At 47.4% G+C, this 113,108-nt stretch overlaps 2 protein-coding genes, 1 long non-coding RNA gene and 1 other non-coding gene across 7 annotated transcripts; 1 reads left to right on the top strand and 3 right to left on the bottom strand.

Moving 5' to 3' along the window:
* Window positions 1-36,657: 36,657 nt before the first annotated feature.
* On the bottom strand, window positions 36,658-38,181 carry LOC130681500 (uncharacterized). The gene is made up of 2 exons (XR_008994696.1): window positions 37,685-38,181; window positions 36,658-37,234 (listed from the first exon to the last, which is right to left on the bottom strand). It is a non-coding gene; the product is annotated as an uncharacterized LOC130681500 (long non-coding RNA).
* On the bottom strand, window positions 37,969-38,041 carry TRNAR-UCG (transfer RNA arginine (anticodon UCG)). The gene has a single exon. It is a non-coding gene; the product is annotated as a tRNA-Arg (tRNA).
* Window positions 38,182-38,302: 121 nt separating the features above from the next.
* Window positions 38,303-55,670, top strand: POLG (DNA polymerase gamma, catalytic subunit). 3 transcript variants are annotated; one of them, XR_008994694.1, is made up of 23 exons: window positions 38,305-38,437; window positions 39,191-39,967; window positions 42,731-42,926; window positions 43,869-44,033; window positions 44,115-44,261; window positions 44,411-44,490; window positions 45,278-45,460; window positions 45,542-45,696; window positions 45,825-45,951; window positions 46,882-47,118; window positions 47,972-48,092; window positions 48,292-48,378; window positions 48,685-48,792; window positions 49,673-49,833; window positions 50,610-50,663; window positions 50,768-50,885; window positions 51,324-51,459; window positions 51,552-51,798; window positions 52,908-53,030; window positions 53,158-53,326; window positions 53,445-53,653; window positions 54,479-54,650; window positions 55,177-55,670. XR_008994694.1 is itself a non-coding variant. In XM_036932032.2 (23 exons), exons 2-23 carry the CDS (start codon window positions 39,351-39,353, stop codon window positions 55,251-55,253), a joined length of 3,678 nt encoding a protein of 1,225 aa, XP_036787927.2. In that variant the 5' UTR covers window positions 38,305-38,437; window positions 39,191-39,350; the 3' UTR covers window positions 55,254-55,670. The 3 variants fall into 3 exon arrangements, 1 of the variants encoding a protein (XP_036787927.2); XM_036932032.2 differs by having other exon boundaries at window positions 54,490-54,650; XR_008994695.1 differs by lacking the exons at window positions 53,158-53,326; window positions 53,445-53,653; window positions 54,479-54,650; window positions 55,177-55,670 and adding an exon at window positions 51,998-52,088 and having other exon boundaries at window positions 38,303-38,437.
* Window positions 54,904-111,652, bottom strand: FANCI (FA complementation group I). 2 transcript variants are annotated; one of them, XM_057494820.1, is made up of 39 exons: window positions 111,566-111,652; window positions 109,820-109,911; window positions 108,789-108,891; window positions 104,928-105,000; window positions 101,444-101,574; window positions 100,839-100,995; window positions 100,703-100,760; window positions 99,395-99,436; window positions 98,963-99,086; window positions 98,428-98,513; window positions 96,695-96,821; window positions 93,378-93,470; window positions 92,589-92,725; window positions 89,964-90,144; window positions 88,472-88,559; window positions 86,916-87,046; window positions 86,373-86,443; window positions 85,021-85,135; window positions 83,429-83,551; window positions 79,732-79,800; window positions 74,558-74,659; window positions 73,488-73,658; window positions 73,292-73,413; window positions 72,615-72,779; window positions 71,836-72,015; window positions 68,203-68,369; window positions 67,793-67,869; window positions 66,787-66,903; window positions 65,374-65,425; window positions 64,416-64,543; window positions 64,250-64,318; window positions 63,968-64,061; window positions 63,461-63,648; window positions 62,348-62,401; window positions 62,206-62,265; window positions 58,480-58,548; window positions 56,909-57,004; window positions 56,506-56,616; window positions 54,904-55,597 (listed from the first exon to the last, which is right to left on the bottom strand). In XM_057494820.1, the coding sequence occupies exons 3-39, from the start codon at window positions 108,882-108,884 to the stop codon at window positions 55,517-55,519; spliced, it is 4,005 nt and encodes a 1,334-aa protein (XP_057350803.1). In that variant the 5' UTR covers window positions 108,885-108,891; window positions 109,820-109,911; window positions 111,566-111,652; the 3' UTR covers window positions 54,904-55,516. The 2 variants fall into 2 exon arrangements, with proteins under 2 accessions (XP_057350803.1, XP_036787922.2); XM_036932027.2 differs by lacking the exon at window positions 109,820-109,911 and having other exon boundaries at window positions 111,566-111,647.
* Between the last annotated feature and the right edge of the window lie 1,456 nt (window positions 111,653-113,108).

Raw genomic sequence — 113,108 nt, 5'->3', positions numbered from 1 at the left:
AGGTCACCTCTGCTGGGCGCTCCCCGAGCCTGTCTCTCCCGCCCTGGACGCCAGAGAGAAGCCCAGTGGGGTACTGGCTAAGGGGGTTCCGAGCGGACCCGGAGTCCATACGCGCCAGCGGGCCAAGCAACCAGTCCCCTGGTGGGTGGGACCACTCGGTGTGCCTAGGGCCCCGCGCGCACCCCTCAGAGCCGGCCAGCGACAGCCCCGGGACCACTCTGGCTTCCGCCTGAGTCCTGAGACTCGGACCTTGCCGGAGCCAGGACTCCAGGCCACTTCCTGGAAGCTGAACTGTCAGAAATCCTGAATTTGCTTGCTGTGCAAGTCAGTCCAGATCCTGCTCCCTTCAAGTCTCTGAAGACACTTCTGTGTCCGTCTCCGCAGTCAGCCAAGCTTGCCCTGATCCTCCCACTGAAGGATGCCCCTTGGAGCCCTGAATGTCTCCCCGTTGGGCGGCGAGGGGCCAGGGTGTTGTGGGCACGGCAGGCTTTAGGGAAGGAAAGCAGCTGGTCAGTTCCTCCATGAGATTGGCCATTTACTGGTGTTTTCACTGTGTCTCCAGCGGATGGAAGTTTGCATTTCAGATCCAGATATCCATGCGCTCCCTGCCCCAGCCCGGAGAAAGCTATCATTTGCTCAGCTCCACTGTATGCCAGGCACTTAATTGGTGTATTTTACTTAATTCTCACATGACCCAGAGAAGTGCACATACTATTATCCCCATTTCACAGAGAGGGAAACAGAAGCCCAGAGAGGTGATGTGACTTGTCAAGGATACGGAGTTGTGCCTGCTAAAGGATGCCAAGAAACTCTGCCTCACACGGGTGGGCATCCACCCACACCCCCAACTGCTACCCTTCTGGAATGTGGACTGCCAGTTTATTAACCCAGGCCAGGATAGTCCTGGCAGTGCCTCAATTCAGGAATTGTCACCTCTAGGGGCAGAGGAGGCCACAGAGGCCAGCCAGTCTCCCTGCTCTCCCGTGACCAGTGACAAGGAATTTCTGCGGTCCTCTGGGCACTCCAGAAGCATGCCCACCCCTCTTTAGCCTAAGGCCAGAACCTTGGGAGACCTGGTAGGCTCCTGATGGATTTATAAGTCCACCCTGGTTTTTAAAATCCCAGTATACAATCAAAGAAGTGGGTGACCTGTATTATTATCAGGATAATTCAAGCAGGAAAAAATGAGATGAAGGGGCAGAGAGGGCATGGTATTTTTACACGACTCCAATGGAGACCCGAAGGGATTCAGGAGCTGAAAAGAGGAACATTGCCAGGAAATGCCCCCCCTCCAGTTCCCTGTAAGAGATCTCATCCCGATTTATAATCAGGCAACAAGCTATCACTCCCGCAACCTGCAAGCTGAGAGATGCTTTTTCTTTAAATGACGTTAATGTGATGGTAATATTTTCTTTTTTTTTCAATGAAACTATAAGAAACAACCTCTATTTAAAAAATAAATCAAGTCCATTGGGCCTGAGGTGAAAGAAATAAAAAGCCAAATGGAAAAAAAAAGTTTGAGCTTTTTCAAAGGAGGGCCAGGGAGACAGCCCCTACTCAGACTTGGGACGCCTCAGGAATGGGGGTAATTGAGGGGCCAAGGGCCTGAAGCCTCATTCCAGGGAGCAGAGGAAAGAGGTCCTTTTCAAAATAAGCCCAAGTTGATGGTGTAAGACCAGACCAGCCTGGGGGAGGGCTACTGGTACCCAGCCCCCTTTCCACCTTGTAGTCCATCTGCACCCTATCAACACAGAGGATGCTTGAGAAACCTCCCTGTATATTCCTGCAGTACACAAAGACCCAGGGTCTGGTCAGAAAGAGAGGACAGCAGCTCCAGTCCCAGCACCCCCTAATTCATGGGGGTACAAAAACTAGGCTGCAAGCTGGTGGGGAGGAGGCTGACCAGTGAGGGGGCTCAAGTGCCTGTTTAGATAGAAGCTGAAAGGAAGTTCTAATTAGCACAAAGCCGGCATCTTCCATTAATAGCTCTCCATCAGTTCCTGGATGCGGGCTGAAGGGAGGCAGGTTGGAATGTGTGAGGCTCACCTGGCCCCAGCTCATTAACAGACCTGGGGTGAGAACAGGGCTGTCCTGGTGGAAGACCAGCCCAAATCGAACTTCTGCCCCCAACCCCGATTTTAACTGTGGGGCTGACTTCTGAGCCCCTCTGAGAGTAAAGTGCTTAACACAGTTCAGCTTGACTGTAAACACAGAATCTGCACTGGCTCAGCCAGGCCTCTGAACACAGTGCTCCCTCCAGACTTGAAATACATTTAAAAAAAAAAAGAAAAAAGTCCTGGCGAACATTCCATGTATATGAAACTCTAGATAGGTCAAACTAATTCCTGGGAAGAGACATTAGAAGGAGGTCAACAAAGATTGACTGGGAAGAGGCGGAAGGGAAGTTTCTGGAGGGAAGGAAATTCTATCTTGCATGTTGGTTACATGGTGTAGATACACTTGTCAGAACCCAAAGAACTGTACACCCATAATCTGAAATGTAAACTAGACCTCTAATAATATATGTGTAAGTGTACGTGTAAGTAGCTGTATGTCACACACACATACATACAAAGGTCTTGGCCCCTGACTGATTTCTCCGCAGCCTGTGATCTCCTTGATGTGAAGGTTCATAGCCTTTTCAAGGGTCACAGTGGAGAAAAGGGCCAGAGCAGATGGGGAAACGGGGTTGTGCACATCTCACAAACACGTGGCCTTGGCTGGCAGGGTAGGGAGGAGGAATGTCTGAATTGAATCAATTAGCTGCAGAAAACTTCAGAAAAGAAGTAAGGCCCTTCATAAAAACAAAGCACACTCCTTAATCCCCAAAGGCAATCGGCTCCCCGAGTCCCATGGCCATTCCTCGGTAAACAAAGAAATCCCTCCTTCCACATCCACACCTCAATATTCATTAGGAGCTGACGTTAGAGACTGCATTCCAGCCTCCCGGAGTGTCCTAATGACGGGAACCCAAGGGCAGACGACCAAGGGGTTTTCCTCTCTCCTTTCTCTCAGCTTCTCCTCTCCCCTTCTCATGGCAGTCTGTTCTTTCTTTCCACCTTTCTCCCTCTTTCCTTCTTTTCTTCAAATGAACGAATAAGCAAGCCCAGTGCAAGCAAATCAAGGCAGGGACATCCCTAACTCTACTTTGTTCATTTATCTTGACAAGTGCAGTTTAATTTTAATTATTTATGATAATACTTCATGGTAGATGAGTAAATGCATGGGGGTCTATTTGGTGACATTAATGTAGTTTGCCCAATAGGAGCCTTCACTCCAGTCAGTACCCCGCCTGGAGAACTGCCTGCTGGAGGAGTGGGGGGAGACCCCTGGTCTGTGGTAGGGTCTGCAATTTTTTTGAGGGGGTGGAGGTGGGGAATTTAATGAGTCTGGGGATTAGTGAAGGGAAAATTAACCCAATTCTAGAGAAGAGGCAAATACGCAACCCATAATCGCATGTGGATGTGGATTGTATGCATTTAAACACCAAGAAAGCACACTTTATGATAAGGAGGCCTAGGCATGCACACATGCCACATGCATATTTACACATGAATCTCCACTGTGCAAATCAGCAGAGGCCCAGAGAAATTAGGCTCTGGGCAATTAAAAATTGAAATAAAAATGGAAAATGTGATACACAGAGTTCTCTATCTCTTCAAAGTACCCTTTTCTTATCATACGCCTCAAGTGGGCAAACATGGTGAAAAATGTGGAAGTTAATATAAAGGGTGGGGGGGCTTCTTCACTGGTGTTTACTTAGGAATGCTCCCTTCAACAGTGAACCATGAAAAACAGGTCTTAGGCAATGCGACGTCACATTAAATGGGACTGATTTTTTTCATAACTGCCTCTCTCATCTCCACCGTAGTTCTTAACGGATAGTCATATAAATGTATGATTCAGTATGTAGACTATATATATATATATATATATATATACAAGAGTGGGTACATTATACATACAAATGTACAATCATTTGGTCCAAACAGATTTCTGGTACACCTCAAATATATGCTCCAAGCATTTCTACTAACATTATCTCTGGTAATAATAGACTTGTCACAATACAACTGTTCAATTTTTTTAATGTAAAGAAGTAGCTGGCCCTTTATTTTAAAATAAACAAATAAAAAGTACCTCGAGGCTCCCTGTTTCTCATCTCCACCTTGTCTGCCCATGCCTAGGGTGGTTGACAGGCGTTTCAAGGGTCAGGAGTGGTTTTATCTTGAGACCAGCTGCACTACCCACCTCAGAGTAGAGTCCTAGATTCTTCTAGAGTCTAAAGGCCCAGCTTTGGCCCAGCCCCGGTGGTGGGGGGCAAGAACTATTAACTTGGCAATTGCTGGTTTCTCTTACTGGATGATTCCAGTGGGGGGTGGGGGTGGGGAAGCAAGGCCCACTCCACAACTAAGGTGCATCAACGGCTCAGAGAAGGGAGTCCTTTTCTTGGCACAGCCACATGTGTGTGTAAGAGGGTTAGCAGGACCTGCCTGCACCCGCGAAGTGCCTTAAAACAACTCCCCACCCTCTAAGCAAGGAGTGTCTTGGCCACTAGAGGAGGGACATCAGCTGGAGGCTCCCAGCCTTCACGCCTGGCCCCAGCCTCCTCGAACCCTTCCTTCTCCTTAAAGCTGTGGCCTGGCTCTGGCGTGGGAAAGGCAGTTTGGAGCTTTTCACAAATCCAGTATCCCCTTGAACCAAAACCAATTAGCCTGGCCCAAGGTCCTGTCATTGAGGCCCTGGCCCTCTTTTCAAACCCCTGCGGCTCAATTGCGGTGAGGGGCCAGCCAGTGAATGCCCCGACCACTTAAAGTGGTGCTTAAGCCGGACCGGCCTGGAAGGAAGGAGCCAGCGCTATAGGAGCTGCAGCGGCCCATTCTCAGAGCCACTGACCAAGTTTTGTTCCAGCCACAGCCCCCACCCTGGCTCTATTTTTAAAAACCCTCCCCTCCTCTCCAGTTCCCAGCTGTCTGCAGGAGAGATGAAAAGCTGGCATTCAGAAGCCATGAGGCATCCAAACTTGGCTGCCTGGGAGGACAGGACATCTCCAGGTTCTGAGCTCTGCCCCCTGTGTCTTGCCCTCTCTGCTTATGGGAGACGCACCTCTTAACACTGGTAGAGCACCCACTGTGCACTCCGTGCTTTCATACCAACCCTGCACACCAGCCACCTTCTGGAAGAGAAATCCAAGACTTGGGAAGTGACTTGCCCAAAATCACAGCACTTAAGAGCAGATCAGGTTGGGAGAAACCTCTAAGAGCTCCTAAACACCACTTTCTTGGGAACAAAGAGAAGAGGCTGAGAGACCCAGATGGACCTCTGGGCCAAGATGAGAAAGGCGCAGGGGAGAATGACCTCGGGGAATGATAGAACTCCTCTAAGAGCCACTCCAGGACAAGCTCAGGTCCCCGCAAAGGCCCTGCCCACATCATCCATTCTCTGCTGCCTGAGCCAAGCTGAGCTGCCCCTAGACAGACGGGGAGAGCGGGGGAGGAGGTGTCACAGTCTCCCCCCACCCCCCACCCGTCACCACCTCCCCTTCGCACGCGTCCAGGCGCGCCGTGAAGACTCGCCCTCTGTGATGGGCGGCAGGCACTGCCAGGGCGCCCCGGCCGTCGCCTTGGTGACGCGCATCCCACCCTAGGCCAGAGCTGATTGGTCACTCGCCGCAGGCTGACGGAGGAGGCTAAAGTCAAGGCGGGATGGGGGACAGAGACACCCCAACAGATACGCGCACGACAGAGGCCACGAGAAAGGAAGGCCGTGAAAATGGCGCCGCGGCCTCTCCGGGGCCGCTGCTGGGGGTGCCCGCGGGGCTGCAGAACCCCAGAGCGCGGCCCCTGCGACCCCGGCGGGCGGGCGCCCAGCCCCGGGCACGTTCGGGCGGCGAGCACGGCGCGCTGCAGAGCCGAGCCTGCAGCCCGAGGGCGCGGCGGGCGCGTTTGGGGCGCGAGGGCGGGCGGGGCGCGGCCGCGCCTCTAATCCGCGCGCTGCGTGTGGGAGCGGCCGGATCAGGGAATTAGCGCTGTAACCGCGGATTAGTAACGCTCGCTAAACGAGCGCCTAATTCCGACCCTTCATGCTTTTCGGCGTCGCGGCTGGGCCCTGGGAGGCCTCTGGGCCTCGCTCCTTCCGCGCTCCGGTCCCATTTCCCGGGAGGTCCCACCGGGCGGCGGATCAGGCCCCGGGTCGCGCCTCAGCCCGACTTTCGGCGGCGCGGGTGATGACAGCTTCCCATTTTCTCGGGGGTAGAGGCCCGCCTGGTCTTCCAGTCGTTCAGGGTCCGGACTTCGTGGGCCAGTGGGAAGGGGGCCCTGGATACGTCACTCACCCCCGGTGGCTGCCCTGATTCCTGCCCCACCGGTAATTTGCTGTTCGACCTTTGGCGAGCCACTCTGGGCCTGACTAAGCTTGCTATTTCTAGACGACAAACGAAAGGGGTGGGGTGAAGAGCATCTTTGAGATCCCAACCCATTCTGGCGTCCAGACTGCAGCTCCAATTGTGTTCTCGGGCTCCTCAAAGCCTTTTGGGATTGGGGGCGGGCTGGGGTGGGAGGCAGCACGAACTTGAGGTACAGCGAGGCCCCAGCTGGAATGGCCAGAGGAGGCTGGGGGAAGGCCTGCCTGGGGCACCGGGACGCGGGAAGAAGGGCTGAGAAGACCCAAACCTCAGAAGGCATCTCCAGGCGCGGGGCAAGCCAGAAGAGGTTTTATGGCGAGAGGCAACGATTTTGAGTCTGTGCTTCGGGCCTCAGGTGTCCAGAGGGGATGTGAACATGGCTTTGTTAGAGGTGGACATTCATACCCAGGGGCAAAATCTCCGAGGGCCATTTCTGGTGTGGGATAAGGCCCGGGAAATTACTATTCTGGCGTTCTCTGCCTGCTGCAGCCAGCCGCCATGATCCTTTCCCTGACCCGAGGGTTTGCATCAACGGATTTCGTAAAAAGCGGAAAGAAAACCACATTCTCCCCCACATAGACTCCTCCTCCCCTGGACCCAGATATCAGGACTGCCCAGTTTGGGACCCTGATATTTAAACAAAAAAACAACAACAAACTCACAAAAATCTCATTTGAATTCTGTAGACAGCCACTTGGGCTACAGTGGACGGACTAGTTCTTGCAAAAAAGCAAAGGAATAGTGGTGGTGAGAAGGGATGATAGAAGCCCAGGACCCTGGGCCAGCTGGCTAGGAAGGGAGCAGGGAGCACAGGGTGAGGGGGCAGGAAGAGCTATCTGGTTTCCTCTGAAATGAGGTCATGATCACGCTCAGGCTACTAGGTGCACTTGGAAGGGAGGGGCGGCCCACCGGATGCGGTCCAGGGCCTCGTGAATCCTGAAATATACTAGTCACCCTTTGCCAGCCTCTTTCAGGAAAAAGGGAGACTGGCCTTTAAAAATGGGGAAGGGATACCACACAAGATCCATGAAAACCTTCTTCCTGGTGATTATCTCTGGGGACAGAGGGAGGGCAACTGACTTTTCCTCCCTGGTCTTCTGTTTCCTTCTTATTTTAATTTTATTTTCAACAGCTAACACACTCGTGTGGTTCAAAATTCAAAAGATGGTAAAGTCAAAAATCTCCCTCCTCCTCAGCTCCTAGTTCCTCCCCCAAGGCCAACAGATTTCTCTCGTGTACTGTTTGAATTTTCACCTTTTACACATATAACCGATTTTGAAAATTTTGCTAGGCAGAGGCAAAAAAAAAAAAACAGACTTGAAGGAATGAAAATGGAAAGAGATTTCTATTCTTACACAGGGACTGGGCAGGTGCTGGGTAAAGGCTGGGGATGATGGGCCTTATAAATAACCAAGGGGGAGGCTCTGGGGAATGAAGCTGGCTGAGACGGAAGGAAGGCAACCTGTGCCCAGCTCCGCACTTCCGAGCTGTGTGACACTGGAGGAATCACTTCAGGCCTCTAGATCTGTTTGTTCCCTTTTCCTCGTGTAGAAAAGGGAACGGGACGGTGGGAGGTTGTGTCTGGATGGTGCTCAAGTCCCTGCCACAGCATACACTACCCATATACCTAGAAAGCCCTCCAAATCATCAGGGGGTCTAAACCCATATTGAATCCTTTCTTCCCTGAGTCACCATAGGGTGCAGGCTAGATCCAGAGCTACACATCCCCTGAAGCCCAGGTGGTTTCCCAGGCTTCTGGGGAGCCCTGAGTGTCAGAAGTAGGGTCAGAAAGGAGCGAGACCTGGAGGCAGAGAAGGACCTCAAGAGGGACCTCATGGCTGTGTGTGTGGGACTCAGATTCCCATGCAGTGAGCAGGGGCACAATCGACACCCACACCCAGCTGAGGGGCTGGGAGCCTGAGTGGCCGGGTATGCAGCATTGGGTTACCATGGGAACGGAATGCAGATTTCCCCCAATTGCTTTTTTATTTGCTAGACATTGTAATACATCTTATGTTGCCACGAGGTGGGAGGGAAGGAGAGTGAGGGCAGAGGGCGCTGTGCGCCTGCCTGCACCTTAACCACTTGGGGAAGTTGGGGAAGCGTGGACGGGAGTGGCCAGGCCAGGGCTGGTCCCGAGGTGGCGCGGGGTTGGGTTGGTCCCTCCCGCCGGCCGGCGCTTGGTTTGTATGCAGGGCAGGGCCGGCCCGTCGGGGAGGGAGGCCCCCGACCCGGCCCCAAGCCATTGAGCGCACTCCTCGCCAGTTCTGCTCCGCTTCACGCTGCACACAGACCCCCCAACTGCACACAAAGGCAGCTGCCAGAGCCCGTGAAAAGTGATCAAATTATCAAGAACTTGACCTCACCGAGGGGCGAGGCTCCGGCAACCCCCAAGCCGTATGCTAATGGCGCTCAGGGGCTGACTCGTCGAATAATTCGATAAAGGCCGCATTGTTAGCGGCGGGACAGCCCCCTGCCCACCCCTTCACTCCCCACCCTCCCCACCCCCTACCGGCCGCTGTCTCTCTCTCCCATCGCATTTGCATCCCAAAATCCACGTCCGCGACTCCGGGAGAGGATTGTTCCAGCCTGATTTATGGGGTGAAGGCGAAGGCTGGTGCCTTCTCTGTCAGCGACCCCTCTGCAACCCCAACCCCTCCCTCCTTCGGCTCGCTCCACTTGGGGTTCCTACCACGTCGCTGGGGGATAAGGTGGGGGCAGGGAAAGAGAAGTAGGGGAAAAGCTGGCAAATTCGTCCAAGATTCGGAGAGTGTCCCTGGAGGGAGGGCCGAGGTCAGGTACCTGGTCCGGGCGCGGCGCTCCGCGGGGCTGGAGTCCGCTGGGTTCCTCGGGCTCGCGAGGGCCGGGCCGGCCAGCGGGGCGGGCGCTCGCACGCAGAAGTTTTGGGAGTCATTTCTACTTTCGGTTATCTAGCTTTATGACGGCTCTGTGGCACTCATACAGCTAGATAACCAAAGAGAGAAACGGGCCTCCCTTCGCCACCGCCGCGCCGTGGGCCCCACGTGCCGCTGCCCGCCGGGCGCTGGGACCGGAGCGGGCGCCACTGCCGGAGCTCCGGGCGCACGCGGAGAGCCAGAAGGGACCGACAGACACACAGACACATCCCACAAACAAGGCCGGCGGCCCCCGCCCAGTTCCAGTGCTCCCTCCCTTGTGCGCCCAGCGCGTTCCTCGCCGGCTCCCCGTCCCGTGCGTCCGGGTGCCGGCGCCTGCAGCCTGCTCCGACGGCATCCCGGGGCGCACCGAGGGCACCGCGCAGCGCGCTCCCTCTGCCTCGGGCGCCTTGCCCGCTCCCAGCGCACTGGACCGCCAGCCCTCCTCTGGCAGGCTAATCGCCCCGCGGGGAAGTGACGTCAGTCCAGGGACCGGCCAATCATAGGCTCGCATTCAAATCCCAGCCCCCTTCCCGCGCTCCGCAGCCCCCAGCCTTACATTGGCCTCGGCGTTCAGGGCTTTCCCTCCGGGAGGGCAGGGGAGCACCCCCTCTGCCCTCAAAAGCGTTAGGCTGCGCCCCTGTGTGTGCACCATCTGGGCTTTCCCCCAAACTCCTCTGCTTTCCCCAAGTCCCAGTAAGCCTGGCAGCAATCTTGGACCATCAGAATTAGGCGGCTCCGCAACGCGACGGGGTTTGGGGATGCACGTGCTGGGGCATGAAGGTCTCTTTACAAGGTGGGCAAGTGTGCAGTTGGGTGGCCGAGAGACGAGAGTGGCAGCCGTTTCACCTTTAACTTTCCTCTTCATCTTCCCATGCCCAGCGCCTTGAAATAGACCCAGCCCGCGCGCAGAGACCGTGAGGCGTGCGCGCGAACCGATGCCCTACCCATAGGGCCTGGCGCGCACAGGTTCCCTGAGCCACGCCACACTGGGGCCAGGCCCTGGCGCTCAGTACCAGGCTGCTGGGTCCCTCCTCTCTCCGCACGCTAAGGAAGGTACAACCAATTGTGCCCGGCCCCTTGAAGATGTCCTAGGCCCGAACTGGGCTGCTAGTTAAATTAGCATTCCACAGAAAAACGTAAGCACAAAGCCATGCCTCGGCCCTCCTTCTACAGGACTCTCAGCACACACCTGGCGCACTCACTGCAAGTGGCTCAACGGGCCGAAGGGGCTGCTACCTTGGATCTCCCAGAATCACTCCTATCTGAGCCTGACAGCAGATCTGGAGGCCCCACTGCAGTCCTCCAGAGGTACGTGGCCCAGGGGCTCCCCTTTTTGCTCTCCCCAGACATCACCTTCTCCTTCTTGATGCTGTGGCTACCCTCAGCTTTGGGAGCTGGGACTCACCTTCCCCCACCAGCCATCCCTGGGAAGCAAAGGATTAAATATGAAAAATGCAATCTCTCTGATAATGAAAGATGCCCCCAGAAAATATTTCAGTCCAAGAGCTAGGGAGAGATTCAGAGGTGGAACAGGCAGGTGGATTCCTGGATCTCAGAGGTCCAGTACACGGGTTTTCACCACCCAGAGACTCCTGCAGCTGCAGTCTGTGCAGGAAGCTCCTTGAGTGAAGGGACCCGTAAGTGTCTATTTTAGAGCGGTCTGAGGTGCTGAGCCACTCCCAGCCAGGCAAATCCCCGCAGCGTGGGTTCCAAAGAAGAGGGTGGAAGAGGACGGCTTGGAAAGGATTTCATGATTTTTCTAAATATCCCTTTCTCCCTATTCTTCCCTAAAAATGACACATCTCCATTTTGTCAGGTTCTCAGTTTTATCAAGTGCCCGTTGCCTCACACTCCTCTCAGGTTTGTCCTATTTTCATCCCAACCCTAAATCCAAGGCAGCCTGCATCCCACTCCCACCCCAGCCAGCTTGTGCCAGACCAGGCCTGTCATTTACATTATCTCCCTCCAAATCCCATTTTGCACACACATCTCTTTTCCCAGAAGGCAAAAAGAGCCAGACAGAGCAGCAACAGTGGAGAGACCGAAAGAGAGGCTGGCAGCAGTCCTGGGGAAGGAACCACGGAATTTGGGCCAGAGATAGTTAATTCCAAAGGATTATCATAATTGAGAGGTGCCCCTTGCTTTCTTTCCCTCCTCCTGCGGTTCCAGGGACCCGCACTGTCTCCCCTTCTTGGTGTGTGTGGGGGCGGCATCCTGAGCCCCTAGTCCTTCTGGGCCATCCTGGGTGGGAAGGGTGGGGCTGTGGAGGCGGGAAGGGGTGGAGAAGCACGGTTCACCTGGGAGAGAGGGACGGGGGACAGAGAGCAAGGGGGAGAGAGAGCGAGGAAGGAGCCCCTCCGAGTGTGATTTAAGCAGGATGCTGCACAAAATGGCTCCTCGGCGAGGCTCACAGTAACACAGCCGCGCCGGAGGCCCGACTGGCAAGCTGAGGGCGGGTGGGGGCTCTGGGAGAAAGAATTAAAAGCCTGATTTGGATTCAGTTCAGATGCGGGAAACCGCTGTCATCAGGGCTGCATCTCTGCTACCCTTTTGGGAAACTGAGTCCCCTGGTGGGGAGCAGGTGAGGCTGGCTAGGGTGGCTCCCACACCCTGCCCGAGTGGGCTGTCCTGGAATCAGAGACGCATCCACGTCCGCCTCGGCCGTCATAGCAGCGCTCCCAGGAAGAAGGCCATGGTGAGACCTGGCCCCCAGGGTGTAGCTGTGGGAAGGGAGCTGCTCTGGTGGGTCAGGGCTGGCTGTAGTCTCCATGGGCTGGCGGCCAGCCTCCGTGCCCAGCTTAGACTGAGGGCCAGGAAATAGTCCAGGTTGATCCTGAGTGGAGGCGCATTGTGTGGGCTGGGCACCACCAGCTGAGAGTGGCAGGTTGTTGGGCAGGCTGACTCCAAGCCTGAGTGAGGAGAAGCTCTGGCCCCTCTCAGCTGCACGTTGCACTGGGTCTGGATGCTATGCGCTTCATCCCACGCCAAGCCCCTGACCTTGGCCAACAGACTCCAGCACAGCCCCTGAGGTACTAGGTCTGGCTGAGTGCTGGATGCAGAGACCAAAGTGTCAATGGTGGTGACCGGGCCCTGGCCATGGTGCTGAGGGCCACCAGCCAGCCTCTCTCCAACGCTCCCTTTGCCCCGAACTGCCTTGGCCTCCTCCCCACAGTCCCAAACGTGAGCTCCAGGGGTGTCAGAAGCTACCGAGGAAAGGACAGCAGCCAGAGAGAGAGCCTCAGCAGCAGGTCTCTCCTCAAGAGGAGGCTTCCTTTCATGATGCCTCCACTGACAGCCAGTGACTCCATTTTTCATCTTCAAAGCTCCCCCAAAGACAGGCTCCTGGGCCTCCCTGACCTGTGCTACAGAAATGCCCATTCCCGCTGCAGCCACAAGATGTGTGCCCTGTACCCCTTCAGATTCACACAACCTGCAAAGCCCTCCCTCCCACACTTGGCCCAAGTGCCCATTGAGCAGCCCACCTGAAGCAGATGGCAGACACTGCACACATAAGCTCTCCAGACCCATTGGCAACCTCAGCTACTTTGGCTCTAAGCTGGCTTTGGCCCAAGTTTCTGTTTGTTAAACAACTTAGTGCAGGGGCCATGACGATTTTCAGAGGTGCCCCCCCACCCCATTTCAAGACACAGGGAGTTAAGGGATTAAATGGATGGAGAGTGGGCAGTTCTGACTCTAGCCAACAGCTCTGTGCAGACACCTGGTATCCTGCAACCAGACTCGCTCTGATCCAGAGGCTCAGAACCTAGGTCAGATGGAGGTGCCCAGGTTCCAGCTCTGACCTGACTTCGGCCTGGAACTGGCACTCTTTTCCCTATAGCTCCTCTGGGCCTTAATTAGGAAACAGTATCTTCCGTCACAACCCAGGCCAAGTGCAGGGTGCCTTTTCCCTGCTGCTTCCCTCCTTCCCTTGCTCCTTCCTCAGGCCCAAGCTTTGATTAAGCTGACCTTCCTATTGTCTGGAGTCTGGGAGTCCAGCACTGGACTAGCCCAGGTGGACCCAACTTCCTCCACACAGGGCCCCTGGGGCATCCACACCCACGTTCATGTGCCCTCAATGGCTCCCGCATCTGGCCTCCCTTTCCTCACCTGAGGCTTAGGCATCCTAGATGTGGGCTTCAGGGAGGCCCAGACTGGGCAGGAACCCAGAAACACAGGCTCCTCCCAAAAAGGACTGGGTAGAGCCAGCACCCCTCCCCTGGGGTCTTCAGCAGCTGACATTAATAATGGAAGCTCCTGTGGTGGAACGTTGCATGGCACACCCTCTCTTGGTGCCCACCTCAGACCCTCAAACTCCATCCTCTCCTTCTCCATAGCTGAAGCATCCACCTACTCCAGACTATGGGCAGGGGGCTCACCCCAGCACCTCAACTTCTCCTCTGTCATTAAGACCTAGACACTGCTGCCACGCTCTGACCCCAGAATCTCTCCCAGTTTCTGCTACCTTCCTGCTCTGTTGGGGGCCAGCCTGGACACCACCGCCCCCCGACATACACACACCTACACAGCCTTCTCCCAGAGAAGCTCCTCACCACACCCGAACCTCTACTGCTGCCCTCATTCCTCCGAGCTCACTGGAGCCTTGCTGGGAGACGCTGCAGAGACACCCTCAGACAGACCCAAGAGGCCTGTTCTGGGGCACAGACGTGGGAGCAGAGCAGAAAGGCTTTCTCAACAACTTCCCACTACAGAGGGGAGAAAGGGTTCCATAAATCTTGTCTAGAATGGGTGCTGTGTGTGGCATTATTTTTTAAAATATTCTTTCAGGAAGCCACTTCCCGGGTTATTTTTGTGGGGGAGGGGATGAGAAGAAAGAGGGGAATCGGGGGCAGAAGCGAGGAAGGTGGCGGTCCGCGGACTCCCAGGAACCTCGCTTCAGAAACATTCCCTCCCTTCTGCCTCCACCTGTCTGCAGTCCCACAACTTCCATCCGCCCGCGCCCCTCCTCTTTCTGCGTAAAGTCCTCACTTTCCACTACCCCACGACCCTTGACCTTGGCCTAGACGATGTGCTGGAGATAATGGGTCAGGCTCCAGAGGCTGAGCCCTGCCTTCCACCCACAGTCGGAGTGCACCCCTTACCCCGCCCGGTGGCGACGGGAAGCCCCGGGCCGCGCGTGCAGCCCAAGGGTGCCGAGCGGGGCTGCCCCCTGCCCCCCTCCCAGTCCAGACCCGCTCCCGCACGCTGCCCTAGCCGAGGCCACCGCCCTCGAGCCCTAGACCCCGCTCCCCAGCCTCACTGAGACACAGCCGGCAGGGGCACTTACGGACCGGGAAGGCGGCCGGGGGCCCGCGAGGCATCGGCGGGGGTGGGGCAGCTGCGAGGACAGCGGTTTAGGTGCCTGATGAGACGCGTCCGCGGGCTCAGGCCGGGCTGCAGCCGCTCTCCGGGCGCCCTGCCCCGCCGGCCGCACGGCTGAAAGCCGCGGAAGGCGGGCTCGGCGGCTGTGGTGCGGGGGCTCCCGGCGGCGCGCGGCTTCTCCGGGCTCCGAGCGGCTCCCAGCGCCGCCTTCTCGGGCGGGCACGGCCCGCAGTGACGTCAGCGCGGCTCCCCCCGCCCCCTCCCCTCGCCGGGACCAGTGCCGAGTGGAGGGGGCGGAGGCAGGCTGCCGGGGGCGCCCAGCCCCGCGCCCCGGCGCTTCTCTCCTCCTCCTCCGCGCTTGCCTCCAGCTTTTCCCGGGGAATCGCGGCGCCATTCGAGCCCTGCATTTCTCCCCGTGCTGCCAGGTCACCCAGAGCCACCAGCAACCTGGGAGGTGGTGGCGAGCAGCGGCTGGAAGCCCCGCTGGCAGCTCTAAGCTCAGGGATCCGGGCTGCCCTGGGGAGAATGGAGAGCTGAGGAGATGGGGGGCGTCTACTCTCTGGGCTGAAAAGGGGCGTTTTGTCTTTCCCCCAGTGCAAATGCTGGTTACGCTGAGGGTGTCTACGCTGGACTGTCAGGTCCCGGGGCCCCCATGCGAACTCCATAGGGATATTTTAGCTCCGTGTAACGTGTGCCACTCGGAGCCGGGGGTGCCCTCCAGGCTGGGCTTCTCCAAGACCCACCGCCGTCCGCCTCCCCAACCCTCCCTGGCTGTGCACCTGCAAACGCCTAGCACGGAGCCGACGGCGCCTCGGAGCCGCTGTCCAAATGCTGAACTCGGCCTCCGGAGAGGCTGGCTCCCGACGCCCGGCTCCCCACTGCTCCGCGTGGTCCGCAGGGGCTGAAAGGGGGTTCTGAGGCACCCAGCGCGGGGCCCCGGTAAACTTTGGTGCCCCGGTTTAGTATCGGAAAGCTCCAGGGTAGGCGGCAAGCAGTGACGGGGGCGTGGGAGGCGGGAGCCGAGAGGGTAAGTAGAGCAGCGTGCCTTGTAGGTCGCCCTGCCAAACCAAACCGCCGTCTTCCCCGTGCGCCCCAGCCTCTCGCCCGGGTCCCCTCCGCCCGTGTGTTTCTCCCGCCGCCACAGCAGGGGAGGTCCCTCCGGCTGAACTTGTCAGCGGGTTTCACCATCCATCACAAGCCAGCCAGACAGGCCAAGTTCACGAGCAACGCTGTTAACCCCTTGCAAACCGAGCGCCTCCCACAGCAGGCAGTCACCTGACTGGGGCGCGCTCTGACCCCAGAGTCATTGCCTCCCAGCCGCAGTAGCCGCCAAGACTCCTTTCTTCTTTCCTACCTCTCTCTTTCCTGAATAACTTGAGGAAGGCTCTAGAATAAGGAAAGAGATTTGTCTCCCTACCCTACCTCCCCGCAACGCATTTCCTAAGCTGCTTTTTCCTGTCATTTTATTTGCTCTTTTGGTGTCCGTGACCTCTCTCGTTTCTCCTCTTCTAAACTGGCTGGATACGTATTAACTCACTGCTTTTCTGAATGTTTTCCCCTTCTCCCATTTTGCGACTATGCTCGGTGTAAAGATTTTTAGAAAGTTCCGAAAAATATAAGAGCTAAAAATAAAAATTGGCCTAAATGTCTACACCTAGAAGCCTGACTTTAAAAGAAAAAGAGAATTTTCTCATTAAAAGAATCTAGATTGCTGGTTGTGTGGGGAGGAGTGAGGCGGAGGGGTATGTCCAGAATGGAAAATAAAAACAAGCCCTGAGAGAGAGCAGGAGACTTGTGAGAGAGATCCATCCTGGGGGAGCCCCAGTGACCTGGGGGGCCAGACGCTGGGCCCAGAGAGAGTGCGTTTAGAAACTAGGCTGGCGACCCAGGGCAGGCCCGGCAGCTCCTCCACTACTCTCCACCCATCGGCCCCCCTTCTAGGGTCCAAAGCCGAGGAGAAGCTTCTCCGAGCCTCCTTGGGCAGCCAGCTCTTGAGCCCGGCCCAGAGAGGAAGCCTGGAGTGGGGGATGAGAGAGGAGGGTGGGGGGCGACCCCAGTCATCTCTGGGAGAACTTTCTCAGCCTCCTCCCTGTGGTCAGGCGACTTGGGCCGCACTGTCCCCCGCCCCCCGCCCCCCATCCTATTGAATTCCTGGCGTCTGGTAGCTGGCGGCAACCAGGGCGACCTACCAACTTTTCCCCTGGGCATTTTCTCACCCCCCTCCGCCCCCCCCCACCAGGCTTTCCTTTCTTCTCCCAGCGCTCTTCTTGAAAGGAGGCACCCAGGCCCAGAACGTGTTCTGCAGTTTAACTACTTCCAAATTCTTTGTTCGGGTCACCCCAGGACTCCATTGTCCGCTATTGAGAGCTGGGCGGCGGGCGGGTGCCCCTCTGCCGCGCAGGCCTGAATCCATTAGGCCGCTGGTCTGGCCCCTGCGGCCCATTGAGGCGCCCGCCAAACCCGGGCGCCGGCGGCCCCCTCCCGTCTTCTCCACGCCCGCCCTCAGCTGCCTTTTTTGGACGCCGCAGTGGAGTCACAGGATGCTGCACATCTGCCCAGGGTTATGCGGCTCGCGCCGTGTCCGGAGAGACTCGGTAGGGGTGCAGGCCTAGGACGGTTTTTGCCGGTTCTGTCCCGGCCTGCACACCCCCGCCAGGGTCCTGCCCCAAGCCCTGTCGTTTGCCGCCGACCCCTTGGGCCTGCTGAGCAGCTTCCGAGGGAGCAGCGGCCCCACCTCAGGAAACGGGGTGGAAGGGGCAGCCAGGGGCACACCTCCTGTGACTTGGGCCTCGGGCCCCGATCCTGCAGTCTGGATTTCCTCTCTCTCTTTCCTCCCGTCCCAGACCCCGGCTTCCAGGTGGCCCAAGCCTTTACTGAGTTAGGGGGGTGAGAGGAAGCAGTCCAGTTTTAGGGGGAAGCTCGGCAGGGAGTGCCAGCGTCTTGATGCCTCCAAAGGCAGGTCTCCCCAGCTCACTGGGAAAGGGGGTGTCAGGGCTGGTGCGTGCCAGGGCTGCCCCCTCCCCACCACAGGCTCGCTGTATCCGGCCTCAGGACTCACAGAGACAGAGAGGGTGGGAGCCCCCCAGGGAGATCAGCTCCGGCGGTGCTGCCCTCCTAGGGACCGGCTGGACGCCCGGTGTCCTGCGCAGCGCCTCGGCGCGCCCCTCAGGCCGGGTAGAGAAGTGCATGCTGTCTGAGCCTGCGAAAGGCCTAGGAGCGACTTGAACCCACGCGAGATCGCGGTTCGGAGGGGCCAGTACACCCCGAAAACGTGCCCAGGAAAAGGTCGGTGCTGTTAACGTATTTTCTCCAGGCGCCTGAAGGTTCCCTTCGCGCCGCCCCCATAGTGTCCCTCTAACTCCGACATTGGCAGGTGTCTGAGTCCAGAGCGAGTATTGATGTCCAGCCCTAGATGCCATTCAGGCCTCTGGGCGGCCTGCCCTGTCCAGTTCGAGGATGGGCCACGTCCTTCTCGGGAACTGAACGCGAAGGGAGAGCCGTGGAGGGGCCCAGGGACGGGCGGGGGTATGGGGCAGGCCCCTCCCTCGCTGGGGAACAGCCGCAGGGCGCAGAGCAGGAGCCCCGGGAGGCGGGCGCCTCTCCCCGCCGACTGGGAAGGGAAGGAGAGCGGGCGGCCGCAGCTGCCGGTCCCGGCTCCCGAGGCCGCACATCTATGACCCGCCGGCCAGGACCGCAGGACCCTAGGCGGGAGGACTTCGCGGACCTGGCAGCCGCCTAGCCCAGTAGCGCAGGAGGCCGGACCAGCGCCCCCTGGTGCCTCCGCTGCAGCCGGCTCAGCGCCGCCCCTCTGTCCCCCTTCCCAACAGTTCCAGACGAAGACGGGAGGCTGAAGCCCGAAAACCCCAGGACCGGGACCGGCTTTTGCCGGACCCAGGAGCTCCTGAGGGTCTCCCGGGCTCCCATCTCACGTCCTCTTTGCATCGTTCCCTCCAGTCCCAGCTTCTCCTGTCGACTGTCCTGACCTCGCCGCCTCCGGCCCCAGAGCGCGGCTCCGCTCTGTCCAACACCGCCCCCTGGCGGGAATTCCCGGGAGACGCAGAAGCACACGGCTTGGGCTGCGGAGGCCGGCGGGCAAGACTCGCGACCCGCTGGGGTGAACTCTTCTCTCAGCGCCTGCCTAAGGGTTTGGGTCTGCATAGGAGGATCAAGGATGCAGCAGCCTGACGAGAATTGAGAACCTCTTCCCCCTCCTGGCTCCTCTCTGCCTCTCCACCTCCATGCGGAGCACCTGCTCATGTGCGCGGGGCCCTCCTACCCACCAGGGAACAGGCACTCGCGCTGGTGGGGACACCCGTGAGGCAGTGGACTCCAGATCACCCCCTCTTCTCCCTGGCACTGGGGCCTCTGCTGTCCCTACTTCGGGGAGGTCTCATAGACACTGAAGTGGATGGGGCAGGCTACTGACCTCCCTCAGGGTTCTTGCAGCCAGGCAAGCTATGTTTCTTTGTCCCCACAGCAGTGTCAGGCCATTGCCAGCCTCAGCCTCCCCATCTAAGTGGCTTCAGCCAGGGTCCCTCTAATGCCTCAGGACCTCAGAAAATTAATAAAATTCCCTTCCCATTAGATCTGAGGATATCTTGTTCCAAAGGGAAGAGAGAGATGGGCAAGAGGAAGCCCCTGGATGGGCAGGCAAGGCCTGGGATCTGGGGAGTCCTGAGATGCCCGCCAGGCTCACACCTCCAGTATCAGGAGCACCTCTGCTGGCCTAGGCATGGTGTTTTGCTTTCAATCTGGTCATAAGTTTTGATGGGTTCTTGACTTCCCACCATTTGACAAATATGGGCTGGTCCCTCTGGGGGTAAAACTCAGAGAAGGTTAAGTAACTGGATCAAAGTCACACAGCTACAAATCGCTGGGGCCGAGATTCAGCCTCAGGTGTGTGCGATCTTACCCTCCTCTCTCTCCTTGGAAGGAGTTCAGAGGTCTCCGAACTGGGGCTCCGCCTCAGACCTCAGCTCCCTCCAGGACGTCACCCACCCCTCTGTGCAGGGACCCTTCTAAAGGGCCGGTCTGATCATGGCTCCTCCATGCTTAAAAATCTTTCAGTGTGTTCTACTGATTTCAGGATTTTAGCCTGAGTTCCTCAGAGGCAAGCAAGCACTCCCCGTGACCTAACCTGTGTCCCCTTCCCTGTGAACCTGGCGCTCCGTTCATCCCAGGCATCTTTTATTTCCCCAAGGCCCAGACTCTGGCACCACTCACTAGCTGCCTTTGGGTGCACCTATAGTTCTTCTGTCCATAACACTCCTCTCTCTTGAGTATCTTTAAGATTCTGGGAGAATGTCACCTCCCATATGAAGCCTTATGACCTGGACATTTCTACCACAACCTCCTCCTTCAGCTAAAAGGCCAGCTGGGCCTTAACGGCCATGTGTATATTTCCTGCATCCTCTGCACCCCCAACAACCCATTGATTGAATGGGTCATGGCCCTGGCCTGCCGGGGCTAATCCCTGGCCCAGCCTGAGCCTGCCAAAGTCTCCCCTGAGCACCAAAGGGAGACCCAGGCTGGGAAGGGCTACAGTGGGCCTGATGGAGCTGGTGCTCTGGTCGGCCCAGGTAGTGAGGAGCAAAGGAGCCCAGGTAGGAGAATGCAGCAGGTGGGTGGCAGAGACAAGGCCAGGGGCTCTGGGGAGAGAGCCTGAGACTTTCTCAGATGGCTTCTGCCCCTGACTGTCAGGAGAGTCCAGCAGGAATCTCCTTCCCACTGGCCTGTGTCTGAGTAGGATTCTGTTCTCTGCCACCACCAGCTCCCTGACCCAAACCTGGCCCTCCTCCCCTGTGCCCTCCTGCCTAGGTAGCACCTGGCCTATGCAAGGGACAGTGGGCACATCTCATGGAAGTACCCCTCCTGAGGACCTGGCAGGAATGAGAACTGGCTTCCTACCCATGTTGTTATTGAGCCACAGCAGCAGGGACACCACCTCGTGGCAGTTATGACAAGTACAGTTTACAATCTACTTCGCTGCTGGCTCAGAATGATGCATTTATTGATTAACATTTAAAATGCTCGAGGGTTCGCATTTTTCACATTTGCTCACAGAGTGAGAATTTGCTATCAGTTAATGCCAAATGGATATGTTGTGCCAAATACTATACTAAGCACTTTATTATTAATATTCATAGCTGCCCTTATGCCACAGGTGCTCTTTATTCTCCCCATTCAACAAGTGGGGAAACTGAGGCAAAGAGAGGTTAAGTAATTTTCCCCAAGTCACAGCTAGTCAGTGACAAAACCAAGATGGGAATCTAGAGTTCAAATTCTTTGCCACTATGTTATACTGCCTCTTAATAGTTTTCTGTCATCCCATTTCCATTTTAAATACTCCAAAAGGTCCCTAAAACCAGCCAGCCACACTTATCAGACTCTAATGTAAGTCTCTCTCAATATGTCTATTTCCCCCACCTGCCTATAAGCCCAAAGAAGGAAGGAAACTTGTCTTACTCATCTCCATATTCTCATCACATGACATAGAAGACATGGTCAACCTTTGAGGTACCGAAAAGCTGCACCTTCTAGAGATAAGAAGCTGTTGAATTACTCTGCACATTTCTGCTTATTTTCATTACTCCCATGGCAAATCCTGGCATATCTCTTCCAGAGACTCCAACACAAGTCTTTGGTTGCATCCAAACAACCCCACACAGTTTACCCTGGGGCAGGTTTTGGAGAAAAAAAAATCTGCACTTCCTTGTGGATGACATGCTTATCATAAAGAAACACTTTGGTAACAAAAGACAAAGCTCATAAAATGCCAGGCTGTGCTCCACAAACTGGAAAGCTGAAACTACTTTATCCAAACACCCTTGAAGCTAGTATTCTGGATAGGAATTAGAATGCACTATTAGAAGTAATTTGCAAGGAAGAAAGTGAGGCAGAAGCCATCTTCCAGTTGCTTTCGAGTAGTGCAGTGGAGATGTGGGGTCTTCCCACCGAGATGTCCCAGTGTGCCGTTTGCAGCTTCCTGAGTAGCTAGGCGTTTTCTTAGTTGATGGTTGTGACTTTCTAATTCCTGAATCACAACCATAGCAATGTGTTCTTGAAGCCAATGGTTCGATGGGCCACCTCTTAATTTCCTGTTTTCCAGAGAGTGGTGGAAGCAGAGGTCTTCTGGCAGGCCAGTTCTGCAGTGCTTCTGAAAGTCATTCCTACAGGCCTAGCCCAACTGCGTTCCCAGTGCTCCCAAAAGGTTTATAATTGCCTAATTCCCTATATTAAATTCTACTGGATTCCCTTCCACCTAAAAAATCACAACGGTATCCATTTCCTGTGCAGATGTCTGATTGATATTTTTTGTTCCTTCCTTTGTTAATTTCCCAAATAGTTCTAGAAAATATGGCACAGCCCTGGCAGAGCACTGGGCAGCGCACACATGCCAGCGCAGTGGTAAGGAAGAGCCCAAACAGCTCCTGCCCTCCAGAAACCTCAGCTGAGTGCCGGTCTCCTGGCCCCATGGGGTCGCACCTCACTGGGGCACTGGGCTGGGCCGGGCGCTATGGTGGACACTGTTGGTTCTCACCCAGATCTCCTCCTGTCCCTCTGACTGATCTGTCCTTCCAGCTCCCAGCACCTGCACTCTCTGGCAGACTGGAGCTTCATTGGCTGTGTGGGCTGAGTTTATGCCCAGACTCCAGCCCCAGGGCAGCCTGTAGCCAATGATGTCCTGGGCAGGAGTGGGAAAGCCCAGGTCCCTGGAGAACCAACTCCAGGTGTAACTCACACTCCAGGCTGAGCCTGGGACTTCGCTGGAAAGCCCCTTTTTGGCCCCCTCCCTGGCCTGCTGCCCCCACTCCCTCCCCAATTCTCCTGGGGTACTTCATTAACACCCCATCCTCGCCTTGGGGTCTGCTTTGCCGGAAGCTGACCAAAACTGGGCATTGATTGACTGAGTGATCAGGTCAGTAGGGACTTTGGCCATCGATTGTATGAATAGACAGGGCCTGAGGGATGGGGCTTGGCCTGGAAAGAGAAGACCAAAGGGATGCTTGTCCATTGTTCTGGAACATCGGAAGGGCAGACCTGTGGAAGAACAGGCAGAGAGGCCCGAGGTGTCTCCAGAAGCCACAACTGTCTTGTGATGGCTAAGTTTATGCATCAACTTGGCTAGGCCATGGCACCTGGTTATGTGATCAAACACAAGTCTAAATGTTGCTGTGAAGATATTTCTTAAAGATGTTAACTCTTAAACTGGTGGGCTTTGGGTAAGCAGATTACCCTTCATGATTTGGGTGGGCCTTGTTCAACCAGGTGAAGGCCCTAAGAGACAAGGACTGAGGCCCCCTGAAGAGAAAGCAGTTCTACCTACAGGCTGCATTTGGGCTCAAGAACACAACACCAACTTTCCCCTGGGTCTCCAGCCTGCCATCCTGCCCCGCTGACCGCAGACTTGCCAGCTCCTGCACCAGTACAGATTTCTCTCTCTCTTTGCATATGTACGTGCGTGCGTGTGTGTGTATCGCCTGTTGGTTGTATTTCTCTGGAGAACTCTAACACATGCCCCAAGCCAGGGGCAGGCTTTAGTAGCATCATAGCAGGGCCACCCCAGGAGGGCAGGCAAGCCAGGGCAGTGCAGGTCCTGGGTGGTGTGGGTGGGGAGAACCAACAGCCCAGGAACATGCAGTCAGTGGCAGGAACCAACCCCAAGGGTTCCCTGCAGACAAGCTGACCACCCCTCCCCCGAGCTCAGCAGAGGCTGGCCAGGGAGATGCGCGGTGACCTCTCCTGCACCGGCCGGAGGGGGAGCTGCAGGTCCCCAGCAATGCCACTGTGGGCCTGAGCCTGGGACCCGTGTCCTCCTAGTCCCAGCTCTCATCTCCACCCACCACTTATGTGCTGTGGGACTTTTTTGTACCTGAACTTCTTATCTGTGAAATGGAGCTAGAGGTCATCCTCTCTTCGGAGGGTGGGGGGGTATTGAAAGGATCAAATGGGATAATTGTTAGAAAGTGCTGAGAATAATGCCTGAATCCAAGTCAGCCACCAGCCTAAACGACAGCCTCACACTCCTCTTTGGTGTGGCCCAGGAGGTGGCGATTATGCAAGCAGGAGATTTTCAGTGACTTGATCTGCCCAAACAGGAAAAAGGTTTCCTGCTGAGATAGTGAGCTCCCTGTTGGGGGTGGTGTGTAAGCAATGCCAGGAGGATGGGTGAGCCTGACGGGCTGGCCTCAGGCTGCAGTTCATCTGGAGCTGTTAAAAGCCTGTGTGCTGCGCACCCAGCCCCATGCCATCCCCACCTGATTCTAGCCTTTAATGGGTTGCTGGTCCATCTCCTTGTTTACATGTCCCAATTTTCTGTCTCTGCTAAGCCCTTGTGACTTGGCTGCCTCTCTGCCCCTTTTGGTGACTGAAGTTATGCTCCAGCTAAGGCCCCAGGATGCCAGCAAGTCCTGGATACCTCCCTCAGGCCTGAAACAAGGAATTTTTAAGTCCCTGCTCTGGCTTCAGAATGGCCTCCAGGCACTTTCTCCTCCCCCACCCCCCCACCCCCACCCCTGCAGACCTCTCTTTGCCTGTCTTGGTGACTGCAGCCCTCACACTGTGAAGGTCCAGCTTTGACGGCTTGTACAAGAGCCAAGTTCAGCTGGGATTGCCTCCTAAGCCAGGGCTGCCATGGGCAGTTGTTCATGTTGGGTACTGTTTAACTCCAGTGGGTGGCCTTCACATGTGCCCTGGTCCTTCCTCCAAGGGGTTCATATTGTAGACGGGGGCAACTACGGGAGGGGTGCGTATCAGAAGCTTTAGGTGAGGAAGAATGCCATTTTAAAAAGCACTCAATACTGGGATTACTGGGATGTAATTTCCTTTCTGGGAAAATGAAATCCTGAATGTAACTATGCAGTGTAACTATAGAAAATAAAGGTGGATGAAATCTCTTCTCCTGATGGAGCTTATGGAGAAGATTTTGATTCTCTGTGGGTGTGCAACTGACCCAGAAGAGCAGGAGATGTTTATGCCTGTTAAAAAGCAATCAAAGAAAAAAAAATTAAGAACCCTGGTTCTCCCTTCTGGCTGCCACTTCTGGGTGTCCAGCAGAGGGTGGCTGCACAGTGGAGGACATTGGATGGGGTTGGTGAGGGCCAAAGGGGTAAAAAGGCAGGACTCCTGGCCACCAGCAGCAGTGGTGGGCCAAGGGGGGGCTTAGCCCCCTGTAACCTCCAACAGCCTTCTATAGAAACCCCGAAAATACCAGTAATCATGATCATGTCCTATATAAAGAGCAGGAAGAGAACTAAGCTGTCAAGCCCTCCTTTGAGGTTGCAGTGGTCCAGACATGCTCTCTAAGAGCCAGCCATCCATCCAGTCAGTTCATCCCGTTGTGCCCACCATGCCCCCACCCCATTCCGGGCACACAATGGCGATTCCCCTACGCTGAGGCCAGCATTTCTCATCCTGGGAGGAGCTTGCTAGGGCTGCCACAGCAAAGTACCACAGACTCCACGGCTTAAACAACAGAAACTTATTTTCCTATATTCCCAAGGTGTCATCAGGCTGGGGCCTTCTGGGGCCTCTCTCCTTGGCTGTACGTGTAGTCATCTCCCCGTGTCTCCACGTGGCCTTTCCTCTGTGTGTGTCTGTGTCTTAATCTCCTCTTATAAGGAAGGACCCGGGTCAGAACGGATTAGGCTCCCCTAAGGACTCCATTTTTAACTTAATTACCTCTTTAAAGACCCTGTTTCCAAATACAGTCACATTCTGAGGTGCTGGGTGTTAGGACTTTAATATATGAATTTGGTGGGGACACAGCTCAGCCCCTAACAGATGGGCTACATCCCAGCCCCACTTCCCATCTTGGCTGGTGAACTCCAGCCTGCCGTGGCCGGTTGTGGGTGTGGGACACAGAGATTATCGCAACGTAAAACCATCCCCATCCATGTCCCGAGGGCCCAGGCCCACAGGTCTCAGTCACCAGCTCACCTGACCCCTAGTTCCCACCGCCACCGGTTCCTGAAGCCTGGTGTGGCCCTCACTCCCTGAGGACCGGCGGTCACGTCCTGATCCATGCACGCCTGTCCGCACCTCACACATGCTCAGGAATCTGCCACTGGCTCCTTCTAGCTATCAAGTCCTACATCCAACCTGCAAACTGGCTCAGCTCCAGGCTGACACGGGTCCCGATTCCAGGCTGGCTGGGGAGGGGAGCTCTGTTCTTTTGCACGTCTCCTGTCCTATCCCTGCTCTGAAGCCAGCCAGGGCCCGTAGTGGGCATCATTACACTCCAACCAGAGGGGGTCCTAAGGCCCATCCTCCTAAAGGCTGATTTTCATCTGTCCAAAGCCTCTTTGTTCTGAGACAGGCTGGTTCTAGATCAGCAGGGATTCTGGGGCCTAAACTGGGGTCATATTCTCAGCAACCTGCATGGGTGGCATCTTGCGGGGGGTTAGTGTCTCAGCTAAATCCAAACACTGTGATGCCACCCTTCTGGGCCACAGGGGCTGCTGCTCCCAGCCCCCCTAATCACCTCGGCAGCACCCACAGAGCCACGCTGACCATCGGGAGTGAGGAAGGCCACATGAGGCAAGAGACCAATGGAAAACAGCCAGTGTCCAGGTAGTCACAGACATGGCTGTGTCAAGAGGTGTGTGTGGCCACAGAAAACCCTCGGTAGTGTCAGCTGAGAAAGACAGGGTGTGGGTGCACTGTCAAGTGCAAGGCCAGGTTATCCCCTGTGCCCCCGACAGGCTGGCTGTAAGTCAGAGGTTCCCGTGACCCCCTCCTTGGGTTCAATTAATTCTCAAGTGCAGCTCACAGAACTCACTAGATTACCGGTTTATTTCAAAGGCTATTAAAAAATACTGACCCAATAGCCAGATGAAGAGATACATCAGGTGGGGTCCTGGACAAAGTAGCCTCTGTCCCCATGGAGTTTGGGACCTGGCACAGTGGCACATGGAAATGGTCTGGTTCCCCAACCTCGCAACTCTCTGAACCCCCTCCTTCTGGGTTTTTATGATTTAATTTTCTACGGAGGCTTCATTACATAGGCACGATTGATTAAATCATTGGCCATTGGTAATTGATTCACCTCCCAGCCCCTCTCCCCTGCCTGGAAATCCAGGGGCTGTGACTCAAAGTTCCATCCCTCTCTTCCTGACTGGTTCCCTTGGCAACCAGCCCATCCTTAAGTGCTTTCCAAAAGTTGCCTTATTAGCATAAACCCAGCTGTGGGGGTAAAAGGGCTGGCCATGAATAACAAGACGCCCATTTCACCTTTATGGCACCGAGGTGATTTCTGGAACTGAGGACAAGAGACCAAATTTTATAACAAAAGATGCTCCCAGTGCTCTGATCCCTCGGGAACTTCCAAGGGTCTTGAGCTCTGTGAGCCTGGAGCCTCAGACCAAATATATTTCTTATAAATCTCAATATAACTGAAACCTCCTGAAAGTTTACAGATTCTGCTATAACAATAATAACAACAACCTTTATTAGGGGCCAGGTATTTGCCAAGCATTTTGCATTGATTTTGATGTATAGGTACCGCTGGTATCCCCATCTTACAGACGAAGACACTGAGGCCTAGAGAGGCTAAGGGACTCATCAAAGGTCACACAGCAGTAAGAACCTGGCCTTGACCACTCGCTGTGACCACCTTCCAGAGTTCCCCGTGGCGCTGGGAACGGCAGCCCTCCATTCCCAGGGGCCGAGCCCTCACTCGGGTGGGCACAGGAGGGGGAGCCTGCTGGCATTCAGACAGGCCTCCGTGGGTGGGTCCACAAACTCTGCGGCTTGCCCTTGAGCCCCTGTGAGACGCCCCCAGGGGGTGCAGGTGCATTCCTGGGGGTGAGGGCTGGGGTCACCCTGAGAGCCCAGCGTGACAGTCACGGAGGATAAGTAATTCCAGCAGCACCCACAGAGTGGTGCCGCCCAGAGAGCCTGGCCCCCAGTAGGCAGCAGTTCCTGCTCTTTGTTGTCTGCAACTTTCAAAAATGTTGCCAAAGCGACCCACACCTCTCACAGCAATCCAGAGGTGCATAAAGAAACGGCCTCGCTAGCACCCCTCTTCCTCACTCGCCCTCCACCCAGGTCAGCCCTGGATCTCGCCACACTTCTCCAGGTTCCAACACGGAACACGCACGTGAGGCACTGTTCTTCTTTCTTTAACTTTGCTTTATTTGTTTGTTTGTGTAACAAATGTGGGATCATCCTATATCCTGCAGGTTTCACTCATTTGACAACGCCTCCCATCCCTCCAGATTAATGAAGAGCCCTTCTTGTTATGCAAGGCGCTCACACGCTATCAAGCCCCTGGGAACACTGAATGGACCGTCGCTGGGCGTTCCTCTGGTGACACTACAGGGTTAGGGCACATTTTTGTCAGTCGCTCAATCCGAAACTACGTAACCTTATGTTATGCATGTTCCTACCTAAAGACAGTTTATTTGATAGTGTTGGTTCATTAACACTGTTAAAAACGAAGACACAGGACTAACATGGTGTCACTTCTGCTAGGCCAGGTCACCAAACCAGGGCCTAATACTTACACCCAATTACAGTGTCAACCTCCCCAAGAAATAGAGTCAGTCAAGAATTTCTAGTCAACATTGTTGATAAGATAATCCATCACACGTGTCCTCTCCATCTTCCCTAAAAGAAGATGGGGCAGTCTGCCTTAGAACACGGCTTCCCTTCCCCCTAAGATCCTGAAACAATCCCGTCTTTTCTTTCGCTAATAACCCCTCCCACCACCACCCTCCGTCCATAAAACCCTTCCATTCTGTACAATCCTCAGAGCATCTTTCTGCTTGCTACAGGAGTTGCTGCCCAATTCCTGAATTGCTTAAGAAAGTCAACTAGAGCTTCAAATTTAGTTGAATGAATTTTATTTTTCAACACGAACTCAGGGGCCACCACACTGACATCTGAGCAAAGCTCATCTTCACATGTATTTTCTCCGTCAGGCGCATCGCAGCCCTCTGGACCTTCGGAACACTAGACAGCATGTCAGCACCAGGCTTGGGGGACCATTTCAAACAGCCAAATCACCCACCAAAAAAGCACAGAAATGTGAAAAACAGGGCCCTGCGTAAACTGCCAAAAGGACCCTTGTTCACAGTGTGAGACCTGACACGAGAAAGCTGAGAGCCACCTTGTCAGACCCAAAATCGTCCCAGCTCTGTGCATGTCCACAAATGACCGGGAAAGTGCCGCAAGGACTGATTTTGGGGTTATGAATAAATTTTGGAGCGTAGATGAATTTAGAAATATGGACTCCTTGAAGAATGAGTATTAACTGCCTATTGAATAAAATGCATTTTCTAAAATGTCTACAATTAATCTGTGGGTTTTTGTTTGGAGGGATGGTTTTTGGTGAAGAGACGAAAAAAAAAATTGATCACTAAAAAATCAAGGCAGGGGTTGGGGGTGGGGGATGGTTGAGCTTTCACCTCCTCTGTTACCTCCGTTTGCCACCCTGGCCCCTCATGGAAGCGACCCGGCTGGTGCCAGGAGGAGGCCCTCAGCATGGGCTGCGGCCAGGGCTGTGGGAGGCCAGCTCTCCGCACGAGGCACACAGACCTGACAAGGGCAGGGGGTGGGCAGCGGCCTGCGGCTTCTACCCGAGAGCTCCGCTGGCTCTGAGGGGGGCAAAGAGGTATTTGATTCCTGTTTTAAAGATACACAAATGGTGGTTCTCGGAGGTCCCCTGCCCGAGGCCACCCAGTGCTGTGTGTGGTCCACCACCTGGGCCCGAGCCCTTCCCTTGAAACCTCCTGCCAACAGCCGTGGAGCCAGCACTTTGGGGCCTCTGGTGGCCAAGCCCCTGGAGGACTGGATTTTCTGTTCTCCTCCAGGTGGGTCGGGCTAGAGACTGTGAAGGGCGCAAGGGGCAGCCCGGAAGAGGAGCACATCCTGCAGCGTGGCCAGGTGGAGGCCTCCGAAAGAAACGGGTTCGAATCCTGTCTCCACCTGCCCAAGCTATGTGACCTCAGGCAAATGATACTGGATCTCCCTGGGCCTCAGTCCACCATCCCGAGAATGGGAGAGGAATGGCCTCAGAGCCATCCCTCTCTGAATGAGCTGAACCCTCCCTGGAGGAGGCTGTGGGTGTGTGCCCACTGCCCCCGAGCTGGCCGGCCCAGCAGCAGAGCAGATAATACAGAACAGGGCCAGAGAAGGTGGCCAAATGCCTTTTCTTCATCTGGCCCAACCTTCTAAATGCAGTGTCCCAAGACAAAGCCATCCTGCCTGACGTTGTGGGGAATGGTCTATGGTGAGGTCCCCCTGTCCCTGAGCGGGGGCAGCCACAGCCAGGCCGGCCCCTGGCTCACTGCAGGGCACAGGGGCAGGGGTTTGGGGACCACAGATGGCCAGAGCCACCAGGCCCCCCACAGACCAGCCCATCTTGCCCCTTTATTTTACAGAAGGGAAGGCCAGTTGCTTAGGATTTGTCTGGCTATGAGCGCCAGAAACCTGATTCAAACCAGTTTTGGCTGACAAAGGGGGAGTTTATTGGCTCCTACAGCCAAACTTCAGAATGGGAAGGGACAACTGGACCCCATGTCATCAGGGGCTTGGCCGGCTCTCTTCTCTTCTTTCTGCAGGTCAGACCGGCTTTCTCCACGCCCCGGGCACACTGGCTGCCGCCGCTTTGACTGAACATTCACCCAGACGTGAGGCCTGACCCTCTCTGCTAGCTGCGCTTTAAAAAAGTCCTAGACCAAGAGCCTGATGGGCGCTGCTTGAATCACCTGCCTCCCTTCGAGTGGCCCCCAGGGCCAGGGTGGGACCCACGGCGGCTTTTGCACCCCTGGGGGAGGCAGGGAGTCACTGGACAGGAGTATAGCAGCCGGGCCTGCTGGAGGACCCTTAGTCCCCCTGAGCTACAGAAGGGGAGAGGGAAAGTGACTATTTCTTTTCTCCTTTTTTTAAGTTTTTTAGTTTTGTATATTATTTTTGCTACAGGGTTGAAGGTAAAGTCGCCCCCTTACTGTCTCTGTCACCCCCATTATGGTGTCACTTTCTTGCATTTCTGGAAAGGATGGAGCCTCAGGAACTTCGCTCAGGACTTCCAAGGTGGAGGTGAGGCCAGGGAGATGACTGAGAGCCAGCATCTGTCTGCTGCCCCCACCTGGGGGAGGTTAGAGTCTGGTTTCGGGGGCTCCCCGGCTGACCAAGGCCTCTCCCATCCCCAGGCCTCTTGAAGCCCATGAGACCCAGGACTGCTGGGAGGCTGGAGCACTCTGACTGGGTGGTCGGGTCTGCCAGATGCAGGTCACCTAGGGAACCAGATGCATCCTGACCCACTCAGGAGGCACCGAATGAGGATGCACTGGAACAGCCCGATTCCACCAGCCTCCGAGTTGAGGGGGGAGGAGCCCTGTGTCAGCCGGTCGGGGCAGCCGGTTTGTTCTCTGACCCTTGCCGTAGTGCACAGCCCTTCCATGGGGCCCTGCCTTTCAGACACTGGTGTCACTTCCATGGTCTTTGTGTGTATCTGGGAGTCACTGAGTCTTCTGCAGACCCAAGGAGGGCTGGCTGATCCATGTCTTCTCTTCCTGTGGATTCCTGGGTTTATGTGCCTTGCCCAGAGGCCCACATTCTGGGCATGCCAGGCTTTGCCAGCAGGGTCCCCAGGGCTCCTCTGTCTGCCTGGTCCAGGCTGCTCTCCTGGCGGCCAGAGTCCTCTGCTTTCCAAGATGCTGCTGGTCCCTGAGCTCAGGTGGTTTGGGTCCCAGGCTCCGGTGTTCAGCAGCTCCTCACCGTGGCCTCTCAGTTCTTGGGAGTGAGGGTCCTGCAGTGGTGGTGGTTTGCTGGCAGTTTTTAAGAGTAGCCAGGAAGCCCCTTTCTTGGATCCCCATCCCTGGGAACCCACAGAAATTGGTGGAGAAGTTGGCCAGAAATGTCAGTGGAGCCCTTGTTCTCCTTGGACCCAAGGTAATGGAGAAACAGCTCCTCCATTCAATGCTGGGAGCCCACGCGCTCCCAGGCCCTGGGCAAGGCAGAAGTGGGCACATGTCATCGTGGAGGTGCAGATATAATAGCCCAGGCGTGTATGCTAGGTGTGGTCTGTTGGAATTTGGCCTCCATTCCCATTCTCTTCTCTGTTCCCCCAGGGATTACAGGGGGTAGAAGGCTAAGAACTACATTTCCCAGGTGGCCTTGCAGCTAGGGTTCTGGATGTGATTTATATTCTGACTATGAGAGACACTCATGAGAGATGAGAGGCCAAAGGGAGGCAGTAACCCTTTATCTGTGGCCTTGGCACAGACCAGCTGCTCCGGCTGACAAGACTGTTGCTGCAGGCCAACTCGTGCCACTTGCTAGTCCCCAGCTTAGCGTTGTGGTGGTAGCAACAGTGGTAGCCATAGCAACAGTGGCCTCCTTGCCTCTGTTATCTTCAGCCATCTTTACTTACGTGGGTAAAGCCCCGTACCACATCTCTTTTTGCTTGAAATCACCAGGCTGTTTCCTAGTTCCTGCTCTGAACTCTGAATAATATGATGAGTGAGGGGGTGAAAAAAGAATTGGTTCTCACCCGGAGGGAGTCTTTGGTTCGTGTTGCACATACCCCCTGGTCACCTACTTGGTGCAGGTGCGTGCTGGGTGCTGGGAAGAGGCCCCTGTCCTCTGCTGGCAGCGAGGAGAAAGCAAAACCTCATGGCGGGTGATCCTTAACACTGAGTGTGGTGGGAGCCCAGAGGAGGGTCCTGGTGCCAGTTGGTGTTTAGCTTCAGAAACCAGAGAACTTCCCCGATGTTTTGAGACTTAGGGCAAGGAATTGGGTGCTCACCAACCACTGGAAGGGCTGGAGGGTGGGCTCTCCTCTGCGCCTCCAGAATGACTTCCAGAATAGGCCCTCTTGCAAAGTGACCACCTGCCACAGTCATGGCCCTGCCTGGCACTGTGTGCTTGGCCTCAGCACAGTGTACCAGGCATTGTGGGAGGACTGCCTGAGCGTCCCGGCTGGGATGGCCCGCCAGCCACAGCACCATGTGGCTGTGGCATCTGCGGTTAACCCCTGCCACCTGGAAGTCTTTCTGTAACAAAGGATAAATAAACAATGACCAGACCAATCCATGGGGAATGGAACTTTACAATTACCAAACGGGCCTGTCATTTTGCGTGAAGGAGAAAAGACAGAATCTTCTCTTGAAACCCCGACAATTAAATGCCAAGGCAAGATGGCTGCTATTTTCTTCCAGAAGCAAGATGCTGAGATGGTCCCCTCCACATAAACACCTGCTCTCAGAGAGTTGCCTTGTTATTTTCCCGTTGAATGAATGACTTATACCTTTCGTGTTCCCAGGTCAGGTGGGGTCTGTCCCCTTATAACAGAGGAGCAAGATCATTTCCATAAATATGGAACTTGCAAAACTTGGTGCTTAGAGTTTAGCTCAACATACTCCTCAAAAAACATACCTCTGAAAGGGAGAAATACACATTTCTTTTTGTTCCACTACCTACGTTTTGAGCTTAAAATCTTTTGTGACAAATTGCAAGAAACACATTTACCCACTCTGGTGGGCCTGGTGGAGGAGCCGCTATAGGTCAAGGCTCACCTTGGCCTGTGGATCTGTGTTCATCACCAAGAGGGCCTGCTCACCAGACTGGGCCTGGCTGGGATCTAATAGATTTGGACAAGGAATTCAGTTTTATAGCTGACAGAACAGGTCCCAGGCCCTGGCCAGGGCTCAGAGCTCATGATGTTACAAGCCTTTAGGAACCTGAGGGTTCTGCCCTTTGGTCTAGAAGGATGGATTTTCATATGCAAGCATCCACCCTGGTGGGGACTTTTTCAGCGATTTGTAGAAATGTCACTTTCAGAAGGGGACCTTTGTTTAGGATGTGAAGTATGTGTTAAGTATGCAAAAATATGTTGTATTTGCACAAAAAAACGGTTGGGTGTCTTTTGCCTTTCTGGTGGTGGACGCATGTGGACTGAGTTTCTTGGGGGTGATTAACATCAAAATTTTTTAAATGAAAATGTCTTATTGACCCAGAACTTCCTCTTTATCTTAAACTAAGAGACATCGACTGAGTATTTCCTTATCCTACACTGTTTATAAAGGTTTCTTCTTCAGATGGATGGATTTTAGTAAACTGGTTGAGTTTCTTTATTGGTGTATGTTAGTTTAAAATCTTTTGTTAAATTATATTATTAATTAAATTATATACATTAAATTATCAATTCAATGCATAATTAATACATAAATTATGAATTCTATGGTAATACACTGTTTAATCATATATATTAAAATTATATTTGATGTGATAGTTTTCACCATACAGTAGAATTTATCAAGTTTTCTTTAAAAACACTTCTTAGTATCAGAGATACCTCCAGTATCATAAATTGTGTGGAGCTAAGGTGATGTCACAAGGGTTTGCCAAGTACAGGACACTTTGCAAACCTAAGAATCTTATGTATAGCCTAGTCCCATTGCTGTGACGTTTACGTCAGTGAAATCTAGATAAAGACTTTGTAAGAGAAGAGCTCAATCATTTATTCAGCAAATATTTAATGAGCACTTGACCAGTGAGAGCTCTTCTCATCACAAGTGACAGAAAATCCAACCCAAACTAGCTAAAGCAAAAAGGGTACTTGGCATTGGAAACCTCAACACCGATCGCTATTGGATGTTATGAAGGCAAATAGATTCTTTTTTTTGCAGGAATGCCTGATTGGCTCAGTTTAGTTAATAAGCCCTGTCCTCGGCTCTGGGGACTGAGTCAGCTCCTCAGTCCTGGCTAGGAAGCAGGGAGGGACACTGGCCGTGGGGACAACAATCTTCCTCCTCCTGTGTGCTAGGTTCCATGCTACGGACCCAAAAATGGATGGATGGGCAAAGTCTCTTCGCATCAGGAAGTTTACTGTCCACAGGCATAATGGTTTTGCATTTTCATCCAATTCCCTTTTGTCCACATCCTTAAGTGACACAGGTTTGACACAATCAATTATTCCCCTGAAGTATGGAGTGTATTTTGAAAAGAGCCTGTTCCTCTCATCCTGAATTTCATGTACAAGCCAGTTTGGTAGGTCGAGACCTGGCGGGGTGGGAGCTGACCCTAAACAAGCCCTCCGTTTCACATGCGTTTCTGCGAGGAATGGCTCAGAAGAGGTCGGTACCTTCTGCCTTCAGATGCCCAGTAGGGCAGGTCTGATTATTTCAGGACAAACGCCCAGGAGGTGCTCATAGCCCTGTCTCAACCTTTAGGGAGGCACTGACACAAGAAAAATCATATCTTACATGTTTTGATCAATTGGTCCGAACTCATTTGACCGCTATAACTGCCCCATTTTACAGATGAGGAAATGAATGAACTGCATAGTAAATTACATTTGATTAAAAGTCAACGCCCAATTCCCTCATCCCGGTCCTCTTGCTCAACTCCCTTTGGGGACCCATTGGTCATGCACACAGAAAATCTCATGAAAAATGTTAGTAATTCTCATGTTGCTTTCTGACAAATACTGGAGGGGCAGATACTAGCGTGACCTGCAATTTTATGCTGATCACTCTGGTGTGAGCCAGCAGCAAACCAATGATCAAGTGGCTATCTGTCTTCTAAAACTTGCTTTCTTGCCTGGGAGTGTTAAGCGGGCTTGCAGAAATGCCTTGGGACTTTGGAATCATACAGGGCTGGGGTTCTAATCCCGGCCTCTGACTCAGTGTGCAATTTCTGAGTGAGTCAACCTCCTACTTGTTACTGGAGCCTTTATTTTCTCCTCTGCAAAATGCAGTGATAATAGTACCTATGTGCCAATAGGAATGATGGGATTATTGAGAGAATTGAGTGAGATGTACCCTAAGCATTTTGCCCGGGTCCTTTGGAAGTGGTAGTCTTGGTAAAGGGAAGGCAGTGATATTTTTTTCTCTGAGGCAGAAACTGCTGACGCTGGACTTGGCAAACACCACAGGAAATGGTGACCAGGAAGGAAGCTCCCTAGAGGGACCCCGGAGGAACAGGCTGCGACCAGAGTCCCTTAGTCAGTAGCAGTGATGTAGAGCATGCACCGACCTGCATCCCCAGCACCAGCCCAGTGCCTAGCACACACCTTAGAGTGGGGGATAGGGGGCGTTGGCGAGGGGGTCTCTACTTTCAGGGTCAGTGGGTATTGACTGTGTCGTGCCATCATTGAGATCCTTGCCCACAGACCAGGTCTCCCTGGGTTCAAATCCCAGCACTATCACTCACCTGCTGTAGAGCTTTAGGCATACTACTTCACCTCTCTGTGCCTCAGTTTCCTCATTAGTAAAAGGGGATAATAACAGGGTCTCTATCCTTGGGTCAGTGTGTGGGTTAATTTAGTTGACTGTGTGAGCCCTTAGAATAGGACTTGGCATCTTGTAAGTGCTGGTTGTTAGCACCAAGCTCCAGTCAGGCCCTGGAATACAGCATAGGCTGAGCCACCATGTCAGTCTCCCTGGGGATTTATTGCAGTGGAAGATGAGATTTAAAAAACAATAATGTTTGTTTCAATTGAGGTACATGCTTTGAAAGAAAGTACAGTGTTTTGATTAGGACAGGGGGTTCCTAATGAACCTTGTCTCTTCTATGTGGGAGGAGAGGTCCAGGGAATTGTGGAGAAATGTACCAATTTCCCCACAATTTTACCGGCAGGAGTAGACTTTTCTAGAAGGATGTGTAGAGCTCCCAGAAAAGGAGGGAGGGAAGGTGGAGTAGCTAGGCTCAAAAGCCTGGAAAAGGTGCCACAGGGCAGTAAGGTCTCATGCTTCTAGGTCCCCCTCCCTTAGTCAGAATCAGTGTTAAACCGTCTTGCTCTTTGCTGAAGATTCTAATTTCTGGGCAAGGGCACCAGGCAGGCCTGAATTGGTCTTGAGAGAGGGGCAGGCATCTCGATGGACATTTCCTGCCACTGAACCTAGGGGAAGGGTTGTTCTCCCAGTGGATGTGAGTCAGGCTCAAAGACAGCATCCCTTGGAAGTGACATCCAGTCAGGCCAGGCATTCTTCGATTTTTTGTGCCATAGGTACCTTAGAATATTGTTTTTAAATGCATACGACACATAGGATTACCAAGGAAACCAAAGATAATCAAATATTAGAACAAAGAGGTAATATAACATGCATTTTTTTGTTAACTCATTAAACAATGAGATCTAGCAAGTGGGGTCTAGCAAGTGAGATCTATCGGGGATAATCGGTTGAGGTACTGCTAATACCACTGGCTGGCTGCCTAATTTCATAATTGAAGGAAGTGCTAAATTTCAGTAGGAGATTAGAAGAAATAATGCAATCGTTTTTCCCACTCAAGGACTCCCTGATTTAAGCTCAGTCTCTCCCTGGCATTTTGTAAAAATGTCAACAGTACAAGGCTAAGTGGGAAAAAAAGCAACAGATTATAAAATAGTGATCTGCAGTTGATAGGATTTTTTTTGCCAAAAGAAAAAAACCCCAAACCTCGCATTTGTGTGTGGATTAAATACACCTAGGACAGTGCGTGAAGAGTATTTCATGCTTAAAGAAGGGGGCAATGAATGGAAGGATCGACCTCAGAGGAAGGATCGACCTCAGAGCTGCTGTGCTGTCTTCACAAGCCTCGTCCGGAGCCTCTCTGTGTCCCCAAGGGCGGCAGAGGGGCTGGCGAACCGCGGACGGGACTGTTGCCTTGGTATCTCCTCTCCCAGCTCCTGAAAAACACCGCCGTTTCTCATCAGTCCCCGGGGCCCTGGCGCACGCAGGGGCCGGCGGGTGGGGACCGACTCTCGGTGAGACCTGCCTGTCGCCCCGCATCAGCCTCAGATCCCCGGGCCTCTCCCCCTGGGGCAGCTCTCGCCGTCCGCGTGGGCCCCACCCCGCGGCGCGCCGACCGCAGGGCCGAGAGCAGAGCTGTGCGGAGGGCACTGGGGCAACAGGGGGCGGGCAGAGACCCGCGCCCGCGAAGCCTGGCAGGCGTCCTCCGCCGGCTCCCCAGGCTGGCCGCGCTCGGGCGAGGCCCGCTACCCGGGGGCAGGGGCAGGTTCACGGGCCGGCAGCGTCTTCGCGTGGCAGAATGGCCAGGAGGCACGAACACAGGCAGCACAGAGCTGGCGGTGGACGGGGTTTCCCTTCAGGCGCGCACCCCTGTCGTTCCCACGTACCAGTTGCTTTGAAATCGGGATCTCCGCCTGGGCGCGCTTCTCTCCCCGCTGGGCTCCAACGCGCGCGGCGGTACGAGCGGCTGGTACATTCAAGAGACGTGCGCGCCCGCCGGGGACACGTAGGCGAGTTTCTTGATTCACAGGACTCGCTGGGCGTGGTATGTGGGAGCCGCATGTTGCGCAGATCGAGGGGTTCCCAGACTTCCCGTGGGGTGGTAATTGGTGACAACGTTCCTTTGCCTTCCTAACGGAGGATGAACTAAAAACAGTATTCCAACTTTCCACGACCGCGGCAGGACTCGAACCTGCAATCTTCTGATCCGAAGTCAGACGCCTTATCCATTAGGCCACGCGGCCATCCGGCGACCAGAGGTCTTTGAACAACCTAAAAAGTAATATTGCCACCCTTCGCTTGCCTGGGACAAATCCACCCGCTTCTTGAGCAGGGGAAGTTGGACCTGGGTTCCCAGAGTACCGCAGGGAAGGCCCACCCGGAAGTTCCCTTCTCCCCCCGCGGACGGCCCGCTCCACTTGCGGCCCTCCTATTGGTCGCGCCGGGACTCTCCTGCCGCCTCTAGGGTAGCCGCGGGACGGCGCGGGGCGCAGACGGGAAGTTGCGGCTGCCAGCGAGGCGAACTGGTGAGGGTGAAGGCCACACGCCATCCCGAGGCTGCGTAGGCCGCGCGGAGGCGGCCGCCGTGTCGCCGCCCTGGGGACCTGACCCGCAGACCGGGAAGCACCGGACAGACCGAGGTTTCCGGCGGGTTCGGCTGGTGGGAGGCCGGGTCGCCGAGCGGCGGCGCGGCCCCTCCCTCTCCAGTCGGAGCGAGGCCGGAGCTGGGCGGAGGCTGGTCCCAGGGCGCACCGCGGCGCCGCCGCTGGGCACCGCGGGCGGCCGGGGCGCGGGGCCGGTCGACGCCGCCTGCAGGAGCCCTGGGCCCGCGGGGTCCCGGCCCGGGCGTGGGTGGGGGCCCCAGGGACGGCGGCCCACCCGGGTTCGAATCCGCGTGCTGGCACCTATCGGCGCCGGGCCCTGGGGCCGCGGCAAGCGAGCTAATGGCAGCCACCCTTGGGCCAGCGCTTGTCAGGGGCCGGGCCGCGCGACCTTTTCGCCCTGTGTCGCCCAAGCAGCAGTCCTGTATGACAGGTAGAACCCGTAACCTCGTTTTACAGGTAGGAAATTGGGGCTTTATAGAGATTGCCCAAGGTCAAACATCTCCTGAGCCAGAGCCGGAATTCAAACCCGCGTTGCCCTGCCATAGAATTGGCAGTCTTAACCACTGCCTTCGCCTTCCCCAAGTTCACTGATGAACCTACGTGAACCTCAGTTTCCCCAGGAAGGGTATTGCTATTTCCCAGGGTTGTCTGAAACTTAACTGAGAAAATGGACCTGAAAGCGCCTGGTCTGCTGCCTGGGACGCAGTAGGTGCTCAAGGAATGATTACTATTCCTGTAACGCTAATACATATGTAATAAATAACACTTTCTGTCATCTGTCTCCTTTAGGATTTGTGGGTGGAAGGCAGGCATGGTCAGACCCATTTCCGTGTCAGGAAAGCAGAGACAGGACGTGTCTCTCTCCACGTCTTTCAGCCAGTAAAAGCAGCCAAGCTGGAGCCCAAAGCTAGGTGTCCTGACTCCCAGCGGGGGCCCCCCTGCACCAACCATGAGCCGCTTGCTCTGGAAGAAGGTAGCCGGCGCCGCCGTCGGGCCAGGGCCAGTTCCAGCTCTGGGGCGCTGGGTCTCCAGCTCCGGCCCCGGCCCCGGCCCCAGCGACGGGCTGCCGCAGCCGCCGCAGCTGCAGGTGCCATCCTCCGAGGGCGGGCAGCTACGGCACAACCCATTGCACATCCAGATGCTCTCGAGAGGGCTCCACGAGCAAATCTTCGGGCACACCGGGGAGGAGCCCAGCGAGGCCGCGGTGCGCCGCAGCGTCGAGCACCTGCAGAAGCACGGGCTCTGGGGGCAGCTGGCCACGCCCTTGCCAGACGTGGAGCTGCGCCTGCCGCCCCTCTATGGGGGCAGCCTGGACCAGCACTTCTGCCTCCTGGCCCAGAAGCAGAGCCTGCCCTACCTGGAGGCGGCCAACTCGCTATTGCAGGCCCAGCTGCCCCCCCGGCCCCTGAGCTGGGCCTGGGCGGAGGGCTGGACCCGGTACGGCCCCGAGGGGGAGGCCGTACCCGTGGCCATCCCCGAGGAGCGGGCCCTGGTGTTCGACGTGGAGGTCTGCTTGGCAGAGGGAACTTGCCCCACATTGGCGGTGGCCATATCCCCCTCGGCCTGGTAAGTAGGGTCTGGGGTCAGGGGACTCTAGCTCACCTGGGGGGCCCAGCCTAATAATTTGGTACAGTGAACAGTTACTGAGCTCCCACTGTGTGCTGGGGAGGAGGGTGCTCCACTAGGGACCGTGGACTCGGAGTGAACTAGAATAGGTTTGACCCCAGCTTCTATGGAGCTTGCTTTATTGTGGGAGGATGCAGGCAGAACACAGGCACCCCAGCACATGTCAGGTGGTGATGGGGCTCTGTGGGGAGCTACAGTGGAGTGCTGAACTTGAGACTGATGGGGAGACCCTTCTGAGATCACCTGGTTTGGTACCGTACCCACTCCCGTGATAGCTTCTAGTCCAAGATATTCTAACAGTGTTTCTGTTGGGGGTGTTCATGGTTATTTTGGGCAAGAGAAATCTCCCTTTTTTGGAACTGCCCCAGGCAATATGAGACATACTCCCTTAAAAGCCTGACACCCTCCCCCCCAGCCCCGACCCCCTCCCTGCCAGCATCCCCCACTGATCACTCCCAGTTGAGAAACATTGCTTCCTTCCCCCAGCCTCCCATGCAGGCATTTTAGTCCCCAAAAGGTATATCCAGTCTCTCTTCTTTTTAAGTAATTTTCTAAGTGCTACCCAAGTTTCTTTTCAAACAATGATGGCAGTACTGTTTCTCCCCTTTTTTTATTCTTCATTCCAGGATTAAAATACTATTTACAACCCTAATGCTTTCAGGCATGGCCAGCAAAAAAGTTGGCAGTTTCTTTATTCCTATTGGAAGCTACATCTTTGTAAAGAAAGCTGCGAAATGTTAAATATGCAGTTGAAAATGGTGAAAACATGGCTAAATAGATAAGGTAGGCATTAATGGCTGAAAAGAGCAAAACTAGATGATTCCACATTGATTTAGTTCCAGCTGAGAATCTCAGTGCTTACAATGTAACCTGATGGTCAAAACAGAGGGAATATGTCCATCATTTGAGGAGGTGAAGTAGGCTGTGGTGGCTGAAAGAACATGAGGCAACCAGGGACAGCAAAGACTTGTTTTTTGATCTCTTGGTCATTTTGAACTATTTACCTATTTATCAAGTCCCATTTTTTCTTTTCCTCCTCCTTCCGTCCCTAACTTTCCCCTTTCCCCTTTTCCCTTCCTTCCCATCCTCCTCTCAAACTCATCCCATTCTTGCCAGTGGTTCTGGGGACATTGCTCAGTTTGCATTGTGGCAGGAGTCATAGCTGAAGCCTGGGCTCAGACTGGAGCCTCCCTCCAGGGGCCTGACTGAAACGGGGGCAGGCCAGCTGGGGCCCCCAAATCCACAGCAGTCCAATTTTTACTTGGGCACATCCCTGCCACGTGGCTGCGGAACACAGGTACCTGACCAGCCTGTGATTTCCAGTGGGAGGGGGAAGCCTGCACTAACCCACAGGCAGCTTCCCAAAGGCTGTTGGTAAGGGTTTGGTCATCAGACTAGAGGGACATTACCCAGGCTGTCAACAGCTATCCAAAATTTACAGGAAAAGTATATTATGACATTGGTTCTGAACTCATCTTAAACTTAAGAAAGGTGTTCGCATTTTGACTTTCTTTTTTATCACAAATAAATTTATAATAAGATGGCTCTCATGCACAGCTGCACACCTGGATCTTGATGGCAGTATGGCTTTTAATTGCAGCTGAAGTCCCTGTCATCACCATAGCCTCAGACATTTGACATCCTTCAGCCTTTTCTTCTGTGTTGTTTTTAAGAGCTTTGATGTGCTGAACTGAAAGGGGAGGAGGTTTCAGCTTGAGTCCCTGAGCGTATTCCCAGCATTTGGAGTGTGAGTTAGATTTTACCAGGTTTAAAACTAGGAGCCTCTTTTTGCCCCTCCCTCAAATGTTATGTTGGTTGAAACCGTTGAGGCAGGTGACACCTCCTCCCCTCCATGAGGCCGCAGGAAGCTGCTGCACAGCCATGGTGGCCACATGGTGGCCTCGTCACTCACTGGGATGTGAGTGGCTGTGACCCTTCGGCATAATCTGCAGCTCGCAGCTGGCTTTCCTCCACGGCCACTGCCCTGTGCGTAGCCCGTGGATCTGCAGCAAACTCCAGCCTTTTCCTGAACTGCGTCGGGTCCCCGGCGGGCAGCAGTCACCCCCGTCCCTCCCCCCGAGCACACGTGCACGTCTCCTCCGTTCTGGCGCTGCCCGTGGTCTCTCAGCGCGGGTGGTTGCTCCGAGAGGCACACACCGTCTACAAGGCACATGGTTTGCTCTTTGTCCTTCTCAATCTTCCAGCTGTCAGATGATTCATCCTGTACATGTGTGCAGCATTTGCCTTTTTTTTTTTTTCTTTGCCACTTTTGATTTTTTAAAAATTTCCACTTGGGTTCTTTTATAATTATCTCTCTTCCTTACTAGTACTTTGAACACTAGCTGTCTTGTGCTTCTAGACGTGAGGGGTTGATAGTGTTCATACAGTACCTCAGAGCCAAGCACAGACTTGGTGCACGCCTAAGGAACACCTCGATGGCCCAGCTAAATGCCTGTGTGGGACACCCAGCGCTGTGGCACTTTGCTCCATTTTTACCTGTGGAAGTTGAAAAGTAAAGCAGCTTTTGTAACTGCCCCTGAAACATCGCTCCCACCACCCTGCTTGACCCCTAGTTCAGCATTAGGAGCACCCCTTGGTCTTGTGTCCCCAGCCGCTAGCGTCAGAACCTGGCATGTGATGGTGGGTGCACAGCAGGCGGCAGTGCCTCTGCTGAACCTACCCGCCGCCGCCTCCCTCCCGCAGGTATTCCTGGTGCAGCCGGCGGCTGGTGGAAGAGCGTTACTCTTGGACCAGCCAGCTGTCGCCGGCTGACCTCATCCCTCTAGAGGTCCCCGCCAGCGCTGGCGACCCCACCCAGCGGGATTGGCAGGAACAGTTAGTGGTGGGGCACAACGTTTGCTTTGACCGCGCCCATATCAGGGAACAGTATCTGATCCAGGTAAGACTCCTGGGGCCAGCTGCAGGTTCTGCTGTGGGGCGGCCTACGAGCCATGATCTCTGGCTTGACAAGGCATGGCTTTTCCTGGCCAGTGTCTCCACTGCCTTGGTGGCAGCCGCTGGGCCTTCTGTTGACCAGCCCTGCCTCTGGTGCTCAGCTGTTCTGTTCCCAGGACCTGCTTGGTATAGGACCCGAGTGTTCACAGAGGACTAAGCCCTTTTCTCTGTGGGGCATTTGGAGCTCAGCGGGGGTCTTTGGAGGCTCTAGCCACACAGCCTGGGCTCACATCCTGCCTCAGCCACTGGGGAACAGGATGAGCTCCCTAACATCCCCGAGCCTCAGTTTCTTTATCTGTAAAGGTAGTGGAAGCTACCTCAGGATTGTTGGGAAGGTTTGAACAGTGCCCATGTCAGACACTCAGAGGCATGTCTGGTGTGTGGTCGTGGCATTCTTGATTTCGCTGAAGGTGCTTTTCACTGTGTCCTCACGATGAGCCCCAGGAGAGAGCAGGGCCAGTGGGAGCGGCCTTGGCCTGGAGCCAGCCTGTAGTGGGGGATGCCGAGGCTCTGACAGCCTTGCTGACTTGCCTGGGGCCACAGAGCTTGTGAGTGGCAGGGCTGGGGATGGGGGCTGAGCCTGGGGGCTCCGAAGGCCTTGTTCGGCCATTTCGTTCCCAATGTCCTCTCAGAGCTGTTGCTGGGAGAACTTGGGTGTTGGGATTGAGCCAGGCCTGCACCTCCAAGGATGGCCGGGATTCGGGTGGGCAGGCCCCTCACAGATGGTGGGACACATGTGAGCAAGCATGAGGATTTTCTGTCTTCAGTGTTGGAAGGCCGTGTGATGGGAGGAGAGGCTGAGCTGGGGCTGGTGGGTTGGCACCAGTGAAGTGGTTGGTAGGCTGGCCCCTCAAAGCGGCCTCTGTCCTCCTGCCCTTCCCCCCAGGGCTCCCGCATGCGCTTCTTGGATACTCTGAGCATGCACATGGCCATCTCGGGGCTCAGCAGCTTCCAGCGCAGTCTGTGGGTGGCAGCCAAGCAGAGCAAGGGCAAGGCCCGGCACCCCACACAGCGAGCCCAGAAGTCCCGGAGCAAAGCCAGCGGCCCAGTGGTGAGAGCCCTCTGCGGGGGGCACTGCCTGTCTGACCTGAGGCCACGCTGATCTTCTATGCCCCTTGCTCTGACCCCCCAGATCTCATCCTGGGACTGGCTGGACATCAGCAGTGTCAATAATCTGGCCGACGTGCACAGCCTGTACGTGGGGGGCCCTCCCTTGCGGAAGGAGCCACGAGAACTGTTCCTTAAGGGTAGCATGAAGGACATCCGGGGGAACTTCCAGGTACAGTGCTGGCGGGGGGCTCTGTGGAAAGGGGCTGCGGCAGATCCCTTAACTGGCCCTGGGGAGTAGAGCTGCCAGACCTTACCCTGAGACCCGGCGGTGGGAGTGGGCTGGCTGCCCACCCAGCGTCTTCCTGTCACCTGTGCCAGGACCTGATGCAGTACTGTGCCCAGGACGTGTGGGCCACCTATGAGGTTTTCCAGCAGCAGCTACCGCTCTTCATGGAGAGGTGAGGGCGGCCTCTGGGGGCCAGTGGGTAGCCAGGACTTGGGCCCACTATAGTAAGTGATGCTGGGTCTTCCTCAGGCGAGGGTCTGAGCCTTTCTGGGCTGAAAGAATGGAGCCATTCCATCCCGTGGTGGCCACCTGGATCCTGTACTCTGGGTTTCTGGAGGGGAGGGCCACGTGCTGTGCTTGAGTTTCTTGTGCAGGGTCCTGGGGTCATTTAAGCATCCTTTCTGTACCTGGATCCTGAGCCAAGGGCCTCCCGTCCGTCTCAGTTTTGTTTGCTAGTGAGTCAGTCTTCCGGAGTGGTCCGAGTCCTAAATGTCAGCTAGACCTGGTTCGGATCTTGACTGTCTTAACCAGCTCATTTGGCCTTGGGCAGGGTGCTTGGATTCTTTGAGCTTCAGTGTTCTCATCTGTGAAACATACAGGGATATACTTGACTGCCCAGTCATGAGGTTTGTACGTGATCGTTTGTACGTGTATCTTATCTGCACAGTGCCTGGCACTGAACCGTTACTGCAGACATGGCAGCCATTTTCACTTTGTGATCTGTAATTCCCACATTTCCCCTGGGGATGGGATATTTCCATTTTATAGATACAGGAACTGAAGCTCAAAGAGGAGAAGTGACTTCTGCACGGTCTCATGACTAGGAAGTGGTAGAGCTAGGGTCTGACTTTCGATCTGTGCCACGTGGGTTGGGTTGAGGCCTGCCAAACCAACTCAAGAGTGAGCCGAAGTCCTGCCTCCTCGGGTCATTTATGGCACCCCTGGTGTTTGCTCCCAAGGTGTCCTCACCCGGTGACTCTGGCTGGCATGCTGGAGATGGGTGTCTCATACCTGCCTGTCAACCAGAACTGGGAGCGTTACGTGGCGGAGGCACAGAGCACCTACGAGGAGCTCCAGCGGGAGATGAAGAAGTCGCTGATGGATCTGGCCAATGATGCCTGCCAGCTGCTCTCAGGAGAGAGGTAGCCAGGCCTTGGGTGGGCAGGCGGGAAGCCTGGCCTTTGGCTTGGCCTTAGCTCTGCTCTGGTGGGCTGGCCCTGCAGGTACAAAGAAGACCCCTGGCTCTGGGACCTGGAGTGGGACCTGCAAGAGTTTAAGCAGAAGAAGGCAAAGAAGGTGAAGAGGAAGGAGCCAGCCTCAGCCAGCAAATTGCCCATCCTGGGGGCTGGGGCCGCTGGGGACCTCGAGGATCAGGAAGGTGGGGAGCATGGGTGGGAGGTGGGGCAGGGATGGGCCCTGGGAAGGAGTTGCCCCAGCCCTCTAGACGGCTGGGCAGTCTTTCTGGGACCTTCCCCTGGTCCTGATGTCCTCCCCTGCCCTGCACAGACCCTGGCCCCCCCAGTGAGGAGGAAGAGTTTCAGCAAGATGCCCAGGCCCACATCTGCTTGGAGCAGCTGAAGGGGACCACAGAGTTCCTGCCCAAGCGGTCTCAGCACCTTCCTGGACACCCCGGGTGAGCCGAGCCCTGTCCACCCTTCCCCCCACCACAGACTCCCTTATTCTGGGCCCCAGCATGGGATGGGGTGCATGTGGTCCCTGACTGACCTGCCTATTGTACTGCTGGCTTCCGGTCATGCTGTCACTTGTTTCCTCAGACCCCTGGCTCACTGGACTCTTTCAGTACTAGTGTGCTGAGCACCTGCTGTGTGTGGGGCCCTGGCAGCCACTGGGGCTACAGGTGGGAGCACAGTTCCATCTTCCCAGTAGCTCTGCCCTGGGAAGAGCCAGGCGTGCAGACCAGCTAGTGCAGCCAGTGTTTACATCCGTGATGAAACAGAAGAGTGGGCACTCTTGAGATAATGCCTCATCTGCTTGGGGCAGTTGAGAGGCGTCCTTGAGGATGCGACCCTTCGTTCGAGCCTCATAGCTGGTAGAAGGAACTGCAGGGTGCTGACGTTGCACCTGCGTGGCCCTGAGAGCGAGGCCACCTTGATTCTTACATACTGTGCCCTGGTGCTGGCTTGCCTCACCCTCCTGTTAGCGGATGACTGGCATGTGGGAGAGCGCTCTGAAGGCCCTGGTGTCTTTCCAGAGCAGTGGGGGGCAGGATGGGGGCAGATCTGTTTACTCCTCTGGCTGGGAATACCCTGCAGGAACTGGGGCTTGGGAAGCCACCAGAGCCTGTGTCCTGCCTTCTGACTAGTCCAGGGAGGCAGAGCTATTTTGGGGGTCTCCACAGGGGTCCTGGCTCATCCTAGAGGGGAGGGCACGGTGACTTTTGGCTGAGGTCACCAGGAAAGCCTTGAGGCCTTGAAGGGTGGGTGGGGGCCTTGAAGGGTGGGTGGGGCCAGGCGGGCCCATCATGGGAGAGGGAACCTTCCTTACAGTCACTTGCTGTCCTGCCACCACCACTGTGACGCTGCTCTCTTCTGGTGGGGCATAGGTGGTACCGGAAGCTCTGTCCTCGGCTAGATGACCCCGCGTGGACCCCCGGCCCCAGCCTCCTCAGCCTGCAGATGCGGGTCACACCCAAACTCATGGCTCTGACCTGGGATGGCTTCCCTCTGCACTTCTCCGAGAGGCACGGCTGGGGATACCTGGTACCCGGGCGGCGGGATAACCTGGCCAAAGTGCCAGCAGGCGCTGCCCTCGCACCGGCTGGGGTGGCCTGTCCCTATAGGTAAGCCTCGGGCCTGGGGGAGGAAGGGGCTGAAGTCTACGGACCCCTTCCCCTTGCTGGAGAAACCAGGCCCTGCTCAGGCGGGTGGGAAGAGCTTGGGTCTGAGAGTCGGGGTTTGAGCTCTTTGTTCTATGGCTGCCCTTCTCTGGCTCAGAGCCCTGCAGGGTGTTGAGGGGGGTGTTGGGGGGTAGTGCTCGGGCGGGAGGGTGGAGGCCCTGCTCTTTGGCCCGCAGCGTAGCTGCTGCACAGGAACATGCGGAGGGAGGGCCGTCAGCAGTGGGGATCTTCTGAGTGTGACTTAGCACTAATTGTATTCTGTGCCAGGAAACCTTGTGCAGGGCTTTCCTCACTGGATTCTAAGCAGGCCCACGAGATAGGCCGGTGATCCCCATTACAGAGCTGACAGAACAAGGCCCAGTTGGCTTGAGATTCCAAATCCTGAGCTTTTGACAGGCAGGTGTTGGGGAGAAGCCATGGCACTTGAGTTGGCCCAGAACTGAGAGTCGTGGCTCTGCAGGGCAGCTGGTCTCGCAGGGGCCTTCGGCTGGGGTCAGCCTGCTCCTTTGGGTGAAGGGTCGTGAGTGGCTGGGAGCTCACGTCCACTGCTCTGCCCCCAGTGCTCTTCTTGGGATGGCAGCAGCTCTGTGGTAGAGGAGGAGCTTAGATTGGAGTCAGACCAGGCCTTGAGCCCTAGCCTGCCACCCATGTGCTGTGTCGCTCTCAGTGTGTCACTCCCTGTCTAAAAATCAGGAAAGCGCTGTCCACCTCTGTCTCAGAGCCAGTTCTGAGGACTGAACAGAGGGGACTGGGCAGGCACCCAGTAATCGGGCTGCCTCTGCTGTTCTCTGCCCAGAGCCATCGAGTCCCTGTACAGGAAGCACTGTCTTGAACAGGGGAAGCAGCAGCCCGAGCCCCAGCAGGCAGGCCTGGTGGAGGAGTTCCTGTTGACGGACAGCAGCGCCATGTGGCAGACGGTGAGGACAGGCTCTGAACGTGAGCTTGGGGGGCGGTCTCTGTTCCCTCCCGGGGATGGACAGCCTTTGGGGGCGGGCATGGATGTGATGGCTCGTCCACCTCAGGCTGGCCTGGGCTGTCTGTTGAGGCAGGGGAGAGGGCTGGTGGGACTGGGCCGACCAAGCCATGCTTCACTCCCTTGCACCTGGGCCCATGCAGGTGGAAGAACTGGGCTGCTTAGAAGTGGAGACTGAGGCCAGGATGGAGAACTGGGAAGCATCAGTTCCAGGTCAACCCCCAGCTTTGGTGAGCGGGGTGCCTGCTAAGGTTCTCAGGGCGGGTGCTGGGTGGTAGGACCCTCCTCCTGTGCCCAAGTAGTTGTTCCCCACCATAGAGTTGCTGAAGTCTTGGGCAGGTTGGGAAATGCCGTCCGGCCCTTGGGTGGCTCCAGTTGTTGGAGACCAGAGAGGAAGCCTGAGACCCTGTGGCCATCCTGTCATTTTCCACACTTACCTGCGCACCATTTCAGGCCCTTTTCCCACCCCGACCCCATGGCCCTCGCTGAATGCAGGTGCTGGCGCAGGGCCTTACCTAGGTGTGTGGCCCCCACAGACCGCTGCTGGTGGCCCCAAAGCCAGCCAACCAGCCTATCACCATGGCAACGGACCTTACAATGATGTGGATGTCCCCGGCTGCTGGTTCTTCAAGCTGCCTCACAAGGTGTGTGCCCTGTCCCTGTCCCTCCCCGTTCCTCGGGGCCCCCACTGTGCTGCAGGGCCTCCAGAGTGACCCCGGCCAGGAGACCGCCCTTCTCATGGGAATGACGTTAGTAATGGGGCAGAGTGTGACGCCAGGCAAATATCCACATCTCTCTGAGCCTTTGTTTTCCTTCTGGAAATTGGGTGGTGGGGTTGTGGTGGTGGATTAAATGACATGGCACACGTCTGTCAAGTGTCTGGCACCACGTGTGTTCCATGACTCTGTTGACTGATGGCTGTTACAGTAGGTCCCCCCTTATCCGCCGCTTTGCTCTCCGTGCTCTCGGTTACCTGCAGCCCGGAAGCAGATGATCCGACTTACCATCAGAAGGTCGGCAGTGGTAGCTCCGTCGTGATGCCCACGTCACTCCCCTCATTCCGTTTCATCACACAGGTGTTCTGTCATCTCATGTCATCGCAAGAAGGGCATGTGCAGTACGATAAGCTGTTTAGGGACAGACACAGACCACATGCACATAATTTTTATTGCAGTATATTATTATAATTGTTCTACTTTATTATTAGTTGGCAGTCTCTTACTGTGGTTTATAGAGTATCACAGGTATGTATGTATAGGGAAAACAGTATACAGAGGGCTCACTGCTGTCCCTGGTTTCAGGCGTCCACTTAGGGGGTCGTGGAACATATCCTAACAGATAAGGTGGTTGCTGCATTGCGAGGGAAGCCACGTGCCTGTGCGTGTGTGGGGTGTGTTACAGTCAAGGATGTATCCCGACGGCTCTGCTCGAGGTGTTGGGCAGAGCCCGGGTACACAGGGTGTCAGTTCCCCAGCCAGGGGTCTGCCACCTGCTTCCAGACCCTGCTTCCTTTGCCCTCCTCAGGATGGTGGTGGTTGCAATGTGGGCAGCCCCTTTGCCAAGGACTTCTTGCCCAAGATGGAGGACGGCACTCTGCAGGCTGGCCCAGGAGGTGCCAGTGGGCCCCGTGCCTTGGAAATCAACAAAATGATTTCTTTCTGGAGGAATGCCCATAAGCGTATCAGGTGGGTCACCGTGGGAGAACAGAGACATGCGTGGCTGTGACCCTGGCCAGGCTGCTGACACCGTGGGATTCCCTCCCCACCTCCCACCCGGGTACCTTGTCTCACCTGTGCTGCAATGGAGGGAGAGCCCGGCTGTGGGCTAGAGGCCTGGCTACTTGTGGTCCATGTGACCTCAGGCAAATCTCTCACTCTCCAGCTCATCTTCTGTTTATGTGAGAAGGTGGTGCTTTTCTGGACCTTGATGGCCCCTCCCAGCTCCAAAAGAGCCCCTTGGTATAAGCCGCTGGAGCCATGGGATATGGCTGAGGACCGTGGAGGGCTGGTGGCCTGTAAGCTGTTGGGGGATGGGAGCTGGGACCCGTCTGCTGGGAGTGGCAAATGGGTTCATCTTGGAGGCTGCTTCCAACGGGGTTGTGGCCGCCAGCAGCACGAGCTTCTGAGGAGAGTGCCGCGGTGGGCTGGCCGGGTCTGCCGCAAGCAGGGGGAGGCCGTGGCGGCCGGGCTGGTGCTGGACGCCTCACAGATAACTCGGGATAAAGGCAGAAGCTGCCTCCAGAGCCTGGCCAGTTCCCAGGTGGCTTACTCCTGGAGGAGATCGCTGGGCCCCAGGCCTAGGCTGTGCCAGAGCTCACGCTGAGTCAAGTCAGTGGGTTGAGGGTTGAGGATGGGCAAGGAGGGGGCACAGCAGCTCCTGAAGGGCAATGAGGGCCGTGGTGGGAAGGAGGTGGCCTCTGCTCCCCTTGGCTGCACTAAGCCTCGCCCTCTCTGTCCCACAGCTCCCAGATGGTGGTGTGGCTGCCCCGAGCAGCTCTGCCCCGTGCTGTGACCAGGTATGGCCTGCCAAGTGGTTGTGGGGGACAGTGGCCCTGAGTGGTGGGACCTCGACCAGCGCAAGTTGCTGAGACACATGTTCTCTCCCACCCCCGACCCCCAGGCACCCAGACTACGAAGAGGAAGGCCGCTATGGGGCCATCTTGCCCCAGGTGGTGACTGCCGGCACCATCACTCGCCGGGCTGTGGAGCCCACGTGGCTCACTGCCAGCAACGCCCGGGTATGTGTCCCTGTGCCACTGCTCCTGCTCTTCCGTTCCTGGGACTCTGGAAACGGGTCGCAGAGGGCCTTTAGTGAGGAGCATGAAAAGGGACCTAAGATCCAGGTCAGGCAGGACTCGGTCCAAATGTGGCCTCACAGCTCATCCCTTCCGTCAGCAAGTATGTTCTGGGCACCTGGCTCCTGGCCAGACATCGACAAGGCGTGATGGCACAGCCCTTGGGTTCCGGTGGGGCCCAGCGTGAGGCCGGCAGAGTATGATCCTGTCACCCCATCGCTTGTAGGTGGCCCTCCCGGAGCTGTGGGGTTTGGGGCAGTGCTGTCGGCATTCCCTGAAACTGTGGCCACGGGAAAGGCCCCAGCATTCTGTCAAGTCCAGGAAGAGCGGGGAGAGTCTCCTGGGGTGTGTAGAGAGGGCCTGACCTCACTGTCCCTGCAGCCTGACCGAGTAGGCAGTGAGTTGAAGGCCATGGTGCAGGCCCCGCCCGGCTACGTGCTCGTGGGCGCGGACGTGGACTCACAGGAGCTGTGGATCGCAGCTGTGCTCGGAGATGCCCACTTTGCCGGCATGCACGGTGAGCAGGAGCCAGGGCTGGGGCGACGTGGGGGCACCCAGGCTGCTGGCGGGTTCCTGAGCCCCCTCCCCCACCCCTGCCTTACGCCACAGGCTGCACAGCCTTTGGGTGGATGACACTGCAGGGCAGGAAGAGCAGGGGCACCGACCTGCACAGTAGAACGGCCGCCACAGTGGGCATCAGTCGGGAGCACGCCAAGGTCTTCAACTATGGCCGCATCTATGGGGCCGGGCAGCCCTTTGCTGAGCGCCTGCTGATGCAGTTCAACCATCGGCTCACAAGGCAGGAGGCAGCCGAGAAGGCCCAGCAGATGTATGCCGTCACCAAGGGCCTCCGCCGGTGAGGGTCCCCCCACCCGCGTTACCCGCAGGGCCGCAGGCCTGCTTCGCTGCCTGTTCCTGCCCCCATCTTCCGCCTCTTCCGTTTCTCCAGCCCTCTTGCTCCAGGGTGGTACGTCCTTGGCTTGTGGCCTGCGCTTGTGTAAAGCCTTGACCAGTTTGACTTGTAGGGTTAAAGCTGTTCGGTTATGTGCTGTCAGGTGGCTGCGGGTCAGCAGCTGGGATGGTGCACAGTAACCACCAGCATGGGGGCTGCAAACGCATATGCCTGCAGGGATGAGCGCAAGTGAGGCACGTGTGTGAGAGGAGGTGCTGATGGGTGGGCGCCCTGGGAACTGGACGCTTTAGACTGACTCAGAGGATAAGGGCACAGTCTTACTGACTCTCCAGCTAGTTTCCTCTCTGCTGCTGTGCGCTCAGTGCCTCGGCAGGCTCCCAGGGGGGTGTCAGGAACTCCCTTAGGTGCGGTGTGCCGTGTCCGTAGCTGACCTCCTCAGGAGAGAGATAAACAAGGGCTGATAGAGTGGTGACTGCCTGTGCAGCAGGGGAGCCGAGTCCTGTCCAGAGTCGGGGGGAGGGCAGGGTGCTGGCGAGGGCACTGGGCCTTAGCAGGGAGACTTTGAAGGCCTCTCAGAGGAGTGTGGACCGAGGGCACCTCCAAGCAAGTGAATGACACGGCTGTGGAGCCTTTGGGGTACCAGCTTGGTGATGTCTGAGGTCACACTGAAGCTGGGAGCCCGGGGTGGCAGAGGCTGAAAAGGGTCAGCCAGGTGTGGCTGTTGTCACCCTCTCCCCTTCGAGAAGCACCTCATCGTTCTCCCCCAAACCTGCAGTGACAGCCCTTGCTGCGGCCTGAACTAGGACCCGCTGCCTGTTGGTCATTGGGCTCAGCGTCCAAGGCATGGGGACAGTGGTAACGGGCAGGCTCCCGCGTTGGAGCAAAGCCTGTGTTCCTCTCTGTGTGCCACCTCCTGGCTGGGACCCCATTAAGTCACAGCCTCTCCGAGCCTGTTCCTGGAGATGCAGTGAGGTGGTGTGTGAGCACTTCCAGCTCTGGGCTTGGCCCATGGAGACACTCCCACGGGAATGATGTCGGTGACACCCCACTAGGTATCGGCTCTCGGATGAGGGTGAGTGGCTGGTGAGAGAGTTGGACCTCCCTGTGCACAGAGCCGAGGATGGCTGGGTTTCCCTGCAGGATCTCCGCAAGATCCAGAGAGAAGCCTCAAGGAAGTGAGAACCTTCTGGGTGTTAGGGATGGAGGGAGGGTCTGGGCCAGCCCCTGCAGTGCTGGGATGCTTTGTTTTTAGCCCTGAGAAGCTGGACAAAGCTCGCCCTCTTCTTTTTCCTGGCCCCCCAGGTCGCACTGGAAGAAGTGGGAGGTGGTCGCTGAAAGAGCGTGGAGCGGGGGCACAGAGTCAGGGATGTTCAACAAGCTGGAGAGCATCGCCACGGCGGACGCCCCGTGTACGCCGGTGCTGGGGTGCCGCATCAGCCGAGCCCTGGAGCCCTCAGCTGTCCGGGGAGAGGTAGCTTCCTAGACAGGGAAGAGAGGGGTCACGGGGAGGGCGGGCTCCCAGAGCACCTCCTACCTGAGTGAGCTGCTGTGGGGCAGAGTCCCTCACCTGTGCCCACCTTCCTCATCAGTTCATGACCAGCCGCGTGAACTGGGTGGTCCAGAGCTCTGCTGTGGACTACCTACACCTCATGCTTGTGGCCATGAGGTGGCTGTTTGAGGAGTTCGCCATTGAAGGGCGCTTCTGCATCAGCATCCACGATGAGGTCCGCTACCTGGTGCGGGAGGAGGACCGCTACCGTGCCGCCCTGGCCCTGCAGATCACCAACCTCCTAACCAGGTACGTGGGGCTGGGCCTCACGCTCAGTGCGGGGCTTTGCTTCAGGCTGAGCGTGATGTGTGAGTTCTCATCTTCCCAGGAATGTTTCAGCTCTTATCCACTTCAAACAAACTCAAAGTCTTACAAAGACTGGCCTCAACTTCTTAAAAAGATTTCTTAGGTTTGAAGTGTCACACAGCAGGACCAGACCCCTAAGGTAGTCAGGAAGCGGCGGTCAGGAGAGTGTCCAAAGAGCAGCTCACGGGGTGTGCTCCCCTAGGAACTCACCTTTCTGTTCTGAAGATCAAATGACAAGGCTTTCCTCAATTCAGAGGGAATTGAGATGTTTATCTTTCATTTGTAGATGTTAATGGGGAAACTCAAATGTGAATTAAAAAATTTTATATATTCAGTTGTATTTTCATATACTAAAAGTCCTAGTTTATATGGTTAAATTAAATGACATTACAGGTCCATGTTGCTGTTACTCAGAACCTGGGCAAATTATTTATTCTCCTCAACACTTGTCTCCACTGCCCTCTTCACTCACCATCTCCCTGGGCTTATACTGACACTTAACCAGAGCTAACACTGTTCTCAGTTATTCAAACTTTTGGCCCAATAATTGAAAGAAACTTTACGTCAATAGAAGAACAGGTGTGTTTTGAGTCCCTAATTGCCATTTCCTGACACCAGTGGGATGTGGCAGCTGCTGGCCTGTCAGCTTTCTTGAATGCAGAGCTGGTCTGGGGAGGCCCGCTCCAGGGGACACAGTGGTTTCCCTGCAGTGCTGGGGCCTTTGTTCACGGGGGAGGGGAGGGGGGCCGCGCCACTGAGCGCGACCAGGTCTCTTTCAGGTGCATGTTCGCCTACAAGCTGGGCCTGCGTGACTTGCCCCAGTCGGTCGCCTTTTTCAGTGCAGTCGATATTGACCAGTGCCTCAGGAAGGAAGTGACCATGGATTGTAAAACCCCTTCCAACCCAACAGGGATGGAAAGAAGATACGGGATTCCCCAGGGTGAGCACAACACATTTGTCCTCATTATGCATGGAATGCAAGGTGACTAGAAAGTGGGCTTAGAGGCAGGCAGCTCGGGGCACCAGAAAATGGGAAACCTGTCCTAACTCATGCTGTGTACTAGCCCGTTTCACCTGGTGGGATGCTCAGATCACAAAGGGAGGGGTCTCTAGAAAGCTGTCCACAGCAAATGAAGGGAGAAACCAGAGCCTCAGATATTCCACCTCTCCCTTTCCTTCTTCAACCACATCAGGAATGTTTAAAGAGGATTTAATGTATAAAGTCAAAGTGCATTCTTAAGTGAATAAAAATTGTGCTTTGAATGCCAAAACAAGTAATGAGAAAGCTTACTGTCTATATACAATGTATCTAAGACAACTTATACAAAAAGAAAACAGACCCCCAAAATATAACATTACTGTTCCTGGCAATTATTCTCAACCCTTCCATACTCCTTTTCTCACTTCTGAGCTCTGAGTTAACAATTCTTGAAGAAGCATCCTAACCAATCTGCACTATCTTTCAGGTGAAGCGCTGGATATTTACCAGATAATTGAACTCACCAAAGGCTCCCTGGAAAAACGAAGCCAGCCTGGACCATAGCTCTACCTGGTGGCTCCGTATTTGCTCCTGTGGAGCTTCACTGGGGCAGTACAGGCTCCCAAACTCAGGCATTCAGCTGTGCTTTTTGCAAAAGGGCTTGCCCTGGGCCAGCCGTATTTAAGTAGCAGGTGCCAAGAACAATTGCCTCTAACTGAAGGTGCAGTTGAACAGATTCAGAACCAAGATGCCACCATGGGTGCAGGCGGTGGAACAAGGATGCATTGTTGCTTACTGGGTAGAAAGCAGAAGCCCCAAAGTCCACATTAACTCAGGCATTTCGTTTCTTCTTTCCTTTTCTTCCTGGCTGGCTCCTTGTTCTGTGCCCCGGGGGGCGACGCAGTGCCCTAGAGGGAAGACAATGCTGTTATGTGTGATAAACCTGTTGGAAGCAGTGGAAATAAAAACCCGAACCCTCTATCTTCCCATTGCAGCCTCTGCTAGTTACGCTTTTGGCCCTCTGCCACGTTAGGAGGTGCTCGTGTTGCAGAGGGGGAGACGTCTCCCCCAAAGGAGGAGAGGCAGGACTTTGGTTCTTTCCTAGGAGACGCATCAGTGCTGCAGTGCCAAGTAGGCACAGGGACTGGGTGGCATGGGTGTGTAATGGCCAGGAATGTGATCGTCTGAAGGATGTAGGTTTTAAGTTTTTGAGAAGCCAGAAATCCAGACGTTTTATGTAAACTTCAATTTTAAAATGGGAATGAGCCACTGATTTTGCCTAAAATCAAAATTCTAGGTGCTAGAGGGTAAAGACACTGGGTTCTGCCCCTCAGGTGCTGCAGGGCTGAGGATACACTGCGGGAACTGGTAACAAACTCAGGAACAAAGCAGAGAGGAAAAGGGGTGAGGAGCTGGCACGAACCTGAACTAACCAGAGTGGCCCTGCTTTGAGTGTGGGCGCGGTGAAGAGGAGGGAGACTGGTTTGAGCCAGACCACCTGGGGTAGTCATTACCATCCAGCAGTTCAAAAGGGCCCAGGAATGAAGACCCACAGCAAGACCTTGTTTTGTCACCACCCCCTTTCTGGCAATGTCCTCGCCAAATGTATACAAGCCTGGGCAACTTCACATGGTTCAGAGTTCACAAGCCTCCCCTGGAGACTCCTCTGTGGCGTCCTCCCTAACTACCTGTTTGCCCTTTTGCTGTCTGGTCACTGCCCCGCCACTAATCTGTGGTGGATCCCAGACAGGCTAACCGCCAGTGAGGAAGGGTGGCCGGTGCTTGCTGCTGCCCCCAGTCAAAAGCAGGCACTGACCTCTCTGTCCTCCTCTTCCTCCTCCTCCCCCCGAAGAACCATGTCCAGGACGTTCCCTTTGATCTTGAAGTCTCGCGAGGTGCTCAGCTTCATGTGCTGCATCAGGTTCACCTGTGGTGGGATTGTAAGTGGGCACGTTTCCCCACTGGTAGGGCTCACCAGGGACAGCCTACACTGTTTTTCCTGTGTCTGTGACAAACCCTTCAGTTCTGAAAGTAAGTACCCATCCATGTGACCTGTTTTCCCCATCACTTTTCCTGCGTGATGTCTGGATGCACACCATCGGTTCAGAAACAGAAAAGGATTGCAGTGCCCCCCCAACAGCCGCCCCACTGTGCTGCTCCCATGTGCCAGGTCCCCTTCACAGGGTAAATGGAAATGGCAACAAATTATAATAGTTTACCTTGGACCGCTTGGAAAGGTGGATGAGAAATTTTTCATACTGTTCAATGGCAAAGATGAGATTAGGGATTGGCTTGGTTTCCCGAAGAACTCTGGCCTACAGGGCAAAGAAAATACTTAAATTTTAGGTTCCAGAGTTTGTGAAATTATCCTTTGAAGCTGTCAGTTGCAGAACTGCTAATGGTTTGGGTGGAGAAAACTCATCTACCAATCAAATGCACTTTTACTTACATACCAGTAATCTAAGACTGACAATTCAATCTTACCAAAGGCCTTAAATGCTAACAGAGATTGTGTTAAATCCTTCTGTTATCATTCCTACATATTGTCTAGGGACTGGCTGGAGGAAGAGCCCACCGGCAGATGTGGCCGCCTCTGACTTGACATTCTCAAAGCAACAGGCCCGCTCTGCACTAGCTCTCTTTCCTCTTTCCAGTCTGCATATGAATTTTCACTGCTGGGATTGTATGTATCTTCTCCCCAATTTTAATTGCAACTTGTAGATCCTTCCAAACATGGCTTACACATAGCAGTGTGTTTCTGTATTTTTTAAAAACCCCACAAATGAGAAGAACACTGTTCTTCTTTTTTCATCACTTCATTCTGTATTCTGAACATTTAATTTGTGTTTTTCATGTCTGCAGTATTTCACAGTATAACTCTACTAACCCAGTTAGCCAAGGCCTTCACTAGGGGTCTCCCTAGTTTGTCTGATATTTCACAAACAGCATTGCTCGGGCTATGCTATAACAGGCCTTTACGACTTCCACACCTTAAAAGTGAATTGTTGCATTAAAGCCAGAGAATGAAGAGCTCCAGAGGAGGAAGGACTAACCAGAAAGGGCACCAAGGACAGATGCCAGTTCCCATGCACACGTGCGCTCATATTCAGCAGTCAGTGCCAAGCTGCCACTTAAAGCGACTGTCCTAATCCTGCTGCCAGCAGTGTGCTTGAGAACCCACTTCCCGGCACCGTTTACCGACTCCTGACGTACCCTTTAGGGAGCACCTCTAACACACATTCATTAACTTCCTAAAATGATTTCTTCCCAATGGGAATCCTAAGCTGTTTCTATTTTTAAAGAGTTGAAGATTTTCTGGCACTTCCTGTATAAAGTGTACTTTTTTTGGTTCAGGGGAAAAAGACGTTCCATCTGAACATACAATCTGTGAGCTGTTAATAAGCAGCTGTCCGCACACATGCACTTTCCCCGCCAGCCTTACACACTGCTGGAACGGCTTTATTGAGATGTAATTCACAGGCCATAAAATTCACTCATTTACATTGTATACTTCAGTGTTTTTAGTGTATTCATGGTTGTGCAACATCTTCATAATTCCGGTACATTTTCACCCCCCCTCCCAAAGAAATCCCGTACCAGTTTAGCAGGTAGCTCTCCAGTCTCCAACCCCACAGCTCTAGGCAGCCGCTATTATCTACTTTCTTTTCAGAATCACCTGTTCTGGACATTTCCCATAAATGGAATAATACAACATGCAGTCTTTTTCTGACTGGCTTTTCACCTAACATTTCCAAGGCTGCCCATGACATGACGGGTGTCGGCAGCTTACCATGGCCGTGGTGACAGCAGCAATTTTCTCCTTTTCTCCTGTGTATTTTAGGCTGTTACTCTTCTTGTTCTGTAGAAGCAGAAACACATTTTCTCATTCCTGAAGATTTTTCTGTAAAGCTAGCAGGCTGGTGGTAATCTTGTAGGAAGGTCATTACAGTGGAGTGTGGGAACTCTGAAGGGGACCCCGTCTGGGTGAAGACATCACCCTGCAGCAGATGCTGAAGGATGGGGAACATTCTGGGGCGCTTTATAATCCTCAGGTGTTTTCCTATTTTGTTGTTGGGAGGCTTAGAACCTTGCTCCTGGAATTTGGAAGTAAGGGCAGGACTGACCATTATTGTGCCAGACCAGCCAAAGGACTGGGAATGTATTACAAAAGGACGGTTAAAAATGGGGCTGTCAGGGTGGTGGCAGGAATAGGTATTTCCCTGCTGGGCATCAGCTACGAAGGTTCCACAGGAAGGAGGAAGTTGGAGAGGCTGTTGGCAGGGCCTGCAGCCTCCCCACTTAGAGGCAATCACCAGATACGGCTGGTGTGCCGTGTGGTTCTAGGCTTGAGAGGGGTTTAAGAGTCACGGCAACACGTCCCTATGTTTAGATAACCAGAGAATGAAGAGCTCCAGAGGAGGAAGGACTAACCAGAAAGGGTACCAAGGACAGATTCTTGTGAGGCAGAATAGTCACGAGCTGAGTCAGGAAGAGACAGGAAAAAAACCTGCCCAAGTGTGAAGTACATGAAACATAGGAACCTTTGCCCGAAGGGAGTTCTGTGCCTCCCAGGAACGGAACAGACCACGCCCCAAGTAAGATCATTAAAAACAGGCCTGAAAACAGAAATTACATCACTGGAGCCATGTGACAGGCAAGAGGCCTGGTACATGTGGCGTGTTCTAGAAAAGAAATGGTAGGGATTCCAGAAGGGCTTGTGTGAGGATATTTACTTTTAACCCTGAAAGGCAGGTTGAGGATGGTGATGGTAGAGGGTGAGGATGTCCTCTTAAGGGCAGGGCAGGTAAGTAGCCAGACACAGCAGTGTGACCAAGTGGTTAATAAGCCATCTTTCTAGAGGCTGTACTGAAAATGGGTCCCTGTTGAAACTCCTAAATCAACCCCATCCACTGCCCATTCCTATTGACTCAGATAGGACTTACTGTAGAAGAGGGGGCACCTTTTAAAGGTAATGCTACACAGGATGCTCGGTTTGGGAGCAATGACTTTCAGTGCTTCCCGTTGAGATGCAAGGCTGTGGACAAGAAGGGCCTCTAAGAGAGTAAGCAGCCCTCTAAAAGAAGAGGCAAATGCAATGCTGATTTCTAGGTAAGAGCTGGAGTACACGGAATCGGGCTCTTGCCCAGGGCTGCTCATTAAGTACAAAGAGAAAATATTTGCCTGTGGATTAGCTGACTTGTCAGTAACGCTTTAAGTCAAATATAGATGGGAAAGGGGAGAAACATCTATGGGATATATAAACTTTTTTCTAAAATGTGGAAAAAAGAATGGTAGTCTAGGGGGTGTGTGATGATTCACAGAAGAAAACGCTTGAGAATGGGGTCAGAAACACAAACCCCAACCCCCTAACATTTTACATGTCAACGATAACGTATCTGATTCCAGAGCAGAGGCTGGCAAACTACAGCCCACAGGCCTGCTCTGGCCCACTGCTTGTTCTTGAAAATAAAGCTTTCTTGGCACACAGGCACAATCATCTACCTGTATGTCGTCTGTGGCTGCTCTTAACACTACAGCGGCAGAGGTGAGTAGCTGTGATACCAACTACATGGCCTGCGAGGCCTGGAACGTTTACCGCCCGGCCCTTTCGAGAGGGGCCTGCTTGCTAACCCTTGCTGTACAGCCAAACTAGCTGGGTTTGTCTCCACTCTGCCTCTTAACTAGCTGTTCTTCACATCCACCTCTCCAGTCTTTTCTCATCACTTACTTGATGGTACCTACTGAACAAAGTGCAGTGAGGATGAATGAGGTGATGCATAAAAAGAGCTTAACACCAGGCAAGGGTTGTAGAGAAGCAGGTAAGGCTCTAAAACGTTAGCTGTTTTAATAAAATGAACAAGGCCTTACAGCAGTGTTTCCCAAGTGTGCTCTATGGAATGCTACCCTGCCAAATGCTTTGTACTAAAAAACAAAAAGTTCTTGGATAAGTTTGAAAACTACTTCTGAACATATTCTTGTCAGAACTCCAGTCACTTTAATATGTTAATGGGTACCATGAATCTCTAAGAACAGAAATGTGTTACAAGAATTTCTCACAGAATCCTTTTTGCTAAGGACTCTCGGTCTGTACAACATACTTTGTGAAATGTGGCCTTAGAGGCATGAAGACCTGGAAATGGGGAACTCAAAACCTGAATTGAGGGACAGAGGGATAAATCCTATTCTTAGACACACACAAAACAGATTTGTTTGACAGAACGGCTTGCATGTGAGATCTGTGAGCCTGAGGCCTGAGAAAGCACACCCGCTAGTATGCGGATGAGATCAAAGGAGAGGGCCAGAAGTGACGAAGTGACGGCATGGTGGGAACAGGCCACAGACTGGCCAGACAGAAAAAGAATGACACATTCCTGACCCAGATCCAGGGCTACAGAGGACCTCAGTTCTCAGCATGCTACTGAGAACTTCGGCTACACCCAGACTGCAGGCCACTCAGTGGCCGAATCTCAAGGGGAGGGGAGAAGGCACCCTTAAATCACCCAATGAGGCAAGCTACTGATAGGAGATGTACCTAAACACAATGCAGAGGCAGAAAAAAAGTGGGGCATCCCTACAAAGTGGGTACAATCCATTGCTTTAACCACTGGTTCTAGAATCTTAGCCAGGATTGACCCATCAGTGGACACTCTGATTCTTCAAAGATCAGTAACAGCCCTGCAGTACTCCTACTGCAGTGACTAAGGGGCCCTGGGAGACAGCAGGTCTCCCATCACTTCATGTGTTTAAGACAGTGGTTCTCACCGGGGGCACCTTTACCCCTTAAGGCAATTTCTAGACATTTTTGGTTGTCACAACTATGGGGCTGCTACTGGCATCTGGTAGGTAGAAGCCAGTGATACTGCTAAATATCCTAAAATACACAGAACAGGCCCCATAATAAAGAATTAACTGGCCTAAAATATCAATAATGCAGAGGTTTAAGAACCCTGGTTTAAGTCAACAGTAAAGGCGACTCCAGTACTGCAAGAATCTGATGGTATTTGCAACCAGATGACATTTAAAATTTCTCCAAATCCTGAAAGGGCTCATTACTTTAGGGGAAATGAATCTGAGCAAAGGACAGAAAAGCCCATACATCCTCCCCCTCCCTGCAGGTGCTATCACCCTCACCCAAGTACTGCCATCCTCAGGCCGCCTCCACATGCTTGCCGCACTTCACATGCAGTCCCAGGGATGCCCGGTGACATGGATTTGCAATCACCCAGAAGTGGACCAAGTCACCAAGCTTAAGTGTGCTCATTAACTCCCTGCTCCAAATGCAAACACATCGAACTCTTCCTCCAGATTAAGTAAAACTCATTTGTAAGACCACAGATTTTCTTGCTGCAAAGACTTCAAGCCTTCGCTTGGTCTTAAATGAGCACCTTTGGCTCAGGGTTAAGAAGAGAAGAAACTCCACATACACTCAGCTCAAGGGATGAGGCTGTCCCCTGGGGACACAGTCCTTTCTTACTTGAAGACTTATTTTGTGTAGATCTGACCCTGAGTCACTCACCTGTACGTAAGAAATGAAAGAATAACACAGTGGGGTCAGATGAGAACCTGACAGCTTCACCTGTAGCAAAGGAGAAGGAAACCCATGTTAACTCGAGGAGTGAGATGCTTGCCCACTCCTAGGAAGGGCATTCGCAACTCACCAGCTTCTCCAAAATTTTTGGAAACCCTCCAGAACTCTGACACACCTGGAGATACTAACAAAAGATTCCTGGATTTAGCACACCATGCTATATATACATTCCACGAACCTCCAGGGGCCCCAGTGATCTAATGGTGTGTGACTCTGCACTGACTGGAAAGGGGAAACAGGCTACTCTATTCATGGGAAATCGTAGGCACAAGGCTTGCTTTTTCCCTCCGTGAAGCATCTAAGCTTCCCAGATAACAGGCAATGAAGGGTTTCTGTTTCTGACTTCTTCAGCTCACTGTTATTAAAACCCTTCAGGCACGGTCCCTGCATCAGAAAACCAATGACTTCAATGATTTTCCTTTGTAAAAATGCCAATAAAGAAAAGGGACTCCCAGTATTTCCACTACAGCTTAGTAGCCACACCACGTGACCAGAGCTGCGCTTTCTCAGAGAAGGCTGTGCTGCTGTTTGGACAAGGTGGGGTGGTCTACCATCTTGCTTGGATAGTCTGTGCCTTTTTAAGTATTTAATATGAATCAGGGCTAGAATTAGAACTAAATTACCTAGTTCCTTCACCCTCGGGATGTCTGCTGGGGATCAAAATATTACAAGTGCAAGAAAGTTTGTTGTTAACAGCATTAACTTAATATTCCTTGTATTTTGTTAGTAAACTTTTCTCCCACCTTAGGACCTAACTAAAGGCATTTTACACCTATGTTAAAGGAATGGAAGAATAAATACCCCTTCAGTGTCCAGACTGGTCTGAGTCTACTTCTTGAGCAACAGGGAACCAGGTGAAACTCTACAGCTACAGTTTAGGTTAAGTCTTAGAAGGCACTTGAAGAGGCAGTTACTCTCAACTGGGGCGCACACTCGTCTGCTGAGGAAGTAAGGGCCTCTAAAAGCAGGTTTAGAATTATGCCACTGACTATTTTTTCCTGGCCTGTGGAGATGCTTGCCACCCATTGATCAAACCAGAATCAAACCGTGGCTTAGAGGTGTGAGCGAAAGACCTGGACAGGGTCACTCTGTGGCAGTGGGCTTGGCCTTGGCCTCGGCCTCGTCTCCTGGCGGGCTGGGGCAGCATGGAGGCGGTAACCTTGATCATCTCTCAGATACTCACATATCGGACAAGTGCTGTGAGAATGGTGTACATTTTGCAAAGGTCCTTTAACAAGATGTCCACACAGCTGCCAGACGGCAGGGCTGTCTGTACAAGCTCATGGAAAAATGTAAGCAGAGTTCCCAGCTGCATGACGACGGCTTTCTCAATGGGCTGACTTGGTAGGGCTCCCTGGGAGGAGGCCTCTCCTGAAGGGAAATGAAGTCGGCACATTCAAACCCAACTGGCCTTGTTTTCTAGTTAGACTGAAGAGGGTTTAGTTAGAAATCCACTAAACACCATCAACTAGGAAGTCTGTAGGGAAAATGAGCATGTAACTTGCCATGTAGAATGAATCAATAGTCATGCTGTCATAGCCACACTGCTGTCTACTTCTTCCTCACACTGGAAATCTACCTCCAACAAATCGGGCTCAGGGCCTCCACTTTAACGCAGGCGTCCAAACTGGACTTTGGTTGCCTTTGCTCTTATGACAACTCCTAGAACTCCATCCTGAACTCATCTTACCTGGTACGACCTCTTGGCCCACTTGTCCCTTAAGCTTGGTGATCAGCCAGTCCACTTCTTCTAGGACCTTCTCAGCCTGACCAAGAGCAAGTAACTGTGAAAGAGAAGGATGCCTGGCATGGCTCCGTGCACAAAGCTGCTGGTGTAACAAGAATAACCACCATGCCACCTCCAGGTGGGTTACAGGCCTCAGGACACAAGCCACTATAATGTACTTTTCACATGAAATAAAACAGAAGGAAAGACAAGGCCATTTCCTGTGGGTCAGGGATTGAAACTCACACACACAGTCGGGGCAGCTGTTCTCAAATTCACCATTGCAAAGTGGTTTGTCTTCTCCACCTCTACATCCTGGGGAGGGAAAGAGAGATGAGATTTGGTGGCAGTAAGGCTCCTCCCCGACCTCCACTCACACTTGGGGTGTTGTACTGAAGGCTCACTACAGCACCTGGTCTATGTCTCCAAGATGCCCATGGATATCCTGGGACAAGTCACGCAGCAGGGTGACAGGACTCTTACACAAAACATGGAGGCTGAAGAGCAAACTCATCAATCCCTTGCAAAATGAGGCATCATCTAGAGGTAGGAAATGAAATGAGTCGTAACCCGATCAGTCCTCTATGGGGAGAGGCCGCCTAACCAGAACTCGTGGCTTGTCATATGCTAGGCATAATATCCAAGTGCCACACGCACTCCCAACCAAGGCAGCTCTCCCAGAGAGGAGCATTTCTGCCCATTGTCCAAAGAAGGGGGACATTTCCCATTTTAGTCATTATCACTGTGAAACCAGCACCCACACTGGGAAAAAACATTGCCAGCACCCCCAGAAACCCCCTCCTGCCCCACTCACAGGCAGCCAAGGAAACGGCTACCCTGACTTCTCACATTACATCTAGTTTTATTGGGTTTTATCTAAATGGATTCACACAGAATCTTTTTGTGTCTGGCCTCTGCTGTCCAACACGACGGCTGTGAGACTCCGCCCCACTAGGTGCCGGTACAGTCTGTTCCCTCTCACCGCTGCAGTGTCCACTGTGTGTGCGTCCCAGTTCCTTTACCCATTCCACTGCTAATGAACACCTGGGCTCATTTTTGCCTACTAAAATCGTGCTGTGCGCATTCATCCACTTTTCTGTTGGGAGTGCAACTGCTAGATCACAAGCATATGTCTAATTTTAGTAGTCAGGTCTCGCCAAACAGTTTTCCAGTACGGTTACACCAACTTACACCTCCCCCAGCAGCGAATGAGAGGTCCGACTGCTCTACAGCCTTACCCACTCTTAGTATCATATATATTTTTTTATTTTGGTCACTCTGGCGAATGTGTTCTGGGGAACAGCTTTTTCTTTTTTAAATGCTATTTGGTGATGATGATTCTGTATAAGGAAGAACGGCAGATAACTTACCACGGCTGTTTTCCTTGCAAATCTTAGATGTCCAGGATAACATCTGCACAAACTGGAGATTGTTTAGATGTTAAGGAAACATGCAAGAGACAGTCGAGGAGAGCCCCAGACCTTCTGGAGGCTCATCACCTGCCAGAACAATCTACTAAGAACAGCACACAAGTAAGCCCAAAATTATGAGAAGTATTACTGATACTTTTCCCACAATATATGACTCAATTCTCTCAGTCTGTGCCCTGTTTATGAGCCAAAGGTCCTGAGTTTGGGGTCTTACCCCGAGCTTCCCCTACCCCACTACCACTGTCTAGGACTAACGCTCCTGTTCCCTTCCCATGCCCACTCCTTCCACACCTGAGGCATCTTCAAGGATTTCAGGCTAATGCAGAGTAAGATCCTGGCCACGAAGAGAGAACAACTAGCTTTTAGGAGCCCAGACACCAGCAGTAGTTACAGGGGCCAGTGGGGGGATCGGGGGGAGGGAGTGGTAGGCATTGGGGAGGTTCTGTGTATAAGGGGACTCAAGCAGTTCAAATCTGTACAGTTCAAGGGTCAACTGTGATATGAAAGATTGAAGATGAAGGTCAAGCGGGATCTCGGAGGAAGTGAATTAGCTAGCAAAAGGGACTTCCTTTGGGCTACCTGGACGAGGGCACTCAAACACCATAGCACTCCCAGGTTGTCATCCCTAAAGACTAGTTCTTTCTGAAGCAAGGGCTCACTCAAAGGGCCTTGCACCCCAGGCTCAGCCTCCCTTCCTCAGTGATCAAGATGTGGTGGGAGCACACAGCCCTGGGCCCTCAAGGACGCTCCAGGGAAGTTACTCCCAATGGAGCAAACCCACAGTATGTGGGCCTTCCCCTTTCCTTCCATGTGTATGAACGCTCATGGAGGTAGACAATCGTGTGTGTGCTCATCTACACACTGCTCATCCTGGCAGAGCTGTTTCTGCTCCAGGACTCACGTCTTTTCTTAGTCACCTTCTGCTGAGCTTCCTGTGACTCACTAGCAGCTAACCTTGCTGAGAAAGCCCACTGTTGAGTGCCAGCTACCTTCTTGATAATCAGCATACTTTCACCTTAGAAGAGGAAACACCCGGTCAGTAAAAACACAGGCAACGAAGGTTGAAGGCACTGAAGATAAACAGGGTTGTTCCTAAAGTGTTTATTATTGACCCCGTGCAGTGGCTGGACAAGTGAAGCAGTTGAGTTCTCACTCTGGCTGCATAAAATCGTGTCATGGTGGAGACACTATGTAGGAAAGTGAACATCTTACAAATCTGGTATTAACACGGGAGTAACTATGTATGTTACTTAAAAGAAGCCGGCTCCAGGAGGACACTGGGCTGAGTGTTTTACAGTGCGATACCGCTTGCCTTGGGAGGGAGGCGAGGGGACGGAATGACGGTACTTGTACCTGAGGGGAGGCGGCCTCCAGCAGCCTGCATAGATCGGAGAGAACAGTGACTAGGAGGAGGGCTTCTCGACTGTGAAAGTCTTCCTCTGGGCTGCTAAGTAAATTCAACAAAGACCTCTGCGAAAGGAAAGCAAGACATGCTCCCATCAGGGAGGAGAAACATCCAGCCAGAGATCCCTACGGCTGGGACAAAGGGTTAGAGCTCCCCAAATCCCAAGAGGGCAGCACCTGAAAATAAACCTGGATTGAACAGACAGTTTCCTATCCTGGTTCCGACCATAAATCTGACTGTTCTCTTAAAAACTATGGACTACTTCTTCTCTAACCCCCTGCCAAATGGACCTCAGGAATGACCTGTATATCAGATTTTGGGGGGGGTTCACAACTCCTTGAAGCCAACCATTGACCTCAGGTTGAGACCACACCCCAACCCATGTTCTCAACACAACTTCCCTGTATCCTTTGCTCAATTCCTCTCTCAGCACTGGAAATACCACATATTTTATCAGTCAGTCTCTTCTCCACAACAGTGTAGGCTCGAGGGCAGGGTTCTTCTCTTTAGTTCCCTGCTGTATCCGTAGCACCTGGAATAGCCCTAGCACATAGTAGGAACTTAAAAACTACTTAACTGAATAAAGAAATCCTCAGTGACAGAAGACCCTGACACGGTGAAAACTACTGGCTAGAAATGAATAGGCTTCACTGTCCTGCCTTTGCCATTTGGCAAACAGGCAATTTATACCATGGCCACAAAACAATATACTCCATACCTGAATGGGATCCTGGCTCTCTATCAACTGGAAGAGGAATTCTTGGAGGCAATGACTGCTGCAGGTTAGGAGGCTAACACACATCCTCCCCAGAATCCTTTCAAATGCACCATCTTCCACCCTAAGAGCTAGCAAGTTCTCTTGCTTGGATGATGACCCAGAAAAATCCCAGTCCTACTTGCTCACCACCTGTCCCTGCCACCAGTACCTTCGCAGGGATTCTCGAGTCTTCTTACCTGAAACTGTCGGATCTGGAATGCTGCTCTTTGACTGACACTGACTTCCAACTCTTCTCCCTCCTTATCTGTGACATCTAGGAAAGGAAAAGAACTTTATCTTCTTTGAAATGGTCTTATTTTGTTCTGGCTCTTTAATAGCTAAAATTTGAGGAAGTGAAAAAAATGTCTGGAGGCAGACTGAAATGTATTCTGAACATTCTGCAATTCCTTAACACTATATTCCATTTTCCAGTCACTATTTGTGGTTAAGTGTAATCCAGTAAATACCTATTCTGAATCCACTAGATGTCACTCCTTAGCAACATTAGGGCTGTTCTCAGGTGACCCTCTGTTAAGTTAAATACAATCAAGGGGTTTGATTAAGAAAAACCCAGATCAAGCTCACTTATCAAAATGGAAATGCCCACCCAGAGCCCTGAGAAACTGATGAATCTTGGGCTGATAGAACTGCTGCACAACACTGAGTATCTTCTGCAAACCCTCCAAGCACAGCAGTGAGATGTTCTTTCCTTTCTCCTTCTTTCCTGACTCTTCGACTGAAGTAGGAATGGAAGTGTATCTCCAAAGCAAAACCCTGAAAAGGGGAAAAGTGATTTTGTTTTTAAAGGCAGGTTTACAGAGGTACAATTTATATACAGTAAAACTGACACCCTGGTGTCATGTAAACTGATAGATGTAGTCCTATGAATTTTAGCAAGCTTACCATTGTGTAATCATACCCATAACCAAGATCTTTTGATCACCCCCAAAATTCCCAGGGGCTCCTTTGTAGTCAATTTTCTCTCCCTGAATTTCCAAGTAATGATGCTCTGATTCCTGTCCCTGTGACTTTACTACTTATAAAATAATGTATAAAAATGGTACCATTCAGTATGTAGCCTTTTTTTGAGTCTAGCTTTAACTTAGCGTCTGCCTTTGAGGTTCACCCCCGTTGCAGTATTGGTAGTCTGACCCATTCCAATGCTGAGTGTCTTCCACTGTACGGATATACCAGTTTGCCCATTCATCTGTTGATGGACATTTGGGTTGTTTCCATATTTTACTATTACAGATAAAGCTGCTATATACAAACCTTTATATGAATATATGCTTTCATTCCTTTTGGGTAAATTCGTAAGAGTGGAATGTGTGTATCATAGGATAAGTATGTGCTTAATTTTTTTAAGAAACTGCCAGACTGTTCCCAAAGTGGGTGTACCATCTTACATTGCCATCAATAGTGTATGAGAGTTCAAATTCCTCCACATTCATGACAACACTTTGGTACAATTAGTCTTTTTGCTTTTAGGCATTTTAGTAGTATTTAGTGGTATATCTCATTGTGATTTTAATTTGCACTTACCTAATGGCTAATCATGTTGACCATCTTTCCGTATCCTTATTTGCTATCTATGTATCTTCTTTGGTATAGTGTCTATATTCAACTATTTTACCCACTTTTTAATTGAGTTGTTTCTTATTAACCAGTCTGAGAGTTCTTTATATATTCTGGTTCCAGCCCTTCCTCACATGTGTTTGGCAAATATTTTCTCCTCATCTGTGGTCTGTCTTTTTATCTCCTTGAGAGTGTTTTTCAAAGAGCAGACTTAACTTAAAAAAAAAACTTCTAGACATTTTACAATTTTTGGTTTTACATTTATGTCTCTGATCCCCTTCAAGTTAATTTTTTGTATGACACAAGAAATGGACAAAAGTTTATATTTTCCACATATGGATGTCCACAGTTTACAAAACCATTAGTTAAAAAGACTTTTCTTTCTCCATTAAATTACCTTGGCACCTTTGTTAAAAATCAAATGACCACAGTTGTGTGGATCTATTTCTGAACTACTCTGTTCCACTGACTCAACCAATACCATACTATCTTAAATACAACTTTATAACAAAGGTAGTGAGTCCTCTAGCTTCATTCTTTTTTATTTCAAACTTGTTTGTCATTCTAATTCCTTTACTTTTCCAGACAAAAATTTTAGAATCAACTTGTCACTTCCTACAATAAAGCTTAAGATTGTGCTGAATTTATAAATTTGGAACGAATTCACACCTTGACAATATTAAATCTCCGAATCCACAAACATTGTGTATATCTTTACATTTACTTAGGTCTTTGGTTTCTCTAGTATCTTGTACTTTTCCTTAAATTAATCTTGTATATTTGTTACTTTATTGCTAAGCAGTTCATTTTGTGTTGCTACTGTAAATAGAATTTTTAAAAATTTCAATTTCCAATTGTTCATAGCTAGAATGTAAATAAAAATACTGACTTTGTATACTGCAATTTTGCTAAACTACTTAATATATCCAGTAGGTTTTTTATCCTTTGAAATTTATAAATGTAGACATTTATAATGTCTGTGAAGACCCCTTTATTTCTTCTTTCCCTATCTGGATGTCTTTTCTTTTTTCTATCTTAATGCACTGGCTAGACCTCCAGTATGATGTTGAATTATCAATGGTTAGAGCACAGAGGAAAGCATACAGTCATTAAGTATGATGTTAAATGTAGGATATTTGTGGATTTCTTTTTATTGGATTGAGAAAGTTCTTTCATTCCTAATTTTCTGAGAGACTTTATTATAAATTTATGCTGAGCTCTTTTTTTCTGAATCTATTGAGATGATCATATGGTTTCATCCTTGAATCTGTTGACAGTGAACTACAATGATTGATTTAAAAACCATGCATGACTTGCATTCCTGGAAAAAAATGCCACTGAAGTATGATGGATTGAATTCGCTAATTTTAAAAATCTATATTAATAAGGTAAATTTTTCTTTCTTGTACTGTCTTTGGCTGGGTTTGGTTATCAGGGTAATGCTGGCCTCATAAAATAGGTCAGGACATATTCCCTCCTTTATTTTCTGGAAGAGTTTACATAAACTAGTATTACTTCTTCCTTAAATGTATGATAGAATTCAGCAGTGAAGACATCTAGTTTTGAGGGAAAATGCTGAATCAAAATTCAATTTCTTTAATAGAGATAGGATTACTGAGGTTACCTATTTTTTCTTGTGTGAGATTCTAAGCAATTTGTCCATTTAAGTTATCAAGCTTCTTGGCATGAAGTTAACATTTTTATCAATTTTAATGTCTGTAGAATCAACAGTGATATATATCCCTTCTTCCTCATACCTGAATGCTTAATTTGTGTCTTCTCTGTTCCTCATCAGTATGAGTAATGCTTAAATTTATTCATCTCAAAGAACCAGCTTTTGTTTCACTCATTTTCTTTATTGTTTCTTTTTTCAATGATACCTTTGTTTTTATTATTTCTTTCTGTTTACTTTCATTTTAATGTTCTTTTCTTTTTCTATTAATGGGGAGGCTTAGATTGTTATAGATTTCTACCTAAACGTTGCTTCAGATCAAATTTGGTGGACTAGGTGTTCATTTTCATTCTGTTCAAGTTTCTCACTTCTTTGTCTTTGACAATGAGTTATTTAGAAATGCCTTTAATTTCCAAATATACAGGGATAATTTTAATACTATTTTAATTAATTAAAAATACATTTGTTATTACTTTCTTCCTTAATTCTATGTGGTCAGAGAACATACTGATTTCTACTTTCCAAAATGTTGTTTTATGGCCTAAAATATGGTCCATCTTGTACATGTACACGAAAAAAATGTGTATTTTGAAACTTGTTGGTTATTGTATAAATGTCAAGTCAAGCTGGATGCAGTGCTGCTCAAGTCTTCAATGTTTCCTGATTTTCCACTAGTTTTACTGATTATTGAGATGCATTATTGTTTATTTCTCCTTCCGTTCTGTCAGTTTTTGCTTCAAGTATTTTGAAGCTCTGTTGTCAGATGCATATAAAGTTATGTCTACTTGATGAATTCTTTAGCCATTATGTAATATCCCTCTTTATTCTTGTTAATAGAATAACATTTTATATGTAACTAACAATCTGCATCAAAGCAGGCATAGAAAAAGGCCCACTGTTAGTGACCGCACTCCCCTCTTAGGGCATGCCCAGACCTTCAGTCCCACCCCAATCTCCTCTCTTCAAGATTCCATAGCAAGTGAAACACTGTACCGCGTTATGTCACAGAGGTTCTGAAAGATCTTCTCTGGGTTTTGACCATCAGGGCCACTCACATGCCCTGTTTCCTTCAGCTGCTGTACCTTCTGCAGAGCCACACTCACTGCATAGCGCATAAACTCACTGCTGGACCTCAGGACAGACAGGCTCTCTTCGTGGCTCTGGGCACTGTCCCTAGAATGAGAGGGGGAAAAAAAAAGGATTTCCCTATTGCTGTTGGGATCTGGAATTAGGCTTTCTAGGGACTTCTCAGAATAGCAGCACCCAGGAAGTTCCTAAGGATACACCCTAGGCAGCCCAGGCCAGAGTCACTGCCATGCTATCCTTTGATAATCATCATATATTTATTTATTTTGTTACTTTATTTTCTCCCCTTTCTCCAATCCCTTTACTTGGATAAAATTTGAATGTCAGTCTTTAGTTTTTCTTTGGTTGTTGTTCCTTTGTTTTGTTAAATTCAGGTTTTCCTTTCTTCCCTTTTTGTTAATTGTGTTCAAGCTACTCAGGGAGATTTTCTTATACCTTATAATTCATCCCTATCTTTTCATCCATTTATCCTTTGTTTCTGATTTTTTTCCTTTAATTCATTCAAGGTTACCACTCTAAAGTACCTACCTAGGATTGTCCATTTTTCATTCCAAGAAATCACGAACATACTGACTTATTTTTTGTACATAGAGTAATACTGTGAACCCAAGAGAGGTAACCCCAAACCAGGTAGGCATCACTACCTGCATGGTGCTGCTGTCTTTAAGCATCTTTTAGAACCTTACCTGAAAAGAGCGGTGAGAAGATCAGACACAAATTTCATGGACAAAACACTATCATTTGTTTTGTTGCCTGTTTTAGTTTTGCTTTTACCAGCTTTTTCATTAACGATGTCAGACAGTTTCTTGTAACACATAAATAACCTCAGAATTTCCTCAAACTTATTCTTACTGTGTGAAAAGAAAAAGAGACCACCAAAGATAAGCATCAGGAATACTGTGGTTTACTTTCACATACAGCAGTAAGGAAATCAATGCTTCCCAGATGTCAAGACTTTAGATGGGTTATAAATCCATGAACCTTCATTACGATAGCACTCTCAGCCCACACCCACCTATCAGCATTGTTTTTTCCCCTCCCTTATTGATACCAGTCAATGCAGAGCATGAAAGTCCAATATGACCACCAATCAAAATCTCTGTTAAAATGAGGAGTTCTTGAGTTCAAGGGCTGGGGAATTTTGGATAAATGAAAGCCGACTAGAAGGACAACAGTCACTACCCTCTTGGGCATATGCTCTGGTAGAAAGAACTATATCTGGTCTTCGGATAGATGTCCCCTAAAGACAGTATTATCATCTCTGGCCTTCTGAGCAGCCAGCAAATTGGTAGAGTTAAAAAAACCCAACAACATAAAATGGAGTGTTCATGAAGCTGCACGAAGATTTATAGCAATACCTTACCTGAAATTACTGATGGAAAAATTATACTCTATTAGAATCTCATAAACTCCCATCACAAGACAAGCGCAGATATTATTTTTGATGCCAACAGAAGAGCTCTGAGAAAAATCTGCTGACTTATCCTAAAAAACAAGATAAAAATTAATAGGATACTAAAACTCTCCATTATTAAATACAGCTGAGACTCAGCAATTACCAGTTCAAAGTCCTCTAGTTCACTCTTAATCATTCTACTAGTAATAGACTCTAGCATATCATCTAAGTCTTGGTGGAATCCTTCATCTTCCTCCTCTTCTTCCTGCTGCAGGGGCATCACTCTCCTCTTATACCAGGCCAAACAGTGATGAATACAACACAGTAGATAATCCTGTCAATGAAAATAATAATTAAACACCATTGAATATTAAGTGGTAACCTATGAAACTGCTGATCATCAACAAATAATTCTTACCTATAAGGCTAAAGTAAGTTATTCATTAGTATCACAAACATGTCGATCTCAATTAACAAAACTGAACAAATTAATTGAACCAACAGAGAACTGTTTTATGACCTTTCCCAAAGAAACTGGCTTTGTAAGTGGCTGACACCTCAGAATGCAGCATCAGGTGTGCCATCTCTGACCTGGTTCAAACACCACAGAGGTGGCTGTAAAGTTTAAGCCTCTCTAGCTTAGAGAGTCCCAAAAGCTATTCTAAAGATAGAGGTTTATGTTAAGGGAATCTCTGGGAGGCCAATGTAGCATCTCTGATCTAAACAAAAGACACCTCACTGCATAGAAGATCCTCATATGAAGGCAGGATATGACAACTGAAAGACCATGTCCTTCCCATGCTATGAGTTCTAAGACACTTAAGTGGTGGAGTTCCAAGTTATCTTTTACTTCCCTGTCTTTCTGAGGCTTGACAGCAAAAACTGAAAACCAACCTGCCTTAGATCCTCTGAAGGTTCCACAGAATACCAATTCAGGCTCAGCTGAAATCATACACTCCCCTCCAGACTAAGGAGGCAGGCCCCCCGAGTTCATCTGCCACTAGGGAACGCTCTCCCCCATTCTGAAGTACGCTGACAGAGGTATCTTACCAACAGATGCGAGGTGATGATGGGTCAGAAAAGCAAAGCAGAGAAAATTTAAAAGTTCACTGGAAGTACCAGAAGAGGACTTGACAGGGAAATATATCTCTTTCAGAAGATCAACACTATCAACAAGGTTGGTATTTTTCTTAATAGGAAAAATAATGATTATAGGAGGAACAGAAGTCTCACCAGTGGTTCCTGTAGAGAGATCTGATCTCCTTGGGTCAAAATACAAGCTTCTAATTTCAGAGGAGGCAGCACGTCAGGTTTTGGCTCATAGAACTGCTTTAACTGTGTGGTAAAGAAAAAAGACACCTTAGCTCATGAAAGCTTTTCATTTTTTTAACTGGTCAAGCTAATAGCCCCTTTAATGTATAACAGCATCTAAGACATATTTCTCAACCATCCAAAGAACAATGAAGCAAAATTTGTGTTGCTGGGGCTCACCCACACCCTCTGCCCTTGCTTCAGGCAACGTACTGAGACCTCCTTTCCTATTCCACTTGTATTTCCTCTCCTACAACGCATACTCTCTCACACCAGTTCCTAAGCTTGGAACAGGAAACGAGCACTTTCAGCATAGTTATGAGTCAGAATGGCTGAATCCAAAATCCCAGAGCCACTACTCGTCACTGACTTTGATAAAGGTCCCCATGTCCTGGTTCCTCACCTGTGGCCTGGGGATATTATTAATATGAACTATATGTCTGTGTAAGGATTAAATATATGAATGCACGTGAAGTGCTTCAAATACTACTTGGCACATAACAGAGCACAGAAAAATGTTAGTTATTATTTTTCTCCTCTTTAATCTGGAGCCTGCAGAATCCTATTGGTCCATACACTGACCTGAGTTAGGAAGTGCTGCTCGCCTTCAATCACAATTTTGTATTCTTGTTATGTGTGTGAAGTAGTTGGGCTGATCATTATACTTTGAAAAGATAAAATATAGCTAACAGGACATAGATTCTAGATAGAATCAGGCCCTAGGCCCAATGAAAAGCTTTTGTTGAAAAGCATAGGATCTTCCAATGACTTCTACACATCTGGGGCCTTGATTTATAATGGAACTTCTTAGGAGAATTACCACAGAGCAATGGCAATGGCGTACGAAAGCAGGGCTGGGGGATGACGGAAGGGGCGGGAGAAGAAAGCGAGAATTTCCATTTTCAGCAAAATGGAGGACAAGGGGTTAGAGAACTTCCGGGCAGAATATTAAAAAAAAAAGTTGCACTAAAAACTTCATATATCTATTTAATAAATACATATATAGCTAAGATGGGAAAATAAGTGAAGTCCTCAGAGGTCTGAGTATAACAGAAAATGTCACAAAGCACGAAACTAGCAAACACATAAGCAAATGAGCTCTGGAATTAGTGTTTACCCTGGCAGCACCTGCCAATCCCTCAGGCCTAGAGCTACAGCTGTAGAAGGATGTAAGGAACTGAAGATGTAGCCTAAGAGGGTATTATAAAACGTGAAATAAGTCAGAGAAAGACCAACACTGTATGTTTTCAATTATATGTGGAATCTGAAAAACAAACAAATGAACAAAACTGAAATAGGCTCATAAACACAGAGAGCAGAGTGGTGGTTGCCATGGGGTGCGGGCACGGGGGCGGAGGACGGCTGAAATAGGAGAAGGGGGTAGAAATTAGTGAGAGTGGTATCTTATCTGGGTGATGGTTACATGTGTATATACACAGGTCAACACTCATCAAGATGTACACTAATATTTGTGCACTTTATTATATGTACCTCAATTTAAAGCAGTGACAAATAGTACAACTAATTAGCAGTAGTAAAAAATACACTGTGATAAATGAGGCACAAAGGAGAATAAAAAAATAAATAGGTAAAGTTTAAATTAAAGAAGGGCAGGATGTAACTCCCCAACAAGGGGAAAAAAGAAATGAGGGAAATAACTAATTTCACATTTTATACAAACTAGAAAAAGGTGGAACATTCCCGAATCATTTTACTAAACTCATACTAAACCAAGGAAGTTCCGTATGAGAAACAAAAATTAAGAGCCATTCCCTCTTGTAAATATATATGTCAACTGAATCCAGTAATATACAAAAAAGGTAATATATCACAATCACTTTGGGTTTATCCCAGGAATGCAATGTTGGTTTAGAACATCAAATAATACAACTCCACAGTAACAGATTAAACGCGAAAAATCATATGGTCATCTCAGTAGATACAGAAATGTATTTTATAAAATTAATGTATATCCAAGAGTAAAACAAAAGATCTGAAATGGCGGAAGAGTAGTTAAGTGTGAATTATCAGATCTGAAGAGAAGAGTTAAAAAATACTGAGGAAAAATTAACCAAGTCTCAAAGAGCTGTGGGACAAAAATCAGGCATTCCAACAAATATACAACTGAAGCCCCAGAAGGAAAGGAGAGGGGACAGAAAAAATATTTGCTCAAATAATGGGTAAACATGTCAAATATGGCAAAAAGCATCAAGTTACAGATTCAAGAAGCTCAATTAACTCCAATAGGAGGAACACAAAGAAACATCAGTCAAATGCTTGAAACCCAAAGACAAGGAGAAAATCTTAAAAGCAGCAAGAGAAAAATGGCAGAAAATACAGAAACCATAGCTGCAATAACTGGCTTACTTCCCTTAAAAAATAATGGAATGATATATTCAAAGTACTGAAAGAAAAAATGTCAACTGAGAATTCTATATCCACAGGAACTATCCTTCAAAAATGAAAGCAAAATGAAGATAGACCCAGATAGATGAAAACTGAGAGAAGTCACTGCTAGCAGACCTAAATAGAAATTCTAAAAGAAGTTCCTCAGGCTGAAGGGTAATTATTCAAAACAGTAAACTTGAATCCATAGGAATGAACGAAGGACATCGGCAATAGCAAAAAATTGGTACGTATGTGCAGGATTGTGAGTATCTATATACCTTATGTTTTCTTCCCTTAGTTTCTATGAAACACATACATATATAACTGTTCAAAGCAAAAACTGTAACACTGTTTTGCTGGGATTTTAATACAGATAGATGTAACATTTATGGTGCTATCACAAAGCAGGATAATAGAACTATACTGGTGCAAAATTCCTGTATTTTACTATAAGTCAGTCAATATTAACTTAAAGATACTATAGTAAGTTGAAGGTGCATATTGTTACCTATAGAGCAAACATGAAAAATGCAACAAAAGGAAATTTTTAAAAAGTTAAAAAAAAGAAATCAAAGCAAGTAGCAAAATAGTAGACCTAAATCTATTACAATAATTACATTAAATGTGAACTGACTAAACATTCCCATCAAAGAATGGGTGTCACACTAGACTGAGAAAACAAGATCGTTATGCTTTCCCTCCTTTGGGTACATACCCAAAGTGGAACTGCTGGATCAAATGGTAATTGATGTTTAATTTCTTAAAGATTTGCCACACTATCCCCTGCAGTAGCTATACTATTACACATTCCCATCAGCAAGGCACAAGGGCTCCAATTTCTTCACATACTCACCATCATTTATTTTCCATTTTGATAATAGACATCCTAATGGGTTTGAAGTGGTATCTCATTGTAATTTTGATTTGCATTTCCCTAATTACTGGTAATGCTGAGCATCTTTTCATGTGTTTACTGGCCATTTACATATATTTTTTGGAGAAATGTCTGTTCAAATCCTTTCCCTGTTTTTCAATCAGGTTTTTGTTGTTGTTGTTGTTGTGCTTGAGTTGTAGGAGTTCTTTATATATTCTAGATATTAATTCCTAATCAGGTATATGATTTGCAAATACTTCTCCCATTCTGTGGGCTGCCTTTTCATTCTATAGATAATATTCTTTTTGCACAGAAGTTTTTAATTATGATGAAGTCCAGTTTATCTACTTTTCTCTTGTTACCAGTGCTTCTGGTCAATATCTAGGAAATCATTACCAAATCTAATGCCATGAATCTTTCCCCTTATGTTTTCTTCTAAGAGTTTTATATCTTAGCTCTTAGGTTTAGGTCTTTGATTTTATTGAATACATGTAGTGAGTACATGGTATATATGGTGTAAGGTAAGGGTCCAAACTCATTTTCTGCATGTAGATATCCAATTTTCATACCACTAGTTAAGACTCCTTGTTCTTAACCCAGTGCTTTCTTACATGAGGTTTTTCATGCTTGGGCTCTTAAAACAGAAAGATCTGAGTTCAAATCCTGGCTCTGCCACTTACTGTATGACCTTGAGCAAATTAAATTATTTAACCCCTCAGAGCATTAAAATATAAATCTGTAAAAGGGAGATAACATTTCACAGGGTTTGTGAGGACTTAATGAGAACATCCATATACAGTGCTTCATAAAGTGCTTGGCCCTCAGCAAGTGCTAAATGTTAGGTATTGTTGTTATTACTATCAGTACATAATAGCATTTTGAACTGTCAATATATAAAAAGATTCAAATACCATATACAGTGAAATATTTAGCCATAAAAAGGAATGAAGTACTGACACATGCGATAATATGGATGACCCTTGAAAATGTTAAGGGAAAGACACCAGTCACAAAAGGTATCATATGATTCCATTTATATGAAATGTCCACAATGTACAAATCTATGAAGACAGAAAGTAGATGAGTGGTTGCTTAGGGCCAGGAGGTGGGAGAAGGATGAGAAATTAGAGGGTGGTGGCTAAAGGATGTGGGGTTTCTTTCTAAAGTAAAGAAATGTTCTAAAATTGATTGTGGTGCTGGTTTCATAACTACACGACTATACAAAAAACCAATGAATTGTTACTTTAAACGGGTGAAATGTATGGTATGTGAACTATATCTCAATAAAGCTATTTTAAGAAAGATTCGAATAAATGCTTAATAAATAATTTGAGGGTAAAAGGTCTTATTTACACCAAGTATTTCTCCAACTGAATTCTTCTCATCTTGATGGCCCTTTGAAACATTTCATAATTTAAAAACCTTTTTTAGAACTGGAAAGTACAGATAAGAACCTAATAGACACCTATGCATCTGTCATGCAGATTCAATACATCAATACTTTGCTATATTTTCTCCAGGTGTCTTTTTTTCTTGTAGAAATAAAGTGATACAACTGCTAATAGCCCTTGTATAAAAAGTTCTCCAAAATATCCTTCTGACTTAGGATGCAGATGGTTAACTAAGAGGGTAATTGTCAGATGACAGCAATATGGCAGGTAGGTAAGTGAAAATTAAAATGAAACACCAGGACAGCATGACATATCCCAAATGTGCTCACAATGTACTAATGTACTAATTGGGAATTATTTTTTATTTTGAAAAATTTGGAAAATGTCAATCACCTCTCAATGCTTCATTGTCTGCTTTCTATATCCATAAAACTGTACTTTACCTGTGACAGCAAGGTCTGCATGATTGAATTAGCCAGCTGAGAGTTCCTTCGAAGGACATCATAAAACCCCTAAGAGGAGTCAAACAGAGAACATATAAGCTCTTCAGTTATGTGGACAATCACAGCATCAAAATAACACTATCTTACTTTACCCTATTCTCAGTTCTTTGAGAAAAGATGGAGACTGTATTTGCTAGAGGGAGAAACATTTCAGAAAGTTCCCACTATTTGCCTATGCCCACACTAAAGAGGTGTCTAAGCACTGAGAACCAGATTAGCAAACTGACCTTAATATGCTCACAATTTTTAAACACAAGTTCGCTTCTGGCCTTGGAGCATTTGGCTCCTTCAGTCAGAGGTGTCTGAGGCCCTCATTCTTTCCTCTCATCCTACATTAACAGCCTTCCCTTTTAGGGTGTTCTTTCTCCTTTGTTTCCATTGCTTCAAAAGTGCTTCCTGGCCCAAGACACCCTAATGTTAATGACTGTGGTATTTCCTCCCATTTAAAATTTCCCAGTTTTAGTTAAAAACAACTCAAGTTAAAGTCCTGGGAAGAACTTTCTTTTTGGAATAAGGAAAAAGGATTGTATAGTTCATCTGTGAATAAAAGCAAATGAGAACAGAACTCCCCACCCCAATTTGTTTTTTAAAGAAAAGGAAAGTTAGTCTAAGAAGTACTAAAATATTTTATAAAGTATAATGATAAATGACACTTATGGGTTGACATAAAAATCTATAGATGAAATAAAGGAATAGCATACAAACAAATAGTACACATAAAGGAGGCAATGTCTAAACAACTGTTAATCTGGAGAAAAAACTCAGCTCCTTATATGTTATAGCAAAACAAACTCCAGATGAACTAAATAGCCAAACAAAAAGCAAAAGCATAAAGAACTAAAAGAAAATGTGAGCAAATATTCATTGGAAGGATATGGCCTCTTTACATATAAAAATAATAGATGTCTCAAAGGAAGACTGATAGATTTAACAACAAAAATCTTTCTGTAGGCAGACCAACTTTATGCTTTTTCAATTGTCTTGATCATTGTAAATCCTTTACATGCCATCAAATTTTTAGTATCTTCTTAAATCAGAAAAAAAAAAGCCTAGGATTTGTTGGGATTGCATTGAATCTATAGATCTTTCCGAGACTTAACAACAGTGAGCATTTCAGTCTCTCCATTTGTTTACCTTTTAATTTCTCCCAGTAATATTTTGAGGTCATCAGTGTACCTATCATTTACATAATTTGTTAAATCTACCTTTAAGTGTGTTTTTTTTTTTTTTTGACATTGATCTATATTGGGGTTTTCTTTTTATATTTATTTATTTATTTTATTTTTGAGAGGGCATCTCTCATATTTATTGATCAAATGGTTGTTAACAACAATAATATTCTGTATAGGGGAGTCAATGCTCAATGCACAATCATTAATCCACCCCAAGCCTAATTCTCGTCAGTCTCCAATCTTCTGAAGCATAACGAACAAGTTCTTACATGGTGAACAAATTCTTACATAGTGAATAAGTTCTTACATGGTGAACAGTACAAGGGCAGTCATCACAAAAACTTTCAGTTTTGATCACGCATTATGAACTATAAACAATCAGGTCAAATATGAATATTCGTTTGATTTTTATACTTGATTTATATGTGGATCCCACATTTCTCCCTTTATTATTATTATTATTATTTTTAATAAAATGCTGAAGTGGTAGGTAGATGCAAGATAAAGGTAGAAAACATAGTTTAGTGTTGTAAGAGAGCAAATGTAGATGATCAGGAGTGTGCCTGTAGACTATGTGTTAATTCAAGATAGACAAGGGCAATAAAACATCCACGGATGCAGAAGATTTCTCTCAAAACCGGGGGGGTGAGGTTTTAAGCCTCACCTCTGTTGATGCCCAATTTCTCACCTGATGGCCCCCCTGCGACTGTGCCTGTCTTAGGTTGTTCCTCTCTTGAGGAATCTTACCCGTCTCTGGCTAACCAGTCATCTTCCGGGGCCATACAGGGAGATGTAAAGTTGGTAAGTGAGAGAGTAAGTGTGTTATTTTTATCTACTGTAAATATTATTTTATTTCAATTTTCAATTGTTCACTGCTAGCAAATAGAATTGATTTTTGCATGGTTATTGATCTTGTATCCTACAACCTTACCAAACTCACTTTTCTGTAGATTCCTCAGTATTGTCTATTGTACTATGTAAATAATGTACAGCTTTATTTCTTCCTTTCAAATCTGTATGCCTTTCTTTTTCTTGCCTTGCTACAATGGACAGGACCTTTATTACAATGTTGGACAGAGTGTTGAGAGCAAGTATCTTTGCTCCCGACCATAGAGGAGAAACCACTCAGTCCTTCATCATTTACATTAGGAGTAGATTTCAGACGACCTTCATCAGGCTGAGGAAGTTTCCTTCTAATCTTAATTTGTTCAGAGTGTCTTAGAGATTTTATCACAAATGGATACTGAACAAAGAGTTTTTGTTAAATAGATTTTAATATGTTCTGATCTTTAACCCAGCAATGTGGTCAGACATTCAGACACAACTCATTCATAGCAAAAAACTGGAAAAACATAAGTGTCCAAATAGAAAGAAAAAAGTTAAATAAGTTATATATCCATAAAGAGCGTTATTTAGCAATAAAAATCATGTGTCAAAGGACATTTTATGTTTACAACATAATGTTAAGAGATAAAAGCTATATAAACCTTAAAATTCCTATTTTGCATAAATATGGATATATGAGTGGTGGAATTAATGATAATATTTTAAAATATATTTTTCTATATTTTCCATAATAATCCTAAAAAATCCAGTGCCTGGAAACTACCATAGCTCATTAGATGTCATTTTAGGAATGTTAAATGAAGATACTATAATAGCTGCTCTTAGAAATTACTTCTATTTAATGTATTCGCCAAATTATCTACTGCTCTCTGTCCACCTATGAAATATGCATGCTGAAGTAACATGGCATACTAAAGACTAGAGATGGTGGTGTGTGTCCTCCATGACTGCACACTTTTGTTCCCACTGGCTGAATTACATGCCAGTCAAAGTCAGTAGTATCTGTCCCACTCTTTTTTGCTGTATTGTGCTGTCATTAATTATGTGATTTAATCAGGCATCCAGTAAATTGTTAAAAATCAGTGCAAATGATCTGGAAAGACAAGAAGTGAAAGTCTCTAAAACTAATTTCTGATGAATTGGGGTAAGACAATAATAAAAATCAGGGAAAAAACTGAACAGATCTAGGTTTCTATATTAAAACTATATCTGAAGTGTCTTGTTTTTATCCCACTTTAGTTAAGCAAAAACTTGAAACTACAGGCAATAAATTAAGGTCATGATCTGTCTGTGAAACAGGAATTCATTAATAAATTGCAGACTCACTGCAGTCCAGATGTCAGACTTAAACTCAAAAACAAAAGGACTTGGCCTTAAAAAGACTGGCAAATTAATAGAACATTTAAATATTTCAAATCAAGTTAAAACATTTTAAGGTGCTTTACTACCATTTATGATTTCTTACCTTAAACAACTTATTGTCTTATAATCACTGTCAGTCTTAACTGCATCAAATAAGAGTGTATGTACTGTATTTTATAATCAGAAAAAAATATTAATTTATAAAGGATTATTAGTTGGGATGCTGCTGCTATATTCCTTCTACTCTGCTGATTTACCTCATAAAGCATGAGTCGAACATCAGCCTGTTGGCTTAAGCATCTCCTCAAACTATCCATGATCTCAAGGCAAAATGTTTCATTAGCAACAGAATTGTAACGGCTGTGGACATCCACGTGGACCTGAAAGGAAAAAAGGACAGTTCTTGTCTATGTACCAAAGTACTTGCCATTAAGAAGGTAAAATGAGCCTATGTTTTTGGTTAGAGAAATTTAGACCGAGCTTTCCCCATGTGCTGAAACATGTTTAGGCAGCTTTATACTGATCATCACTAGCCCATATAAGTGTCACTCTTATTTTTGTTTGGAATGAGAATTTTCAAGCATTTTAACAAAATTAATTCTTCCCCATTCCTTAAGGTTTCCTTGTAAGGTCAGTTACTTAGGAAGGCACACGGACTATTTCATGCCACCAGAATGTAGGAGTCATTCATATTCTTGATTTACTTAGAGGGCCTAAAAAGACATCCTTAAATGTCTTCAGTAGCTAGAAGAGATATAGCTCTTTTTGCTTTCACAAAATCCTGAGGTTTAGAGATAGGCAGCTTTTAGTTTAGAATTGGACATCACAAAGAGTACCACCCTTTGATTTACATAATAAATTCAGCAGTTAGTTATAGACCAAAACTTCCTAATCCTTATTACAGCAAGGTGGTTAATACTGATGAGGTCAAATCCCAGTTCTACCTTTTATCGGTTTTACCACCTTGGGCAAATTATTTAACCTCTCTGACTCAGTTTTCTTATCCTTAAGATGGGGATGATGGTAATGATATCCATGTTCCTCATATCTCATCTGTACCATATATTACAGATACAAGTTTTGTATAGTTATACTAGAGCAATAAAACAAGGATTCCTAATGAAACTTTTATATTAATGTCTGTTATTTACAAACTGCATAGTACATACTTTAAAAGAAAATTTTACTGCTCTACAGCCCAAATCACCTAATTATAAAAAGATTTTTCACAAATTACAGGGTATAGTAGATGTTCAGTACAAAGTAAATAAACTATTAAAAATGGGGATAATAATAGTATGTAGCTTTAGAGAATTACTATGAATATTAAATAAGATAATGAATATAAAGCACTTAGCATAGTGTCTAGCATGACAAACCACAAATGCAAGCCACATATATAACTTAACATTTTCTAAGTAGACAAATTTAAAAAGTAAAAAGAAACTGGTGAAACTAGTTTTCTTATTTAACCCAACATGTAATCAAAACAAAAAATTAACGATATTTTACATTCTTTTATTTTTTTATTAAGTCTTCAAAACCCAAAAATGAGTCCAGCACCACTCAATCTGGACTAGCCACACATCAATCAAGTGTTCGGCGGCACAGCCAAACTGAGGCTAGTGGCTACCATACTGGACAGCATAATTTAGCATATAGCCAATCTGATATTATTAAGTGTTGGCTAAGACATCATCATCATCATCATCATCACCACCACCACCACCATCAAACTTTCAGTGTCAGGATCATCTGTACAACCAGACAGGAGGAAAAGAAAACAGCTCGCACATCATCAATTCCTGCACCAATGCACACACCACAAGCCCGTGTGGACATTCCATACCTGGCTAGCACCGATTGACTGACTGCACTGAGATGAGGACAAGCTGCCCAAGACCTTAAAGTTCTTTAGGAGCAGCAAAAACCCAGCAACTGCAGATTTCCGGGCATCAAGCTGGCTAGCTCAGGAACAGACAGAGAAATAATTAACAAACAGCACAAATTTTACAATAGGCTTCGGGGTAAGAAAAAAGTTAGTTCTGGAACATGTGTAAACAAGAATATGTATAATAATAAAGCAAAAAAACCCTGTACTTATATACTCAAAAAGGCACCAGCTATTCACAGCAATTAGTATAGGAATTGAGCTGATTTTTTTCATTATCTACTTAATGATCTCGAACGTGATCTCATAACTATCTGTACTTTCTTCTACTCTGCTAACAAGTCCATGTGGGAAACGAGAGTAAGATGCTGCAAGGCTGTACAAAGGGCTGACATCACAATGTTAAGTGCTGAACAGAAAAGGAAACTACAGTGATTTTGTGTGTCTGAAGGAACCCTTCTTTGTAGAGGAGTGCAGTATCTGGTGCCCTGTACACCCTCTGACCAGAAAAATGATACACTCATCTCACTGAGGCTCAATGATACATTCATGGCATAGATGCTACAACATATAACCTTGGCTTGTCAGACATGCCTCTGGGTAAGGAGTAACTGTCTGTTCTAGAACAGGGATCATAGCATGTGGCTATTTACTGTTGTTCCTCTGGATGTCCATGAATGATGCACTGCAATATAGCCTATGTGATTTCAAGTGGGCATCTCATACTTAAAGCACCAAATGCTTTGCACCTATTACTTGTCTCATATTTTTGAGATGGCATTATCATCTTTAGTTTACATACTAAGACATAAAGGAAGAGAGGTCAGGATGTATTGGCTAAGCCAAAACACAACTGAGCCCTCTCAATAATTTATTATAGTCTCTAGACCACAATTCTGATGTTCACTACACTTGCTTTCTTGAATATTTCCTTCTTAATTGAAGCATTTTCCTTCTCAGAACTGTTGCCAGCAGGCACTGGGATCTTATCTCAAAGGTTATTCTAGGGGTGGACAGCAGAGTACTTTCGAATTGTAGCTCGAATTCTAGCGCTACCACCTATTTGTTTGTTTTTTGGAAAGTCACTTAGCTTCTCTAAGGCTGTAAAATGGGAAGTGTAAGAATCCTCACTTCACAGGGCTGCTCTGAAGACTAATGAGATAAAGCCCTTTGCACCATGCCTTCTTTGATGCGGGTGTTCTACTGGGCTAGGAAGCTGCAGACCCACTGAGAACAGGTCATACGAGATGGCAGGGGGGACTTTCACAGGAGAAAGCATTACTTTCTAGGTCTCCTGGGCTGCTCCGTACCTGGCAAACATAGCTTTCCGAAGGACAAGTATCAGGGAGTCTCTCATTGACATGCTGACCTTCAGAAGGGGCTGAAAGTGGGAAGAGGGTAAAAACAGAACAAGTTTATTAGCCTTCGCTCATTTCTATCCAATACTGTTACCATTTATCTTATTTAAGAACTTCGGTTGTTTTACATACATGTTTTGATGTTTATTATTACACTTAATAATAAAGACAATAGTATCCTTTGAAATACTAAATTGAAACTAGTTGTGAATGCCTTTAAATCTACTGTCCTCAATAATTTTCTAAAAGTCTTTCCTTTCAATTACTTCGCTAACTTGAAAATGAGTCAAAGGCAAGAGAATAGTGCTATGAAAAGGGGGTAAATGTGGGAAGCAGAATCTAGCTCAGTGCCCCTGCCCTTCAATATAAAGTTTTATGCCTTAGAATCAAGGGATATAGGATTTCTTTGATGTACATATTTATGAAGTATATCAAACTTCTATCAGACAGTTCACCCTAAGTTTTGGCAACCCTCTTAAGGATCAGAAGACTTACCTGCACTGCCTTTAGCAGCCCTTGTACAGTTTGAAGGGGCAGAAAGGATAAATAGTCAAAAGTTTCTGTGACTTTAGAAGAACAACTTTGAAGAGCTAAGGGTGCATACATGATGATATTTGAAAGCAGGTCTGAAAAAAAGAATTCATAATGAGTTGCCTCAACTAAAGACATTTAATAAAAAAGGGACAAATAAAAAAGGGACAAAAGATTCAAAGAGATAGTGGACCAATGATACATAGTTAACAAATAAACATGGCAAATGCTCAGTATCATTAGGCACTGGGAAGTCCAAATGAGAAACTGAAAACCACAAAGATACACCAGCATGCATGTCAGAATGAATACAGTAAAAAGATGACCATACCAAGTGCTGGCCCACAATGTGCACCACCTGGAAACACTGCTGGCAGGAATGTAAAATGGTGCAACCACTCTGGAAAACTTTTAAACATACACCTAGCACATGATGCACCCATTCCACTACCGGCTGTTTTCCCAAGAAAATGGAAGTGCATGTCCTCAGAAGGACTTCTGCAGGAACGTTCATAGCAGCTTTATTTGGGACAGCCCCAAATTGCAGTTATAGCCACACCAGGGAATATGAACAATAAAAAGGAACCAAATATTGATACATGTGACAACCATGGAAAAACCTCGAAAGAATCATGCTGCATGAAAGAAGCCAGACATAAAATGGAGTGCATACTATAGGATTGCATTTACATGAAATTCCCAAACTGGCATTTAATTTATAATGACATGAAGTGGAATAGGCTGGAGATGGGAGGTGGGGAGGAAGAGAGGGACAGAGGACCAGGTTATGAAGAGATAACAGGAAACATGTATGGGTGACAGATGGGTCCATTTTGATTGTGGTGTGATGGTTTCACAGCTGTATACATATGTCAAAAGTCATCAAAGTGCTATACTTTAAATACGTAGAATAATTTGTGCTTCATTACTATGCTTCAGTTACACCTCAATAAAACTGTAAAGAAAAAGCAGAATCAAATGTCAAGTATTGAACCATAACATTTAAGGGTAGAAGAAAGAAAAGGAATCACTGAAGGAGAAACAAGAACTGATCAGATTGAGAGCCTAGCTAAGAAAGCTTCAGGGCAGTTATAAACAGTGTTAACGACAAAGAAATGAAGAAAGTTGGTGACTAGACAAAGACCAGTGGGTTCAGGCAGCAGGAGGTATGTATTTGAACTTCAAATTCAAAGGTGACCTAAGAGATGGGGACTGAAGGCAGAAAGTGAAGGGCTAACTGGGCAGGTGAGCAGTAGCACAAAGACGGCACTCCTGCGGAAACCACCCGAACAAAAGAGAGGGAGCTGATGCAAGACGGGCACTTCACATTCATTATCTGCTCCTTTCCTTCCTGACAACCAGACAAGGTAAATGGTTTGTCTTACTGGCATCATAACCAAACATACTGCATTAAACTTCTGTATTGTTAAGCTTTTTTTTACCATGACCAAAAATTTTCATTACGACATTTAAATGAAAATATTCCTGAAAACTTGATCCACCCTTTCAAAGGTCAATACCTAAGAAATGACTGATGGGAGAAGATGCTCTGGTTACAACCCTGCTGAGGACTTGCTCCAGAATTTCTTGTCGGATTACCTCATGGATCTGAAAAAGAATAGAAAAACCAATGTATTCCTTGGTGACCTTCTGCTACAATTCCATGGTGCATATTAGGCAGAACAAAGTCTGGATAAAACTCGACTGTTTATTTCAGACAGATACAATGTGAATCAATCTGCAAAGACAGAATCACTCAACTGTACCATCATCCTGTACTCAGATGATTCGTTAGCAGGGCAAACTACCATGTATACCAGCCTAAAAGAGAGGGATCACATGAAAGTACTGCTACATGTAATTAATGCCCAGCATCAAACAGGAGTAATTCTACTTCAGTATCCTTTACATGCCAACGCCAACATCTGTATTTCTGACAGCATGTAGAACTTTTATTTTAAAATGTAAAAGTCCATGAAAATTTCTAGAGACCTAAAAAATCTTCAACTCTACCCATCCTCAGTTTCTGTAAGAACTTAAAAAAAGACCTGTTCCCAATTTTCACTTGAATTTTAGTTAAAACTCCTACCTGAACTTACTTAGGGTACAAACCGATTTCTTTCAGGCCTCAGACTAATAATTAGATTTAGTAGTAATAGATTACTTGCTCTACAGATGCCTTGACAAAGCCAGCATCTGTGTAATCAAATAGAACCTCCCTAGTCTTAAAAAGATTTATTTAAAAACAAGTTATTAAAGTCTTAGAATTCTAAGAATGCTTTAGATTACTATTAAGAAGTCATTTATATCATCTAACAACACTTAACTCTCAAGGACTATTACATGACGTTTACTTTGAGATTGGAACAATTGATTTACATTTAAATTAGTCTCCAAGTAATATTTTCAGCAATTTCAGCAAGTGGTTACATTAAGCAAGTGAGTTACCAAGATGACTGAATCACTAGCAAAGTTTTTTAGACTCAGATACAATCTAGCTTTTTTTAACTTGAAGAGAATTTTTGAAAGCTGTTTCAGAGATTAAGATTGAGATGATAATTATAATATGATAATGAATTTAAAAATGTAAATTCTCCATCTTGGGTTTTTAAAAAATAATGAACTAATAAGCATGATTTGTCAAGCTTGATGTTCCACCTGAAAAATAAATTTTTTAGGCGCCTAAAAGATTATTTTTTGTATAGGGGAAGCATATTTAAAAAAATGATTTACTGTTAGAAAAGAAAATCATGAGAAAGCTAAATTTTATTCAAACTTTTAAGAAACAGGAAGAAAATTAATTTGAATGAAAAACACAGAAGTGAAGAACGAGAAAGTAAACATTCCATCAAACTGGATCTCTGTAATGTTTCAATTACTATCCCAATCTGTGTTCCCAGAAATGGCTATATACTCTCATTTTCTTGTCCCCAAACTCCCAGGGAACTGTCATGCCCTATTTATAATACAATTTAATAAAATTAGGGAATAGTTGCCCAACTTGAGTCTTACCTTAAAAGTTTCCAATAGGATATTAGCTCCCAGTTTACATGCATACTGGTTAGGCATTCTAGAAAGACCTGAGGTGGTTTCCCTAAGTATACCATCTAGAACCTTCTTTGGCCCATATAAATCCATTAAAAAGAGGCCAAGTTCTACCAGGCTCTGAGTAGCATAATCCCAGCTGTGAACACTGCAAGAAAACAAAGCTTAGTTAAAAAGAAAAACTTAAGGTACTGAACCCTTATATTCATCGCCATGTTACATATTTACCAAACATGACCCAGATAATCTGGCAAAATTCTGAGTTCTTGGAAGTACAATGGTAGACAAGCAATCTCCAGTGAGAGAAAGAACAATGGAAAACCCCGACATTACAGGATATTTAAAAATATACTGAAGAAACTGGAATATTTCCATGTACTGACCAAGATTTCATGACTAGTTAGTTGCTACCTCTGTTCACCCCACAACACTAACACTTAAAAATACGCTTATAAATTTGCTTCCCTCACTAGATTGAGATTCTCTATGGTAGACATCATACTCTAATCCCATTTTTACCCATATAGTCAAGCATAAGCCTGGCATATAGAAAGCACTCAGTAAATACTTATAGTAGGAATATTTATATTGGTATTTATATATTCATATATTCAAATTTATATCACATTCATGTTTATAGTATGGATGATAAATGATCTGATTTCAAAAGTATCAATTAAAATTAAATAACCTTTTGTAAAGAATAGAATCCTTGTTGATTTTATACCACTTAATGTTGCCTATCAGTGGAAGTGATATGCTTATAATAACCTTTGTATCATTATAGCTACCTGGTACACAGCAAATTATAATACAGCACTAAAGAATGAAGGAGATTTGTGAATAGATTCTCTCAACATTTTGAGATTTTAGTAATATTCATACTCTAGAGATCAATAGATTGAGCGTATGTTCTCTTCTTCCCATCCCAAATACATAGCAATGACTACAAAGATACAGCTGTGTCTGTCTATATATGGTGTATGCACACAATCCACAATGTGGAAAAATAAAGTGTTTCTGATTGATCAGAAATTATGAAGAATCCTTAAAAAGTGAAATCTAAGAATGAAAGAGGGGGCCACTGACTATAGTGTAAAATGAAGGGCTGGCTCCAAAAGCAGAAACCAAAGGCAGACGTACTAGAAATTGGAAGGAACCGTGGGGCAGCTCTGTGGTGACTGGCTGGGTTACACCAGCATGAACAGCTCGGTAACAGCATTCTTCTCTACCTTCTTCTCCAAGACTCCACTGCACCCCAGTTTATGCCAAGAAGTGAGCAACAATGAGGCCCACCCTGAGATGGGATCTGTGGGTACAGAAGCTTGGGCCTCTGAGAGGATGTCAACGTGCTGGAGATCAGGGAGACCCCACATCTAGAAGATGAGCTCTTGGCACATCCTGCCACTATCCTCAAATCACAGACACAGATGCTGCTGACAGACAGGCACTCTCCAGACCAACGGTGGACATCAAAAGCAGTAATAGGAGACAAGCAATAATCAACACATACAAGAAAAGACTTCCACCTTGAAAGAGAAGTACCAAACTCAACAAAGAAAATTCATACCTAAGGGAAAAGGTCAATGGAACAAACAGAAGATTTTAAAAGTCTAATGAATATCCCCAGAGAAATGAGAAAGCACATTAGAGCACGAAACAAAAAACATACTGTTAAGGAAAAATAACCAACTAGAAATTTTGGACATGAAAAACTGCTTAAGTTAAAAACCCACGGACAGAGCTGAAGAACAAATTAATGAGAAGAGGTAAGGGATTTTTGCAGCATTTCACATAACACAAAAGCATGAAAAGCATGAAAGAAAACTTAAGAGATATGGCACACAAAGAAATTCCAACTGCTAATAGGAGAAAACTGAGAAAAAGGGATTACTCAGAGAAAATAAAAGGGGAGAATCATTACAGAATTTAGGAAAAGACATGAATCCTTACAACAAAGGCGGCACATCCGGGATGAACGAGGAAGGACCAGCTGGTCAGGTACACACGCCTGCCCCTGTCAGCCCCTCGATAACCTCTAGGCAATGCAGCCTCTACTTTATGTGATTGAACGTTTGGACCCCACTTACTGTGTTTTGGTGGAATATTACTGTATTTAGACTTGGATCTGCCTGTTAGTATCAAGAGTTAATTAGCACAGTTAATTATAGCATTTCTGCTGAACAAAATCTTCTGTTCTGTGAAATTACACTCTAAAACTGCTAATTCAATTTCATCTATCAGTCCCAAACTTCAAAGGTCAAAGTAAATAAAAGTTGTAATGTTTTTTACTCATCTAAAAAGCTAATGAAGACTCAAACTAACAAAGAGTTGTAATATCATGAAAGGAACAAAGTATCTACTTTAGTTTTGTATTTTTGTTAAAAGTGTTGGCCAATAAATCAGGCCTTGGGATTTAAAGATCTTCCAGTATAGGACAACCTTGATTTTCCATGGGATTAAACCTTGATATGTGAAGTCAACAGCCACAATCAGTAGTTTTCTCTGATGGGCCGTTAAGTATGGCACCAAGCTACATTTTCGAACACTATATACCTTATGGACCTACTGGGGTACGGTTCACAAACTCACCTATTCTTTACCACTTCCAAGATCATGGTTGAAACACAAGGTCTTTGAAGGACTAGATTCTGAAGAAATTTTGAGCCTTGGAGAAGCTGAAGATCCTTAAAGCTTTTTATAATCAAAGCCTTTAAAAGGTCAAACACCTAATATAACAAAAGAAACCGAAAAATGAAGCAAAAGATGATAGCCCATGCTATACAGTCTTGACCCTGTAATTAGTTCTACTTGCTGCCATACACTTATTCTCACGACAACTGTTTCACTAGAAGAGTATGATACAAAAATCAGGACTTTCAGTGGGAACTTAGAAGAATTGAAGAAGGGCTTCCTTGAGAGAAAAAGGGCCAAACAGGCAATATAATAAATAGTATTCACAACAGGGAACACATGAGAAAAAGGAATGAAGGATTTTATATTTTCATCCTTGTAACTAACCTATTCTCATTAATTTCAACTTGATCCCGAAAATTTCTTGGAAAGCTACCAACAGAATAAAACTGCTGGTGAATACACAGCTAAACTTCCCATTTTTGCTACACGGACTGTATAACATATATTTCTCCTCTCATTCCCACCTCACCACTTGGCTTACTACACAATAGGAACTGGGAAGTGCAAACCAGGTACCTGAGGAAGTCATCAAGCAGCCCCCAGAGAACAGTGTGGCCTACATGTCCTAGAGAGCAATTGGCTGCTGGCAGGATGGGGATGGAATTATTTAGGAAAAGAAAAAAACAAAAGGCTCTTATATTCTTCATCAATTGCAGAATGAACCAGAATATCATTAATAAATACCTGTTCCTTATATCTTTGTATTCTTGAGAGAGACAGCAGGACGGCAATGCTGAAGGGACATACATTATTACGGAAATCTCCTTGCTGTCCTGTCTACAACAGATTAACCAAAAAGGAGTTAGTACTCACATTTTAAAAGTATAACATAGTCTATTTTAAAACAAGTCCTTAAATGGGTCAGAAACCTTAGTATGAGAGATAAAACTAAAAGGAAATAGCATAAAATCTTCAAGACCTTGGATTAGGCAAAGATTTATTAAATGTAATACCAAAGCCTCATTTATGTAAGAAAATAACAGATAAATTGGACATCATCAAAATTCAAATTGTGTGCTTCAAAAGACACAGTTAATGAAAAGATAAGCCACAGACTGGGAAAAGTATTTGCTCATGACATACATGATGAAGGACTTGTAACCAGAATATACAAAGAATTCTTAAAATTCAGTAAGAATTTTAAAAATGGGCAAAAGATTGTACATATATTTCATCAAAGAAGATTTAGAACAGCTAATAAGTCATGAAAAGATGCTCAATTATCATCAGTCATTAAGGAATGCAAAGTAAAAACTCAATGAGATGCTGGAACAGGTATAAAAAATACATTAACAAATGTTGGTCGGGATGTGAAGAAACAGGAACCCTCATACAGTGCTGGTGGGAATGTAAAATGATGCAGTCACTTTGGAGACAAGTTTATTAGTTTCTTAAAATGCTAATGTAAATTTATCATACAACTCAGAAATTCCACTCATAGGTATCTCGAGAAATGAAAACAGATGCCCACAGAAAGACTTTCACGTAACTGTTCATAACAGCATTATTCATAAAAGCCAAACAGTGGAAACTAAAATGTCTATCAACTAGCGTACAGCTAAACAAATTGATATATCCAATGCATTTATTCAACAATAAAAAGGAATGAAATGCTACATGCTACAACATGGGTGAACCTTGAAAACGTTATGCTAAACAGAAGCCATACACAAAATATATATTGTATGATTCTGTTTATATGCAATGTCTAAGGAAAAATAAATTAAGAGACAGAAGGTAGACTAGTGGTTGTCTGGGGATGGAACTGTGTAGTAACTATAAATGGGCATGAAGATCTTACAGGGTAATGAACATGTTCTAGAACCAGCTTATGGTGATGGGAGTACAACTAGGTAAACCTACAAAAAAAAAAATCACTGAATTACACACTTAAAATAGGCAAGTTGTGTGTTATATTACCTCAAAGTTTAAAAAATAGGTCTTTGAAACCTAAAAAAAGATACTCAAGAAACAAAAGAAAAAAGGAATATAAAATCAAAGATGAATAAAACAGAAAACCAACCAACAAAAATAAAACAGTGGAGTAGATAAAAAAAATACAAAGCTGGTTCTTTAAAAGACCAATATAGTCTTTTAAAGTTTATAGTTACTATAAACCTAAATAAAAAGAAGAGCAAACACATTCAGAGAAGATGAAGGAGCTTTAAAGTCTAGCTCCAATAATGGTCTGTAAATATCCTTTCCTACAAAGGGACCCAGGACTAACTGGGGAAATGGCTGCTATCAGGATGGGGCAAGGGAGGGACAAAGCGAGCCTGGGAGAGCTTATGCCACAGGAATGTTCAAAGAGCTGACAGGGCTCATGAGACGGACACATGAGCCAACCTGAAGGATCCAGCTGGTCATATATGGGTCACTTTGAGTAATGCATAGTGAGGACACTAAATTTAAAAAGGTTCATGGGTGATATTCAAAACAACAGGAAGAGGGAAGCTCTCCACAAAGGAAAACCAGCTAATGATGTAGAAGGAAAGACAGAATTTGAAGTTTCTGGTTTTCAGTCTACTATTTTGCAACTCCCAGAACAATTACTGATTTAGGCCAAGAATTGTCAGTAGATGGGAAAACAAAAACCACTGTGTTAAAGGTGGATGAGGAAAAGGATTTTCACATGACCTCACATATGATCCCATTAATTATTCTCTTATTACAAAGGAAAACATTTATCTTTGTAAATGAAGAAAACTCATGGTCACTGTCTTACCCAAATGTTTTAGCATCACTAGTAGTAAGACAGCTTGATACTACTAGCCTTCTCATGTAACGCAATACAACAGTAGTGGTTGGCAAACTATAGCCTGTGGACCAAAGCCAGCCCACTGCCTATTTCTTTTTACAGCCCATGAGCTAAGACTGTTTTTTACATATTCAATTACTGGCAGAAAAAAAAAAATCAAATCAAGAATAATATTTTATGACATATGTAAATTAAATTCAAATTCCAGTGCCCATAGAGTTTCAATGGCACACAGGTACACATACTCCTTCATCTCTTTGTCGTCTCTGGCTGCTTTTTTGCTACAATGGTAGAGCTGGGTAGCAGTGACAGAGACCACACAGCCTGCAAAGCCTAAAGTAGTTAATATCTGGCCCTTCACCAAGTTTGCTGACCACTACAAGAGAAGGTGAACGCATCACTGTGAACATATCAAAAATGTTTAACTTGAATCTAATCACAAGGGAACAATCAGACAAATACAACAATGTGAGACACACGACAACTGGGCTAGATTATTCCAAAGATTCAGTTAGACGATACAAATCCTTACACTTAGGATATGCAGATGGAAGTATACAGGCATCGAAGTGTCACAATTTCTTTTAAATGGTTCAGAAAAAAATAATGAAAAAAAAATCCTGAGAGAGAGAAAGTGAGATAAGGCAAATGTGGCAAAGTATTTTAATAATTGGTGAATTTAGATTGTGAAGGGTGTGCAGGTGTTCATTGTGCTACAAGGTTTCAACTTTTCTGTGGGTTAAAAATTTCAAAATGAAATGTTGGAGGAAAAAATAGGTCCCTTATCTGTACACTACTTTTCTTTAGGAATTTTAAACACTTCTGATTTTTAATCTAACTACTCCATAAATATTTAATGATGAATGACTTAGCTTTATAAAACCCCATACCACAAAAATAGGCATTAATACCCCCAATTCATAAATGGGGAAACAGAGGTCAAGGTTTAGCTCACATAAGATCATGATGTAGTTAAGATTAAATTCTGAGTTTCCTTGCTGAACAGTCCTCATCTTTTTTTTAAGCACTAGAACATTTAAGGTATGGTTTTAAATGGAACTTGCTTGAGAATGTGATGACAACATGCATTTTCCACTTTCAAAGTAAAGGGATCCTTTAGACCCGGAGTCATTCTATAATATTTCTATTTGTTTCCTGGCATCAATTGGCATAAAAGAGCTTTGAGTTCAAACACCCCTGTTTCATAAAGAGATCTTGGATCACTTTAAACGTTTGATGCTACCTTTAAGTATTTTAGGAGTTCTCTGCCTAATTCACAGTCCAATTTTATGGCAAACACAATGTGTAGAATAACAGTTCCTTCCACATGACGAAGTTCACCTGATGATAAGGTAAGAAGATCCAATAGCCTAAAAGATTCAACAGAAAGGTATTAGCTATAGTTTGAGCAAGAGACAATAGTGTAGATGGCTCAAAGAACAAATAGACCAACTCAAGCTGGAATCATACTACACTGGAGGCAGGCAGTAAGTACAAATTCTACTGCTCATTCTCTGCCCCATTTTACAATAAAACTTCCTGAAAGAATTGTCTATAGACATTATTTTCACTTCTGCACCTCTTCCCAGTCAACTTTAATTCAATTAGACTTCTCTTCCCTCCCGACCCTCCAGTCAATGACATTTGACTATTCTTCCAAAGGTTATAAATGACTTCTACATTGCTGAAACCAATAATCAGGTCCCAACATACCACCTCAGCAGATTTGACATAATTAACCATTTCTTTCTTGAAACAGTTTTCCCCCTTAGCTTCTGGGTCATTGTTACTGGCCTCTTCTCAATACTGGCTCATCCTCCCTTTAAATGGTGGAATGCCTCTGTGCTCAGTGCTGGGTTTCTTTCTCCTCACGGTTTCCCAGGGGACCCCATGCCCCATCCAGGGCCACAGCTATAGTCCTCTGTATCTCTAGTCCTGACCTCTCCCTATTAACTCTAGACTGTCTGCTTTACAATTCCATATGAGATGCCAATATTCACCTCAAACTTAATATGGTAAAAACTGAGCTCATTGTCCCCTAAACCTGCTTTTCTATCCACTCTTCCCTAACTCAGTATATAAGACCACCTTCTAATGAATTGTTCAAGCCAAATAACTAAGTTACTCTAGATTAGAAGCCGAGGCTGCAATAGGATTAATAGCATCAACTCTGCAGCCAAAGTACCTGGATTCAAATCCCAGTTCCACCACTTTACAGCTACACAACCTTAGGAAATTCCGTAACTTCTCTGTGCTTTGGGTTTCTGCATCCATGAAATGGAGGCAAAACAGGGCTACTGTGAGGTTTAAAGTGCTTAGAACAGCAACTGGCACAGAATAAGCACTCTGCAAATATTTGTTTTAAAAAAAACTCTTTCAAGACATACCATGCTGTGTTGTGCCTTTGTACTAATTGTTCCACTGAGAATGTTCTTTGCTCAGATTTACATATTATGACTCCTATTATTCAGGCTTCAATTAAAATAGCACCTTCTCTAAGAGATTTCCTCTGACCACCCAATCTAAAGTAGCTATGCTGTCACTATCTCACCATCCATTTGAATTAGCTACACAGCACTTTCCAATCTAATACTTTTCTTTTTATTTAACTGTTTATTTTCTATTCTCTTCCCACTAAACTCTAAGCTCCATGAGAGCAAGGACCTTGTCTGACTGGTTCATCACTGTAGTCCCAGGGCCAAATAGTGCCTGGCACAGAGTAGATACTTACCAAATAGCTTTTAAACTTGCAACTTACAGAATAATTACTGCTATTTTCCTGGAAAGGTGCAGATGACAGAGTTGAAGAGGCCGCACTATTCTTTTAGCTTTACTACTGAGTAGCTACGAAAGGATCAGGGAAGTTCTGTGCTGAGGTGAAGGAATGGGGCTAAAAGATTAGGTAACAATGAAGAACTAAAATATGCAAAGAGAAGACAAACTTGTAAAAATGACTATTCCTATACTGTTACTCACTCATCACCACTCTGCTCCTCATTGTGCTGCTTATCTAGTTCACTGAAGAAAGCTATGATTCCTTCCAAAACTCTCTTCCTGCCTCCCTGAAAAAATACAAAATAGGTAAGGTCTCTCCATAAAAGGCAGGATCACCAAGTTAACCTTAAAACTACTTTTCAGCTTAAAGGATCCTCAAATATAAATTTAAATAGATAAATAAATTACAACCTAAAACCACACTAAGAATGTATAGAACCCTTTCAAGATGAAATTGGGTTTTGAAATACATCCTAATGCCAGACTTTAAGGGGCCTACAGTCGACGCCAAGATCTCTATGTCTGGCACTACCACACGCACATACAGACTAAATGGGGAAGTACAAGAGATAATGTATGTTTTCTCTGGCTGAGAAACATGACCTTTTTACTAGGTAAAATCATCATTCATGAAATGTTATCATCTGTATACCTCAGTATATAAACCAAGAGTGTAAGTTGAATGACCCTAACTGGTCATTCCATTAGAGTTAAAAAAAAAAACTTTTATTTATACCTTTGAGGAGAGAATCAGAAGCTGATAGATCAAAGGTGGTACTTCTTGGAGATTCAATTTGGAGAACATCTTCAACACTTTTCCCATCACCAACTCCACCTCTTCTGCAGTCAGGGGCATATCCCTGTGGATCAAAGATTCTGGAGACCAGGGCCCGGTTAGGCCAGAGCCCAAGTCAGGAGACACTAGAAGATCACAGCTGCCCTTTTGATTTTTCTCTAACCTTACATAAGCAAAGTCACCTTGGAAAATAATCATAGTTATAGTTTAAGTAAGCAATTAAAGCAAAAAGAGGTGGGGAAATCCTGTAATGGAAAACTGAGGTACCTTACTTGAGGGACTCTTACTCGGGGGAGAGCAGTGTTTGAACTTGGTACATTTCAATTTAGTTCACACAGAAGGATACAGAGAAAAGGGAACAATGATGCTTACTTGAACATGGAGGTGAGCTGGATTACATATTGCTGATCCCATCTGGTTAAAGAAAACGACAAAGAATATGAAAGTTTATCTCATTTTAATTTGTTTGCATAATATTTTGTAAAATTAGTAAAAAGGAAAAAAATTGGGGTCATTTCAAATTTGATTTGGTACCACTGAGAAACAAGGATAAAGAAATGACATTTTAAAACAATGAAATAACTGTTTTTAACCTGTCAGACTGGCAAAATCAAAGTCTGATGATATACAGTGCTGGTGAGACTTTGGGAAACACTCTCCACTGTTTTAGGGAGTGTACACTGATAAACCCTTCTGGGAACACAAGTTGGCAATATTCGCCAACTTTAAAAATGGACATAGCCACAGACACACTCAATTTACTATTATAAATATATCCCATGTACATGCTTATAAAGGGTTACCTAGATATATAAGGATATCCAGTGCAACATTTTTTATAACAGCAAAATATAAATAACCTAACAATTGGAGATTAGGCAAATAATATAACAAAATATTATGGAATTGTTAAAAAGAATGATGCAATTACATGTGCTGACATGAACAGATCTATTAAATGAAAAATGCAAGGTATATAGCAATGTATACTGACTAAACATTTGTGAAATCAAAAACAAATGAATAAAATGGTTAAATACCCATGTGCTGATACATACCTAAAACTATTTATGTAAGGGATCTTTTGTAAGAAACCATAAAAGCAATTATCTCTGGCTTACATAATCTTGGGTATTCCCTTCTGGTTCTTTTTACTCTATCCAAGCACAATCACAGTAACTTACAGAACTTACATACCATAACGTACATGTCTCTATTACTGTATGCTTAAGTTGGTCACCAATTTCTGTATTTAGTATGCTCATGTATAAGGATTTTCTTATATGTTGGAGTCTTTCCTTAAGGTAGATTCCCATATTTCTGGTTTAAAGATGCAAATATTATTTACGTATCCCACTCCCTTAAAAAAATATAAAAGATACAGCAGCAGGGGAACTTCTCAGACTTAAGGGCCTTGGGACTCCAAGTAATGCTAGAGGACTAAATTGCTACGTTAAGATGGATAGTCAAGTAAAATAAAACCTATATAGTCTTAGAACACAGAATATATATAAATAATCTCTCAAAAATTCATCACAGACTAAATGGTCTTATAGTGGCACATTGTAAACAAAAAACAGACTGAAAACTTCAGTGATATAAATTCCTAAAATAAATGCCAATCCTTTTTGGTCACTTGTAGTCCTGAGAAAGTTTTATATATTAATAAGAAAGACTCACCTGCCAGAACAGAGGGTGCTGATCAGCTGCTTCTTACATTCTTCCCCACTCAGTTCACCTACAAATGCAAAATACACTAAGAAATAAATCTGATTAACCGAATAGAGACAGGGCCACTAAACTTGGAAGAAATTACCTTTTCCATAAGCCAGACTTTCCTTTTTAGTAGCAAGGGCAGTGAGGATGACGGGTAACAACTCCAAAGATTTTCCATTCCTGAGGCTGCCCTGTTTGATAGCACCAATGAACTCATTGGCTAACTCAATCAGTAGTACTCCTGGAAAACTGGGGGCCTAAACATTGATGGGATAAAGAAAATGTTAAACAGAAATATAAATCTGTTTGTTATCTCTTCCAAAGAAATGAGAGTCTTTTGCTGAATTAATGGAATTAGCATTGAAACCCAGAACTGGTCCTCTAAGGGATTCAAGGACTTGTTCTGCTCTGGTACAAACTTAACAATTGTAAAGGGTTTCCAAAGGTCGGAACACTCCACCAGTTCCCTATGTTTTCAAATATGCCAACTCTTCAAATAGATACATGTCCATGATACCAGGAACATAATGCAACCATCTAAATGGTTTATGGTCCATCTATCAACTATTTTGTTTTTTACCAGTAGCTCTTATTCATAAATAGGACTATGCTAGGTTTGGCACATTTAAGTTTTCCTTCCCTCAACGAATGACAAACCTCCCCAAAGCTACCCAAAACCAAAGAAGATTTTGTTTTCCATCTCACCTCCAACATTAGTAATCCTATGATCTCAGATGCTACTTCTCTCTGTAAATCCCCCGATTCCACCAACTGGATACAACAAGTATATACCTTAAGTCTCCTAAGAGCTCCATCTTCCTCAGAGCAGGGAGAACCTTATTGTTTTAAAAAGGTGGTACAGAAACAAAGAAAAAAAGAAAAAGTCTTACATGGTTGAAGAGCACAGAGGAAAGACAAACAGCTCTATAGTTTATTACAGAAAAAGAATTATCAAACTACTGATTACACTGTGGTTTAGAACAGCAATACACAGGTACTTTGAAAAATTATTTAAATTAGGTAGATGACTGAATTGTCATCTCCCAGCTACTCATTAATTTTCAAAAAAATTCCATAGTGCAGGAGAGATACCTTCTAATATAGCCCCTTTTGGGTCCAGTAACCCAAATTCAATGTCTTTAACATACTTCACTTCAAAACATCACCACTGAGTGAAGTCAGCAGGAATGGCGGAGTAATAAAGACTTCAGAAAATCCTGTTTCATAAAAGCAGTAAGAACACTAACAAAAATTGTGAAAAACAACTTGTTCAGAACTCTGGAAATTAACCAAAGGCTTGTAACAATCCAGGAAGTGTTTACTTAAGAAGAGCAGCTGAATCTCAGTAAGAACAGCAACTCTGTGATGTTTTAACATGCCCCGTCCCCCCAACCCACCACCCAGCCTAGTAGTCTTTAAAACCAACAGCCTCCCTGTCATGATTAAGGCCAATGTCTAGCAGCCTCTGGAGGGGACAGAATATGGTTCAACCTCCTCCAAAGCCCAATTCCCAGATAATAGTCATTTGTCATTATCTGATCTATCAGGCTGCTCCCCGGCAATTTTCACTAGCAAAACTTGTCTTTATTTTACCTGATTTAGAACTTGCCCAGTGCAAACAGTCTTAACCTAGGGCTTTTGTCTAAAATCAGTTAGCTGATTAGTATTTTAGCTGCCTTGAAGGAGCAATAGCAGTTGGACAAGCAAGAAGCTAACCAAAATCTTTTAAAGGAAATCCTGGAAAATATGTGCATAGGGGGTTTTGAAACATTCTGACATAGTCCTGGGAATCTAGACAGCCAGGCAGATACTTAGGACTGCACATGGACAGGGGCTGTGTGTATGGCCAGGCCAGACCCACCAGGAGCCTTCGCTGTCACCTCTGCCTGACCGTGGGCTCGGCACAAGCGGAAAGGCTGTAAGGAGTTACAGACTACCTGCTGAGCACTGAGAGTGTGCCCCTGACACGCGCAGGGCCCCTCAGCAAAGACTGGGAAGCTCATTGGTTCTGGGCATCTGAGGAAATCCTTAACCAATCACTAACTGAACACAAAGTTAATCCAAGACTTCAGTGGCCATACACAGTGGTGCCCGTACACAATAAATAATATACACATTTTATAAAACTGTTCAGCAGAGCCACTATAAAAACAAAAGGAACACGAGAACAGCACCAGACGTCTGGGGTGGGAATGTGGGAGGGGTGGGGAGACTGATACCTGACTTTCAGAGTTTCCATGAAGTATCATTTAATATGTCCAGTTTTCAACAAAAAATTTATAAGACCTGAAGGGAAACGAGAATATGGCCCCAAAACAGGAAAAAAAACAAACTAAGGAAACTGTCCTTGAGAGAGCCCAGACATTAGATTAAATCAGAGAGATTTTAAATCAGCTATTTTAATTATGTTTGAAGAACAAAAAGAAACCAGGTCTAAAGAACTAAAGGAAAATACAGGAGTGATGTCTCACTGAATAGAGAATATCAACAGGTAGAAATTATTAAAAAGAACCAAATAAAAATTCTGGAATTGAAAAGTACAATAACTGAAAAACCCAGTATAGGGGCTCAACAGATTTGACATGGTAGAAAAAGGAATTAGAGAACTTGAAGGGAGGGTAGTTACCCAGATTATCCAGTCTGAGGGACAAAAAGAAAAAGACGGACAGAGCCTGTGGGACACCATCATGAGTACCAACACAGCCGGAAGGAAAGACAGAAAAGGTCAGAAAGAAGAAGTAAATGACCAAAACCTTCCCAATGTTAATGAAAAACACTTACACATTCAAGAATCTCAATGAACTCTAAGTGGGATAAACCCAAAAGAACCACACCTAGACACATATCACAAACTGTCAAAATCAAAGACCCCTCATCATAATAAAGGCCATATGTAAAAAATCCACAGCTAACAACACACTCAATGATTCAAGACTGAAAGCTTTTCCACGAAATCTTGAAAATATAAAGATGCCCACCTTTGCCCCTTCTATTCAACATAACATTGAAAGTTCTAGACAGAACAATTGCTCTGTTTAGTGACACAGAACTACAGATTTAAAAACAAAGTGAATGACAGAGAGAAGCTTGAAAGCAACAAAAGGGAAACAACTCATCTGTTAGTTTAAGTGGATCAACTGTATATGTTGCTTTCATGTTCAAAAACAGAATTGTATACTTTAAAAAAGTAAATTTTTTAGTATGTGGGTATCTCAATTTTTAAAAATATCGTTAGCTAATTATTGATCCTTTACACTATCAATTTAACAAAATTAAAATGACTTAGGAGGTAGTTTCCACAAATACTTGATAATTTATGCTACTTTAAAACTTGGTTTTCTAAATCTATGTTTATAAGTAGTGTGAAAATAAGGTAACAAAAGTGGGAACTATGATATACCTGTCCTAGGTGTGTCTGTCCAAAAAATTAATTTCTTTTACTTACTGGTGTAAGTATATACACAGTGCTTCTTTCATTATTTCCTTTTCTCTAATATTTCTACAAAATAGTCATTTAGTAAGTTTCCATAAAGGCTGATTCAACCAATTTCGGAAGTTTTCATGAATAGGGAGATGTGTTTTTGGACCCTTGTGGCAGAGACCTAATTAATTTAGCAGGAGAGGAAGAGAAAAATGAATCATGTTCAAATAACTAGCTAACAGTCTAAAGCTACTTCAAAATTTTCCCTTGTAGGACTTTATCCTACCACAATTTATCAAACTACTGTCAGTCACAATCTGCAACAATGCAGGACTGGCCCTTGTTGGAGATATGGAAACAAATATGCAATGCCCTGCTAGGAATTTAGATCATCTACCTAAGTCATCCAAGGTACTCCATTTCATTAAACCCCAGAGCTCCCTAGCCCCTTGTTAACCACCAGGTAAGTACAAACACTGTTCTTCTCCACCACTGTAAAAGCACAAGTAAACCCAAGAGGATTTTATGAAGTACATCCTTAATGGGCCTCCAAACCAGCAATACAATCTCAGGTAGCCATTTCAACCCCCTTCACTAAAATTAAGTCCAAAAGAAAAGTGACTGATGCTTCAGTTGATTCTGCAAAATCCCCCAAACACAGAAAAGTCTCAGTGGGGCTTCAAACAGTAAAAAAGTAGCATTATGTGCCAAAAGTAAACCAATCTACCAGTGAACCCAGGGGACGGAAGTGGCCGGAATTATTGTTACCTTTGAAGACGGCTCTCAGGAGTGCTCCAGCAGCTTTTCCTTTGACCGCCTGATTCTGAAGGACATTAGCCAGCTGCAGGCAGAGAAAGGAAAGCTACAAGTCTCTGGCAACAATTTCTCTACCCCCAGTGAACTGAACTCCCACTATGAGAAACACTCATCTGTCAGGTCCCTATACGGTGGAGATCCCAGGTTATCACAATTTATACTTATTTAGATAGATTTTAACAGGTAGACCTGTCAAGACTGAAATTTATTCATGTTATTCCACAAACATTTACTGAGTACTTACTCAGCACTAGGTACTGAGCTATGTTCTTAGGTATTATACATTCAGCCAACAAGTACTTTCTGAACATGTTCTTTCTCCCAGGCACTAGGGATACAAGGATGAGTAAGATGGCGATGATAATATGACTCAAAGTCTATAGCAAAGCAGTGGGAAAAGAGTGGCAGAAAGAAAATTCAAAAAAAAAAATTTGTAAAGGAAACAGAAAGCTGAGATAGACAATAATTGAGGAAAGGGAGGCAACTTTAGCTAAGGGTAGTCAGGGAAAGCTTCTCTGGAGTGTCATTTACGCAGAGATTAGGAGGATGAGAAAGATGTGGTTACACAAATGATAGGGCATTCGAGATAAAGTATCATTATGTACAAGAATTGTGTCCCATTCAAAATCCAAGTGTTGAAATTCTAACACCCAGTACCTTTGAATATGACCTTATTTGGAAATAGGGTCACTGTAGATGTAATTAGTTTTGTTGAGGTCATTAGGTGGGCCCTAAACCAATGACTAATATATCCTTTTAAGAGGGGAAATTTGGACCCAGAGATATGTACACAGCAAGAATGCCGTATAAAGAAAGATGAAGGCAGAGTTCAGAGTGATACAAGCCAAAGAACACCAAAACCTGCCAGCAAACCACTAGAAGGTAGGTAGTAGAGGCACACAACACACCCTCCTAGCCCTCAAAAGAACTAGCCCTGCCCGCACCTTGATCACCAACCTCTAGTCTCCAGAACGGTAACATCTGTTGAGTACCTGTTGTGTGTTAGGCTGTGTGCAAGACCCTTTCCTCCCCTTCTTCCTTCTCCCTCCACTCATGTGATCTCAGGTCTTCCATTAGTACTTTGTTCAGATGTGCCCTTTACTGCATTTTTAAAACACCTAGATATGCTTTTTACTGTAAGATTAAGTATCCTCATTAATTTGGAAGATTTATAAATTTTTCTTTTAATTGGTAGGCTGGAACTACCAAGTTGATGCACACTCCAAATAGAGACTTTTTTTAATAGAACATTCCTCATTTTGTGTTGTCTCATGTTTCCTTGTGATTAAATTGAGTTTATGCATTCCCAGCCACTACACAGGCTAAGAATACCTTCCCAGAGCATCACACCTAGAGGCATGTGATGTCCATCTATACCTCATTGATAACATTAATTCTGATTGATCACCCAATCAAGTGTGTTGCCCTGATTTTCCCACTTTGTAATTACTTTTTTCCCCTTTGCAACCAGTAAGCAGTTTGTTGGGAGGCACTTTAAGACCATTCAAACATCCTGCTCCTCATCTAACTTTCCCTTTGCCTAATGGAAAACCCTGGCAGCAACCACCATCAGCAGGTAATCAGTCTGTATCACCAGGAACTACACTCACACCATGAGCCCTGGGATAGGATACACTGAAGGGCAGGGCACCACTTCTGTGGCCCCTTTGCCAGGGATGAATGAACTCAGTCCAATCATGAGACACACCAGACAGGCACTAATTGAGACATACAGAAAAATAACCGATCAATACTCCTCAGGGCGATCAAGATCATAAAAGACAAAGACCAAGAACTGCTGCAGATGGCAGAAAATCAGGGAAAAACAACCACGAAGTGCTGTGTAGGATCCTGAGTGGGATCCTGGAACATTAAAAAAAGGACATCAGTGGAAAAACTATCAGGTAGAGTTAGCATAGGGTCTTTAGTTTTGCCAATGGTATTGTACCAATATTAATTTCCCGGTTCTTAAAATTTTACTAAGGTTGTCTAAGATGCTAATACTGGGGGAAGGATATATGGAAACTGCATTATTTTTACAACTTTTCTGTAAGTTTAAAAGTAGTTAAAAAAAAAAAAAATTCTCCTGGATTTAACATCCATTGATGCTTCTTGCCAGATCCAATCTTTATCGTGATAGGTACAAAATAATGGTTTGCTCACTCTAGCATGGTTAACAAGAGACCTCCCTTGTCCCCATTTATTTTTTTATTACCAGTATGAGCTCACAAATTTCCGTATTTTTTAATGGCTTGTAATTCATAACTGAACTTAAATTACTTTGATGTTCAAACAGTCCCACATTTGGGCAACGAAGCCCCTTCGAGCTGGCTCCTGTGTCCTTGTGACAGGCCCCCATCTTTTTTTCTGAGCACTCTTTACCTTCTGGCTTAGCAGGATGTTCCAGGTTTACTGTGTATCCATCATGCCCACCCATGAAATTAGCCATTTCTCTGAAAAGCCCTGGTTTCTTTCAGTGGGGAATGGTTATCAGAGAAAACACATGGAGTCCTGTGTTCAGTGTGAGGTATAAAACTTTTAAGGGAAATGTTAGCAAAACAGGAAAGTTCAGAAGTATTCACATTAGAGAAGGAATTTAAGACCAGGAAGAGTTGAAGGAACTTTTCCAACCTATATTCAGTGTCTCTTAGATGTTAAATGCTTATATAATTATCTCATTTCATCCTCACAAAAACCAAGACATACAGACTCTTTTTGTGATAATCAAGAATCAGAGAAGCAATTCACAACATCTATTTATATCATGGATTTTATTCTAGTTCTTATATATTTGCCTGTATTATTTTATAGTCTAATGTTAAAGCCTCCTCAAATTCCTTTCAAAAGCAGGTAAAACATAATTCTAAATAAATTCATTAAAAGCTGGTTTTAACCAAACCTTAAATTATCTAAAGGATGATTCAATTTGCAGCTCAGGCAATGGGCTGTCTCAAAAAGCTGCTGCTATAGCAATCTTGGATAATTCCAAAGAAAAAATCAGAGCACATCCCTGTTATCAATCCCATTAGTGTCAGGTAACAGAGCCTAACATGCACCCAGCTTTAATGACCACAACAACACTAGCACATAAAAATTCCCTTGAAAACATAATATTCAAAGTCTTATTAATACACACGTATGTTTATGGTTAATCTTAAGGGTTTCTTTTCCATGGAGGGATCTGAACATATAAATATATACATACATATGTATATATGTATATATATTTTAAGGTGAATCTTAAGGATTTCTTTTCCACGGAAGGATCTGAACAGACTGAGATCAGTTATAGAAAAAGGAGAAGTAAATATGGAGTGAGAATATTAGGAAGAATGAACAGCCTAACAAAGTAATTATTGTCCCATTTTATAATCATATTATATACAGTGAAGACAGAGTTGGTTTCTCTTTCATAATAATTTCAAAATATTTTACTGCTTATGAATTTATCTTCTTTAGGGAAGAACACAAATAAAACATCAATAGGCAAATCTAATGTCTCACATCGGTAACTGTAGTCTGGATATTACCTTCAATTAGGATTGTTCTAAGAACCACAAAAATATACTAATTTGATTATATACATACAGTTGCATAAATGTTGTTTAAGTTGTACACAAGCATCCTTAGGTTGTCTATTTCTCTCTCTCTCTCCTTTTCTTTACATCTGTAAATTGTTAGCAAATAAATACTCATCTCCTACAGAGAGTGAGGGTAGATTAAGTGGCAGAATAATTTTTCTCTAACTCATCCTTTGACTCTGTCATCATGCTTGACATTTGCTTTTAGCAGAACATGCTTCCCAATACTCACGTCATCTTCTTTCAGGGTTCGAAGAAATGCCTGCAGTCTGTCTGCTGTTTTATCTTCTGCTAGAGATAAAATTTTCTGGTCCATTGTTGCACACATCAGGGAACTGTATGGGAAAAATGTCAGAAGTGATGAAACTTCCAGAAGTAAACAAGCTTGATCTTCTTCCTTCCCTACTTGTTAACTGAGTATTTCATAGATATTATACACAATGTCGTCCACAGTGGGTACTTAACAGGCTAAGGACTACTAACTAGTATGAGTAGGTGATTCTTAACTAAACCAAAATAATCTCAAGAATTCTCTGGAATTTCCTTATTAGAAACTTGCATTCTAACCAAGTGGTTTCAGAGGTTTTGCCCACACTTTCATCTTTTTTTTAGCATCTACCTAGCACACTGCCTAGAACAAAGCTGTCATTTAACAGTGCATCAAATATACAGTTATACAAACTATATGTATTATAAACATATAATAAAGCAATGTTTGATATGAATAAAGCAAAACTGTAACAGCAACATGCCAATTAAATGGTCTAAAAACAAATGAGAAGTTAACAAGGCTAAAGAAGTAAAGGTGTCCTTTGTATCAATAATACCTTAATAAAAAAAGAAAGAAAGAAATGTGTCCTCAAATGTCAAGAAGGCTTCCTAGCAGAAGAAAACTTGAACTGAAAGAAAACTTGAACTGAAACTCAAGAGAGAAAATTTACATAGTCAAGATAACCAACTGGTATACACTATAATGACTGAAAGGGAAGAATCATGAGCAATGGCATTCATGAAGATTTGAGAAACCTATCTGGGGCAAAATGAGTAGATTGCTTGAGGTAGAGAGTTCAAGCAAGGGAGAGGGAGTAGGAAGGTTACCAAGTCAGGATGGGAATAAACTGTGCCCAGGTCTCCAATGCACGTTAAGAAATTTAGATTTTATTCAGTAAGTAACAGAGAGCAACCAAAACCTTTGAAGCAAAGAGAATCTGATAAGATTAAAACAGTGTTTGAGGAAAATGACTCTAGAGGCTAGGCGGTTACTGGGGGCTCTCTCAGCAGTACTGACAAAGGCTTGTCTGGGAGTGGAAAGGATGAAATGGAGGTACGTCAGGCAGACAGGATTCAGTGAGTAGCTGTGGGAGAATTACGGGAAGGGGGAAATACAGGTTTGAGGGAATAAAGCGTGCTCCTCCTCCAGTACTTCCTCCTGTTGCCCATCTCCAGGAATTGTACCCTCACCCACTCAGCTGCTGAAACCAGGAACTTGGGCAACAGTCCTAACTTCACCTTCATCCTCTGCATCCACTGCCAAGCCCTGTCCATGTTTACCCCCTACACCTCTCTGAGCTACTTCTCCATCACCTCTCACCTGACCTACTACAAGGCGTCCTGTCTCCCACACAGCAACCAGAGTAACATTTCTGAAACACAAACAAGATTAGGTGATTTATCCACCCTCCATCAGGATCTTGAAACTCCCAGCAGCCTCCCACTGCTCTCCCATGGAAAAACCTTCAAGTCAGGATTAAAAAGCCCTGCAGGGTCTGGCCCACTCCTAACTCTTCCTCATCACTGTATGGTTCAGCCACACTGAACTGCTTTTGGTCCTTCAAACACCCAAGTCCCTCCTACCACAGGCCCTTACACATGATTTTGACTGAGCTTAACAAAAATACCCCTCCCTTTTATGTCACTTTCCCACTCTTTGATTAAGTCTCACAAATCCTTCCATCTCGCCAAATCCACAGCCTCAGAAGCTCAGTCTAGTTTAAATGCTCCCCTACTGCATCCTTTCAAAGCAGCAGTAATCTCTTTTACTATCACCACACTTAACATTTATAACTATTAGATTAAGGACTACATACAGCTCCCTCTCAAGAATAAACTCCATGAGGGCAGGGGGCCACCTCTGCTTTTGTTTATCACTGAAAATCCAGTATTTAGCACAGTAACAAGCTCCTAATAGGTGCCCAACAAATACCTGAACAAGTGAATTAGCGAACGCCTACAATGGGCAAGACCCCGGGCCGAGCACTTTACATTCATTAATTTGATACTTCCACCAATTCTATGAGGTGAGGTGTTACTAGCCTCAATCTAGGTGCTCTTTTGGGATTTAGACAGATTAAGGAATTTCCTCAAGGTTCCTAGCAACACTTAAGTGGCGGGGACAGAACTGAAACCCAAGTCTGTCCAGCTCCAGAACCTAAGAGCCCATGCTTGTAACTAACTACGCTTCCCACCCCCGCTAGGATCTGGGCGGCCAAGGGGACGCAGAAAGGGAATGCCGACAAAAAGAGGCCTCCAGGCGGAAGGAATATGCTGAAATCACTGCATTTCAGCAGGCATTCTAGATTCGTCCTAAAACCAGAGATCTGTAACCGACAGGTGGCTGCGAAGTCCCTGTTCGCACAGCAGATTCCTCGCTCAGAGGCCCTGCGGAAGTGAAACGGCGCCAGGGCTCCCGGGAGAGCCAAACGTAAACACGGACAAACTATAAATCGAGGCAGCTGTGACCGAGCTGCAAAGGCGAAACGGGGTTGACAAACTTCCCGGACGTGGGAGCTGAGCCGCGATGCCGGGGGAAAACTAACGGGAGGGCTGGCGCTGGCGTTTCCCGCGGCGAGGGATCTCGGACGCCAGCGACGCCGCGGGGCTGGCGGGTCATCGATCCTTCCAGGTCAGACGCCACAAGGCACCGGAGCCCTCCTACCTCGCAGACCCGCTCCCTCCCGGGGGCTGAGTCCCACCGCCAGGGCAACGCGCGAAGCCCCCCGGCCCGCTTACCTCGGCCTCACCGCAGCCGCCAACTTCCAAAAAGCCCGCTCAACGGGACGCCGCCGCACTTCCGTCACCCGGGACAACAGGCCCCGCCCCCCCAGCTCACTTCCGCCGCCGGGCGCCGGCGGGTGGGGTGTACCATTAAAGGATGGGGTGGGGGGATTGTTGGGCTCGGACGTTCCCACTCACAGCCCGGGGAGGCGCGGCCTGCGACCTCGAATTCCTTGCTGGTGACCCTTAAGCTTGTTTTACTTCTACCGTGTTTCTAGCCCAAAAGAGAGATGTGATGTGTGGCTAAAACACAGCAGCTGAGTTGAGAGATTATTCCTGGGAGGAATCCCATAGCTTGCCAAGCAAAGAGATGACTACCTCATCTCCCCACAAAATTTCCCTTCCAGGCTGCTTGTGGAACTGGGACATACAGCCACGAATTTGTGTGTCTGAGTAGCTCAAACAGGCTCATTTACTTTTTTGAGCCTACATTTGTGCATCCTAGTGCATTTACTGAATTGCCTGTGTGAGGCTCTGCTCCCTGGCATGGACTTCAGGGTTCTTGTCTTCCCTGTATAAATGTATCATTTGTGTTTTCTCTTAGCACTAATGGATGTTACATATGCAAAGGAGGAGAACAGGCTGAGTTTAATAACAGTGTTCTCCACCCTGATGGAATCTTCCTTACTAAGCAGCAAGCCTTAAGCATCTCCTTCAACCAACTAGGCTCTGTACACTGGGAAGCACACTCATTCTAGAAAACAGAGCCAGTTAAACATAGGTTTATATAACGGAAATAAATATTCTTCAGACTTGTCAGTAGTTCATGTTTATGTAAAAACATTGTAATTACTGATATTTGCAGGAGTCCAGAAAAGAAAGGACAAATGGAGATCCCCTATCATTCCTGACTCAGTCTTGCAATGTGAGGGGCTTTGTATGCCTGCATGTGGGCACCCAGCCCAAAAATCCACACCATGCCTCGCCCCTTAAGCTGCCCTTGGCTACCCTTTGGAAACAGACAACTGGATAAACAAAATGTGGTTTATCCATACTTCGAAATCCTGACACATGCAGCAACAGAGATGAACCTGAAGGAAATTATGCTAAGTGAAATAAGCCAGTCACAAACACACAAATACTGTATGATTCCACTTTACAGCCACATGAAGTATCTAAGTAGTCAAAGTAGAATGATGGTTACTAGGAGCTGGGGAAAGGGGACAGGGGAGTTGGTTAATGGGTATAGAGTTTCAGTTTTGCAAGATGAAAAAGTTCTGGAGATCTGTTTCATAGCAAGGTGAGTGTACTTAACACTACTGAAGTATATACTTAAAAAATAGCTAAGATAATAATAACAATAATAAAAAGGTAACACTACCTGTGCAGCTCACAGGATTATTAAGAACCAGCTGGCTCAACCCTGAAGAAATTCCAGTTTGGTAGGACTCAAGGCAGGGGTTTAACAGCTTACTATTTGTATCCCCGGTATCTAGAAAAGTGGCACATGGGGTGCTTCATAAATATTTGTTAAATGGGTGTAAAATCATGACCACGT

Source organism: Manis pentadactyla, chromosome 18, assembly GCF_030020395.1.
Source record: "Manis pentadactyla isolate mManPen7 chromosome 18, mManPen7.hap1, whole genome shotgun sequence".
Taxonomy (NCBI): domain Eukaryota; kingdom Metazoa; phylum Chordata; class Mammalia; order Pholidota; family Manidae; genus Manis; species Manis pentadactyla.
This window is presented reverse-complemented; position numbering and strand designations above follow the sequence as displayed.

Bases quoted from the DNA above. Each gene is read 5' to 3' on its own strand.
- POLG (XM_036932032.2), top strand. From the start codon at position 39,351: ATGAGCCGCTTGCTCTGGAAGAAGGTAGCCGGCGCCGCCGTCGGGCCA. The intron at 44,034-44,114 runs GTGAGAGCCCTC...CTGACCCCCCAG, and splicing joins GCAAAGCCAGCGGCCCAGTG to ATCTCATCCTGGGACTGGCT. The intron at 51,799-52,907 runs GTGAGGGTCCCC...ACACCCCACTAG, and splicing joins GTCACCAAGGGCCTCCGCCG to GTATCGGCTCTCGGATGAGG.
- FANCI (XM_057494820.1), bottom strand. From the start codon at position 108,884: ATGTGTGCAACAATGGACCAGAAAATTTTATCTCTAGCAGAAGATAAA. The intron at 101,575-104,927 runs GTAACAATAATT...TAAAACAATAAG, and splicing joins CCTGAGAGCCGTCTTCAAAG to GTTCTCCCTGCTCTGAGGAA. The intron at 85,136-86,372 runs GTACGGAGCAGC...TTCCTGAGCTAG, and splicing joins CGGAAAGCTATGTTTGCCAG to CCAGCTTGATGCCCGGAAAT.